This window comes from Rhinolophus ferrumequinum, chromosome 9 (assembly GCF_004115265.2).
Source record: "Rhinolophus ferrumequinum isolate MPI-CBG mRhiFer1 chromosome 9, mRhiFer1_v1.p, whole genome shotgun sequence".
Taxonomy (NCBI): Eukaryota; Metazoa; Chordata; class Mammalia; order Chiroptera; family Rhinolophidae; genus Rhinolophus; species Rhinolophus ferrumequinum.
The window spans coordinates 21177972-21314519 of record NC_046292.1 but is presented as its reverse complement, the minus strand read 5'-3'; the positions used below and the strand labels follow the sequence as shown (position 1 = coordinate 21314519).

Here is a 136548-nt window from a genome sequence, read left to right as displayed (position 1 = left end):
TGCCTTTTTGTTGCATTGTCATATTTCTGGCCCCTTGGGTTATTTTTGTCTAGATTCAGTTTTTGTAAGTAGTCTACTGAGAATGTAAAATCATTCCCTAGTCGAGTCATCGGCTAAACAGAACCCCCCAAGATGTTCACATATAGATATATTTGCATTTTTGGAAATCAACAAATCTAAAGGAATTGTTATGTATTCAACATAGTGTGTTCTTGGAGTTGTATTTAAAATAATTGAGTAATGTCTAACATTTCTTGTTTTACTTAATGTGATCTTACTCATTGCATCTATACTTTTAATTATTTGGTTTTGTCTTTTATTCCCTAAACAATGTGTAATATTATTTTGTGTCAATGTTTATATTTTGCATGAATGTTCTGACAAAATGGTATCAAATTTTGCAATGATTTCTGCCAAATAAAGAACATTTCCCATTATCACACTCATTAACTTTCTTGGATGAGCTTAGCTATTCCCTCAACAAAAAGTGAATCATAAGTATCATATGTTCAAAAACAGCACCCAATTTTTTTTCTCATTTTCACATGGTTATAATATATTTTTGGAATCAGATTTTAATTTGGTTGGTGTGCATTTCACTTTTATTCATGTTTATTTGGAATATGCAGTAAATGCTACCAATCTTTGCTTTCGTTCTCATTCTAGTGTTGATTTGATTTATTTCCATCCCCAAAGACTTTACAATGTAAACAAAATGTAGAATCCTTTGAGGTAGAATAAAGTAACCGGGATTGAGTGATTATTATTATCTTTTTTCCTCAAGAACTGTGAGTGTTAAGTTTCCAAAACTTTCTACCTGTCTTGTTATCTGGAAACTTAACATTTCTTTTTTATTTATTTTTCTTTTTATTCTTTTTCTTTTTTTGTTTCTTGGAAACTTAAGATTTCTTACCTGAGATAGATCATTTCAACCTGAGTTGCCTGTTTAATATGCAAAGTTATGTGGTCAGGCTTCTGATAGGCAGAAAGTGTATTTGGTTTAATGGATTCTTTGTTTTTATTTTGTTGTGGTTGTTGTTGTTTTCTTCTAGTATTTCTTGAATTCCCTCAGTTATGGAGTGTAGAAGTCCCAGGTAAACTCATATCCTGCCCCATCAGCGATGTTAGTGCTTGGTTTTGCTAAAACTAATACCTCTGAAGTATTTCCTTTTCTTCTGGCAGTCCCTCTAATTTTTCCAGAAATCTAGTCATCTAGAGGAGTCACTAAGTATGGCCAGTGGAGCCAAAATACTGAAGACAGTGCCTAGATTATTGTCAGCAACTATATATGTATTTTTTAAATACATAAAATTTCTGTAACAGCTTTCTGATTTCTTTTTTTCTGGAATTCATGATGTTTTAAACAATGTTGTTTTCTAATATCTGGAGAGAAATAATTTCATATTTAGTATTTTATCTTATTATTCATGACACTTTAAAATATTATCAGTTACATGCTAATAAACTTTAATAGTATTTAATATTTCTAGCAATAAAATTTCCATAAGAACAAATAAACAATTGATATAATACAATTAGTGAGTCATTATATAATAATCTTTAAACTATATCTGTGTAATTCTTTGTAGATTTTTAAAGGGAGATTAAGGCTAGTTATTACACAGTAATTTGTATCATAATTAAAGTACTGGTAAATTTAATTGGAAACTCAATAATAACCTCATAGTACAGAAACAGCAGATAGTGTGAACTGTAAGATATCATATTTGGCCAGGGCACTGTTACCAATGGGATTCTTTTTTGCTTTTAAGATGGTCACTGATCAATACTGTAGTCAAAAAAGCAGCTCTTGTTTAAGTTATTTTAGGTGATACTAGAGCAACAAGCTTTTTTTGATTATTGTCAAAATGGAATTATATATGGTGATTTTTTTTAGAAAAAGGTACTTTACTATATGCTTGAACAATGTTGCTATGCAAATCACTAATCTTTGGAGTCAGCAAAATTATAATAAAATATTTTTTAAAATTCTAAGTAGTAAAGATATCTACCATTTGAATGATACCCCCTTAGATATGGGGGTGTTGTGCAGCGTACAGTCTTTGACAACAATACCCAAGGATCTGCTATGGGAGTGGTCAGATGGGGGATGGTGTTTAATGAGGGCCATTACTTTATCCTAATCCCACGACAACTGCTGCCAAGAGAGGGTGGAAGGGGAAATGAGAGGAGGGCTGCAGAAAGAGCCAGAAATTACTCCTTGCAATGGACCCCCAGTCCTCCTACTCTACACTCTCGTTTTCTCTGACCTGAAGAACTGCGCCCTATTGGCAACCTGGTCCTTAGTCAAGATTACTCCTGCCTTGGTTTTCTCAAATGCAGCATGGTCTTGGCTCATCTATTCCCTCTCAAAGTTGTTTAATTCGTTTTCTTTCTACCTTCCTCAAGACCACAGTGATGTACCCTTGGATTACTTCTCTAGTCTTTCTCCGTGTATCATCTTGTCAATCGTTAGTTCATTCATTCATTCATTCCTTCCTTCCTTCATTCATTCAATAAGCATACCAGACCCTGTGCTAGACTCTGGAGGTATGCGGATGGACCAGTCATAGTCCCTGGCTTCTGGGCCTAATGGAAGACATAGGCAGGTAGACTTATGATGTTTCAGATCTTGTTCTAAATACTTTCCATGAATTATCTCATTTAATCCCTGCCACACACTCCATAGTGGATTGGAGGAAAGAATGTGGGTAAAGCAGGTACAATGACCAGAAGTTTCTGGGCTGATGAAACTGAGAGAAGTCTAGTATAATTTTTCTTGTCAACCGGGTAAATAGTGGTGCCACTTACAGATATGGGAAAACATAATAGGTTTGGGGAGGAGGAGAAAGATGAGGAGTAAAGGTCTAGACAAATTGGGTTTTCGTTACCTTTGGAGTATCCGTGTGGAAAAGTCTAATAAAAAGTTGGTGGCTATGAGAGAAGTTTGTACTAAACACTTAAATTGGAGCATAATTAGTATATAAGTTGTAGCTGTATATATAGAATCATCCAAGGAAAGTTGGATAAAGAAAAGAGAATCCAGGGTTAAAAACATGGATAACAGCAACATAAAATATGCAGGCTATATCTTCCAAGATTCTTTCAGTTGTAAATAATAGAAACCCAAGTGAAACTGCCTTAAGCAAAAACAAAACAAAAAAGAATTTCTTGACTTGAAGGAAGGACTAGCTTGTGGGTACGGTTGAAATCATGGCCTCAGAGTCATCAGGTCACCCTGTCTTAGTTTTGTTTTCCTCTGGGTTAATTTTCTTCTCAGTCCGGCTCTTCCTACAAGGTGGCAAAGATGATACTCAGCAGATCCAGACTTACATCCTACGAGTTTAGCACAGTCCATAGGAAGACTACAGTTCTTTCTTAATAGTTCCAGCAAAAATCCTGGGGGTGATGCTCAATGGTCCATATTGAGTCAGTAGACATTTCCCGAACTATAAGTGTACTCCTATATTGGGGGTGAGATTGGTGTCCTCTGAACCAAGATGGTGGAAGGATGGTTCCCCACAGGAAAACGGAGCCTCTCTTAGTAGTCAAAGGGGGAGTAGAGCATGGATATATAAACTCGCCCATCACACAGACAATGGATATAAGCCCAACAAGGAGGTGAGAAGGGAGTGAGGTGAAGAGTAGAAGGTGCACCCCACAAGAGGGTGGTATTACTGGAAGCAAGGAAAGAGGACGTTTCAAGTACAGCATAGTCATCAAGGTCAACCAGGAGATCAGGGAGAATGAGGACTGAGCCATGTTTACTGGATTTAGCACTGAGGTTATAGTTTGAGTGGTAAGAGCAGAGCAAGATCTCAATGGTTTAAGAGTCAATAAAAGGAAAAGAAGTAGAATCTTTACATAGACAACTGTTTCAAGTACTTTGGCTATAAAAGGGAAGAGAAAAACAGGGTGGTAGCCAATAGGGAGAGACTCGAGCCTGTTGAAAATAAAGAGCTAGGAATAATGTTGTTATTAAATATATCCATCATTTTTTGAGCGCTTACCAAGTGCCCAACATTTTACTATATTTGAACATGAAACTTTGGCCCAATTGTTTTGACTTCAGGGTAAAGATTTGGTTAAAGAAATTATGGAAACAATGGCAATCTCAAAATCAGCACCCACACACATGCTTCCCATTAGCTACATAGATGCACTTTCTTTGTTTCTAAAACCAATCTCTCCTCTGAGTGGCTAGATTCAGTGATCTATCTTTCTCTGGCCTACATCATCAACTTTTGCTCTCTACCAGATCATTTCCATCATTTTGTAAGCATTCTGCTATTTCTTCCATCTTAAAATAATCTTCTCTCCAGTTACAGCTTCTTTGAAGCCAGTCTATTCCAAAGAGTTGTATCTATTCACTATCTCTAACCTCTCTTGTCTCATTCTCTTTTAATTCTACTCCAATCTGGTTTTTGTCCCCGGTGTTCCACTGAAACTACTCTGATCAAGGTCACCAATGATCTCAACTTCATTCAATTTCATGGTTATTTTTCATTCTTCCTCTAGTTTGACACATCTGCTCACTCCTCCTTGACACACTTTCTTCTCTTAGTTTCCAGGACCCACATCGTGTAGCTCTCATTCCTTCTCTGTCTCTTTGTGGATTCCTTCCCTTCTCCCAGACCTCTTATCATAGGAGCGCTCCGGGGCTCAATGTTTGCCTATTTTTCTCTATCTACTTTCACTCCCTATTCTCATCCAATGACATAATTTAAATACCATTTGTGTGCCATCAACTTCCAAACTTATATTTCTAGCCCAAACCTCTTTCCTGAATTCCAGGCTTACTTCTTTGTCTAGTCACCAATACTGCTTGAATGATGAAGAGACATCTCAAAATTAAAATGTTCAAAACTGAACTAATCTTTTCCTCCCCAACCCCTCCAACTTCCTCATTCCATAACCTTGCCTAACAACATGAAGACAACTCTCCAATATTCAGGCCTCCAAATCCTCAAGTCATCTAAGTGGCATCCCAAGGTCATGGCTTGAAGGTGGGACAAACAGTGGCTGTCGTCTACCACGGAGGGAGTGTTTTATAACTTTTCAGACACTGTTTGAAATTGCTGGTGCATGATGGTAATAAACAGCAGACCAACATCTATTCCATTTTATTATGACTTAAAAACTCTCTACAGACAAGGCACAACCTTATTCCTTACTGCCTAAAGCCAGAGAGAACGATCTCATTAGCATGACCACCGCCATCGATATGCAACCTTCTTTGATTCCTCTCTTTCACTCTCCACTCCCCAGCACGCCCACCCTCCCCACTCTGTCATTTAGGAAATCCTATGAACTCTACCTTTAAAAAATATTCAGAACCCAGCCTCTTGTTACCACCTCCACAGATGTCCCCTGTCTTTTGTCTAAGCAGCCATCAGCTCTTTTTTAGGTTTACTGTACATAGCCTCCAGGTAGGTGTCTGGGCTTCTACTTTTGTTCCGTTCAGTCTATTCCTGACACAATAGCCAGAGGGACATTTAAAAAAAATTTTATTGGGGAATATTGGGGAACAGCGTGTTTTTCCAGGGCCTCTTGGCTCCAAGTCCAGTTGCCGTTTTCAATCTTTAGTTGCAGGGGGTGCAACCTACCATCCCGTATGGGAATCGAACCGGCAACCTTGTTGTTGAGAGCTCGCGCTTTAACCATCTGGACCATCCGGCCACCCCTCCGGAAACTCAGTTGCAGCTCGTTCTCTTCAATCTAGTTGTGGAGGGCGCAGCTCACTGGCCCATGTGGGACTCGAACCGGCAGCCCTGCTGTTCAGAGCTCTTGCTCTAACCAACTGAGCCATCCTGCCGCCCCCAGAGAGACATTTTTTAGAAACGTAAGTCACATCCCTGGAGGCCCTGCTCAATATCCTGCAATGGCTCCTCATCTCAGCCTTCACAATGGCCTCAGAGGCCCCACACTGTGAGCTCAGCCCCTGAGCTCTGTCTCCTCCGCTCTTCCTTCTCTCTTTCTTGCTCTTTCTGCTCCCACTCCAAGGCCTTTGCAAGAGGTGTCCCCTTGCCTGGACTACTCTTCCCTCAGATGTCAGCTTGACCAACCCCCTCACCTCCCTCAAGCGTTTGTTCAAATGTCACCTTCTGAGGCCCACCTACCCTGACCACGCTCTTTAAACGCCTCAGTCTGTGCTGCCCTCTCCCCTCCTAGCACCCTTGGGTCCTCTGATCACAATCTGCTTTGGTTGTCCTTTTTTTTTTTTTAAGCACTTTCACTCTCTAATGTACTACGGAATTTACTTATATTTGTTGTTCATTATCTTTCTCTCCATAGGAGAATGTGAACTCCCTGAGGTCTTTGTTTATTCACGGATACATTCCAAAAGTATTGTGACCATACATTTATCATCCCAGCCACGAGTGAAAGGAGGTGCTATTTTCTGGGTCATCTTAAATAAAAACCAAGACTCTTCCCCAGCAAACTGGTGTATGATCATCCTCCCCAAAGGTCCAGAGTCAAAATTTCCTCTTACTTATCTGGAAAACTTAGAAGGGATCCAGATACACACCTGACCACAGAGCTCTCCCCATCCCGATTTTCTCATCACACTTCTCACCCATTTGTTTTCATTCCGGCTGTTTTATGATACAGCCTCCCTACTGCTGCCAGAATAACATTTCTCTTTCCCCCATTTCCATCCCCTTCTCCCTTCTCTCCCTTCAAGGACAATCATTTAATGTATACCCTTAGAATTATAATGAACTATTATTATAAATTACAATAATATTTTAATAATGGTATTTTTGTGTGTTTGAGTTTCATTTCTGCAAACGGGACTGTGTTTTTACTTTAAAAACTTTTTTCCATAACAGTATATTTTAAAGGTTCATTCATGGTGCAATGCACACTGGAGCCCAGCATTCCCCTGAGTGCATCCACCCCTTCTCATCCGTTTCCTACCCCAGCATTGGACCCTTGGTATCTGATGGTCTCTCTGGCCACAAACAAGGCCATAATAAGCATCCTTGGCCAATGTTAGGACCCTTTAAACATTTCTTTGGAACATAAGTTAGGAGGTGAATTGCTGTATCATAGGATGTGCTTATCCTTAATCTGATCAAGCTCAGCTATATTAATCTCTAAAATGGCTGCAGGGCCCGAGGGATCCTATATGCCTCTCCTTGACAACATTCAGCTTTTTATTTTTTGCTGCTCTAAGAGTATGAAGTGGTATCTCACGACGATTCTAATTTACATTTTTCTCATGACTAATACGCCTGAGCATCTCTTCATATGCTTGTTAGCCTTTTGCTTTTCCTTTTCTATAAATTGCCTGCTCCTATATCCTGTGCCAATGTTGATTGGCAGGAATTCCTTGTGTTTTTCAATCATCGCCAGTTTTAAATATTGCTGATACCTTCTTCTACTCTTTTAACTTTTGTCTTCTACTCTTTTGTCTTTTAACGTGGTCCATTGCATCCTGCTTGGAATGGAAATCCTTCACGTTAATGTGATTAAAGTAGTCTGTGCTTTTGATTTAAGTTTTATTTAAGGAATACTTATCCACTCTTAGGTCACAAATATATTCTACTAACTGGAAAGATGAGACTTTTGCCTTTCATGTTTAGATCTTTATTCCACTTGGAGTCTACCTTTGTATGGAATGGTGGGTAGCCATCAGGCTTCTCGTGAGCCAGTTTTCCCAACTCCACCTACTCAATAAACCATCCCTCCCTGAGTGAGGATGCGCCACCTTTCTTGTGTGTTAAGTTCTCATATCTACATGGATTTGTCTCTAAGCTTTCTATTTTTTCCATTGTTCTTTTTGTTTATTCTTGAACAAAAGTGTCTTCTTGAACAATATTACAGTGTATTTCATTCCTATGGTTTTGTAGTGTGCTTTGTATCTGATAAGGCTAGTCCCCCTTTTGAATTCAGCCTTTTCAAGGTTGACCTTTATGGACCTTGAATCTGGAATTATTATTGAGGTTGGAATTGATTTGTGGACTCTTGAGGAGAGTTGACATCTATACAATTCCAAGTTATTTCTTCTAAGCCTCGTCTCTTCATTTATTCAGATTACCATCCATCTCCATTAATATCGTCTTAAAGTTTTCTCTGTAGATATCTGCATATTCTTGGTTAGTTCTTAAATTCATTAAGATTTTTGTTGTGATAGTGACATGTTTCTTATTTTTTTAAATTTTATTTTCTTGTTGGTTATTACTAGTAGAGAGAAATTCAATTGATTTTGGTAGGTTGATATTCAGTAACTTTGCTGAACTCTCTTATAAGATTCTAATAGTTTTTCTGATGGTTCTATTTTTTAGACAGATGATTATGTTATATGCAAGTAGTGATAATTTCATCTCTTTGCTCTAAATCGTCACCTGTTTTAAGCCTTTTTTCTATTCTTACAGCATTAGCCAGACCTCCAGGAATATAGTAAACAATGGTGGTAACTGGGCATCCTGGTTTTGTTCCCATTCTAAAAGGAACACACTAAAAATTCTCAAGTGTAATATTTGCTGTTGATTTTTGGTATAAAATCTTTAGCAAGTTAAGGATGTTCCCTTCTATTCTTAGTTTGTTGAGTTTAAAAAGTATTATAATAATAAGGTAAACTTCATAAACTACATTTTTTCCAACATCAGTTGAGATAATCTTCTGTTATTTCATCCTTAATCTATCAATATATAAGTTACATTGACAGATTTTTAAAATATTGAACCATGCTTTTTTCTGTGGGGTTAGACCTACTTGATCAAAATGTATTACTTTTATTATAATTATAGACAACACTTACTGTGTGTCAAGCACAGTTCTAACTATATTATTATATTATTACATTTAATCATCACAATAATCCTGTGAGGTAGGTACTGTTATTATACCTACTTTTCAGGGGGAGACACTGAAGTACAGGGAGGTTAGATGATTTGCTGAAGGTCAGTTAGGAAGTGATGGAACATGGGGTGTACCAGGCAGCCTGGTTCCAGAGTCCCACTCTTAATTGCTACATTGCAGTATCTCATTTTGATTTGGTTAGCTAATATTTTATTCATATATTTGTGTTTCCATTTATAAGTGAAAATAGTTTTTACTTTTCCTTTGTCGGATTACCTCAAAGTTTTTTTAAAAATTGAGCTATAATTCACACACTGTAATATTCAAACTTTTAAAGTGTATGTGTCAATGGGTTTTAGTATAGTCACAAAGCTGGCAACCATCACCACTATCTAATTCTAGATTTTCATCTCCCCAAAAAGAAACCTTGAACCCATTAACAGTTACTCCCCTTTCTCTTCTCCAGCCCCTGGTAACTACTTATCTGCTTTCTGTTTCTATGGATTTGCCTATTCAACATTTCATAAAAAGGAATCCTATAATATTGGGCTTTCTGTGGCTTCTTTTATTTAGCATAATGTTTTCAAGGTCATCCACGTTGTGTCTTCATTCATTTTTATGGTTGAATCATATTCCATTGTGTGGGTATGCCACATTTTGTTTATTCATTCATCAAATGATGAGAACTTGGGTTGTTTCCACTTTGTGGCTATTAATAATATTGCTATGAATATTTGTGTGTGAGTTTTTGTGTAGACATATGTTTTCAGTTCTTTTGAGTATATATCTAGGAGTGGAATTGATGGTCACATGGTATGTATGCTATGTTGAATTTTTTGAGGAACTTACCTTTATCCCAGAGTGGAATCAAGATTATACATGTGCTTCCACTTCCTACCAAAATGGCAAAATGGTATGGGCTACTGCTTCATCCCCAGGGCACGCCCTGAAGAAACTCAAACTGAAACAGATCCAGAAGATGAGGAACCAAAACAAGAGGGAAAAAAACCCTGGGAAGACTATTTTTAATTGATGTGTATATACACACATATATGCAGCTTGAGACAGAGGAGAGCAGGTATGCAGGGCTGGAAAGGATAAATTAGTAAAAAGCAGTTTAAATTCTGCTCTTGTGTCCCTTCCCCCATCATCACTTGGTTCAATTGTTCCCTGGCCACTCACTGTGGAAATCTGAGGTCATGGCCCAGACCTGTAACAGTGGTCAAATCAAGATAGTAAGAAAAGGAAAAAAAAAATGATAGTGGGAAACAGATGGTGCTGGAGCGGCCCTGGGCACTGATTCCCCCGCTCCCACTCATCCCAACTCCCCGGGCAGTTTCAGTTTGTTTCTCAGAGGTTTGAAGGTAAAGCCAAATGGGCTTTATAACATTCACTGGGACAGACTGAGATTGGAGCTGACCGTTCTCCCTTCCTCCTTTCCCAAGAAGCATTGCCAGGCAGAGAAGTCAATAACCCCAGGAGAATATGAACTGACAAGCCAAATTAAGAAGATATCACATAGGGGCAGCTGGTTAGTTCAGTTGGTTAGAGCACGATGCTTGTAACACCAGGGTTACCTGTTCGATCCCCACATGGGCCAGTGTGAGGTGCGCCCTTCACAACTAGATTGAAACAACTACTTGACTTGGAGCTGATGGGTCCTGGAAAAACACACTTAAAATAAATAAAAGTTTACAAAATAAAAAGAAGATATCACATAAATGTAACTACTTCAAAAGTAAACCAACAAACCAGATTACCCATATTATCAGAAACAGGTCTTAAAAACAAAGGACACAAAGATTTAACGTAAGAAAAATAAATACACTAAACAGATAAGAAAAGTATTAGCAATATGAAAAATAAACAAGATATAATAAAAAAAGAACCAAGTAAAAATATTAGCCAGGGAAAATAAAATAGATGAAATAAAGGACATGACAGATGGGATAAATAGTTGATATAGCTGAAGGATGAATTATTGAGATTTATGATCAGATTGAGGGAACCTCCAAGAAGGAAGAAGGGAAACTAGAAAAAAAGATATTATGAAACATGAAAGAAAGAAGCAGAATTGTCAATATTTGTATTTGAAGAATATTAGAGAAAAAATTTTTTTGAAGAAAGGACTTTTTCAGCATTAAATGAAAATGAAAGACCTCAGATTGAAAGAGCTCATGAACTGGCAAAAAGAAATTATAAGAAAAGTCCTAAATATATTTTAGTAAAATTTAAGAATATCAATCCAAATGAGAAATTCTAAAAGCTTCTAATCAGAAAGAACAGAGATTTTACAAAGGGATAAAAAACAGGATTGAAATTGGACTTTGCAACCACACTATAATAGATAGTTGTGCTATGTAGTAGTATGGTAGATACAATAGCTACAAGGTGACAATAGAATAAATCTTTTAAGGGATTAAAGGAAAATAATTTTGAACTATTCAAATTATCACTGAAATGTGAAGGTGGAATAATAAAAATAGTCTCAGGCATGCAAAGCCTCAGAAGTATTTCTGGACAAAGATTCCCAGAGAAAATGTTCTTGCAAAGAATTCAAGAAGAGAAACAAATCCAGAAGATGCTGTAAGAGACAAGAAATAAGGTTAATCAAAATCTTTGGAAAGGCTTGCTGCAGTCTTCAAACAACAAAAGAAAACACAAATATATCCTTTCTAAAAGAGGACAAGTTATTTTCACAACAACCCAGAGTTAAAATTTCAAACAATGTCATCATAATAGGTGAGGAGACACCAGGAACATGATCGTATGCTGAAGTTCTCATCTTATTAGAAGAAAAATATAGATACCAGGTTTAAAAAGGAAGAAGTGAAAACAAAGAAAAAGTAGGTCAGGTTAAATAAAACAGAAGGGAGAAATGTCTAAATATATTCATAATTGCAACAAGTATAAAGAGACAAAACTCACCAGTTAAAAGTTAGGGTTTGTCAGATAGGATTAAAAATAAAGACCATTCAGGTAACTTTTAACCAAAAACAATCATGTGCAGATATATTTATATTCGAAGAAAAAAGGCTTTAAGACAAAAAAGTCATTGGGGAGAAAAAAGATCACTATATAATGGTAAACGTTTCAGTTCACCAAGAAGATATAGAAATTCTAAACGTATATGCTCCAATAAAATAGCCTAAACATATACAAAACAAACGTTACTAGTACTATACGGAGAAGCTGCTAAATCTACTTTCATATAAGAGTATTTCAATACATCTGTCCCAATTAATTATAAAACAAGCAGGCAAAAAAAAAATCAGAAAAGTTTAAGATTTGAACAATATTAATGATTAACCAGCTCTTCCTAATGGACAAATGTAGGATAATGCATTCAACTATTAGAGAATTTATGTTTTTTCCTCAAGTTCTTTGAATATTTACAAAAGTTATGTTACAAGTGTTGGTGAGGATATGGACAAATACGAACTCACATACACTGCTGGTGGGAATGTAAAATAGTTCAGCCACTTTGGAAAATAGTCTGGCAGTTCCTCAAACAAGGAACATAAACAGAATTACCACATGACTAACCAATTCCATTCCTAGGTATATACCCAAAAGAAATGAGGGTGGCCAGTTAGCTCAGTTGGTTACAGCATGGTGCTCTTAACAACAAGGTTGCCGGTTCGATTCCCCCATGGGCCACTGTGAGCTGCGCCCTCCACAACTAGATTGAAACTACTACGTGATTTGGAGCTGATGGGTCCTGGAAAAACACACTTAAATAAATAAAAGTTTAAAAAATAAAATAATAATAATAAGAAATTCATGATATAATATAACGATTGAAAAGGGAAAATAAAATTGTCATAATCATATACTGAGATATTGAGATGATATAATTATTTTCAATAAAAAAAGATAATTTATAGACAAGTTATTAGAGTGACAGAAGAAGATAGCAAGGTAGTTGATTATAAGGTCTGTATACAAAAGCCAATTGTAATTCTATACACCAGCAACAATCATATGATGTAATTATAAAAAGAAACAATTAAAATAACAAAACTATGACATTCTCTGGAATAAATCTAACAAAAGAGGTACAAGATCGGTACATAGAAAATTATAAAACTGTACTAAAGGATATTAAAGGAGACCTAAACAAGTGAGAGCTACCCTGTATTTATAGTAGGAAGACTTAGCATCAGAAAAAGACAATTTTCTATATGTTGATCTATAGAGTCAATGGATTTTCAATCAAAATCAGACATATTGGATTGACAAGCTGATTCTGAAAAGTATATCTAAGAATAGAAGACCAAGACTAGCCAAGACTAAATTTTATTTTTAAACTTATTATATATATTTGAAATTTTATACAATAAAAAGATTTTTAAAATCTTGTCTGTTCTTGGTCTTTTATTCTTACTATAATATATTCGTCGCTCAACTTCAATAATTATCAATCCTATACCATCTTGTTTCATTTATACCCTCTTCTACTTCCCCCCACTCCAGATTATTTTGAATCAGATCCCAGACATTACATCATTTTATCCTAAATAGGGAACTCGCTTTAAATGTTCTGACAACATAGCTGCAAGAGGAATCTTTTAGGTCTCCAGTTAAGTTACTCATACATTCCAATAGAATAAAACAGAAGTGGCAATTAAATTGTGTTTCCCTTAAATTATTTTAAAATTTCTTTTTAATCTTGCCAGTTTAATAGTATAACTAAAATTTACAAATAAATGCAAACAAAGATGGAGTTACTGTTTCTTTTTAAACAATCTAGAAGAAAAGGATTAACTCAAATACCCCAGGCAAATGGACTGTGGAATTGATTTTTCTCAGATATGATGTATTGAATTTTAACTTCAAATTTTGCTAAATACTTATCATAATTATGAAAAGTTTTTGGTTCATGATGAATTTTTAACTTCCAGACGTGTTCAATTTTGTTACATGTAGAGTTTTATTCTTTTTTAAAAAAATGACACATACACACACTCCAGATATAATTTGGTACACAAAGTGAGGTTTTCCCAGGATTTATCTATAGGAAGTGTCAGAGATGTGCCAAATGAAATGCTGGGTGCTGGGTCAAATTAAAGGAAGGTTTGAAAGTTTCATCTACTTCCATGACAGTAACTCTATTCCTTCAATGACTACAACGATAACAGTAATTAGATACTCAGAAAATGGTAGTCACATTTTGGTAGTCATACCAATTATATTTTTCCATGTTGATGACCACAAGAAATCAGTGGGAGACCACTGACAAGGTTAAATGTTTGAGAAATGTCTCATTCAAATGTGTGATCACATGGAGAAATAATCCACTTTCTTTTCTAATCATCTGAACAGACTATAAAAGCCTACATGTTAGCAAATAGATCTCTAAAACGTTTCTAAAAATTGCCGTTCCCATACATTATTACATTCATTTAAAAAGGCAAATACTTGGGTAATTTTTCAGTTTTCATTATTACCTCACAATATTTTAATAAATTCCAGACAATACACTTTCAGTGACACACTACTTATGTCCACTGAGTAATAGCATTTATCTATATATTTGTCCATAAATAGATAATTTTGTCTGGTGATTTTCCACAATTTAAAAAAAGTTCTACAAGATCATATACTTGACCATGGGCCTCTCTACGGAGCGTACAAGCCAACAAATCTTCTTCAGTTGTAATTCTTGTTATTATTATTTCCTTATTATTATGAATAATATTATTATTTTCTTAGCTTTCTCTTATAATACCTACATGGTTCTCCTTTCTTTTTCCTTTGGGCTTGCTCAGTAATTTTTTCTAACTTCTTGAGTTAGAGTGCTTGGACTGTTCATTTTGAACAACTTTATCTCCTAAAAAACAGTTTATAAATAAAGCATATTTAAATTATATACTTCCCTCCAAATACTGTTTTTGCTTTCTCCCACGGTTTTGATGTATAGTATTTTTCTTATTATTAATTTTTAAGTAATTTCCTTTACAGGTGTTGTAATACAATGGTTACTTAAAAATGTAATTTAGTTTCCAAACATAAAGGGTTTGTAGTTTTCAACAATAAAAAACAAAGTTTTAAATTTCTTATCTTATGGTTGGAGAACACGGTCTATATGATATTGAGTTTTTTAAAATTTGTTGATGCTTCTTTTATAGTATTATGTATGTTTTATTTTTTAACATGTACTATATTTGTTTAAAAAGTCTGTTATGATTTTCTGTTGTTGGCAATAGAATTCTACATATAGCCAGGATGTTGAGCTTATTAATTGTGTTGGTCAGATTTTTGATATTTCTACTTATTTTTTGTTTACTTGATCTGTGTATTTTAACTGAAATTATGTTAAAATCTCTAATCATAGTGATTGATTTACTATTTCTTTCTGCAGTTCTGTTAGTTACACTACTGTATTTGGAGGCTGTGATGTTGATATATAAAACTTTATGATATCTACAGTTCATGTCCTATTGACTTCCTTCCTTCCTTCCTTCCCTTCCCTTCCCTTCCCTCTCCCTCCTCCTCCTCCTCCTCCTCCTTCTCCTCCTCTTCCTCCTTTTTCCTTCTCCTCCTCCTCCTCCTCCTCCTCCTCCTTCTTCTTCTTCCTCTTCTTCTTTTTTTCCTACCAATATGTAATATACATGGCTTTCTTTTGGTTCATTTTTAGCTGGTATTTATTTTTAAGTATCTCATAATTTCATCCAATCATAGAGTTCTTGTCTTTTGTTGGTAAGTTTAACCATTTTATATTTATTGGAATTACTCATAAGACTTTTTTCGTAGTACATTATTTTATATTTACTGTACTTTTTTTTCCCATGAAGCTTTCTTCTGCTGGTTTAAAAGTTATAAATGCTATTTTTATTTTTTTGGTAATTGCCTTTACCTTGAAACCCATGTTTATTTAACTCCTATTAACTTCCAAAATCTATCCATGCCTATATTTTTCTTTAACAAGCCAGTACTTTTGCGTCTTTCTCATGTGCCATTGGATTCCTCTGACATGAGATAATTTATGATCATATTGTCCAGAATTTTAGTTCTGTGATTTTATTAATAAACTTTTAATTCTCTTTTCCTTTTGTATTAGCTTTTCTCCTCTGTTCCTTCTTTCTTTCCTTCCTTCTTCCCTTTGACAACACTATACTTCATTTCTTGCCATGTGTTGAATTTGCTTCAGTTTTGTTTTCATTGAGGCTTTTGCAATGCGCTGATTTGACGCATGACTCTTGAGGATGGTGAGAAAACAGTCACCACCCCCTCAACCCTCACCTACAGACCAGTCTTAATTTTCCTGAAGTTTCTTGTTTACGATTCATAGTTTGTCTTGAATCTGTGGCTTTATTTTTTCATCAGTTTTGATAAATGAGCCCTTTCATGTCAAATACTTCTTATACCCCACTCTTTCCTTCCTGTTCTTCTGGTTTTCCGATTACTGTACCAGTAGTTAGACTGTCTCATTGTTTCTCCTCTGTAACTCTTATTTCTTCACTCTTTTCTATTCTGTTGCTTTTTCATATTTCATTCATTTTTATTTTCTCGTGACCTGTAAGTTTACTAATTCTCTCGTCAGCAGCATTTAATCTGCTGTTAATCTTTTGCTGTTAAACCCAATCCATTGGGTTATTAATTTCTATTATTATATTTTTCATTTATAGAATTTCCACTTGTTTATTTTGTATACTTTCTACTTTTCTGCCAAAATTATCAATCTTCTATTTATCTTCTTGAACATAATAAACAATTTGAGGACTACAATATCGGTGGTTCTTTTGGGTTCTTTTCAATTGTCTTTTGTTGCTGCTGTTTTTGTTTATGTCATTTTGTCTACTACGTGTGATTATTTTTGTTTGTGGACTGAATACTGTATTTGCATAATTGTTCATAGAAATAATTTGAGGCCTAGGATGAGGATGACATCTTTAATCAGAGAGGATTCACTTTGTTTTTCTGGCAGGTACCTGGAGGCAATGGCACTCTGGGGTCACCTTAATACAATTTCAGGCTTTGAGATGGTTTGAAACTGAGTTTTGATCTCTGTAAGAGCTTGTCTACTCTATTTATATTTATATTTGATTTTAAGATGCAGTCTTTTGGGATTCCATTCCAATCCAAAGTGACAGTTGTTTACTAGGTGCTCTCTCTCTCTTGGCAGGTTCTGGACTCAGTCTCTGTTCTCCTAACTATCCAAGACTGTTAAAAGCACCAGTCTCTTAACTACCTCTCAGAAAATGCCCCACCTGGAAAAGTAGTTCTAAATGTGAGGCTTAAATTCCTCAACTTCTTTCCTTTCCCAGATCCTGGCTCAGTAATTCTTCACTAATTTGTTAACTTTCCAATGATTTCAAGAAGAGTTTTAGATTTTTCCAGTTTTACTGGTTTTCCTCAGTGGAGAATTGGTTAGAATTACCTAGTCACCGACACAGGAAAACCCAAACCCTTCCTCACTCCTATCTTACTATGGAAAAAACACTCTAATAACCAAGATTTGCTATGAAACAAAATGACAATGAAAATGCTAACAGTGTAACCATTACCCAAGCACCAAAACAATGAACAGAAGTGCCACCCAAGGGAGATTCTACAACTATACAACAACACAAGTGTAACACAGTTGAAAGAGCAACTTAAGCCAACCCTGATAACAAAGTATCTTTCCAGATAACTGGGAACATCCCAACTTTTTTGAGAATGTTTTATATCAGTTTACAGATACACATCATAGTAACTTTTACCAGCCAATAGTGGTTGGCTGTAAGAGGGAATGAAAGTCTGTGGAACTGAACTGCATCTGTCCATTCTGGTTATTTGTTCTCCACATGGCCAGGTTGGCTGACTCACAGTGAGCCTCAGAGGATACTTTCACAATCACTACTGAAGGAAGTAGTAACATTGAAATTCCTTTTTTTCCTCCTTGTCCTAAGGTGCTTATTGTAAGATAAAACATTTGAAATTCTTGAACCAAAGCTTTCTTGAATGGCCTTCACTAAATGTTTTTCTTGAGATCTCAGTCTTTCTCTAATTAGGTTACAAAGAAGTGGATTGGGTTTCTACTGATTAGGTTTAAAATACCCTTCTCAAATCCATCCTAACCCTCACCCCCATCCCGATTGATAAGATTTTTGCTGTTCAAAAACTCCCAAAGGTTGATTATATTATCTATTATCTATGGGTTGACCCAGATGAATTGTGAAGATTCCCACATTCTGAGACTTGCCTAAGATCACACAGCCAGGAAGTACCATGTTTCCCCGAAAATAAGACATAGCCGTACAATCAGCTCTAATGTGTCTTTTAGAGCAAAAATTAATATAAGACCCAGTCTTATTTTACTATAATATAAGACAGGGTCTTATATAATATAATAATAATATAGTATAATATAATATAATAACAGGTATAATATAATAGTGCTGGGTCTTATATAATATAATATAAGATCGGGTCTTACATTAATTTTTGCTCCAAAAGACACATTAAAGCTGATTGTCTGGCTAGGTCTTATTTTCGGGGAAACAGCGTAGCAGAGCTCAGGATCTTTAACTTCCAAATCTTGTCTTTTTTCAGAAATAAAAATCTCACTCTTGTTTTTAAAAATAAAAGTAACATTGTTAAAAAAATAAAAATAATATGTACTCAAACAATTTAAACAATGCAAGTGATAATTTTGTCACAAAACTTGCCCAAACAGGGTGTTAATAATCATTAAAAATTTTACTAGTATATTTAATAGATGAAAATATTGTATCTCAAAGTTGCGTTTCTTTTAGTAGTAATTTTTCCTCGTTTTGTACAGCTTTATGAGTTATATATTTCACCTATCCTAAACTTCACTCATGTAAAGTGCACAGTTCAGTGATTTAGTATATTCTCAGAGTTGTGTAACCATCGTTACAATCTAATATTAAGACTTTTTCAACATCCCCAAAAGAAAACTATACTCACTAGCGGTCCCCCCCACCCCCATCCCTCAGCCTCAGGTGAGTTATCTTCTATGTGTTTATTGGCCATTTTAGTGATTTTATGTCTGTCTCATTTGGATTGCTTTTAAAAAATGGATTACAGAAGTTCTGTATTTATCATGACGATTAACCATTTGTCTACGGTTGCATAGTGCAGTATTTCAAAGCTATTTTTTTCATTTGTTCTTTGTTGCTGGCATCTCTTACTGTACAGATGTGTAAATTTCTTTCAATTTTTAAAATGATTTATTGATTTTGATTCATTATAAACATTCCCCTCCTACAATTATAAAGCCTTTCCCATATATCTTCTTCTGGTCTCTTATAGTATTGTGGTTTGCCGAAGCTGTCAATCCATCATGGGTTTAGTTTTGAGATAGAATAACTGTATCTTATCAAACACTATTGATTTGAAAAATCACTTTCATCAAATGGCCAATTTCTATTCATTTTCGAAACTGGACAGAATGACAACAGCTAACACCGACTGAGTCCTTACAAACAGGGTCAGCCTTATGTTTTTGGTCTAACGTTCTGCTATCGCCGCCTGGAAATTCTTAACAGTTCTAGACAAGGGGCCTCGCACTTTCATTTTGTGCTAGACCCCGCAAATTATGTAGAGGTCCTGCTTACAAGTCCAGGCACATATATTATTCCACTTAATCCTCATGGCATTGTGTTACATAGCCATTTCCATTTTCCTTTTCATTTTACAAATGGGGCAATGGAGTCAGAAAGATTAAATTAGGCCAGAGAGCCAAAAAGCTGCAGCAAAGGAGTTCGGTCCCAGCACCTGTCACGCCAGAGCCTGGCGAATAGGCGTCCTTTAACGCTGCAGCCGGTTACAATCTGGGGATGAAATTGGGAGGGCGCCGGGGCAGGAAGCGCGGCGGCTCAACTCCCTCGTTCAGTCTGTGGAGCGTCACTGCCTCCACCCCGGGTGCCCAGCTCCGTGTCGCGCTCTCCAGTGCGGACCTGCGGGACCCCGCCTTCTACCCGCGGCGGCGCGCGCTCCGCCGGGCCTTCGCTCGCAGGCGGGCCCTCGCTCGCGCAGCGGTTGTGTTGCCTACGAGTTTCCCAAGTTCGCACAGGCCCCGGGTTGGCATGGCAACCAGGCAACCTGTTCCAGAGCCGCCAGCCTTCTCCGCACATGCCGCTGCCACCGCCGGAGCCGGGGGCCAAAGCCTATCCCATGATGCACCGCGCCAGCCCAGTCCCCAGTGGGCCGCCATGTTGTCGGAGTGAAAGGTAAGGGGGAGCGAGAGCGCCAGAGAGAGAAGATCGGGGGGCTGAAATCCATCTTCATCCTACCGCTCCGCCCGTGAGTATCCACACCCCGCTGGCCCCAAACGCTGCTCCGGATCCCCAGCGAGCAGATTTTCCTTTTGTATTGGTGTTTGAGAGCGGTTGGGGGGGTGAGAAGGGCTTTGGAAAAGCCGCCGGGGCCCTGGCTTAGCCTTCTCACTCGCTGTTCCTCGTACATGTTTTGGAGTCAGCAGCAAGGCCCCTATTGTTATCAAAGGAGGGAGGGGGTGGGGACCGGGGTCGAAGCGAGGAAAATGCCGGGGGTTTAGGCCCGGGCCCAGGGCATAGACGTGCCCCTACATTTCTGCTCGGCCCCGTTGGAAGCCCCAAAGATTGATGTTGCCAATTAGGTTGCTTTTTTGATGGGTTTGCGAAGCCCCGAGTCTTCTGTGTGGCCATGAAGTGTAATTCTGTGCCACCCTGGATTTCTTCGACTTCTTGAGCTTCCGTGGCAGCGCCGAAGGAGGAGGAACAATAAATCGCTTTAGAAGCAGCCATGGCCCTTGTCTACAGGCGAGACCCACCATGGGGGAACTTTGTGAGCCTTAAATGTGGAGAAGTGGCGGTCAGGAAGTTTCAGATCGCCTTTTAGGCTCCTGGGTGCTTGTGGCCTTTTGTTTCCGTGAGAGCTTGTGTTTTTGGTAGGTTCTTCCCCTTTGAGCTTCTCTGTTGGTGCGTGTCTGTCTGAACTCAAAGAGGGGTTCACCCCTCAGTAGTAGGAAAACAGATACACAATGCTAGATAGTTTTAGTCCTCAACAAACGTTCTTGGTAAACATAGATCATTTGTTATAGTTGTCAGTACCACTCCCACGTCAAGTGAGGAATCCGCTCTGTAACTTTTTTCTCCCCACTGTAGGCCCCTTTCCTCCCCTCCCCAAAAAAACCACACACACGTACACGCGCACACACACAAAAACATTATCAGGAAAGGTTTTATCCTCACGATAACCAGAGGGATTGTTACTTTTCATTGTTCAATTAAAAAGACACTTTTTATTTGTCGATAGCAAATCGTTCACTTCCTACTCTTCCTGGGATTAAGAATGAGAGTTTATGAGGCTTTTTTGGGGTTCTGTTTTAAAGTCAGTTACTTCTGAATCAGTAGGTTTGTATCTTTAGCTTTTTGTTTAATGAAAATACATAAAACTCTTCAAGACAAGCCTCCTCCAAGATAATAAGGCTCTTGATGCAGTTTTAGTAAGCAAAATACTAAACATTTGACCCATTGCTAATTTTAACTTTATAAAACACTCTTGGGGGCTGTTGATTGTTTATCTGGACCTTTGGGAAATACTCCCTGGATTCTGAACTTTGAGTTAGTATTTTGCCTTAGCCACAACTGAATTCGTTTTGTCCAAGGCCACAGTTTTTTGAAGTTGGGTTTGAAGTTTAGTTTGGGTTTGAGATGAACTGCTTTAAAATACATTTGTGACCATAGAATTTTTTTTTTCCAGCGTGGTAAAAAATAAACACCTTTTAAAACACTATTTTAGTTAAAAAAAAAATGGGCTGTGAAGGTAGATTGAACCGTGTTCTTTTGTTTGAAACAAAATCTATTAGTGATATTAAACTTTGATGTGAACAGTTTGAAAACTGAAAGAGTAACTCGAATCAGCACTTAATTTCTAGTTGCTTAAAATGCTTATTTTATAATGTGCCATTTGTAAGTCATATTTCAAATGTTACACATAACTTTTTAGTGGGCTGAGAGTTCTCTAAAAGGCATCAGCAATTTAAATGTTTTTTAATATTTAAGTGACTGATTTCTTAATTTTTGTGCTGTAGTTGCCAAGATATTACAAAACTACCCAAGACACACATTAATTGCTTAGGTATTTGCTCACTTTCAAACTGTCCCTTCTGCCAGGTTTTCTCTTGTTTGAGAAACTGCCTTGCCTCATTAGGTAAAGCAGGAAGTCTCAGGCGGTACAGATAGCTTTACAAAAGCCAATTGTTTTGTTTGAACATTTGTATAGGAATCTCCCCCCACCCCCATCCCTTGTTGGAATGAAGTTGTGTTCAGTGGTAAACACTTTTTTTTTCATATGGAAGTTCTTTGCTAGATAAGTATTACAGCAAATCTTTTATTTCAGAAAGATTGTATTTGCTGTTTTAGGAATCCTCAGGAACTGGAGTTCCATTGCTTTAATTGATGGTAACTGAATTCCGGGGTTCTCAGCATGGTGACTTTAAGTTTACAAAAAACTTTCACATCTATTATTTTTGTTTAAAAAAAAAACACCAAATTTGTGAAGCATAGAGGAAGGACTTTTTCCCCCATTTTTTTTAGATGAGGGAAAAGGCTCGAAGAATGTTGCTAGTTTAACGGTAAAACTTGATTTTTGGGACTCTTGGCTTGCTCTAGAACAAAGACTGTTAGATTGATACTCCCTTATAGAAGAAAATGGAACTGGCTATTATTGGTAAATAAGAGGGCAGTGAGTTCTTTTGAAAATCAAACCGGAAGGCATTAGGGTGGTTAGCACTTTGCAAAGACCTTTGGTAAACACAGCTATGACTTTCGGATTTTGGCACTTAAGCATGAATAGGCTTCAATTCATGAAAGCAGAAACTGAAGTCTAGAAGGCTGGACTAACCCAGTTCCCTAGTAAGGTTCCGATGGATTGGAATTGTTAACTGAGACTAGACATTTCCAAATTAGGCTTTGAACAAATTACAAATTCCATTGTGTCTTCTTGTGGCTTCAAAACATGAATTAGTTGTGAGAAGCAAATGCTTCTTTATCAGGAAGTTTAATTATTCTATAAAGAAATAATAGATTTCTCATAATCTTATGAGTGTTTTTAAAATGCACAGTTGGGATAGGAAGAGAAGGTATTTGTAGCAGTGGACTGTTAGGTTGATAGCTTTGAAATTAGACTCTAGTGGCTATGGACAGATGTGTTCTAATTGGTCACTGATTAATTACTTTGTGGCTTTTTTTTAGCACCTACAGGGTGACAAGTGTTATATCTTATGTACAAATGTTGTTTTTGATTTTTAAGAAACTGAAATAGTAATATTTCATAGTATCATTTTGGAGATTCTTTGTTGATCCTTCCAGGGAAGAAAGAGTTAGCAGATACAAGTGAGAAATAGTACCTGTGTTGATTTACTGGGGCCCTAGCAAGGGGTTGATAGAAAGAACTAGCATTGGGTGCAAAACAGGTTTAGGTTTGTATCCCTTCTCTGCAAATCACTAGCTGAATGGCCTTGGGCATCACATAACTTTTCTGTCCCTTAGTGTTTTCATCTGCAAAATAGGGATGATTAAATAATGCCTACAATATGTTTGCCACCCAATTATTGTATTCAGGCATCTGTTTTTTCACAGTGGGACTTTCTACACTAGTAAAGTGTTTGAATTTGGTTTGGTCTTATCCTGTGTTTACAGGACTCAAAGTACTAATGGAGTAATGATCTGATTACAATTATACTTGTAACTTATTGGTAAAAATTTTGCATTTTTTTCTTCCATCAATAGCAGCTGAGTTTGAGGCTAAGAACATTCAGTTGCTCTTCTTGGTCGGGGACCTTATTGTTTCTTCAAGGAGCATCCTATAAATATGCTGGAAATTTTAAAGGGTCCTTTCAAGTTGTAGACAATCTGAGTCATTGCTAATTATATATGGGATTTGGATTTTTGTTTGTTTTTTTGCCATATGTTTGCTTCAGCTGTAAAGTGGTATTTTATAAAGGTCTTATTCATTTAAAAAGTATCTGCCGCAGTTGGCTTTAGGTGTAAGTAATTTGGGTAGAGGAGCCATTAATTAAAGTCTAGTTTTATATTGTTACCTCTGGTAACAACATAAGTTTCTCTGAATTGCTGCATTGAGTCCTGATCTCAATACCTGTCTGAGTACTTGCCAACAATTACATTTATTTACACATGCAGGCGCGCACACACACACACACACACACACAAACACACAAAACTTAAAAAATGGAGGTTTTGGTTTAGAATATTGTGTATTGTAAAACATTTAGCTACTAGGTATATACTAGTTGTAGATGTATTGCAAAAGATATGGAGCTTATTTTTATCTTGGTGTATGTCAAGTTATGTTTTTAAAAATGCAGATTTTAACCATTTGTAACCTGTTTGTCCGTAGGTGTTGGTGGAATGAGCGTTGCATGTGTCTTGAAGAGAAAAGCAGTGCTTTGGCAGGACTCTTTCAGCCCCCACCTGAAACATCACCCTCAAGAACCAGCTAATCCCAACATGCCTGTTGTTTTGACATCTGGAACAGGGTCGCAAGCGCAGCCACAACCAGCTGCAAATCAGGCTCTTGCAGCTGGGACACACTCCAGCCCTGTCCCAGGATCCATAGGAGTTGCAGGCCGTTCCCAGGACGACGCTATGGTGGACTACTTCTTTCAGAGGCAGCATGGTGAGCAGCTTGGGGGAGGAGGAAGTGGTGGAGGCGGCTATAATAATAGCAAACATCGATGGCCTACTGGGGATAACATTCATGCAGAACATCAGGTAAAAAAAGTTCACTATTTCAGCTTTGAAACTCTTTATAATTGCTGTCCACTTAGGATATCTGCTTTCAGTGAATGTCTTGAAAAGCCTAAATTGCTAATTTCATTTGGTCTAAACATTCACTTGTTTTAAAGAATGCTTGTTTTAATATTGTAACTGGGTCACTTGTCATTCTGGTGCTAAATAGTAAATGACCGATTCATTTTAAAAAAGTCTTAAGATTGTTTTAACGTGCACATTGCATTTCTGGGTATGCTTTTTAAACAGAATACTTCCCCCCCCCCGACACATATTCTTTTAAGAACTCTTTGGGGTGTTTATAGGCCAAATAATATTTTATAGCCTTTCCTGTTGGGTATGGGTGACTTTTGTTTTAGGATGTTATAGTTGAAAGTAGTGGGAAGTTGATAACAAATCAGCTGCTCAAGTGAAATTTATTTGAAATGTAACTGATATATCTAATGTTTTGTGTCAGATAGTAATGATTGTGACTTTCAGGTTTTACCCATCTTTGTTCTCCTGTTCTAAGCACTTGTTGTACTTGGTTAATTTTAACATGCTTACTTTTACTAATCCAAAACCGCAGCTGGAATCATGGCATATTTTACTGAGAAGAGTTTAGCCTGATCTGTGTCTCCTAACTTCCTCATAGTGATGAAAGGCTTTGAATGTTTTAATCAGGCTATTCTTTGAAATTGGGCGTAGGTTGAATTTGCAAAGGTTCATTTTATATTGCTACTATCTGAGTACTGATTAGCAAGAAGAACTGACATCTTTCACTAGGCCTCTAGTGCTTCTGTTCTGCTTCAGAAAGAAATCAGGCACAAGCACAATTGCAAATCTGAATTTTCACTTGTACTTCCTCCGACACTTCAAAAAGGTAGCCTATGTCCTTTACCATAGTAGAAATGAAGAGGTAGAATTTATCCTCTTACTCCACAGAAATTTACTGAGCACATTGATTATAGGTCTTTATTTACTAGAACAATTATTAATATCAGTGCTGCCTCATAAGCACCTGCTATGTGTAGGGGAGGGATACTAAGAAGTATGAGATACAAGGGGCTTCTTGTGCACTTTTTATCCCTACGTACCTGTTACTTAAGACACTATTTGTTTCCTATTTGCTTGGAGTCTTGGAGGTGTGGATCAAATTTTATTTATCTCAATATCCCAGTTCCTAGAATTTGGCATATAATAGAGTCTCAGAAGAAATTCATTGAATGCACGAGTTCCTAACTCTTTGGCCTTAAAGTTGGGGGGAAAGGAGACTGTCACAAAGATATGGACCTCGAATGCGAGGCTGATTTAATTCAGTAGGCAGCAGGGTTTTTGAGTGTGCATGTATGTATGGCATGATTTTTATCCAGTGGTACTTTGGGCAGGTTGAGTTGGCAGTAAGAGGTGGGAGTGAGTAAGGGTTGAGACTAATTGGATAACTACCATCCCTGGTGTGAGCAATGGAAAAGAAGGTATGGCACTGAGAAATGCCACGAATTTGGTGATTGAACTAGAAATCTTAGGTCCCTGGGGAAATGAACTGATAGAGGAAAAGGAATACAGAGGGGGATATGTTTTGGGGATAAGGTAATTAAATTTGGTAGTATACATGTTGAGTTTGAGATTTAGGCAGGTATTCATGGAAAGAGAGAGAGACAGACAGACAGAGAGACACAGACACACCAAGGTAGGAGGTGTTTGGTTTGGATGGCATATGTATAGGGGGCCAAAGTGGAAGGCCTGTTATCGTTGCCTTATTTGGCTAACCATTGTTTAAAATTTACATTACAGATCTATAAAGTTTTGTGTTGGCTTTCCTAATGATAGGCGGAGGGGCAAAAGCTGAAAGGAGAATCAGGGTGTTTGGCCGGTCCCTTGCTAGGTGGGCAAATCAAACTCTGGGTCAGTCCTTGGCAGAGCTCTAAGATCTAAAATCTGGTTGTGCTGTGCATGGCAGCACGTGTTTGTTGAAGGCTTACTTGGGGCTCTATCTTATGCTGAGCCCTATCGTAAGGAATTAATCTCACTTATTGAGCAGTTTTATCCAGATCAGTTAGCAAACTAGAGTTAATGTTAAATGGCAAAACCTGTTCCCTACCCAGCGGGCCCAAACCAGTGACCCAACTTGAAGTGAGACTCATCACAACACAATTCTGTTGGGCTGGGCACATGATACAATGAACAGCATTAGGGAACTAAGGGTAGTTGCTGTGTTGCAGATGTTGGCCACCCACAAATGACCTCTCCTGCAGTCATTATAATGTAATGTAATTTACTGGTTTTGGTGCTGCTCTCACCTCCTGCACTGAACTGTTCTAGGACAGAGACTGTTGTGTTTTTCATGCTCCTTTCCCAAGAGTGTCTGAAATTTTTATGTTGATTGAATGAGGGAAGACCACAGAAGTTCTTCCGATTTGTACCAGGTAAAGTAGTGGATCTGAGAGCTCATTTATCCTGCTGGGAAACACATGGCAGCAGGTAGAGGCCACTTGGACAAGCAGCAGTGGTGAGTGTGTAGTGTAGTTGAAGAAGGAGGGTCATGTCTTTCGGTGGAGAATGACGACCCTCCTCAGCCACTGTTACTGATTGGAGTAATCGGGTGTCTGCTTTGTCAGGTGGGAGTGCAAAAGAGGCTAAGAATCACTGATGATGATAGATACATGTACTGAGCACTTACTTAGAAATATATGGGCACTGGGCTGCGTATTTGCTGTATTTAATCCTCAGAGCAGTCCCACGAGGGAAGTATTAATATCCTTTTTTTGAGATGAGAAAATGAAACTTAGTTACAGGTAGAACCTGGTTTTTAAATCAGGTCTTTGTGATTCCAGTGCCTGTTCTTTTATATATTTCTGCCTCCCTAGGAGTATTTTTAGCTTTAAAAACTAAAGGAAACCAAACTATTGCAACAAAGTAGCCATTCTAAGGTGAAAAATTATTTTGCTTGAATTTTAGAGATGATAAACTTGGTAAAAAGGAGGTGAATACAAATAATGTTGACTTTTCTCCTGTAATTGCAAGAGTCCTTTTTTTCTTTCTGCACAAGGGCAATACTAATGCTAAAGTTCATTTTTTTTTTCTCAGTTTTGTTTTTATTACATGTGTATTCTAAGTAGTTATTGTGGGAAACTTACCTCTTAGACAGAATGACTAAATATAAAGTGGTTCTGTTGCCAGCACATTCTGCCATACCACTGGGCTATTACTCCTTTTTTTTTAATTCCTTTTTGGTGGGCCTATTTCCTTAGCCTTTTTTTAAAAGGGCTTTGGCATAATGGAACAGAATTTAAGATCAGATTGTCAGAGTGCTTTTACCAATGAGCTGGTGAAGTAAAGAATATCACAGGCTGTGATGCCAGCCAGCAGTGTTGCAGGGAAGGGAACTATTTATTGTGCCAGGTACTTTACATTCATTTCTCTCATTATTACTCCCATTTATGAGTAATCACTTTTTTACACTGAAACATTTTTTTAACCTTTTGAAGTTAGGATTTTTCTGCCCGATACGGAAATTCTCTTAGTGTCTGAATTTTCCTCTTTCAATAGTGAGCTCTTTAAGCTGTGCCTGTATATATGACTGATTTTTTATTTTCAATATTTTGGGTTTATTTTCTAAGTATGAAACTTGACAGATAATTAGCATGAGGCCCTTTAAATTAAAGTTCAAGACATTAACAGCTTGAGAACATGTGTTGCGGTAACATGCAGTACTTTAAAAATCTTGCAAACTGAGGTATTGAAAATTAGGTGAAATTTAGAAACTGTAAAACAGTATTTTGAGGTGAGGAAGGGTATTCAGATTTGTATGTTTATTTTTAAATAATTGTAACATTTGCAAACTACAGTCTTTCTGTTATTTGTCCTTTTTTCCTACATTAAGAACATAAACACATTATCACTTGTTTTAATACATAAAATTATTGTAGTTGGTATAGTCAGAAACTTCAAAGCCCCCATTTTTGGACCAAATTGAGGTCTTTGGAGGGGAGTGAGGGAAAGAAGTCCCCCCAATTTTTTTTGCTGGTTCAATTTACCCATAGTGAACAAGACAGTGGATATGAATCAAGATATTACAGAACACTAGAAAACACATCTTCCTAAGTGAATATTATTTAAAATATTAACCTATAAAAAATTTTATGTATTTATTTTAACAGTAATTTTTATCACATAAGATTTTTTTCCCCCAGAATAATATTAAAGGTTTCATCATGCAAAGCCCAAGGTCAAGTCTTTGAGTTGTTATGATAGTTTTATTCTTATTGTGAAATCTGTTTTCTCTGTGAACTTCTGTGAGATAAAATGGGTGATGAAATAGGGAAAACATTTTAAGGTCACTCAGATCAGTTGAACTGTGGCCTCTCTACGGATTTTAAAGGGCAGAGATAGGTAGAAGCTCAGCTTCGGGAGAAAGGAAATTTAGAGGACAACTCCACAGATCTTTCTCACTTTTGCTTGTAGTCTTTTGGAGCTAGGATGTATCAATATCCACCATAGATTGACAACTTGTGGGAGATAATTCTAGATAGCCAGGCAAAAATCTGTGGATGAATCTTCTCTTTGGCTCTATTTTATACGCCTTTTTTCTTTCACTTGGTGTTGCCATCTTCTGGTGGTATCCTGACACCCAATCTTGACGTGTCTATCCTTGCTCCAATGACTGTGAGATAATCCTTACACTTTGTAATTAATAAATACTATGTAAAACTCGGAGGGAGCGCATGTATTCTCCACATCGGGAGTTTCATCATTTCCTGGAGATCCTCTATTGTCCCTGCTGAATGACTGTTACGAGTCTCTTGTCTTTCTGGGTAGATTGCTTAGATGCCCCAGCATTTGGGCCAGTGGCATTTGGTTAACACAGGGTAAAGCTGAGTAATCCATACTTTCATACTTTGTTTTCTCTTACACCTGTACTCTTAGAGCCTTTTAAAATTATATTTGGAGTTCACAAAGACTTAATATTATGCACTTGGTCAAAAGGACCATCAATAGGCCTTTTCTGACTATAATTTTAAGAATTATTTTCCAATTTTAAGAATTAGGTTCCAGTGTTAAAAAGGAAGTATTCACTCAGATGCTATGTGATACTTGATTGTATGTGCCTCCTAGATGGCAACTTGCAGAGCTCAATGATATATCTTTGTTTTGTTTCAAAAGGTTTTTGGTGTGGAATTAGGAAAAATATTATAGAATAGGTCATAATGGGATGTAACAGTGGGAAAAATAAGGGTATGGTGGGAAAAATAAGGGTATGTCAGGAAAACGAAGGGGGTAAATTTAGAATTTAGAAGAATGTACTGGAGTGGTGGGTTATAGAATTTGCTCTGGGTGTCCCTGTGGCCAAAGAAACGAGGGAAATGGGATGAATCATGAGATTTTTAGTAAGAGAAAAGCACAGTGGTTACTTAGGAAGAGCTCTGTTTCAGATTTCACTTAGGATTTGGTTGAAGTGCTTTGTAAACTGTAAAGTAACGTGATAATGTTTTTCATCACACCTCTACACTTGCAGAAGAGACACACATCTTTTGTGCATGTGTCCATTTTCTCTCAGGCAACAGCATTTGTTGAATACTTTCTACAGGCTGAGCCTGAGTACAGAATTGTGCTTCTGGGTATTGTAGAAAGAATACTTAAAAAAAGTCTTAGCTTTTGCTTAGAATCTCTCTGTTCACTCTTGGGCAGTGGCTTAACACTGTCAGAGGAAGATAGGACTGACAACACGATGCCAAGAGAGTAGTAAGTGTTGGGGCTAGGGTAAGTAATAGTTTTTTGTTGCTGTTGAGGGATTTCTCTCCCCTTCCCTATCTTTTACATTCAGTTGTTTATCTTCTGGGTATACTGAAGGGGCAGTAATGGGATTGTGGCTTCAACTCAGTGGACTGCGCTGGCATTTTGCTCCATGCTGTGAATATTGTGAGACGTGGTGTTCAGTGATCGGCAGTAGGTTGGGTGAGCTGAACATTTGGGAATTGGATTAAAGAACTTGGGCCTGAAGGGTGTACATGGCACTGGTGATAAAACCAGCCGTTGAAGAGTTATTGGACCTTTTCCAGAGGAATGCTCTTCGTGTTTTTCTCATGTAGTATTTTATGAAAACGGTCGATTTTAAAGTGCCTTATCAATGATTCCAAAAGATTTAGCAGACATGGATTTGTCTATTTATTGCCTTTAATAAGTACTCTTTTATGGTTAAAGTACCTTTCTTAATGTTTTTATGACTCTCATCAGGAAAACTCTTCTAGATTTGTGGAAATTGGGGGCCCTAAAGATTTTTTTATAACTGTTTTATTGATACAGAATTCATCCATTTAAAGTGTGTAATTCAATAGTTTTTAGTATATTCATAGAGTTGTGCAGCCATCACCACAGTCAATTTTAGAACATTTTCATCATCCCCAAAAAACTGTACCCAGTAGTAATCACCCTCCAGCCCTAGACAACCACCAGTCTACTTTCTGTGTTTGTTCCATTTTATATAAATAGAATCATACCGTATGTTGTCCTTTGTGACTGGCTTCTTTCACTTAGCATAGTGTTTTAAAGGTTCATACATGTCCCAAAACGTCATTTCTTTTTATTGCTGAATAATAGCTCTGTATAGATATATACCACATTTTATCCATTTATCAGCTGATGGACCTTTGGGTTTTTTCTCCACTTTTTGGCTATTACAAATAATACTACCATAACCATCTGTGTACAAGTTTTTGTTCGGACACACGCTTTCATTTTTTGGGCGTTACCTAAAGATTTTTAAAGATGTATACGTCTCTAATATACAGATACAAAAATAATGGAGATTTCTTCACTGGTGCCAGTGCCTTTTAGAAATAGAGGTAGGGATAGTTAGTTTATCTACAGTTTTACACCATTGATTTGGAATTTTTCCAAGTAACAAGTTTTACTGGGGCTAATGGCAACTTTTCTGTCTATGAAGAAAGTGTTTTCAGATTAACAGCATAAATAAACTTGTTTATTACCCTGGAAAGAGGAATGCTTAAATTATAGAGAACAGGTGTTTTTCAGGGAGCTGTACTTTTAGCTGTCATAAATATGCAGTCAATTATTCGGTTAATGACAAATAATTTGCCTCTATTAAAAACGTTCCCTAAGGACTTCCACAAGGGAACAGTCCATTAACCTAATTCTGCTTATTGTATGTGTTTAAAAGCACCATATCTGCTGTTAATTAAAAAAATGTTCTTTAATTTGCTAAGAGTTTATTGATTCACATTGTTCTTTTCCCCCCAATTGTTCAAATTAGTTAGATGCTACTCATATGGGTCAGAAGTTTAGTAAAATGCAAAACAATGAAATTAATATATCCTTTCTCTGAAGACACTTACAGTTTCATGAAGGAAGGAATTATAAAAAGTGTTTCAAGAAGGAGACTTTTAGTGAATATTGAAATGAGTGCTGTGTGTGTTTGGGTAACAAATCACATGAGAGGAATTTTATATTAAATACAGTTCCTTTATTTATTAACATAATCTAGAAGATGGCTTTAAGCTCTATGTATTTATTAAGATTGATATAAATGGAAAAAGGACTGTGAGGACATAGGGCAAAATATTGCTTTTATTTGTGTGGGTGAGGAGATTATAGGTAATTTGATTTCTTGTACACTTTGTATTTTCCAAAGTTTCAAACCTTGAAATTTTTACAGGTTAAATAAGAAAAAAAAAGACAAACCTTATATCTGCTATTAAGAGCTTTGTTTACTATATTGAATGAAAGTGAATTGGCTGATAACATTTCCAGTGGGATTTTGGTGTTGGAAAAGATCTTGGAAATCTTTTTTTTTTTTTTTTTTAAGATTTTATTGGGGGAAGGGGAACAGGACTTTATTGGGGAAACTGTGTACTTCCGGGACTTTTTCCAAGTCAAATCGTCCTTTTTTTTTTTTTTTTAATTTATTGGGGTGACAATTGTTAGTAAAATTACATAGATTTCAGGTGTACAATTCTGTATTACATCATCTATAAATCTCATTGTGTGTTCACCACCCAGAGTCAGTTCTCCTTCCATCACCATATATTTGATCCCCCTTACCCTCATCTCCCACCCCCCAAAGTTGTCCTTTCAGTGTTAGTTGTGGAGGGCGCAGCTCAGGTCCAGTTGCCATTGTTAGTTGCAGGGGGTGCAGCCCTTGCGGGAGTTGAAACGGCAACCTTGTGGTTGAGAGCCCATGCTCCAACCAACTGAGCCATCTGGCACTGGCCCATGTGGGAATCGAACCAGCAGCCTTTCGGCGTTAGGAGCATGGAGCTCCAACCGCCTGAGCCACCGGGCTGGCCCCAGATCTTGGAAATCATTTAATATTTTCCCCCAATGCAATGATCTCCTTTACATGAATTATCTCTGTTTTAATTAAAAAAATGTTAGTATGCTGAACAGAGATTGCTAGGATAGGTTGAGTGTATCCAGTAAGATCTAGAGGTAATTTTATTTTAGTATTGAGTGCTTCCTTTCTGTATTTAGAATAATGACATGTACACTGTAAGTTGTGTGCTGGAATTGTTCTTGTCTTTACATATGATTTAAACCCCCAGTAACTCTGTGTTGGTTTTTTTATCATTTCCATTTTTTGGATGAGGAAATGCAGAGTCAGAAAAACGAGGTACCATGTTTTAAGGTCTTACGATGTATGTTGAAGGTGATTAGATCATGCTCTTTACACCAGACCAGTCTGTTTGGAGACACCTACTGTACTTCATGGAGTGGTCAGCTTTCCCCTAAACACACACAGGCCTCTTTTACACAGCACACATTTTAAGCCCTATTTGCTGCTCATATATCGTAACTTAGGGATACCAGCAGAAGTTTAGTTTGCATGTCTAAATTTAGGAACCCAGCACTTAATGCATAATAGGTGCTCAGTGAATGGCATGATGCTTTTCAGAACTGAACTCATTAGTTTCCTTCATTCCATATATCCTGTTTCTGGGGATGATGGCATCTCCATTACAGGCAACCTAGGAATCTCAGATTCCTACCTCCTGCCTCGAACAGTTCCAAGGTTATATTCATATTGCCTTGTTTGATAGGCTTGTATTTCTTGTGAGGACATTTACAGTAGTCTGCTGAGTGGTTTTCTGTGCCCCTGCCCCCTTTCTTCCTTCTGACTACTTTCTATGCTGCTGCCAAGTTGGTATTTCTGAAGAGACATCTGCTTATGTCTTATCCTTGCCTAAATTTTATTTTTTTGTTTTTCAGTTGCTTGTAGATAACTTCCAAGCTCCTCAGCATAACATAATGTCGGCCTTTGGTGTTTTGAACCAGCTTACCTCTCCTGTCTTTGCTGGCACTCCACTTCAGCTGTACTGAAAAGTATTTGTAACTTGCTGAACACCCATGCTATTTAAAGTTTGTACAGTTCCTCAACATAGTAGTGCTGTTTTTATTTGTGTAGTTTTCTCTGCTTGGAATCCCCTTTTTCCATCCACGTAGTCACTTGCTCATCTTTCAAGCTTCAACCAAAGTACCTTCATCTCTGGTAAACTTTCTCCTTACTACCTCTTTTTGTGAAGGTTGGGTGTCCTTCCTTCCTTCCTTCCTTCCTTCCTTCCTTCCTTCCTTCCTTCCTTCCTTCCTTCCGTCCACCAAGCATGATAATTACTGGGAAGCAAGATCTCAGATGCTTTTTCGGGTGTCCTCTTTTGATGCCACATTTTATTGAAGCATTCAGCTCGTGTATTGGAGTAGAATATTTACTTTTCTTCACCATTGGGTGCTAGGAAGCTGTTTCAGTAAATAGATTCTCGGGCTTAAGTCCAGACCTACTGAATCAAAATCTCCAGTGATGAGATGCAGTTCATGTATTTTTAAAAAAGCACTCCCTGGTGATCTTCATGTATGTATACCTTGGTTAAGAACCACTGTGGTCCTCCTGAATCTTTCAGCCTTGTATCTTCGGCACCTGGCACATAGTACGTGCCTCATAAATGATGGATGAACACATTATATCATCAGGGCGTATTGAAGAGACTTATTGAGTGTAGTGTTTTATTTTGAAAAGTAGTAAGATGTCATTTTGAATTGATAAGGTATAAGGTATAACAGAATGTGGGGTCTTTTGAATACTGAGAGGCTTTTGGGCCTAAGATAAGGAGCCAGTAAGCATATTTTTTGAAGGACTGCATTGAACTTTTAAAGTACTTGCTATCAGCTATGGTTTTATGCTCCCCCTTTTTGTTTTTAGATTTCTTGAAACCATATCAGAGATAGGCAAATAAGGGGCTATAGGAACAAAGTTTACTTTCCATAATTTGTAAAACATTGAAACTTTGTTTCTGTTCCCAGTCACAGCACATATTGGAAAACAGTGCCATGTATCTGTTTCAGTGTTTCAAGGTTCATTGCTGTTCTCAGAAGTGAATTTTATCCACTAGGATAGTTCAAGAAGATAGTATCCTTATGAAGACAGAATGAAGGTTGTAATTTACCTCTGTATTGCCAATGGTTAACTGTTCTTAAGACTAGTGACTCATTTTTCCCACATAAAGCTTTTTAAGAGATGCTGTTTGGGTTTAAGGTTTCTATTGGGATGGTGTAAAGTACAGAGTATGAATATTAAAATGCAAAATTTTTGTTCTATATTATGGTTGTGGATTTTCTTCTAAGTGGCATTTTAAAAACAGCTGTATTGTAGTATAATTCACATACCATACAATTCACCCATTGAAAATGTACATAGTTCAGTGGTGGTTACTATATTCAGAGTTGTGCAACCATCACCACAGTCAAATTTTAGAACATTTTCATCACCCCATAAAAGAAACCCTGTGTCTACTACTAGTCACTCTCCACTTCCCCCATTCCTCCTTCCTAGGCAACCACTAATCTACTTTCTGTCTTAAAATGGAAAAATTTTTTGATAGTACATGATAGTTCAAAAAACTTTTGATAATCTGTTTTTCAGAGTTAACTACTTTTAACAATTTGGTTTATTTCCTTCCAGACTTTTTCTGTGCATATATAAATACAGATTCATGAATGTGTTGTAGTTTTAAACCAAATGGGATCATTCTCTGTATATACACTGTATGGTAGTCTATATGTATTTGTACATTGTGGCCCTCCTTTCAGGTCAATAAGTAACCTCTGTGTTCCTTTTAAGGGCCATAGTGCATGGAAGTGCAATAATTTATTTTGACTAATTTACCCCAGATTGATGGACTTTTAGGTTGTTTTCAGCTTTTGACATTCTAAACAGTGCTGTAATAAACAATATTGGAGTTACATTTTTGTACTCCAGAGTAATTTCTTTAGAAGTGAAATATTTACAGAAGTGAAATTGACAGATGAAACAAAATGATTTAAAAAATTTGATACATATTTCCACATTGTTCTCCAGATAGATTGGATCAATTTAAATTTCCAACACTGTATGAGTGTTCTTTGTGCATTTTTTTATGTTGGTGTATATATTATTTTCCTAGATTGATAAGACTTTTTAAACGTACTTTAACTGTTTATCTTTTGCAATTCAGAGATTTAAAATGTATGTAATCAAAAGTGTTGGTCTTTTGCTTTTGACTTCTTTATCCTCTTAGGTCGTCATCCTTCATTCAGTCTCCTGTGTTTTTTGTAATATTTTTATAGTTCTATATTTATATTTTCATTTTCAATTCATCTGGAGTTTATTTCTGTGTATTGTATAGGCAGGAAATAGTAATGTAATTTTACTTTTCTCAAATGTGTAACTAGTGATCCTAGCACCATTTGTTGATTTGAAAGACCTCCTTTAAGTAAATTAAGTTTTCTTATATCTGTGGATCTATTTTGACTCATTTGTTTGATTGATGTATTTATTTTTACTCTAGAATTTTCTTTAAAAATAATCTTTATTGAGGTATAATCGACAATAAAATGCACACATTTTAAATGTATCATTTGATAAATATTGATGTCAAAATATTCACTTGTCATTACAAAATGTTCACCATCATTACAATCAAGATAATGATAATTCCCGTCTTCTCCAAAAGTTTCATCACCTTTTAAAATTTCCCCCAGCAGCAAGCACTGATATGCTTTCTGGGTAGGTCTAGACTTTTAATTATTGTATTGGAGTGACATTAAAAGTTATTCCTAGAATCACAAACATGCCCTGTCCCCCAACTTGCAGTTGCATTTGATTGAATGCTTCTCTCTGGTATCTATAAAAGTTGCTCCCTCACCTCCTTAAAGTACTTTTCTTAAGTGTTACCTTCTCAGTGAGGCCTTCCTTGAACATTACTGAAATTATAGTTCTGTCCCTCTTTCCTGCTTCAATTTTCTCTGTTGCTTTTTTTTACCATTTTGTAATTTTCTGAACTTTCCAAAATGTTTACAGTGAAGATTTGTTGTTTTTAGAATTCAGAATTACCTAAAAGCCATTTTTTAATAGGGAAAAAACATGTGTTTTGGTTTTTAAATTTTAAACATTATTCTGTGGCATTCATAGTTTCCAAATTGAAAACCTAATAAATTGGCCATACCAAAAGTCCCTCTCAACCCCAAGAGGGAATACTATGCTTCATGACCTCACAGTAATACAAACTATGGATTAAGAAACTGAAGACAGTTGTTATTCTCAAAAAGGAGCAAATGAAGGTTTACTATTTGCATAACATCAGGTGGGATTCTGTAAAGAATTCAACCACACAAATTAATACATACCAGTGCTTAAAAGATTAAGCTCTGCCTCTTCCCTAATATTCTCTTGGTTAAGAATCATTTTGAATAGTACATCTTTTTTTTTTTAAAATTTTAGAGGAGATAGAACTCTTAAAATATTTTCTCCCACAGATGTTTTGGATTTCTGTATTATGTACTATCTTAGGGTCATAATGTCCAGAATGAGCTATTTGATGTGCTTCGTAGCTGCCCTGTTATGTTGCCGTGATTTATCTAGATAGACACACATACTACAAATAATAGAATGTTGAAACAAATGAGGAGTGAGGGTTAGTGTCAAGGCTGCTGAATGGATGAAGACATTTTCTAGGCCTCCTGGCTGAAGACCTTTTAGATAGAGGAAGTTCCTGTTTCCTATGCCAACTGTTTCTGTTGTAAGTGATCATGAACTGTTCAACTTGAGAAACTTTCTCTATGAGAAATGATTGCCTTTCTTATTGTACCAGTTTGTACCCTTTACATCTAAAAATATATCAATCAGCTTTGTAGATATGTTAAAACAAGGGTCATTTTTATTGGTGATGAATGTAATTTTGTTTCTCAATATTATAGGTGAGTTAAGGACTCTTTCCACTGCCTAATTCCATTCTGTTGTAATCTCATAAACAGGGATTTAAAAATAAAACGTTTGATCAAATTTCCTTCTTGAAAAGCTTGAAAAAGGACAACAAAGTATTTTTTAAGCAGGGTAAGAACCATTTTAAAGAAGCTGGCTTGAGAAGTCCCATTTTTGCTGTTTTATCAGTCCTAAGACTAAGTAATTTTTCACATTACAAATATATGTATGCAATGGCTGTCATGTTGTTAATACCATGGGTATTACTTTTAGGTAGATAAGACAAACTAAACTACCATGGCTCTATTGATAACATGCAGTTTTGCTACGTTGTGGAAGCTATTTCAGGAGTTGAGAGAGCCCTAAAACACGTATACCATGGTCTTTGAACCTTAGTCAACTGAGTCTACTTTTCTCCAAGGCGTACTCTCAGAAAAGGAGAGCAAATTATGTAGAGAAGTTGTTTTCTCAGGAGTAGTCTGCCCACTCCCTGCCCGCAATACACAGAGACTGACTACAGGCATGCCTTGTAGTTCATAGGTTCCCTCTGAATTTATTTTTCAGAATTGGTAGTTTTCACTGGTGGCCTAAGTTGTACATCTGTTAAAAAATATTCACTGTTTTATAATTTGTAGAAAATTTATATCAGTGGCTATGGATGCCCATAATTTGTTTCCGTTCACAAACTATTCCTAAGGTAGAAATTCTTACAACGTTTTTATGCCTACTATTACATGCCCTTTAGTGAACACAAGGGATGACAAATGAAGCTCAAAAAATTTGATATTAGTAGAACTTTGTTTGGAAAAGCCATTTTTATGCCTTTATTTGTGGACAAATATTTGTTACTTTTACATTACTTACATAGATTCTTGTGCTCTGCTAGAAAGATTGTTCCTGATTCCAATGACGGCAAATACATTAATTTAATTTCAGTTTTTGAAAAGATACAGGCTTGTCACTACCTGATTTTAGAACTTTTGGATGAACATTCGAATGATTTTTTTTTCTTTTTCGATGTCATCTGTTGAGATTGGTATTTCAGAATGAAACTTTTTAATACTAATGAAGACCTTTTGATGTGTTCTCCATGCGCAAATAACCATTTTTTTGATATAAATATGATCTTCTGTATAGTTTTATAGGGGAGTCTCTTTCATGTTTTTGGAATTTGTTCTTTTGGAAGTCAGGAATATGCCACCGAGATAGATGACTATAGATAGTAGTTTCCAGACAAGCAGAGGTAAGATTTATCATTATCTTAAGTTTTACACTTTTTATTAGGTTGTTTGATATCAATTGAACAGTTTCTATAGTTAAAATGGCTTTTCCCTCATTGGTTTCAATTTGATCATGATTGGTGAAATCAAGAAAAAGACTGACAGACCAGCGATTGTGAGGTTTTTGTATTTAAAGGTAGCTAGTATCATAGGTTCATTAATTGGTTTTGAAAATATATTCTTTTTACTTTCTAAATTGTTTCTTTTATGTCTAGGAAGTGCTGACATTTACATGAGGTATAAATATTCTGGTAGTCCTGTAGCAAAACAATTTTGATTACTTAATTATAGTCTATTACTTGGGTCTGTTAAACCACCCTAGCAGAATGCCATCAACACATTAGATAATCTGTAACTTTCAGAGTATTTATTTACTTTAATTGCTAAAGACAGGAGCAATTTTAATGATAAATAAAAATAAGAAAATGAAAGTGCAGCCTAATGCAGGCTGTTGTGGTGACTTCATCTCCCACCCCCTGTATCCTGGAAGAGAGTATAAAAATAGCGCAGTAATCATTTGCTGGAACAACAGCTGTTTAACCTAGGTGTGCTGGAACTTTTATGCTCGCCTGTGATGAGAACAGAGAAGTAGGGTCCACAGACCTGAATTTAAATTCCATTTCTGATCTTTATCAGCCATATGACTTCGGACAGATTACTTCTCTGAATCTTGGTTTCCTCATATATAAAAATGGAATGATGTCTGTTTTGCAGTACAATGCCTTGAAACTCAGAAAATGCTGGTATTTAGTGTTGTTAGTGACGGTGAATAAAGAAGAATGGAAAATTCATAAGTAAGATGACGTAGTAGGGTTTGCAGCCGCTTAAGCCAAGAGTAACTTTTTTCCCGCCCCTGGAATCAAGAAGAATGCTGAGTTATTTATATTTTGAGCAGTGTAATAACTTTTTGCATTTCTTACAAAATAGGGATAAGAGTACCTGCATTTTCAGATTGTTAGGACTATTTAAGAGATCATAATAAATCATATAAAGAATATATAGGACCAGACCTGGCACAAAGTAAGTCTCAGTGAATATTACTAGTTATTGTTTACAATACAGGTATATAGTGCAGCAGAAGATGTTGTGGAACAGACTTAATAGGTTATTATTCTCTTAATGACTAAATTCAAATTAGGTTAATTCTCATATTCCATTTCCTCTTCTCATTGCTCAAGTTTCTCCTGCTTTTTGCCTGGCTTTTTCTCACTGGTATCTCCTTCCCGTAATGGTTCTTGGCACCAACTCTTCTGCTCATATTGTTCTGGATCTATGTTTGTGAAATGGAGCCATCTCGATCTAGGCTTGCCTGTGCAAAAAAATCCTCCAGGAGAACAAAGGAAGGTAGGTGTGGAGGAGATCAGTGCCTGACAATTTTAGATTCCGTGATTGAGGAAATAACTATTCCAGTAAAAGCAGTTTTAGTCTCAACGTATGGAAATCTATTCTAGTTAGCAAAAATTCAGGGCATTAAATTAAAGAACACTGAGGATTCTCTCTGAACCCCGGAGCAGGAAATACACACGTGGGCGCCCTGGGCACTGGGCGGCTTTCTATTTCTATAGGAGCTCCGTAGTCTCTCTTCTCTGCTTTTCCCAGCACTTTTGTTCTCTTCTCTATGTTGACTGTCTTCTGCTTATTCATCAGGTTATACTTGACCCAAAATGACAGCCAAACTGTGGAGTCTTTAGGACATTTCAGTTTGTTTTTCCATAGCTGTCGGCTCAGATGCTGCGAGAGGAATTGGATTTGGTCAGTTTATCATTTCTTACCAGGTACTAGAGGAATACTTTTGTTATAGTTGCTTGTGGCCAGAGGTGCTGGGAATCACGAAGCTGGTCTTTCTTGCCTGGAGTCTTTACACATTCTGTTATAGAAATTACTCAAAAAGTGTTGGTTTGTTGAATTTTATTTTTCCAAGTGCAGTGTATAGCTCTGAGTTACTCTTACTTTAAAATGAAAACTTCCAGTGAGATTTAATAAATACCAACTCAGTGATACCCCTGTGTCTGAGTTTGGTTCTTCTGTACAAGCAACAGAACTGGTCTAACTGGCTCAAGTAAAGGGATATTCATTGTAAAGAACACAGTAAGCAGTTGGGGGACAGTAATCCAAGGATAGGAACCTTAGCCAAGGAGAGCCAAGAACTGAACCAGAATTCTATCAAAACATCATCTCTTTTAGATCTTTTATTCTGGACAGTGTACCTTGATATCTGCTTTATTTTGTTCTTTGAGGTTTAATAATCTGCTTGAAAAACTGACAAATTATAATTCATAAAGTATTTGGATCATTAACTTTTTACATTTGGATTCCTCTGTGCCTCTCTCATTCTTTTTTTTTTCTTTGATTGCAACGTTGACTGGCAAAAAACACAAAACTCTAAATAGGTGAGAGGAGAATCAGGAGGCCGTAATGTTATGGAAGTCAAGGAAGGAAGGAATTTTAGAAGGTGACTTTATTGGTTTTTTTTTTTTTTTTTGAATGAGAACTGAAAGAACATGGGCTTGATTGAGCCAGTGATGATTTTAAGTTTCTCAGTGGAGGAGAATGAAACTTTCCCTGAATTGATTTAGCTGGGAATTGAGAAGAGAGAAAAATGGATGTACTTTGAAATACTAAGTTTGAGAGAATAAGTTAGATGGTCACATGACATAGGTACTTGTAACATACTGATTTGGGAAATGTGGAAACGGGGAGAACCTCCTGTACCCTTCACCCCACCAAGGAATGGGCAAAACATGTCCTGTACTTAAGAGTAGGGAAAGAAAGGATGAATGTGTGAAGGAGGAATTTAGGTAACTTAAAGAGAATAACCTGGGAGGTGAATGTGGTTGAATAAGGACATTTTGTCTCATTTAATCATTATAACAAACTTGTAAAGTGGCCGATGTTATCTCAGTTTTACAGATGAGGAAACAGTGAAGTACATATCATTAGTTGATTCCGATACGCGTATGGGACATTGGGTGTAGTGTCTTCTCAAGGGGTGATAGGTAGGGCAGGGCCTTCAGAACATGTTTCTTAGAGATTTGTAAAGTGATGCTTTTGCTTCATTTTTCATTATCCAAATGTGATGTATAGTTCTGGATTTATTTGTTTTGATTTTATAACTCCCTAAGTGGTAAAACATCAACTTAATTTGCTAAATTACGGTTCTAGTTAGGACAGAATCCCTATTAGGAGAAGGCAGGTGTTGAGGCTACTAAAGAAAGTTCTGGGACCTGGGACATGGAAGGGAAACTCAAAAGCATAGGTCATGTTTGTGGATGATATCCTTGGGTGGAATGAAGAGAGGTAGATGAGGCACTGAAGTGGTCGCCTTTCTTTGCCATTTTAGCGAATGGGAGGTGCCTTTATGGGGAGGGGCATCAGGAGAGGAAGTGAAGGAATTGGCGAGTAGGACTGGAAACTAACCGTAACCGGCTGCTCACACTGAATTCTAGAGAAAGGGGAGTTTGAGTACAAGAACTTGAAAAGTTTGTTCTGTCCTGATGGAGCATTTACTCTGATTATCAATAGTCAGCTTTTCTCCTTCATAGTAGCCTTTTTGTTACCTGCGGAAAATATTTCTTACTATCCTCTGTGTCTTCATTTCTTTTGATTCCTGAGCATCGTCTTCTGATAATTAGTTTTGTCTCCTAGGAAGAATTTTGTGTGAAGAGTCTGCCTGGTGTTTGACCATACCAGGTATAGCTCCCATTTGAAACAATAAGTTCCTGACTAGTTAAAAACAGTTTTGTGAGAATGATTTGGTTTATTTGGTCTAGTCAAGTATGGGCAAATGGAGTTTCTGGAGTAGTAAAGAAAACTTGACCAAGTGAAGTTGCTTTCTCAACAGTTGTCTACAGGGGGCAGGAAGGTAGTATGCAGAGGGAGGGCGAGTGTGTTATCCTGTAAGTGAGGCAGAACGAGACACCCTCCAAGAGGGAGGTCTGGAGAAAAGAGAGCTAAAGAGTGAGAGAGGAGACCTGAGAGTAAGCAATTAAGTGGTAAGAGAGAATGATGGATGGGAAGAGAGACTAGAAAGGAGTGGAGATTGTATGGCGGGGGGAGAATGGGCGATTTTGAAGTTAGGACGAGGAGACTGTGGACAGCAAAGGCAAGACCAGGAGAGCACACCGTACTCTTCAGATCCCACAGCAGAAACAAAAGGCACTTTTATCTGGGGGTGGAAACTTCTTGTGGTCACCACAGAGGTAGCTTGGTGATTAAGAAAGAACATTGTTCTTTAAAATGGGAAGAGCTGGGGGCCGGCTGGTGGCTCAGGCGGTTAGAGATCCATAAAATGGGAAGAGCTGGATTTAGATCCTAACAATGCCAGTTGAGTACTCTTCCCTATTTCACAATGGTTGGGAAAGTCATTTCTCTGAGGCTCAGTTTTCTAATCTCTTATATGGAAATAATCACTGTGAGATTGTTGTGATGATTATGTAAATATGTGTATTGCATGTTCCTTCTCTTATTACTCCTGCATTTTCCTTGGGAAACCTAATTTCCAACGTTCTTGGTTAAAATTTTAATTTGTAGATTTTTGGGTTTTAAGAAATGCCTAGCTGTAGTTAAATGTATGATTAGTATTCCACAGAAAGAGCTACAGAGCTTCCTGCATTTGATTTACATGCTTTGTAAAAGTTAACTCCGACCTGAACACTCAAAATCATTTCACCTAACGTTGTGTAGTTTCCCGCTAACATCCTGTGCTCACCTACCCCACCCCCATTTTTCCTACATACAGCTTAGGAGCTTATTCAGTGTGCTCACCTTAATAAACACCTTACAATGTGATCGTACCTTCTGTTTCAAGGTTTTTTTCAAACTGGCTTGCCTCTCTTTGTCCTTATCTGCCTGAATTTTAGCTTCATTTTGAATTTTATAAATTTACATTTTTAGCAATCATCCTAAAGCTGTTATATCTTGGTGACACTCTAAGTCATTTGTAGCATAGTATCAGTTCTGGATTTTGAAAATATGTGATTTAAAACAGTAATGCAACTGAATTTTTGAGTGGTCAGTTCAGTTAAATTATGATTATTGGGTGATATACATACAGGCAGCATGTTAATGAAATCCTTCAGTTGGTTCCCTGAGCTGTATTCTAGTCCGTGCTCTTGCTCTCCCTGCCTGGCCCTAGCTTGACCTTCTTTGTGTTTATACACTGCTAGAAATTGTACACCTGTGTTGGGAGGTAGTAATGGTCAGATAATGGGGCTTGAGAGACTCCTGCTTCAGGCAGCCAGTAGTCTTTCCCAGGTGGGCAGAATAACCTTCCTCTTGAATAGACAAGGGGCTGTACCCCAGCCTAAGGCAGCAGAGGGGGCGTGCTGCTCGTAGCTGAGAGGCCCACTAGACCACTGGACAGCAAAGGGGTTTGGATTATGTTTGTTTTGGATAATCTACTTCACACTTCATCCGTGAGCTTCACACTGCCTTGTAGTAATGACAGTGGCGATGAGTTAATTGAAGCCTAGAAAGATTGTTGTGATGTGGGTGGTACCCTAAATGAATGATAGGTCAAGTTTGAAGGGATTCTTGTAGTATCTGCTGTTTTTTTCCCTCCTGGTTTTGAGATTCTAGGAGCCTCCAGAGAGCTTACAGCATGGAGAAATGTTGGGGAACTCTATTATATAGTTTGTCGTACCTTCCTTTCCAGAGGTTTATCAAGGAAATACTGGGTTGGATGAAATGAGTGTCCTAATTTACACGTTCATAGTTGGGGACAAGCTGTGTGGTCTTTGACGCAGTAGCCAGGTTTAGGTTACACAGCCATCTTTATGTGTCATTGTCCTGCAGCATGTCAGTCTTTACTTATTAAGTCAAAATGTATGTAAAATAGCTACAATTCTCTTGTGATGGAACTTGTTTTTCTTTTTCTGGATTGTGTGTTTTTCATGTTTTGAAAACAAGGGAATGGGCGGGGAGAAAGCAGGGATCAGTGCTGAACCCTGACGGTTAAAGGTAAGTGAATGTTTAATCTTAATCACTTGAAAATTGTCGTTGTCTTTGTGAGTACATGCAAGCCCACATAGACATGCTTTTCAGTTGTGTTTAATGTGTGTGTGAAATTCCAGATGCTAACTTGAAACTTTTCCTTCCTCTATTCTGAACAATAGGTACGTTCTATGGATGAACTGAATCATGATTTTCAAGCACTTGCTCTGGAGGGAAGAGCGATGGGAGAGGTAAGTGAACTGGTGTGTCAGAAAAGTGGGCCTGTTTTGAAGGGAAGGTTGGAGTTGTATTTCATCAGATGTGTCCGAATCTAGTCTCCAGAAGTATGTGCTTGCTTTTCCTTGTTGCCATCCTCATGACAGAAATGGATATTGCAGAATTTTGCCAAAGCCATCTTAGTATAAGAAGAGCGTTAACCGTAGCCTAATGTCTTAAAAACAAAAACAATAAAGCAATCAAAGTATGAGCACAAATTACTGAGTATTATATTAACCAGTTAGTTGTAAATTGAGGCGTTAAAATTTTACGAAATTTTATATGCATCAAATGTCCTTACCTTTAACTCATTTTCCAGTTGCTAGGTTCTTTTGCAGTGGGAGGGAATCGTAGATTGACTGCTGTTATAACCTATTTTTAGAGTAGTGCCATTTTTGAGGAAATTGTTTAGAGCTGTATTGTGAGGAAGTTGTTAGGTTTCTGGTGAAATAATTCCGGAAGGTAGAGGCAGGAGCTGGTCATCCCTTATGTACTTAGAATTCAGAAGCAGGGATTTTGGTTATCCATTATATTGCTAGGGAAGATAATTCTAAAAGAGGGGAGTATCGATGAAGCACAGCCGATTTCTGGTGATTATAGTTGTCGACAATAAGAATGTATTGGTGACAAGGTAGAACATACAGTTTGAATTAATTGCTAAAGATGTCACAGGTTCATAATTTGGAGGCATTTACTTGTGATTCTCTTGTTCTGGAGAGTAACTTCAGTTTTTTTCTTCTGCTTTTTATTTCTTGGTATATCTAATACTTAAAATTTCCCACATCTATTTTAATGTTTTAAATGGTGGGAGAAGAGCTGTATTCTGAATTCTTTTATACCATTCATTGAATATATTTGTTTTTTTATTTAGTATTATTTGATCCAGGCACTGTGCTAGGTTCTGAGGATTCAAAGTTAAGATAATTCCTTTCCTGATTTATAACAAATATTCACTGACTGCCTTTGTGGTTAGATGAAATAAACTCTTCGTGTTTTGGTCCTGAGATTCTTGTTTCTTTTGTTATAAGATTTTAAACTTTGTTTCCAATTTTACTGAATCATCGTGTGGTCAGAATCCAGTGTCCTATCATCTTGGGTTTATGGGTTTTTGGTCTGTTCTTGTTTTCCCCCTAGAGCTTTAAGAGAAGATTGGTAGGTGTCCTGTGCCTGGAAACTACTCATCAATAAACCCTATATGGTTATTGGGTAAAAGATTTTCTAAATTAACTTCTGTAACAAAGGTTAAACAGAAAGTTAACAGATGTGTCTGATATTAAGTGTAGCCGGGGAAACCACATTTATCTTCTTTACTCCTGTGATTCTAAGCTGGTCCACTGTATCAAAAATCTAATCCCAGGTTTTTAAAATTAATTACACAAAATAAAAATAATGCTCTGTTGCATATTGTAAGCAACACTGCATGCTCTCTAAAAACTTAATTCTAATTGAAGAATAGTGAACAGAATTGAATAGAAAGTGAGTTTTATTTAAATGACAACTTAACAAAAATATTTTTCAGATCACTTTTTTTTCTTCCAAAAATGCTTCCCCCCCACCCAAGGTCTCCAAACCTCACTCTCCTATTTTTGTTAGAAATGCCATTTTTTGATACATGTATATAGTTCCTCTGACCTGTATGTAAACATTGTAAGTAAACAAAGTGTTTTCCAACAGTAATGCAGTGTCACTCTTCTTTCTTCATTATTTATTCACAAAGTAATAACTACCATTTGTTGACCATCTATTAGGCAGATACTAAGGGGTTTGCATGCATTATCTCATCAATAACTATCAGGACAGTGCTTATAGGCAGATAAGGAAAAGACAGAGAAATGAATTAATTTTCCCAGGGTCACACAGTAAGTGGTGGAGCTGGGCTTCTGACTTGGTTTCCTCTCCACAGCATGTGCCCTTAGAATAAACAAAACCAATACTTGTAAAATAATTAATGGTAAAATTCTCATTTTAGTAAGCTTTATAAAAATTGGTTTTGGGGGAGGATTAAAAAAAAAAGCTTAATACACTGCCTTCCAAAATACAGATACTTACTGAAGTTTATTCTTTGAAGCATAACCCGCTGTCTAGGCACAAAGGGAACAAACTAAGTATGGAGCAAAGTTTCTTTACTGAAGGAACTCCTTAGCTAGTTGAGGAAGCAATTAGTACATGTGATGACAGAAAGAGTGCACAGATTTTTCTATGTATGGTTCAGGTTTAGAGAAGGGAGTGATCAGTATTGGCAGGACTAGTTTGTTGCTTACTTGATTGAAGTAGGTATAAGACTTGGGAAATGTCTTCTAGTTAGGATTTGCATAGGTGTAGGTTGGGAGAATGCGTTTTGCAATGATAAAAGGTAGATCACAAACGAGAAATGAAAATAAGCTTTTATAACAAAATAAAACACACAGCTTCAAATTAGTTTAACTTCATTAAATTTCCTTCCCTTTAAGCAGTAAAACATCTCTGGGAGGGTATGTATATAAATATAGTCTTTACCCATATAACACTAAAATTTCAAGTAAATTGCATGGACTTTTAAGCTAGGCATGGTATATTTTTGCTGCAGTTATTTTATGTATGTGGGTGGGGGTGGGAAGGAGGGAAGGAAGAAAGGGATACCGCATTAGGGTAAACAATACATTCAGGTAAACAATACGCATGTTCAAGAACGTGTGACTCTTTAGAATTCAAAGAGAACTCATTAAAAGTAATTGAACTGTAGTCAAGTTCAGGCTGCTTGGCTCTTGTTACATTTTTTTTCATCAAAGTCACTACTAGACTCTTGGTGTCACTTTGCAAGATTTAGAGCCTGTTTTACTAGTAGAAATCTTGCTAACGAAGTGGCTTAGTGAAACATGACCTTCACACTTTGCTGGTTGTCTGAAGTGCAGTTCTTAGCTGAGGGATTCAGCAGGAACAGTGTTTTACTTGCCCCCTGTTCTAGAAAGTCAGCATAAAAAGGAAGATGAAATAAGGTTTTAGGATTAGGGCCACAAATTATTTTCAGATATCTCATCCATTGCTTCCTAGCTCCTTTCATTCAACTTGAAGTTCTGAAAAAGTTAGTTTAAAGGCACTATTTTAAAGGCACTATTTGAGCAGCTTGTTTATTCACATGTGAAAAGCTTAGTCTGTTAGTTGAGTATTCAAGAGTGTATCTTTGTAGTACTGAGGAACGCTCAGTAACCTTGGGTTTCTGGGCTGTTTCTACATTGGTTTGTTTTATGATCTTGCATGACTTATTTGTCCCACCTGTAAGAGGGCAGCATTATTACTGTTCACGGCCTAAAAAGGATGGATCTGCAAAAAGAGTGGTTCTGATTGGAAAGGACTTTGAGTGCCTCTGACAGAAAAGGCACTTTATTCTGCATAAAACCAAGGACTTTTTTCTTTTTAAGATTACTTCATGTTGTACATGTGGTAAACTTTGACAGCTTTCAGGAATGTTAAGATAGTAGTGATTATTTCTGGAATAAACAGAATGTATTTAAATATGTGGCCCTTCATCTTTGTCTTAGAAAATTGAAACATAGAAAAACTTACCCTTGGTAATAGACAAGATTGTAAAACTGAGAAAGGAAATCTGGACAGTGCTCCTGTTGATGGAGTAATATGGAGTAATGAATCCCCATATGTCCCCAGGAAGTGGAATAATACGGTGAGATATATTGGAAATATAGCTGCAGGCTCTCGGTAGACGTTACATAGGAATTCTGGCCGTAAGTGCGAGACCGCAGAATGGCTTGTAGAGGGAGGAATTTGATAGTGATTTGGAGAGCAGGTACCCCAAAGGTGTAACTTGGGGAGATAGAGTTCTCCCTGGACAAGAACTCTGAAGCCACACTTTCTGGTTTTGGCTCATTCATCTTCTTTGGCCTTTGATTACATCTGTAAGACAAAGTAGAAATAGTTTCCCAGGATTCTTTCAAGTCTAAGATTCTTAAAAGTTTGACCATAATTCTATCTTTAAAAATAATAGGAAATAGGATTAGTTCTGCTTTTTCTAGCGTATTCCAGAGGGCATCTAAAAGATGCCTTTTTAGAGTGACGTCCCACTTGTGATATAGAGGTTCTGTAACCTTTCATTGGGTTCTCTAAGTGACTGTAGCTGCCTAAGACATTGAGCTGTTTCTGTCAGAACTCAGGGCTTGGTAGTTCTTGCCTTGGTAGGAAATCAGGGCAAGTGGGATCCTAATGTGGATACCAAGTCTGTTGAAAATTCTTTTCCACGTCTTTCCATCATGGCAGACAGAATGGCTCATAGAATTGGAGGCTTTTGGGTACTTCTAGGATCCACTGTCCTGGGAGGGCTCCCTCACAGTGGCAATTCCTGGCAATTAGAGTCCCAGAAGAATAACTCGCGGACTCCAGAGTGGATTGAATTTTGGAAAGGAGGTAGTCTGCCAGCAAGATCGTGCAACCTTTCTTGCAGAAGGGAGAAAAAGTTAATATTGCTTGTGTATTAATATAAAAATGTTGATAATGAATCCCTTTTCCCCTAAATGTAGCTTTTGAGTGCAGGCAGGATTGCTGAAAGCAGCCTAGTTCCATAACTTTGTATTAATACCATTTGGTTGTCGGGCATTTTTGACATCTTGCTATTAAAATGAAATGTTTACTTTGGAGAAAACAGTTAGCCAAGCCACGTGACCTGGAGGAATGCCATCTTAGTTAGTAACTTTCCTGTGTTAGATTAAAGACTGTGTTAAAGGTAAAGCATCCTCTTCATGAGTCTTGTTTGGGAAAGTTATTGGGATCGCAGAATAGTTCTGCGATTGGGATTGGGCATTTTCAGGAATAAGATAAGAAGAAGGTATCTTCTAACCCTGACAATGTGGGTGTGTTTGTGACATTTGGAACCTGCTTCCCAGTTGTGACCTGTCACTTTGAGACCTGTTTGGAACCCCAGTCATTTCAGTCTCTGCCTTCTGTCCCGCGCTGGGAAGACTCGGTGGGCCTCCCTGTGTATGCTGAGCTGGGACTGCAGGAAAACATGCTCCCGTGCAGCCGTGTCGAGCTGATCCACAGACTCCGCATCTTTAGTTAGTTTCTCCCCATTATCCTCCTGTGGCTAAAACGTTTGCATCCACATCAGTATGCCTTACTTGAGGATAATCCAACTACAATAATACGTTAACAGTTTGAAGACACTTTGGCATTGATTTTATCCCAACAGGTTTTTTGAGAGATATTAGTACTATTTTTTTACATGAGGAAAAGGAGTCCTAAGGTCAAATGACTCCAGCTAAGGTCGTAAGTGTCAAGATGTGAATTGACTTCAAGTTCTAGTTTATTAGACTCAGAAATAATAATAGCAGCAGTATATTGAGCATATACGATTTTCCAGGTCCTGTGCCAATTAACTTCATACACATTACAATCTTCACCAGGGTCCTGCAATATTATGGTGCCCTTTTATAGACCAGGCAGAAAGTGATTAGAGAGGGAACACGGTCATGAGCCAGCTCTCTGAACCCAGATCCCATCACTCCAAATCCTGAGTTTTTCTGTTGTTCATTTCTGCATGCTCAGAGTCTGGCTACCCATTATTCAAAACCAGCTTTAATTATTAGCTCCTCCATAAAAGCTTTCTTGCTCTCACCAACCAGAAGCCATGGAGAATTCAAGTTGCAAGTTATTTGCATCCTTCTTATGGCCCTAATTTATTTTGTATATAGTGATTTGTGTAAGTGTTTTCTGTTAATATTTCCTTGCACACAAGTTTGTTGAGGGCAGGGGCTTCAGCTAATAATTTACTTTGTAAACAGTGGCTCCCCTCGGGACCACATTTCAATTCAGTAAATATATATTGCCTGTATTCTCTGTTCAGATTATTTTTCCACCTTCAGGGATGTGGGAGTGTGAAGGGGAGGATGAGGAACAGACTCATTTATTCAAACATTTATTAAAAGCATTTATTCAACCTTCTCTGCAAATTTTTATACTTTTGAACTATTAGATAATTACTTTTGCAACGAGAGTACACAATGAATAGTAAATCAGTAGTGCTGTTATCCAAGTTGAATCTGCTATAAAGGCATTTATTATAAAGGATCTTTTGTTTAACATAGTTGTAACCAGATCAATGGGACACTTCTAGTGGGCCATCTGCTGGGGCATGGCAATATCCTCATTTTAGCCACACAGCCAGACATAATGAAGTTGAGAAAACTGAAATTACTTTTGTTACATTTCTTGTTTAAGCGTGTATTAAACTATGTTGTGTATAATTCTTGTTATTCTTACTGTTATTTTACTGATGAGGAACCAGAACACCAGAGTTTCACTCATTGTCTCTTGATGAATTAACGCATTCTGTGGTTCTCATTATAGCAAAGCACATGGAGGCAGTAGTTTTATTTTTTGTATTGGGCTTGCCTGTATACCTAGTGGCCATCTCTATGAAATAGTCATCAGCTGGAATGCATGCAAAGGGGAACTTGTCTGGATCTGGCATACTGAGATCCTGGTTTGTCTTGTCAATTTAATAATTAAAAATATCCCGATGCAGGCTGGGTATAAGGGTAGATTTGAGTATTTGGTCCCATCTTGAGGCAAAGGACTTTTTCTCAAACTCTGTTAATTGAGCTGTTTGCTTCCTGTTTTGGGGATACGAGAGCCGATAGGTAATGAAGCAGTCTAGATGTTTTCATGGTTTTATTCATGAACTTTACAGGTTTCCTAAGTGATCTGGAGGCTTATCTTTTGCACACTGGGGTCTCAGGTAGTATTACAAGAATCAGTTATATGATTTTTAAAGTCTAGATGTGATGAATGTGGTTATGTTATAGATCAAACCATACAGTTTATACATATTAAAAAACCAATGACTTGTAGAGATAATACAGTCCTCTGTTTCCTTACATGCTGTTCCTGTATCCTGGGATATAGGAGAAAAGCAGAAAATGGCCTGGGTCACCCTGGCCATTTCTTCAATTGCTGAACGTAGCTTACTGTCAGCCTATCAAGTTTTAAAGATAGCAGGGAAAAGAAGTTTCTTTTGGCTCTGTTCCAGTAACTAGAAGTGGGGAGGCATGCAAACGTTCAGTAGATCCAGGAGGGGATGTGCAATGGAGAAAGGATGACTGGAGCTTGCCCCAGGTTAATTTATCACAAAATAACATGGAGGTTGAGGTGCTAACAGTATCTCTGAGTTTTTTAGAAGGGCGTGCTTTATGAAAGTGTGGCCTGTGTCTTCTGTGTGTTTCTTTCTAAGGATGAAGTTGACAGTGATTGTGTTCTTTGTGTGGTAAAGAACACGGAAAGCCCGGTGCTCCTTTGAAGAGAGTACATTTTAACAGTAATCATAAATTGAACTGTTTGCACTTCTATCTAATTTGTGGTTGTCCTAAAATTCAAGAGCTACCCAATTTTTCTTCTCGATTTGATTGCTCTTTTTGCACTTACTGTTCCCCAGCAGCCCATGGTGGATTTCAGGACAACCTTAAAATTTTCCCCATTGGACTTGTAAACTTAAACTTGCGACACCATATTCTTACATACTTGGATCCTGTTTTCATCTAGCCTTTGCTTGCACTCACTTGACTACAGAATGGATTTTCTGATTAAAAGAACTTCAGTGATAGACTGGCTTATGTATACTTAGTGACTTCATTCTTGATCATCATAATGGGCTCTGAGTGTTCACTTTAGAAATTATATACCTTTGAAAAAAAGCTTTGAAAACTGAAAGGCCTCTAAGCAGCAGTGGGACTGTCCTTGCCCCCATTGCCACAGGTTACTTCTCTTACCATTTCTCGCCTAGATTACTGCGGTGATCTCTTTGCTTAGCCTCCCAGCATCCGTTTGCTTTCTCTCATCCTATTTTATGGAGGAATACCAGATTAATTTTAAAATTAATTTTTATGATGTTAACTGTTGCAGGCGGTCCGATTAGAGCCCAACTCCTCAGTGCTCCATAAAGGCTCGCTGGCAGCTGGACGGGTTGTGCTTTTTCCACCCTCTTTTGACTCCTCCCCTCTGTCAGTGTCAGTCAGGCTCGTTTTTTATTGGTGGGCACCTGTCCCACTTGTTTTCATTTCTCCCTTTGTTCTGTTCAACTCCTGCCTTCTTGAAGGCATTCTTTCACCAGTCCTATCCCAGGTTATTGTCCCTTTCTTCGTCTGTGAAGTTTGACAGTCTGTAGCACACTATATCATAAAATGCTTTGTAACTGTATCAGTTTGATTCCTGGTAGGTTTTTCTTTTTCATCTTTCAGGGCAAAGAAGTCTTTTACTACTTTCATTATTTCTGGTAGTGGCTAATGCAGGCTGTGCAAGTAACACTTTACTTTTATTTAAAAAAATTTTTTTTTTAATACTTTATTTTTTGACATCAGTAAGTACTTGAAGTGCTGAAACTTTAAATTTTTTTTTCAGTAGCCAGAAAAGCAATATTGGTTTTCTAGACGTAGGAGAGAACAACTTACCTCCAATTGTCCAAGACTGAATGATTTGTGTGATTTCATTCTTATTGGTGGAAATGTTATTAAAGGACATTAGATACAACTATTAACAGGGCTTAGGAAAAGTACTTGATAACCTGGGAGAATATTTTTTAAAAATCTGTTAATTTTATATACTGCATAACTATAATTATGCAGTAAACTTACAATTTCTTTTTTTAGAGGAATATATTAGATTTCAACCAAAAGAGATGTTTAGTTAAGTGACTATTAATACGGAATTTGTTTTCAGTAGTAACCATCTTGCCATATGAGCTAAAAATTACAAGCAGTAATTATTAGATGCCGGATTATGATGCTGCCTTGTAGAGAAATGTGAAAAAAATTACAGCAAATGTTGATTCTTAGACAGTTTGTGATTTGAATTAAATGAAGTAGAACAAAAATATTCTAACATTTAAAAATAATCTTTACATATAAGCATTGAGTAACTGATTAAAAAGAAGGCAGGACAGTTCCTTAATTAGTAGATATATAAACAGGAAGTGAGAATTTAGATCATATTCTTTAAATTGAAAGAGGGTGAAAACTAAAACACCATCTCCTTTATTTGTTTATTATATACTTGATTATTTTTAATTTTAAAAATAACTGGCTTGTGATTTTACCATTGAACATTTTCAACATTCCTTACTTAAGCTACAGTTTTCAAAGTGGATTGGAAAGTTATTATCTGCTTGATTAAAAACACTTGAAACATATGGTATGCGCTCTCTCCTTAAAATTGCCACTAACTTTTGTCACTTTAAAATTATGTTGAAATGAAATGTGTCTGCTTAAGAGAAAATGCCTTATTTATTTGTAGTGAATTCCGTACCACCATAATCTCAGTTTTTATTTATTAGAAAATCAGTTATAAATCATAAGTATATTTTGTAACAAGTCATCCATAGTCCCACCACACCAACAAGTCTCATTGCAGTTTTTGTTTTTCTTTCCAATCTTGATCCAAAGGGAAGGGTGCATGAGGAGAAGCAGTCTTTACATGTATATTTTACTTTTAAAATTGAATGCTGTTTTATAAACATTACTTATAGTCATTATAGCTATTTTGGGTTCGCTACATTGTTGTACTTAACAGCTACCTTATTGAACAGTTAGTCTGCTCCTGACTGTTTTGCTCTTACACTTTGAATGTAGTTTTTTCTTTTGTTTTTCTTTGTTGTTATTGAGATAAATGATCAGAAATGAACATGAGTATATATTTTCTGATATAAGAAGAATTGTCCAAAAAAATTGTCATAACTTAGGCTTAATTGTCCTTAATTAAGCCTTGTAAAGGATATTGATCTATACTTTTATATTTAAACTGTTTCTTGTTAAATCTTTGGTAATAACATGAATGTAGTTTACAGTATTTGTGAAAACACTTTGTATACTACCTCGGTTGATTTCACTGTGGTATGGAGGGCGAGGTAAATCCAGTTAGAGCATTAAGATTTTGAGAAGGGATTTCTGAAAATTAATACAGTTTTCACACATCAGAGCTCTGAAACAGGTGACTGCCAGCGGTAGCCAGTAATACTTTATTTCAGTCAGTTTTGAGCAGTCCTTTTTCTGAGTTAACGTCAGATTCTTTTAATGTAATGAGATATTTACTAAGAGATTTAAAAATTGGGGGTAGGATGGGGCTATATCTCACCAGCTAGTTAAAATACCAGGTATTTGTCTCAAGTATTGGCTGCATTCCAGTGAAACTAAGCTTTGTTGGAAGTTTGCATTGCCAGATGGCTCAAACCTGATTATGCCGGCAGGTTGTAGTGTTCCTGTGAATAGTACTTACAAAGCCTCATTTCTGCTCTAAGATTAGACAGCTCTGTGAAGCCTATGTTGAGTGTGTAAGCAGTTTCTTGTTTTATTATTTTATTCCTCTTTAGTACAGAGTACTTGCTGCAGCGTGCATTGAGTGTTGAGACCATCATAAAACCTCATCGATACTTCCCTATGCAAATACTGGTCAAACAAGCCCAGTCCTTAGTAGTCATCCTGCCCGGTAGGTAGTTTCTGCAAAGCTGTAGTCCTGGTTTTCTTGTAGTGCTTTGTTAGGGCTCTTAATTTTCTGGGATACGTGCTGAAGTGGGCGGGGTGGTGCTGTGCTCAGACCTGCCTGCTGAGTACCCGGGAGCCTTCCATTGGCTAGCCATTAGTTCTGTGAAGTCTGTTGGTTACTGCTTTGTTCTTGAATGATAACAGCTAGTTCTTTGAGTGGTTTCTCTGAGTTCAGCGTTGTACTTCTTTACACACAATTGTAACAGTTCATTTTATAGGTGAGAAAACTGAGGAGTAGAGGGGTCAAATTCACACATTTGTATTTAAAACCAGTTTTTTTAAAAAATGATTTCAGAGCACTTACATGCTTTGAAATCACTATATTATGTCTTAAAATAAGAAGCCTAGAGGTTCTTGACATTGTCTCCACTTATTGTCTCCACTTCTTTTTAAAAGGGCTCTTAGCAGAGGTTAATGTGATGATTGTGCATTTGTGGCTTTGTATATTGTCCTTTTTGTTAGATGATAAAATAAAAAAGGTATTTCCAAACAAAATTCAGAGTTTCCCAAGTGGATGACATTATTTGTAAACCAGTGCTTGATTCCTATTTTGTTCTCCAGAAGGCTCATGTGAATAAGCTTACTCGATTTCTTTACTTTTCTTAAATCTTTTCTTTTACAAATCTATGGTTCAAGCTGGGAAAATAGTGTGTATGTTTCTCCCAAAGATTTGAGAACAGATACTGTTAGAGAGGTAGTCGGGAATCTCACTTAATGGAACAGTACAAGAAAGTGCACAAGGTCTGTGTATTGCTGGCGAGGACGTAGGATATCCCGACGTGGTTCAGTGTTCTGGGTTATGAAAGGGACCTGATTACCAATCCGAGGTGAGTGGATTATAGGATTAACCCCACTAACCAGAACCCCAAGAGATTAATGTATAAAAGCCATAATGCAGTTAACTAATTTATAAAAAGAAATAATAACTCTCAAGTGGACAGGATAATTGTGTTCAGTAATCAGCATGTTTGGCTATAGGAGGAAGCCAAGTTCTCATAAGAAGTTTGCTTGGTAAGCAGAGTCTGAGCCAGGGAAGTTAACGTGGATGGTTTTAGTGGCTACTGTAATCAGGCTGCTGCCGGTATCTAGCCCGATGCATTTATTGCTTTTTAAGGATAGGCTTGTTTTGTGCATCAGATGCCCTCTCTCTAAACATGCCAACTGGGTAATACTGCCTGTATCTGATTCCCAGGGTCTCCTTTGCTTTTGTTGGACCAATTCCTAATTCTGCCATCTTCCTTTAGAATTGTGAAATCTTTTAATCCTCTTATTGCCTCATCTTTCTTTAAAGTCAATTTTGTAAACTTCTGCTGTGATGGGTTCTTTTTTGTCCTGTCCAAAAACGGTCTTTATTTCCAAGTTCTTGATGGGGTAAGCAGTAACCATCTTTTCATCCACTAGTTAACATTTCAGGTTTTGGTGATTGAATTTAGGTGTGGCTTAAATGAAGGTTTGGCATTTCTTGGCATTTATGCCACTGGGTTGGTGAACCAGGATTTTTTTTTCTAGCCAATGCTGTGGATGATGTTACCTCCAGAAAGGTTGCTGTTAAATTTGAAATAACAATTGGATACTGACCATTACTGTTTTATAATTCAATAGATTCTAGTACAGCTGCTTTGAATATGATCAGATTTGAAGAGTAATGTCTTTGTTTTAGTTGACTCTTGAATATATGTGATTGCAACTAATTCTCAGGAAGCTTAACACGTCTAAACTGATTTAATTTTGCAGAATTTAAAAACGCAGCCATTTTTTAATAAAGAAGGGCTGTGAGACAAAGTAGGGGAGAACATGAAGTGGAATGGATATAATTTTTTTCCAAATTCAAAAGTACTTGGATTTTAGATATTAGAAATGGGACAAAAAGTGCTTTTTGAAAACAAACGCTTTTAAAGAAGTATTTTGAATACGAGGAAACGCCTCCATGTATTCACAGCTGTATCAGTTACCTATTGCTACCTAACAAATTACCCCCAAACTTAGTGGCTTAAAACAACACAGGTGTTTAAGCCTCACAGGTTCAAGTTCAATTGGGGAAGGGTCTGCCTCCAAGCTCACTCACGTGGTTGATGTCTGGATTAAGTTCCTCACGTTGTTGGACCGAGGTCCTCCACTCCTGATGAATTGATGTCCAGGGATCTCTTGTGTTTCTTTGCCACGTGGGCCTCTAAGGGTAGGTCACAACATAGCAGCTAGCTTCATCAAACGGAGCAGGCAGGAGAGATAGAGGAAGAGGACGAGAGGAGGAGAAAAGCAAGACAAAATCAGTTTTCTGTAACACGATCTTGAAAGTGACATCCCAACACTTTTGCCTCCCATTAGTCCTTAAAAGCAAGTGACTGGGTCTAGCCCACAGTCAAGGGAAGGGGTTACCTAAGAGCATGAGTACCAGGAGGCAGAGGTCATTAGGAGACATGCCAGATTCTGCGTACCACTCAACTGAGGAGTGGAGAGGGGTGTGTTTGGGAGGAGAGAAAGAAATGCTGGGTGCTGTGGAAGATCCAGAGATTCTGAAGAGCTTTGCTAAGTTTGCTCAAGTACTTTGGCGCAGTGCTTTCCTTACCATTTGCAGGACACTTTTGCAACCCATGCTTGCTGTTTTTTCTCTCTCCAAATCTGCATGCTGCCACCCTCTTCTCCTGCCTCCTTTTTCTTTATCTTTTATAGACTTGCCTTTCCAGTCGCTGCTGTTTTCCTTGATAATAGCTCATTGATGTTCTTGCTGCTGCCTTGCCTAAGCATATGGAGTTCTAGTACTTTGGGGGCTGTTCCTAGCAGCTATTTAGGATTTATATTTATATCCGTTGTTAATATTGTGAGATACTGTTGCCTCTTGGTAGCTGACGAGGGTCTTGAGTTTTTTGGTGTGTATTCCTATGAGACTTGTTGCATCTATTACTATTTTTTGAAGTAGACTCCACTTTTTAGCACCTTTCTACGTGTTGTGTTGTTGTTTTCCTTTTGAGAGAATTTGGCCTGGAAACAGCCTTGCTTATATATTCACCTGCTCTTGCTGGCTTTGCATGTTATGACAGGTTGGCAAGCTGCAGTGAAAGATGGTAGGATCTCAGAAGTCATTTTTGAAGCCTTGAGTTCAAGAGCTGCTGCTTTCAGTCAGCAATTTGACAAATTAGGGACAGACTACATTTTGCACATGGAGGATGGTACTTACAGACGCTTTTCCTTGAGTTTTGAATAAAGATTTCCAAATTTGTGTTGAGAGGGATGAGCACCATAATGAATATTTTTGATCACCTTTGCTCTCTTTCCACTATTTATGGAGAATACAATTAACCACCCAGTGAGGTGTCCTTGTGCTGACATTCTTTCTTCTGATACATAGAGAAGTTGATGTGGACTCCCGTTTGCTCACACTCCAGGAGAGAAATCGGAATGGTAGTTGGAAAGGGTACAACCAATAGGGAAAGAAATTCTATTTGTCATTTTGTGAGAGGGCATTTTTGAGACTAAAAGGAGAAAAAGAAGTTTTAAAATGAGAATTCTTGAATCGTGCTTGAGTAGTTCACATTAATTTTCTGTGTCCCTTCTGTGATTTACAGCTATTTTGTCTGGTGTGATGCCGCTGAATATATTTATTGAGAACCTACTGTGTGGCAGGCATTGTGCTAGGCACTCATCAACAGTACTTCTAATCATCACAACTTGAAAAATATTTCCTTCATCAGTACAAAATTGAGGCCCAGCGGAGGTCAGCAATTTGTCCTAGGACACATCAAGGTTGTGTAGTCCAGGGCTTCCTTGTTCCACTGCCTGGCTGTTGTGGGGCTCTCCTCCCATTTGTTCCTCGCCCCGCCCCCCACTCCCTCGAGTTAACAGACTTGCTCCCTCCTCGTTTCCCTCAGAGAATGAACCTGAGAGCCTCACCAGGAATTGACTGCTTACAACTGCTCATCTTCAAGTGAACCTGTGCACGTGCAGTTAAATGCCAGACCAAAATCGGCATTCTGTCTTGATCTTGTTGGAGTACAGAATAAATTAAGGCCTGAAGAGAAAAGTGTGTGAGAAATTGCTTTGGTCCCGGTAGCACTACTCCATGTCTAGCAGATAGATTTGTAGAACTATCGGAAAATTATACCGAGAAATCCAGAATTTAGATTTGGAAAGCCGAGATTCATGTTAGTGAGGGCAAAGTTGAGTTATTCCTCCATTATCATTGGGTTATGGGTTATAAATTGGAAAGGTAAATTTTTATCATTAAGGAGGAGAACAAATGTTTTGTGCTTCCTGGTTTTTTATTCTGGTCCTGTGAGAAATTCAGCGCTCCAGGTGTGCTCTTTTATGCTCAAAAGCAGTGATTAGTACTATCTGAAACACCTGAGTTTCTTGTCTGACTAGTAGCAGCTGAAATGAAAACATAATTAGAGGAAATTAGAAGGATATGTTAGTGAGTAAAGCTGATGACTGAAATGAAGAATGATGGGATTCTAGTGAAATTTTGCTTTGTAACTCTGGACACTAATGCTTTGGTCTTGTGCAAAACTGTATTACTGTGTTTAACCTGAAGGGTGCTTTGCATTTCTTTGGTTGAAGCTAGCTTAAAGTTCTCATGTTGGTTTAGGGCCAGTGAAGCCTGCATTTCTAAGAAGCATGGAATGTTTTGTGAAGTCACTTTAATGGCTTTACTAAGTAGTGTTAAAATTAATTGAGGTTAGGAGATTTTATTTCCCTTTCAGTATTGGGGAAACACAGCTGTGTTCTGTCTTTCCAAAATCTTGGCTTAGATTAATGGTGTAGTTGAGAAGTGTTTTTTGTTTTTCTGGTGATGGAAGTGTTTGGTTGACAGAATATGTGTATGACGGAGGTGAATTTTGTGTCGAGCATACTGTAGCTGGAGCGGCGGTAGCTGCCCTAGCTGGTATGGTCAGTTAGTCTACATGTAGGCAGAGGAAGTGTTTCAGTAGTTGTAGGCACTTTCCTTTTTCGGTAAGTCCTAGCAAGCATTATCTAATAGGTTTAATATTAGTCAACCCCTCCCCCCCATTTTGGCATAGATTAAGTGAATAAGTCTAGATATTTAAGCTGAGCCTCTATTAGGATGGGTTAATCTGTCCCCCTTACCCCACCCACCCCCTGGCCTTAGGCCTCTCTGACTTACCAGATACACCATAGTGTTCTGACCACAACCTGTGCAGCCAGAACACTGATTGGAGACCGTTAGGGCACGTGGGCATCTTCAGTACCCTTGTCTGAAAAGAAAGTGTTGACTGCTGTACTTTCATCCTTTATGAATCCTTTAAAAGCATCTATTATTTTTAATTTGCAGCAGCTCTTGCCAGGTAAAAAGTTTTGGGAAACAGATGAATCCAGCAAAGATGGACCAAAAGGAATATTCCTGGGTGATCAATGGCGAGACAGTGCCTGGGGAACATCAGGTAATCTAGATCTAGCATCTGTACTGTGATTTATGCCTGTCTTAGAGCTCCTTTCCTCAGCAATTGGCAAGTCATGAATTTTACATCAGTGACATAAGCATGTCAAGCAGTGTCCTGTCCTGCAGCATAATTGCCATGAAGGAGCTTATATGATGTAATTGATTAAAACATAATTAACACAAAATCAAATCTTCAATATGTGATTGAAGTGCTAGCCACAGGGCAATGGTCGGTCTTATTTGCAATGACCATAATTTCAGCTGTGACTTCTTGTTCTGTATTGCTGTCAGCATACTTGGAATTAGAAAATCCATGCCTGCCACTTAAAGTCATGTTTCTTTTTCCTCCCCTTGCCCGTGTAACGTGTATGGGATGATCTGTCTATAAATGTGGTTGGGGCCAAATCAAGTCACTGGGCATGGATGCTTTTCTGACAGACTACCCTTGAAGAGGGATGGGTGGGGAGCACTTCATAGAGGTAGACACACTGACAGAGGAATGAATGACAGGTGATAAGGAGGCAGGAGACAGAAACCCAAACGCCGATGTCTGTGTAACAGCACAGTGTAAGAACAGAGTCATCAGAAAAGATCAAATTACGTTGTTTTTAAAAAGGGCAGTAAAATCACATTTTGTTTTAGCAATACCACCAATAAAACACATTAAAAAGAAATCCTGATGCTTGAAAGGGGTAAGCATTAATTTATCCACTTAGCTAGATAAACCAGTTATGTGAACTGCTGTATTGCTTTGCTATCCTGGATACATGAGGGGTGTGTTCGGTTTCCTTAGCTATATAGAATATTATACTTAGGGAAAACACAATAGGAGGTTTTGGCTCAACTGACCACGGCAGGTTTCCTGATTCCTAGTCATTGGTTTATCCATGAGACATCATTCGTAATTTGTTTGAGCCTCTGGCTGCACTGTATCATGCTTGTGTATCTTTTTTGTAGATCATTCAGTTTCCCAGCCAATCATGGTGCAGAGAAGACCTGGTCAGAGTTTCCATGTGAACAGTGAGGTCAATTCTGTACTGTCCCCACGATCGGAGAGTGGGGGACTAGGCGTTAGCATGGTGGAGTATGTGTTGAGCTCATCCCCGGGCGATTCCTGTCTAAGAAAAGGAGGATTTGTAAGTTGGCTTGAGGAACTTGTTCCTATCTCTCTCTCTTTTTTGTTTTAATCATCCCCTAAAACAAAACATGCCTGTTTAGTTTCCTTAGATATTCTCAGCACTAATTACAGGGTATTATAAAACACTTATTGAAATTAGATCTCAGCAGACACAGGAGATGTAAGCTAAACTTTTAAAAATAAAGAAATGATTTTTTTTGGGGGAACAACACGATATTAATGTGAGGTAAGAACCGAAATCTAAATCTCAGTTCATTGGTCTACCAGAAAACACTAATTTTAGTTTCAAACAAACACAGAAAAGTAGGAATTAAAAAAAGAAAGCCGAAGCTGGGGGTCTGTAGTGAATACATTGAAGAGCAATGATTGCCGATGCACACGAATCCTTAAAATGGATCAGGTATGTAGGATCATTCTTGTTTTGCTAGCGAGGCTTTAGTTATGGAATGACCTTTCGCCGCCTCTGTAGAGCTTTGCCTCTCACACCAGCCTATCAAGAACTTAGAAACTCTGTTAATTCTATATTTGTAATTTGTTTTAGATTCATCACCATTGACTTCTGATGCTAAATTTGTAGCCAAAGCAGCTTCTCTGTCTACAGCTTCTTCCCTTTTAAATCGAAGCATTTTTCCTCAAGCATCTTTGATAGCCTTTCTCAAAACTAGACCTTTCTTAGGTCATTGCCTTTCTAGATCTACAAGTCTTAAGGATGGAAACATTTGAGTCTTCCTCATTTTGTATTCTGTGACTGGTTTTATATTCCAAGTCACAGGTGGGAATGCCATGAGAGACACCCTGCATCTGTCTTCCCTCCTTTTTGGGGGGGCTAGTACTACCTGTTGGCAATCATTTAAGAGACTTTTTTCCCCCCTCAAATGATATTAATACTTTTGCCTCCACAACTGTCTTTCTTCATCTTACAGCATTTGTTGTCAATATTTTTATTGGCATACATCTGTTGTTAGGTGTCAGAGGCTTGGTCCTATTTTCCACTTGAAACTTCTTTAGAGTAATAGTTCATTTTTGGTGCAGCTTCCTCAAGTGTCATGTGCACTTCTTTAATATGTTCGTGGATTAAATGAATGCCTGGTGACTTGGTTGGCATGAAGAGACCAGGTCCGCGAGGAGTTTGATTTATTCCAGGCATGTCAAAGGTGGTGCTGCAAGTGATATTGACACTTGACATGTGGCCGGAGCCTTTAATTCCACAGAAAAACCAGAAAAAATGAACTTTAAGAGGCAGGTTTGGATTTCTCCCAGCTCCACACCTAGAAGTTTGTTGTGAGGAATTTAGCTAGAAAAGGATCTTTTATTTTTATAACAACCCTTCGGAAGATCAAGAGACTAAGTGGGGTTTTTGTCTTGGTCTTGAGTACTAGCCATTCCAAAGCTGGCCTGATTCCTTTTGGGTCTTTTGACCCTGCAGAGATGTAGGTCAGGTTTAGTGGCCTGTGGATCAGATAGGGAAAGACTTCTTTTATTTGAATCTTCCCAAGAGGCTGCTTGGGAAGAACAAGATCTACCCTTTGGATGTGGGGAATGGGATCAGGCAAAAATGATCATTTGCCTGTTGTCCCATGGGAAGAATGGCGTTACTACTACTCTTCTTTCACCTTATCCCCAGCTCACCTTTTTTTGTCCTCACACTTTCCTCATCTCATGAGCACAGATTCCTCATAGGAAGTGCTGCCTTCTGATCTCTGCCTATAACTTTTAGTTACTATAGGAGAAAAGCTGAGAGCATGCATAGTAAGTTGTCAGTGTGGTGAACTGAAACCTGTATGACTCTTGCCAGGAATTCTCTGTCGTGTGTGGTCAGTTTCTAATTATTGGGCATTAGTCAAGGGGGTGTCGGCCTGGGTTACTGTGAAGTTTGTAGGAGGCGGAAAAATAGTTGGAATAGGGAGGGGAAGGGAGAGATAAAACTCTGGGATTGAATTATTGTTTTTGCCTGGTTTTCTCTTTTTAAACAATTATTTCATCAGTTAATGTTACGACTGTAAGTTGTATCTTTTACATTCAGTGTCTTGTATTATTTATTTGTAAAGGTAGCTTCTGTCCTTAGTTGTTTTAGGAGACTGGTGATTTTTAGCTCTTACAGTATTGTCACCAGAGGAGGATAAATCCTTAAGATAGAGATCAGAAAATTGAACTCTAACAATCAGGTAATTTTCCGGGCTTCTGAGGTTTGCATTAAGATAAACAAAAATTCTGCAAATCTGTGTTCCAGCTTCTCAGAAGGAAGGTGGTGGGTAATGAAGTATTATTGCTTATTTTGACTTGAGTGGCATCTAAAGGGTGATACAGGAGGACTGATCAGTGACATCAAGCTACCACAGTGGCATATTCAGTCTTGGTGGATGGAGGCCTGAGGATCAGTGAACTACTTTACCACCAGCTCTATGGTTGTATCCTACTGATCTCATATTTAACCTGGCTCTGCTCTGCCTGTTGGTTAGGATGACATCTGACCAAAGCTCTGGTCATGGAAACCTGAATCACTTTTTGGTTATCATGATACGCATGCATCTTCTTGGAAAAGGTGAGCTTTTTTTTTTTTTTTTTTAAATCTAGTTTATCATTCAAAGTGTTGAGTTCAGAGGCTAAGAAGATAGAATATCTGCTTCTTATAGCTAATTTTTTTTTTTTTAATTTTATTGGGGAATATTGGGGGACAGTGTGTTTTCTCCAGGGCCCATCAGCTCCAAGTTGTCCTTCAGTTTGGTTGTGGAGGGCGCAGCTCAGCTCCAAGTCCAGTTGCCGTTTTCAATCTTTAGTTGCAGGGGTTGCAGCCCACCATCCCGTGCGGGAATTGAGCTGGTGACCTTGTTGTTGAGAGTCGCGCTCTAACCAACAGAGCCATCTGGCCACCCATAGCTAATTGCCTTAAAGAGTGGGTAATTGGTAGTTTATGGGTCAGAGCATTCAGATGTTTTTGCTTTTGGGGTGGCTGTACCAGCATTACCAAGTAAGCTGTGGAGAAGCCTCATTTTAATCCCTGACAGGCGAAAACATCATTTCTGATGGCATAATGAACATAGACCTCAAAACAGTAAGGGGTCATTCTAGGTACTGACAACAGATAATCCAGACTGATTAACTTTTCAGTTAACGGAGGTTTAGAACTAAAGTAATCTACTCATTCTATAGTGGTATTCCATTTTCATTAAAGTCATTTCCTGGTTACAGCTTGAATGAAGGTATTTAACTCTTTGACTAGCTTGTTAAAGTTCATTTTGATTGTACAAATGAACTCAGTTTAGTAGTTTTGGCTTTTGTGGTAAGAGCACATTCAGGCTGACAGAATCTGACAGCAGTATTTGGTCTTAGCACTCACTGTAAATTTTGGTAGTATTCTACATAGCAACCAGAAACTTGAGGATAGCAGTTTTCAAAATAGGAAAACTCAGAATACCAGTTAAGTAAGAATCAAGTCTTTTGATTTAATTTAATCTGTTTTCTTTTTGTATCTTTTATTTATTCTTAGAATAAGATAGCGTCCCCCGCCCCCCAGCATGGTTCAGAATGGTTACAAAATCGCGTGTAACTACTGTGTTTTAAGGCCACTGGATGAAATTGCCTATATGAGGACCCTGCTGTTAGTCTTTTGGAATACCAGCTGATCTTCAAATAGATGGAAGCCTAGCCAGTCAGAAAAGTGGATCATAATTTATATCTTCCTGTTTATGGTACCTAGGGAAATGAGAAGACCAGTGTCAACGTCGATTAGGGTGAAGACCACCTTAAACTTGGAAGAAAGATTTTTCTTTTTTCTTTTTTATTTCATTTATTTTTTTGGAAGAAAGATTTTTAGAAAGAATATCTTGGAAGGCCTTTCCGCTTGTCTGTACAGACGGACTGCCTTTGACCTGGAGGATGCATACACACTCCTAGCAATTCACTTGGGTCACGAAACTTGATGATTTGCTTTTCTAGTCTTCACTGCATTGGTTTTAGGTAACCAGTGCAACTTTGTTGTGTTTAAAAACTTTGTGCAGTGTAATGCAAATAGAAGCCAGGGATTTCAGTCTCAACTGCATCTTAATTTCCTCATGTGCAAAATGGGGGTAATTAAAAACCCAAGAGTCTAATACACATGGCTGTTACTGTGTATGAAAATGCTTTGTCAACCTTACAAAACCTTGCTCCCCCAAGTCTATGGCCAGCAGCATTACCGTCCCCTGGGAGCTTGTTTAGAAATGCAGAGTCTCAGCCCCTACCTGTTGAGTCAAAGTCTACATTTTGATAACACCCTCAGTTAATTTGCATGTGTGTTAAAGCCTGATAAATATTTATATAAGACATAATTTTCTTGGTAGGTTAAATTACCAGGAGGCTATGGATCAAATTTAGAAACTTTTATGTATAAGGTGGCGCCCCTTCAAATTTGAGCTTCTTCTCTTGAACAAGAAATCAACGTGTTCTGCTTTGTAGTGTCAAACTTTTAGGTACTGACTAGATAAAAAGTTAAAAAAAAAAAAGCTTTTAGAAAACACCTTTTTTGATTTTCATTTCTGCAATAATTACAAAGAATTGTTCTACACATTTAAGATATGTTTTCTTTTTGCTCCTGGATCTGGTGGTTACTACAGCAGAGGGGAACACTCTTCTTACCTGTCTGCACACCAGGAATTGGGTGCTCATGTATGCAGTGCCTGGTATATTTTGTGTTCCACTCTTTCTAAAGTACACACCTTACTTTGTTCATTTTGAAGTTGGGATGCATCTTTCAAATGATAGTATGTCATAGATTAACTGCCAGTGTTTCCTTTTTAGCAGCACATAAAATGGTGGTATGTTTTATGAATTGATGGTATCTCGGATGTGATGAAACGTAGTTGGTGGTGGCTTGATTTTGTACGCATACCGTGTTTTCCCGAAAATAAGACCTAACTGGAAAATAAGCCGTAGCATGAATTTTCAGGATGACATCCCCTGAGCATAAGCCCTAATGCGTCTTTTGGAGCAAAAAATTAATATGAGACCCGGTCTTATTTTCGGGGAAACACGGTATCTCAGAAAAATCAGTGGGACAAAGGGTCTAATAATTACAGCCATAACAGTTTCTTTCCAGGGGGTAAAAACATAAGATGTCTAGCAATTTTGAAACTTTGGTGGACTAGAAGTGAGGGTGGGTGTGTTTCAAAAAAGGCAGTGGAAACAAAATGTGAAAATTGGATAAAGTACAGCTAAAATTATTTTTTTTTTAAGAATTGGCACTTTCATGAATTGTCTTTTTTAATCTTTGAAACAATCCTTTGAGGTAGATACTGTTGTCCCTATGAATTTATAGATGAGAAAAATGAGGCTTAGAAGGGAAGTGATGGGGCCTGTGTTCAAACTTTGTTTTAATTTCAGTTCTCAGCTATATTGCTTTCTGTTACGCTACACTGGCTTGTTTACTAGTTGAGGTCCTCACTAATATTTAATATGTCAGTTTAAAAGAGTAATTCACACAGCTAATAATTTTAAACTTTTACTCATTTTAATATTTCAATTTTTTATTACTACTGGAGCTATAAACTGCTGAACTTTAAAAGAAATTGACATTTCAGTTTTTTGGCATTTTGTAAAAAACAGACAAGTGTATACAGGAGAAACCACTTTTTTGGTTAATGTTAATGGTTTCTGGACTCAAGTGTGTCAAGCAAATACGTAAAATGCTCCCTTTTAGAAAGAAGGGAGGACAATTACTAATTTCATCGAATATAACTCCTATGATGTGGAGCTTTGTAGTAAGATCACTGCAGTAAGAGGAGAAATTAAATTATCATTCCTCTGACTTCACTCAGAATTAATAGATATTCCCTGAACTTTTCCTCCTGTTCTGAGACTTTTGAGGAAACTGAGCCATAAATGGATAGAAGTGATTTCCACAATATATAGTTCTTCTATCTGTCTGCGCTTCTCTCAGTTCTTTGATCTGTAGCAGTGGAACGTGTTCTTCCTCCTCCGTGTAGGTGTGGAGTCTCTCAGAACCTGGCCCCACCCCTGGGGTTTTGATTGGGCTTGGCCACTTGCATTTCTGCACTCAGTGAAATCTGCATTTGAGTACTCCAGGTTTGGGTTAACATTCATCTAAAGGAATTCCACAATAAATAACTGCTATTAATCCTTCAGTGTTTGCTCCTTCATTTAGCGAGTAACAGACCTTTTCAGTACTGTTACGTACTAGGTAGTATGTGACAAGAAACCAAAACACAAATTGCCTTGATGATGCTTCTGTTGAACTTAATTACAGTGGTTCTCAGTTATGAATGCTTTTTGGAGGAGAACTGTTTATAACATTTGTGAGAGCCTCTACAGACCAATTAAATCAGAAGCTCTGGGAGCGAGTCCAGACACTTGTAAATTTTACAGAGATTGATGCCGAACACTAATCAGAGAGCCACTGCATTGTGAAAAAGATAGTGTCGCTGGTAGGGCCAGATTGGCTGTATACTTCTATGTTAGAGTTACACCATTTCATTTCATATGTTTCATCTTGATATCACGGATAATGTTAACATGAGAAATACCATGGTAGTGTATAAGCTTTTACTAATTTCATATTACCTTTGCATAAAATGATTTATACTTTACAAAACTTTTTGCACATGCATTATTTCACTGATGTTTGTAACTACTCTGTTTTAAACAAAATTATCCCTGTTTCATAGATAAGAAAATTAAGGCTCAGGTTCAACAATCTGTTCCAAGTCCTGTGACCAGTAAATGTTAGCAGTTGCCATAGACTGTAGGTTCTATGTAATCTGGGTTAGTTCTTTTTCTAAAAGACTGTGTAGCGATGGATACCTTATCTTAAATACTCAAAAAGAAAAAATTAAATTCTACAAAACGTACCCGCCCATTTATACCCCTGTTCTCTCTCTAGGGCCTTCACATTTCTGAGAGACCATTTTTATGATCCTGAACCCAGTATTCTCTTTTACTCTTGGTGTCATTCAGATATCAGACTTCATGTCAACTGTTTTTATTTAGGGTTGTTGACTTACTGAACTTCTTTCTCGTAAGCAAACTGTTTATTGAAACATGATCTATGTGCAGAAAAATGTACAACGCATAAATGTTCATCTTCATGAATTTCCACAAAATGAGTACACCCGTGTCACCATCCACATCGAGAAATGGAGGCCTCCCTTGGCGCCCCCACCTCAAATGGAAGGAAGCTCCTATTCTGCTGAGGTATTAGTAGCCTATTCAGAGTAGAAAACCAGGTAGCTGTATTTAATTTAAGTAGACTGTCTTGTATTAGTGAAAAACAGCCCATCCCAGGGCTACCTTTGAAAATCTAGCCCTTGGCAGTATAACTGAGAACGTAAGGACCAATGGCCAAGTTTTCAGGCCAGAGCAGTCAGCTTCCAGGCGGGCTGAGCAGCTTCTCAGCAAGCCCTTGTAAAGGGTCACTGAGGAAAGAGAACACAGAGCATTGATTTGGCAAGTAAGTCTCTGGCACCAGATTTCTTGCTTGTTGGTGAAACTTCTTATTGCTTCTTCATCTCATTTTCTTCTTCCCATTTTTGCCCACAGACCTTTTGAACTCCTTGTGAGAAATTGGAGCTGAACTGCTCCTCCAGAGCCAGACTTGATTTGTAGATTTGTGAAACACGACAGGTTTATTAGTGGTGTGATCCTTCTAATACTCTTTTTATTATTGACATTGATGATGTAGAGTTGTTTGTTATCTAAACCATATCTTTCCACCTCTGGGTCTCTTACCTGATGATAAAGACAATGGGAGGATCTTTCTTACTTCAGCAGTTCAGTTTTGTAGGATTTCTTTTTTTCTTTCTTTTTTTTCCCTCCATCATTCAGTTTTTGTTGTCATATTTTTTAAACTTCTGCCAAGCACTGTATTTAGTGCTGGGGATATAAAAATGAATACACAGCTTCTGTCAGTTTTACCTTTGCAGTAGGAGGGAGATATTGTCACTGGACATTTTGAAAGATCTTTCTGTCCTCAGAATCCTGTCATACTTTCATCTCTGCTTTGGAATCTCAAAGTGGTGCTTAATTGGCTGTCACTCACTCCTTTTGAACCACTAACAGTCTTGTACTTTGAAGATTCTACTGTGAAAGTCACATCTCATTGGCTGCCAAAACTGTAATTTATCATCTTGATGTCACATGAAACTAAGTTTTATATGCTTTCTAAGTTCCTTCTTGTATATGTTCCTTTGTTCATATTAGCCATGAAATCCTTCTTCTTCTGTGTTAAATTTGAACAGAGAATGATTTTGAAAGTAAGGTGGGCTCTGAATTGGTAATTAAAAAAGTCTAAGAATGAATGTCAAGATACATGAGTACCCCTTTCCGGGCCAGATCTTTAAGAGCTACGAATATCATCTACTTATTTTGCATTTGGAGAACTACCCATTCACAGCTGAGTGTCTGCGACTCCAGCCTCCCGCATGGATTTCTCCCCAGTGAAATTTGGTTGTAGTTACTGGAAATGCTGTGCAGCAGCTAGCTCTCCTCTTCTGATTGGATCTTGCCTTTTACCAGGAGCTTTAAATTTGGTCTAGCGATGTTTGTTTCTTCCTTAAACCAGAAGTCAGTGGTGGGGACAAGCAAGGTTGCCTCTCTACTTTTACAAAAGCAAAGGTGACTCTACTCTTTGGTGAGATTGTGCCAAACTCTCTGTACCATTTCAAGTCATTATACCAGATCTTCTTTTCATTTTGGAAGTCAGGGCGCATTGGCTTTATATGTCCAAGTCTTAACTTAGGATATTTGTAAGAAGAGACATTTAATTTCCTTAGAAGACAGGATATCAGCATGCTTGGCACCATATCAATTCTTTCAATATTCACAGTTTGAGACACTTGAGAGATAAAATCGCTTGCATTAATGATTCAACTTAACGTACTTCCATGTCTCAAAATAATCTGGTATGGGACAGGCAGATCGTGGAAGACAACAGGTAAACACTGCGTAGTGAAAGAATTTCACAGCTAGGTTTGACATGTTTTGAGGGATTCAAAATTAACATTAAGGATGATTGGTGAACTATTGATGCAGTAAGCTGTCAGACAGAGTAAGCTGTGAGAGAGAGGATGGCAGTGGTAGTGCAAGTTGGCAGGCCATACATCCCAAGATAAAACATAGAATAATTGAATTGGATGATGTCAGACCACACTTAGCCCAATATTCAGAAGTAAGGGAGGAGTTTACATAGGCAGTGGTGAAATAGGAAATTCTTTGTAGACTTAACACTTTTCCAACTATACTGTTAGCTCCCATACCTAGGGCTTATTAGGAGTTGTGTTATTATATAGTGTTGGATTTGAGAGTAGAGAAGTGGGACCAAGAGATACAAAGTTGTGGCTGGGCTTTGGGTAGAAGGGGAAAAAAAATGGGGTGGTGGGACATTGGGCATGGTAAGACTGTCCTAAACTCTAACATGAATGTATGTCTGTCTCCCCCATTTGGCAAGACTTTCTGCAGTGTTCCCGCCTGTGTGTTTGTTAATTAGATTGTAATGTCTTGAAAAGGCACAGACACTATCCTGTTCTAATTAGCATCTAGTGTAGTCTGGTGTCCACAGTGATGCCCACTATTATTAGTTAATGATGATTAGTGAAGCTGAAGCTATTTTTTAAACAGGGCCCAAGGGATGCAGACAGTGATGAAAACGACAAAGGTGAAAAGAAGAACAAGGGTACGTTTGAAGGAGATAAGCTAGGAGATTTGAAGGAGGAGGGTGATGTGATGGACAAGACGAATGGTTTACCAGTGCAGAATGGGATTGACGCAGACGTCAAAGATTTTAGGTTTGTATGCTTTACACTTCTGATTTTTGACTGGGGGCTATGGGTTTCTGTTTTGATTTAGTTTTATTTTGATTCTAATTTTCTTCCTTGTTATGTGTCCTTTTTTTAAGACTTGGGTCTAGTGTAGGCCATACCACAAAGATTGTAAATTTCCTGGCAAGGTGGAATTTTCTAAGAGCTGTCAGTGCTTGGTGCTTTGCCAAAACAATAGATTTTGCATTTGTATGGGGCTCTGTAATTTGCAGATTGATTCCATTAAGAGCATTTCATGGTTCTCAAATATCAAAATCACCTGGAATGGGTACCTCGGGACTTTCCCCAAGTTTCTCCCAAATGATTATCTTGGGAGAAACCATGGTTTCTAATGGAAGTTTGGCATATCTCTCTGGCATGTTAGAGTAGAGGGAAAAACAGTTGAGAACTTATTTCATTTGAGCCTCATAAGTTCCCTTTGAAGTAGGTGGCTCAGGTGTCATTTTCCTCATTTTGAAGAACCAGAGATGTGGCTTAAATGACATTTATCACGTCCCTTCCATGGATGCCTCTCATGCCATCTCTGATCATGATTAATTTGCAGGTTGTACCCTGTCATTTAATATACACAGTATTAAAATGAGGTGTATTTGTCTTCTGCATTTGGCAAGTATTCTTCATTTATGTAGGTAACCTTTAGTGATGGTATATAATTTTAAAAATCTAAAAATCCTTGGTCAGTGATGTACAGATAGAGAATTTAATTTTGAATAATTTTAATGTTAGTCTGAAGCTAATGTGTGTGTGTCTAAACACATACACATACATGTCTTATCCTAATATCTACCAAAACCAATGTTAAATGTATATCTTGGGTCATTGTTTGTAGAACATTTAATTATTTAGTATTTCTAATCTAATTTTTATATCTTGTGAGTGTAAACAATTATAGTCTTTCAAAGAAATTTGAGGCAAAGAGTTATAAACACTTACCTAAGTTCTTTCAGATGAGTTACTTTGGGTACCCTCCCACCCTTAATCTCAAGCAGCCTGTAGCAGTGTTTTGTGGTACTTGACTTTGGGGCAGGTGATGGTGGTGGTGAGGGCGCATGTGTCAAGGAACACCAGAGTAGCTTTAATTTGTACTAGCTATAGGATTTGTTTTAGGGGTGAAATGTATAGAATATAGCCACAGGCTACACTCCTTAGACTAGATTCTAATATTCTGTAGTAGTCTGGAATTTCATAGTCTTGCAATCCTTTCATGGAAGGTGGTCACGTGTCCTGGGTTTCCCAGGGCAGTACTTATTTATACCTGTGTCCTAGGATATTTATTAATGCCCCTTTTTGCTCTTAGGAGTGTCCTGGTTTGGATGATCAAATTATATCCTCACATTATTTTTAATTCTTAGAGTTGTCTCCTTAGCAGGGGCCTATCCTAGGTAATGAATTTATTTTGTACTGTTTTATAGTGGTGTGCTTCTTCTGAGTTTTTAGAAGGGGCAAAGGGGAGACAGTTTTAGCATTGGCTGGTATACCCAGATAATATAGAAAAAAAATTTTCACCTATATAAAAATTATTATTTTTTAATAGAATCATTCTCAGATGTGGAATTTCCCCCTTAGAAACTACTTTTCCATTGTTTTTATGTTTAAAGAGCAGATATTGCTTTTGGGGGGCATATTTTACTATTGCATTTTGGGATCTCTGTTTTCATGGATGCCACAGGCAGTGAGTTTTCCAGTTCATCCCGTGTTCCTCGGATCTGAGCCCCTTGGTTAAGGGTTTGGAAATGAATAGCAGTCAAGTCAATTGAAGGGATGGGTTGTGGTGGGAAGGCAAGCAATAGGAGAATCATTGTGTAGGATATAACATGGAAGCTCCCGAAAGGGTCTCTGGTGGTTTTGTAGAAATAGTTGTAAGTACTATTGATGATAAGATAAATCGTGGACATTGTCCTTAAACTTAGGTTGCTGTAGTGTCCCTCCCCGCTCAAATAAGGTTTAATGCCCTTTACTTTCTCTGTTTAGCCGTACCCCTGGTAATTGCCAGAACTCTGCTAATGAAGTGGATCTTCTGGGTCCAAACCAGAATGGTTCTGAGGGCTTAGCCCAGCTGACCAGCACCAATGGTGCCAAGCCTGTGGAGGATTTCTCCAACATGGAGTCCCAGAGTGTCCCCTTGGACCCCATGGAACATGTGGGCATGGAGCCTCTTCAGTTTGATTATTCAGGCACGCAGGTACCTGTGGACTCAGCAGCAGCAACTGTGGGACTTTTTGACTACAATTCTCAACAACAGGTACTGTGTGTGTCTCTGTCACTCCCTCTACTCTCCCTCCAGCCAGCACAGTGAAGTAACTGAGAATGAGGGGGCTGGGAGGAGGGCGGCATCATTTTCGGCTATGGACAGCCGGCTCTTTTTAACCCAACAGTGATGGGGGTTTACACAGCCTCTGTGTCTTCCCCTTCGAGAAGCTGATTTCCCTGCTGAGGTTGTTGGCGAGAGACCGCTTTCCTCTACAACTCCTTTCTTTGGCTTCTCTCTCCCCCCATGGCCTGGGGAGTGGGTGAGGTGGTGTTACCTCTTGTAACACAATCCTCTTGTATTCTAAATTAATCTCTCTGAAGATTACTATGATTGTGATGCTGTTTTGTTTTGTTTTTTTAACTTTAAGTGTGTTTTTCCAGGACCCATCAGCTCCAAGTAGTGTTTCAGTCTAGTTGTGGAGGGCGCAGCTCACAGTGGCCCATGCGGGGATCGAACCGGCAACCTTATTGTTAAGAGCACTGTGCTCTAACCAACTGAGCTAACCGGCCGCCCCCTCTTTCGTTTTTAAAATACGAAAATTGAGTTAATACCTTTCAAAAGAGTTAGAATGTCATTAGGGAAAAAATACACACAAATCACTCAACATAAAATCTGCAGTGAAATTACTTGGCTCTTTTATTCATAAATCCCTGGAAAATACTGCATGTATGCTTTTCTGGTTTTGTAGGCATGGTATGACTAATTCTGGGGTTTCCTATCCTTCCGTTTAACTTTTTTTTTTTAAAGGAAAATCAGCTGTCTGAATTGTGAGAGGGAGTTTCCTGACTTGTTGAGTACCACAGGTTCTCCCTTGGGCTGGAAGCAGTTTGATGGGCCATGAATTTCTGATAACGCCTTAAGTTTTGACTGGAACATAAATATAAACTTCTAGGTTTGAAAGGTTAACATCTTATTTCGAAGTTTAGAAATTCTTTATCTATGGGGGAAATTGACTTCTGGTCTGTGGAGATCAGTTTTATCATTGTCCACTGAGTTGTCATAAATTGCTGATTTTCAGTGAATTCTGATTCATAGACAGTTGGGTAATAAAGCTAACCATATGAAGTTTACAAAAAGAAATCCCTGTAAGGGATTTTGTGATGTGCATGCGGGTATTCTCTGTGCTCATACCAGATGGCTATATTAGGTTTAATTACAAAAGTCTTTTTCCGGAGAGAGTAAACTGATAACAGTGTGCACTATATTCTCCCTGTAGTTCCCGGTAGACGTGCATACTTCTCCGTAAGAATTGGCTTTCTGTGCTTTTTCTTGCCTTAAGAAGTAGTCTTTCATGGTTTTGCCTTTTTTCATAATGAATCCTTAAAGTAGCAGTTTTGAGTGAAGCCAGAAATTACTTTAGGTGCTGAAGATACGTAAGACTTTAAAATATTTTGTTCCACACGAGCAAATACAGGAACATGATATTACGGTGTAGGCTTCAACTAGTCCAGCTTAGAATATTAATGTGGCAATTTCTCACCTAAATTGAGGTTCATGAGTGCAGGCTATTCCTAATCAGGATCCTTTAGCCTAGTTATATCAAGAAGTTTTGTCTGAATTCTTTCTTTTACTCTGTCTTTTTGGTCTGAATTTCCCTAGCAACCCTTAGAACTGTGGCCATTTTTGGTTCTTAGCTTCCACTCCAGTCTAAGCCTTTGCTTGTTATTTAAGAAATGTTTGTCTCCAACCTCTTATGAATGAAAATGTGATTCTCTTTCATTTAATTGTTCTTTACTTCATAATCAGAGTTGAGAGTCTCTTGTGATTGTTGATCTCTAGTTTCAAAATAATTTTGCCAATATTTTGGGAAGCAGGATAATTATTAGAATTTGAACAACAGATGTACTTTTGCACACCCACAAGTAGCACGATTATATCAAACATAACACCCATTCAAATTTATAAAACCTGAGATAACCCTCACCACAAATTCCATTTCAGCAAGTTTTGAACTTACTAATAAGTTTTGAACTTATTACTATTTTGAAAGTCAAACTGTTTTTGGATTCTGGCTTTACATACATGTCTTGGTTGCTGCAACATAGGACATTGTTACACAGAGATATCACCGTCATCTAATGTGATTAATCATTGTTTTATCTCATGGGCCCATAATTCTTGCTTTTCTAAGTAGCTTGTTTTACATATTCTTGTACTAGGCACCCTAATAAGCGTGCCTGAGACCCATTGGCTCAAGACTCCTCCTAAGTATCTTCAAGCCCCTTAACCTCCCAAAGACTCCTACATACAAGCCAGTTGTTGTTACGAAGAACGGATACTTTTTCTGCTGGAAACTGGTGTTTGTTCTTACATGTTATCCCTCCAATCTTTCTTACCCTTTTGCTTTCATCACATTTTATTCCCCTTTCCATTTCTACTAATTTAAATCGTTTTCATTCTTCAAGGTCCAGTACTGTTACCTTTCTTGATCTCCAAATGAAAAAGACATCGTGTGTGGACTTGCCCTTTCTGTTGTAAAATAGAGCAGGTGCAGACATCCACATAAAACCGATGAGCAGCAGCTTGGTGGGTTATTTTAAGGCCACCTGAGAAGCTGTCCTGTCCGCAGCCTCTTTCCTCCCTCCAAGTGTTTTGTCTTTTGATGTGGGTGTTGATTCCCTTGGGGTGCTTAATTTATGAAAAGTCAGGAAGCTGTGCACTTAAGATAGGTGCACTTCTCTATAGGCATTTTATGCATCAATAAAAACTATAAAATGTCAAAAAAGAGCCAAAGGAAAAAAACCCCAAAAGTTGTCATGTCTCCTTTGAACTCTGTTGTGTTTTGTACATCCCTTAAGAAACAGAGTCACCATGTTCTCTGCCTTGTGTTATGATTTACTTGTCTAAGGGCCCTTGCTAGATTGTAAGTTCTTGGGGGTAAGGCCCAGGTTGTCCCCTCTGTGTCCTGTGCTTCGCTTTAGCAGACCCGTTTTCAGGGAACTTTTTCTGTATCCCTATTATGCTATCTCAGAGCATCCCCTATGTGTAGTATTGCTTTCCCAAACTGAAGTTTGAAACTAGCATTCTAAGAGGTCTGGAGACCATTTTTTGTGGACTAGCACATATTCTAATGTGCAAGGCCTTTAGATCTAGCCCACTAGCTTGTGCCTCACAGACAAATAATTAGACCTGTATAATACCCAGGAAATTTACCTCCTGGATTAATACTCTGTTTCCCCGAAAATAAGACCTAGTCGGACCATCAGCTCTAATGCGTCTTTTGGAGCAAAAATTAATATAAGACCCGGTATTATATAAGACCCGGTCTTATAGTAAAATAAGACCGGGTTTTATATTAATTTTTTGCTCCAAAAGACGCATTAGAATTGATGGTCCAGCTAGGTCTTATTTTCGGGGAAACACGATATGATATGTAATCTTTTTGGCGTCACAGCCCTCTGTTGCTATCTGATCAAAAGCCATGGTCCTCTTATCAGAAAAAGGTACATAATTCTTTTGACACCAAATTTTGTGGATAACTTTAAGGAGATCACAGACATAAACTTATGTTCACATTTTTTGTTCTCACCTGTAGCCACGCATATTTCATGAATGGGACAGCTTCCCTCACCCCATGGCTCTCAGTTCAGTTATTGTGACTCATTTGGTCATTTACATAGTGCTAGGAAGTACTTGATGACAAGTGATAAGGCCATTCATTCATGCCAGTTTGTTCTCTGGGGAGGGAAAAGGTGGGTCTTCAGCTCTGCCTACAAGACCTGTTCATACCAGGAAAAGAGTCAAAATTCCATTGGAAGAAACAGTAAAACTAAAAGCTTAAAATTAGAAATTAACAGGTAGGTGTTTAGTAGATGACGCAGAAGCAATCACCTTAGGTGATAATTGAGGCTGAAAAAAAGTGAGGTTGCATGGATAGTGTGTGACGTGTTTTGCCGACTTTGCTGTGCTGCTTTATAGGCAATGACAAAACATTTTAAAGAAGGAATGACAATTATTGTGGTTTAGTTTTTTGTGCTGTTAGTTTATAGTAGTTTTAGTAATTCTTTTATCCATATCCAATTCTTTTATCTGTTAACTATTGTGCCCTTCCAGGAACCTTAGGTTCTACCATAGTGAACAGAGCTAGTGTTCATAGAAAGACTATCGTACGTGAAACAGTTGTGGGACACTTGAGGAATTACGTGCCAAATTAGTTGGTTAGTAATGTTGTCAGACCAGGGGAGGGCTGGATGAGGACCAAGATTGCACAGATCTAGCCTGAAAGACAGGTGGAGTATATATTGCTGCATTGAAGAAGGCAGAGGTATGGAGATGGAAATGCCTGGTGTTCCAGGCCAACAAGAATAGAAGATGCGTGTAGATGGGGGAAAGGTGATAGGTATTTGATAACTGAGTCCAGATCACAAAGGCCTTGAGCGCCAGGCCTGAGTCTGAGGCAGTATTGATTGTGAGTACTGAATGAGCTCCAGTATGGCACGTAGTTTTGAGTTATTTGTTATAAGTGGTAGGGTAGCTTTATTTGTGATTTTTATGAGGAGTTCTGGTTTGGAAATTGATAAAGTAATTCCTTTTTTTGTCCTATTTCCTTTGGATCAGGATTTTGCTTTAATATGATCAGTTGGTTTCATAAAACTGTTACTATGAGCTTGTATTGGGGTACTTATATAATACATATAGAGCAGCCTCAAAATACAGAAAGGATTATTTTTATGTAGTTCATTACAGGCTTAATAGTACTTGTCTAGTCACTGTTAATCATAAATTAACCTTTCTAAGATTTATTTAGAGCAGAGATTCCTTTTTTTTGGTGACATGAACTCCTGTGGACTGAATTCTCAGAATAATGTTCTAAAATGTATAAGTAGGATTACAAAGGAAGCCAGTTATATAAAAATAGCAGCAAAATATTTTAACGATAAGTTTAATGATGTGCTTTATTATATGATACATGAAAAAGAAGTAGGTGTACTATCATAATGAACACAAACAAGATTTGAGATGTCTGAAGTAACCTGAAAATGTTATGTGATTTCTGTTGGTGATTAAGTCACAGATATTAATATGGTTTGTTGCTTATAATCATAATTGAAGGATATGCTAAATTTTTTGAAACTGAAGATAATTTTACCTATACCAAGTACAAAAATCTGGAGTTGAGCCCTAATTCAGGGGAGTTTGAAATGCTCATTGGTATTTCTGGAGTACTTTCCCTTTTTCCTCACACTTTCCCCTTACTGTCTTCTCCTTAATCCCAGAAAACACAGTGAACAATGCATATATAGTGTGTTCATACCATTTTGTTATGATGCTTGAGTAACATTCTTTATTTTAATAAAGAGTTTTAAAACCATTATTTCCCTAAGTATATTTTATAAAATTATTGCTAGGTTTCTTTATGTTACAATCCTATATAGCAGAAACCAAAGCCAGGATTATGTTGGTGTAGATTAATCAGATTAGTTGTAGATATCGTTTATTTAGAATTTAAAAATAGCCTAATGTAGCATGTTTTACAAAATTGTATAGTGATATACTTAAAACTGTCACCTGTGAAGCATGAGTTTTTAATAAAGAGAAAATACTCTGAAAGTCATAATTGTAATATACTATATTCACAACCCTAGTCAGATGGAAGAGGAAATTGGTATGCATTGCTTTTAAGTGTGGTAGTGATTAAATGTCATTCTTACGATGCCAAGTATGTACATGGTTTTCATATTGGTATTTAATATTCTTGGCTTTCTTTTCAGTTTACAAATGAAAGGATTGTTCTATTAGTGTCATGTATATAATCGCTGTTAAAATGCTGATGTTAGCTAGCAATTTAGTCAATTGAAGCTTATATCTATTGTTATTTGACTTGAAATTTTATGGTCTGATTTTCTTCAAAAGATTGATTTACTTGGAGGAAGGGTATGTTTTGTTTTTCCCATCTTATGTAGAAATCATTTATTTTCGGATGAGATTCTTTACCTTTTAAAGAAATGTATTTTTCACTTTGGAAATTCAGCAGCATGGTTTGTATGTACCTGTTAAGCCAGAATTCATTGTAATAATTAGTTGATCATTTAACTTGGTTTAAGTGTTAAGCAGTTGTTCAAATAACCTGCTCAAAAATGGGCTTTGGTCTTGAAGCTTTAAACAATAGCAAACTTTTACAAATTTTATGCACGGAGGACTGGCTCCGAGATACACTTTTTAATTAAAAATTTATAGTCCCACCATTAATGTAATACTTTTAGTGCTTCAAAGGGCTTTTCTCTGTGAATCCTGACAACAGCCCCATGAGATAGGACAGCTATTATTTTTACAGATAAGAAAATTAAGACATCAAGAAGCTAAGACACCTACTGAAGGTCATATTCTACAAGCTGTGCAGATATCTGTGTTTTGGTCTGTAGCTCAAGGCTGTTTCCTGTGGACTTAGTACTAGGAGCACAAAGCCTTTTGATATGTGGAGTTGTCTCACCTTCAAATTCAGCTGCATTCAGTTTGTCCTGCATTGAGATATTGTAAAAAGTACTCATCAATACCAACAAAAAAGTGGTTTTTTTCTTCCTTCCCTGTTACTTTTGTGAACTGCTGAGAACAGCTGGTGTTCATGAACTCGTTGGGATTTTGCCTTTAACTTGGAAGAGTCTTGACCTCTGCTTTCCCTGTCCTGGGCTGCCTTGTTGGGGGAAGAGCTATACGAGACAACTCAACAGAAGGACTGTGTGTCTGTGTGGGGGCTCTCTTCCTGTTCATCAGAAAGAACATCAGACACTAAAGAAAGTTCTAAGTCGTTAACATGTATTAATTGTAATACCTCCAACAACCTTAGGTGTTAGACATACCTTTACTGTCCCTATTAGAGAGAGGAGAAGATTGAGGCATGAGAGATTGTCTTGCTCAAACTCACATAGAAAGTCAGCAGTGGAGCTGAGATGTGGATCCAGACTTCCTGGCCCAAGAGTCTGTGCTCTTATCCCCTGTCCACTATGTGTATCACCTTAAACTGGTAAAAAGCCAGGGCTGGCAGTACATTTTATTTGGGGGGCGCCAGGAGAGGAGCATAGTCTTTTACATTTATTAGTTCCATATTTAGATATTACTCCTCCATATTCTGAAAACAATAATATTTTATGTCACCAATTATTGATAACAGTAATAATAGTAGTAGCTATATTTTATAACATGCCAACTGTATATCAGTTACTACATGAGTGTTTTTGACTGCCCAGATTTTTTTCTGGAATAAAAACCCTGCAAGGGTATCTTTTGTAAGTTCATATAGTGGCAGAGAAGGGAGTCAAACCAGCTTGCTTGTGTAGTTCTCAAATTATGCCTTCAATTTTATTAAGAACCTTGACAAGCTTGAAATAGTTGATGTATTTTCCTCTGTGTTCAGTCTCTGGAACAACTTATGAATTTTACCCAAGTAAATTATAATCAGTAGTGGCACATTTATCATTATACCAACCTTAAAATAAGCATTTTCTCCAAATCTCACAGTATTGTGTTAATCAGTTACGATTAGTTTGCTTTGTGAAAATGATGAAAATGTTTACGGAGCTCAGTGCTTTGCCCAGCAGATGGCATTTGTATGAGTTTTTCAGGATCCTTTGGAATCTATCACTTGCCAATTACCCAATTTTGTTTTGAATACCCTGTATTTCCAGTTAATATTGGACCATTTACATAAAGAGAATTGCCAGGATTCCTACTGTAATCTATGCTATAATCAAGTCTGCCTGCTGTAGCTGCATAATTTACTTTTGTTAATTGTTTACTGCAAAATGCACTGAAAAATAATTCTCTATTCATCACAGCCACTGAGATATTAACCAACTCTCAAACACAGGATATATGGAAGTTCTTGTCAAAGGGCCTGTATTTTTTCAGTTAAAAGTTATGCGTCCTACTCTTAAAGGGTGGTAACAAAGTGTAGTTAGAACCACAAACTCATTTATGTGGAATGATTATTTTCATGATATTCGCACACACACAGTATTTGTATATTTATAGCTAGAGTACACATACATATAATGAGTTACATGTAATGGTAAAAACATACGAAGTGAGAAGTCAAATGGAATGGCATTGGAATACTGTTTTTGGTTAATAAATCAAGATAACCTCACGATTTATGTTCTGAACACACCATTTTTATTTTCCTAGCTCTATGTCACAGCATCTAGCTAATAATGTGCTAAAAAAAATATTTGTGGAATGAAGTGAGTTACTTTGTTTATAGCAGGATAGAGCAAACAGGTTAGCTATAAGCAACATCTCAGATGTTAAATATTTCAAAACATTTTATGTTAGGAAAATTCCAGAGACCCATTAAAGAGACAGTAGATGTTTAGTGGAACTATGAGTTAATTTTTTACAACCTTGGTAAAACTTTAAAAATCAACTTTCCACTATTTTACTTGTTTTCTGCCTCTTGGCTGCCCCTCTTGGGTGGACTGTCTCCTGCTGGTAGGAATACTATGAGAATGTCCTTTAGCTATAACAGAAATGTGAAACCAACTTGGCAAAAACCCCAAGATCACAGTTAGTGCACATTACTGATTGGCTCCCTTCCTGATAGTGAACAATTGTTTTGATATGTTTATCAATAGAGTCCAATATTTCATTTGAAGACTTGATATTTAATCAATACCTATAAAGTAGTGCTGTCTTTTTACCAGTATCATAATGAAGTTTTTTTTAACCTTTGAAAATAAAAAACAAGACTCAGAAGTGTTCTTGAAATCTGTACATGGTTACTTTTGACATTCATACTGTAAAAGCAAAGACTAGTTTTACTCTGGTTTTTAGAAAGATAAATTTATAGAAAGAGAGGTAAGAGGTGAAGTTGGCCAGTGTGTTCAAAATATTCACCTTTTGTTTTCTTTTTATTTAAAATCAGTCTACTCAGATCTTTGAGGCATAGCGGTAGCCAAATCATAGGATAAAGTCTTTCCATTAAAAGTTCAGTCGTGACAATAATTAAACTGAGTTGGCGGAATGACATTATCTTCTGATGTCTGAAAGAATCTCTTTATGAGGACATCTGTAATTCAAGATCCATGGTGTCTATTATATATCATCTAGTGATGTCAGCAGAGCTGTTGAAAAGTGCTGTAGAAAGAGCAGGTAGGTTGAAGGTCCTTTCTTGGGAGGTCCTTTCAGTAAGTGCTGTCAGTCTGATTCTAGCAAAGAAAGAAGTCTTCAGTATGACTGCGTACAAGGAGGCATGTCAAAACAATCCAAAATCAGGTTACTTGCATCTCCTTTTTTTGTACCAATACTATTCATACAAAAATGTGTGAACATTTTATTTATTGTTGTATTCCTAGTTCCTTGCACAGTGCCTAGAAGGTTTTACTTATTTCATAAATGTTTGTAGGATGAACAAGTGAATGATTGACTTTGTATTAAAATAGAACCTTGGGATACTTTTAGTGTTAAGGCCTTTGAACTCCTTCCCTTTTCTTGGGAGCTAAGAAGTGTGCTGGGTCTGAGCTCGTAGTCCAAGTTTTGTTAGTAGTAGCTGTACTTCTGTTGTTTTATTTTCTACGTATAAAGGATAGGTATCGAGGAAGCGCGGGAGCCCCCAAAAGTTGGGCAGTTGTCCCATTTACTCATTATGATAAGTCACTAGTCGAGGCAGGTATTCACTATCATTTCCCCAGGAAGAGGCAGTCGGAGGATGAAACGAATACTTTTCATTTTCGTTTCCAAAATGTGCGTAGGTGAGGATTCATTCAGTGTTGGGGGGTGGGGGGCGGTGCGGGTCTCAAAAGGACTGAAGGGCAATAGCAGCATGGGGCAACTTGGTAAGTCACTTTGTAGAACCTTTGTTTAATTTTTCAGTGTGCCTTGGATCAGGCAGCACCGTCAGTCCTGTTGACAACCACTAGGGCATTTGTATGTGTGCGTGGTTCAGGGGACAGATAACCTGTGAAGTAGTCAGCACGTGGGTGCTGGGCATCAAATTGAGGCAAAGAGAGAGAGAGAAAGCAGAACAATAAAGCCTCGCGATACCATGCAAATGGAGTAGAGTATTAGAGCATTTTTGTTTCAAGAATCATGCCTAAACAGGTCTTATAGAAGTTTTGACTCAGAGAGGGTTTCAAGTTATTCCCGAGAGAGTTTCTCTAACCTCACCATGTCTTTTTCTTAACCTCAGCTGTTCCAAAGACCCAATGCCCTTGCAGTCCAGCAGTTGACAGCTGCGCAGCAGCAGCAGTACGCACTGGCAGCCGCTCACCAGCCTCACATCGGTAAGTCGTGAAGCCTGTAGCTCCCTTCTTATCGCTGTGGCCACCATTTGAGGATGCTGGCTGCTGTGAAAAAGTCCCAGATGATAGGAGTCCAGACAAATCCCTCCGTGTAAAATGGCCTCTTCCTCTAATCCAGTTGTCTCTAGCTACATTCTTTATTTTTGCCACACCTTCTAGACTTCAGCTCATAAGAGTATCCAACTATTTCTCTACCTCAGCTGTTCCAAGATTTAAAGTATTTACTACAGTAATGACTAGCATCAACTCTGTTGGTAAGAATGGATGAAATCAATTAAATGACAATAGTTTTGTACATGTTGGGGTTGTATAGACTGAATATATCAACTTCTCTTCTTATCAAGTAGCAATTTAGTACCTATAAACCCATTTTCCTAGCAGCATATATTGAAAATGTTATAGTCTCATGTAATTACTGGTTTTTAAAATAGCTTTGCCCTTCTTCTGTAGCAGTTGTTAAATTTTTGATATGCATATTTTTGCCCTCGCCTGACCTTTTAGAGGTCTCTGAAACAACATGCTGTAAATGTAAACAAGTATAAGTAGAATTTTTGTTCTTGAATGTGCCGAAATGTATGATTGAATCTAAAGGAGATCACCAATCACGGTGGTGGTCTACGGCAGAAGGAAAGACTTGCTTCCAACCTCGATACAGTAGGGCCAGGCATAGAGGCCTTTGCCTGGGCCTGCTATTGTATCATTGGAGACAGTTGTCTTTATACGTAAACACCCACATTTACTTTGAGGAAACCTGTTTGGAAAATTGTTTTAAATGGAAATAGATCCTTCCCTGAATCCCATTACAAAATCTTTTCAATTGCTCTATTTTACCCTGTTATAATTATAATCACCTTTTACAAATTGTGCTGAATTTAAAATTGCATAACAATTTTACTTGAAATTTTTAGCAAAGGTTAAAAAAAAAGGTGAAAGATAAATGTCACCATAGTCTTTAGTATAGGGATTATTTTTTCTTTTTAAAATTCCTCTTTAGTCTCAACCTATCTTGTCTTTTTTTCTTTTTTTCCCCTACCTACAGCCTGGAACAAATAGCCAAACTGTGTAGGTATTTGGTAGGGCTGCAGTTTTAGTCAAGTTTGTTTTTACTGACAGGTATGTTTTCAGCAGGTTTAGCTCCCGCTGCGTTTGTCCCCAATCCGTACATCATCAGTGCTGCTCCCCCAGGGACGGACCCCTACACGGCTGGATTGGCTGCAGCAGCGACCCTAGGTGAGACGTTCTGCTGCGTGAGGGATCGTCTCACCTGCTAAACGTCGTTTGAGATGGGCATGGGTCCTTGTACTCTCACCAGTCACGTCTCCAGTGAGGATTTCTCTCCTGACTCCCAGTGCCATCTGCCTGCCAGCCAGATAGCTCTGCTGAGCTGTAACTTCACACTTGAATATGTCCGAAGGCAAACTAGTCAACTGCCTCCTGTATCGGTGTTTTTGATCCATGAAGCCACCAGTTCATCATAGATATTTTGGGAATCTCCCCTTATCTAGTTCTCTAGTCTGTCACGGTTCAGGTCCTAATATGTTTTACCCAGACTTTTGCAGCTGCTGTCTCACATAGTCCTAATTTCCTTGCTTCTTTCCCCTCATCTGTGTCCTTAAATTGTACAAGAAAACTGTCTCAAACACAAATCTTATCCTCTTTTCCTTCTGCTTAAGCCCTTCATTGCTTTCTGTCTTACGCTCCCTAATATAGCGTACCATGGTTAGTATCAGGCGTGGCTGATCATTGTAACCTACTTGGGTAGTGGGGTGGTGGTGTATTGTTCTTTGGAGTCAGTGTTTTTCAGGAGCTGCCGTGGCATTCTGAGGATTAGCGAGGATTGGGGCCCACTGTGTATAGGAATCGCTCTATGACTTGTATGTGGGTGTCTTTACATGTGCACCACTTTCGTCCCTCATACTGTCTACCATTGGCTCACACCATTCATTTTAGCAATGCGAAACTGATTTTAGCTTGTAGATATCACTCTGGTCTCGGTCTCTGTGTCTTTGGACACTGGTTTCCTTAGTCTACTGTGGTAGATTCTCTTCCCATTCTTTGCCTGGGAAGCTTCTGACCTGGCATTGCCACCTCTAGAAAGCCTTGCTTTGCTAACTCTCCGCTGTTCTTTCTCTGTTACTTACTGCTTTGTATTTATTTTCTCTCCCCACCAAGACTGAACTCTTTCAAAAAGGCAGACACTTTTGTTACGTGACTCTGTGTGGCACAGTTGCTGTCACCATAGTGGGGTCATAAAGGTATGGTATTTGAACTTAGTGTTAGGACACACTAAATGCCTTCCAAAGTAAATATTCTTTGGGAACAGATTCATCCCGTCATGTTAATCTTGACTAAATATTACTGTAAGATTTCGCTTATGTGTAGCATGTGATTTGCAATTATGAACTCAAGTGCTGTATAGAAGTCTGTATTATTTTCTTTAGAATTGTTCATATTTGGACATGGGCTGTGATGGGAACGTATGTAGTATCGTTCTCCTACCTGCCTTGGCCTTTGGGGAAGAAATAGAAAGCCCTTCCTAGCAGAATTGAACCCTTATTAACTGTTTGCCAGGCATTGTGCTGAGTGCTTTTCTTTCATATGAGTTGTTACATGACGATTTTACAGATTGGGACTTGGGGGCTCAGAGCTGTCTTGTTTGAGATCACACAATTTAAATATTATAGAGTTGGGGTTGGAACTAGCTCTAACTCAAAGCCCAGGCATGCACTTCAGTATACTATATATTAAGAATATCTATGTGATCTTAAATTCTTTTCTGGACTTTCTTTCCTCTGCTAACTAACTTTTCCTCAAATAACTTATTACATGTTATTTGAAACGGAGAACTTGTCTAAAGTATGACATATTTGTCCTCACTGAGATCATAGTCTGGTGAACAGAATCTTGCTTTTTGTACTGTCAGCTGAGCCAGACTGAAAATGACGTAAGTGCTTTCACACAGAACCGGAAATGTTAACTGCCCAAACTATGAAACTGCTTATTCTTAGGGAGTGTTAATTACTCAGGAATTGAAACAGGCGTCCTGATGAGTCAATTTAAGTAATGATGCACCCTGGTGTATTTTCCTAAACTCAGTCATAGGCCATAAGACCAGGGAAAGTAGTAGGAATGTCAGTTGAAAAAAATTAAAGGATATTTTAAAAATTTATGGTAACAGCAGTCTTGCCCAATAGAGGTTTGCTTTGTTGGCTTTTGTGGGAGCCTTGGGAATATCATTGCAGATTTTAGCCCAGCCTTTTAAGATAGATGTGGCAACACCCTACCACCTGTTCCACCCATTTTGCAGGTAAGGAAACTAAGGCGCAGGTAGGGTCTTCATTATGTTTTATCTTTCATTCTCTTAACTGCCCAAGATCGTTCTTTATAAACACAGGGCAGAAGAGTTTGGGATCCAAGTCTTTCTTTAACTTGGAAGTATGCTTTTTAGACTAGGTTCTGATAAAAGTGTTAAACCATTGCTTATTACATTAAAATAGCTCAATTGTAACATACCTTTTTTAAGCATACATAGTGTTTGCCAGTGGGCACCCTTATAAAGGGAGCTTCTTGATCTTGGCTAAGCCTACAGATACTGAAAAAACCAAAGTAGAAATGTCAGAGCCATATTGGACAGTGGTCTAATTTGACTTGTATTTTAGAAGCTTAAAATGAAGAAACAGAAAACGTGTACCAATTTATTTCACCTTATGTGAATGTTTCTATTGGATTAATGTCAAAATAGCTATATTTGAAACAGCTCTTTGGAACTCCTTTGTAAGGTGTGGTTATTAAGTCGCAAATAGCTTGAACTCTGGGCTTTAAGAAAATTCTAATTGGAGATGTGTTTCAGCAGATGTGAGGAGCTAGCTTTGAGGCTCTGTCTTGGTTGGCAGATAGGCAGCCTTGATGTTTCTTGCCACCAGCTTCAGAAAATGCAATGATTTACATTCCTCCACCCAGGGTGCTGTTCGGTATTGCACTGTCAACCTCTTGCCTAGTCTGTGGCGGAGGCTGCAGCTGTAGCTTGTTGCTAAAGAAGGTGAACAGATAATTTAGTTTAAAGCAGAAAGCCGAGTTGTGTTTAGGATACTCAGCAGGTCTGTAATATGGTGGTGTATGTTTTGTTTCTGTTTTCAACTTTGACTTACATTTAAAATTTCATATATCAATGTTTGAATGTAGTTGTGTTGAATGACTTTGGTGACTTTAAAAATAGAAATAGGAAAACCAATTTTCTTAGAGATGGAGCAGAGGCGATTCAGTGGAGGGTGGTCTGGGTTTTGTTAGAAGACTGGTGGATTTTCATGCTTCTGGAGTTAATGGAGCACTAGGATCCCCGTCCCGAGTAATTACCTCAGGAGCCGTCTTCACCACTGAAAGCCGAGTACAACTTAATCATCTCCATTTATTTCCCTTTTAACAGCAAACTCGAGCAATGTCTTTTCCATATCCTTTATTTCTTGGAAAAAGCTTGCCTTTGCCTTCTTCCTGACCAAGGCTAATTCTTCCACATATTCTTAAACTGACCCCTTCCTACTTCTACCAGTTGTGCTCCCTTTCAATCTCTCCAGTGTTTTTATCCTTCACAAGCTTCTTCCTCTGGGGCTGAAATATTACTGAGTTTAGAAGACTTTGGTTATGGGGATCATGTATAATGTTTTTTTTTGAAAAAGAATTAATGATTAGCTAGAACGAACCAGTATAGTCCTAATACTTTCAAGTAAGATCTGCTGATTTAGATGTAGGCTTTGGAAACGCTGAGCTGATTCGTACCAGTCTAAACTTTTCTTACCTTTCTTTTGCTACTTTTAGGCCCGGCTGTGGTCCCTCACCAGTATTACGGAGTTACTCCCTGGGGAGTCTACCCTGCCAGTCTTTTCCAACAGCAAGCTGCCGCTGCTGCTGCAGCGACAAATTCTGCTAATCAGCAGACTACCCCACAGGCTCAGCAAGGGCAGCAGCAGGTAAATGTTAACAAAATTTATCCCAAGTAAGAATTTTAGCTATATAATTAAAAGGTAACATTGGTCCAAATAGAGACACACTGTGAGTGGTTGAGGGTGAGTTCCCTTTTGTGTTTGTATTGGAGTTCAGGCTCAGACTTAGCTGCGCTTGCTGAATGCCTTTTATGTATCAGGTCCTTGGTCAGTGTGACTAGTTGAAATAATAATATTATGAACTTACATATGAGAGAACTGCTTAGGGAATTATCCAATTAAGGGTAGGTAGTTAGCAAGTGGCAAAGTGAGTATTCATACTGATAGTAAATTTTCTTTCTGCCGTTCTATAATTAACTGCCAAGCACCATTCTCAGATCACTTCTGGCTCTCTTACAAGTAGCTTGTCACCAAAGGGAAAGTACTTGATCTTCAGGCTGCATATTTATAACATCTACCGTGTTTCCCTGAAAATAAGACCTAACTGGAAAATAAGCCCTAGCATGATTTTTCAGGGTGACATCCCCTGGACATAAGCCCTAATGTGTCTTTTGGAGCAAAAATCAATATGAGACCTGGTCTTTTTTTCGGTGAAACACAGTATTGGATTGGATATAAATCTTAAACCTATTATATCTGTTGTAACTTACAGTAAATAAGAGCTTTTAAATTGAGAAAGGATAATTAACTGTAAAACTGAGTATGTTTTTTTATTTTAAATGGCCAGTTTCTTCTGCTTCCTAGAACAACCTGCTTGTTGTTGAATGTTGTGGTGAATTGGAAAACTCAGAAAAAACATCACATTTTGGTTTATGTCGGAAAAACCAGTATTAATGTTTGGTATCTGTCCATTATTTAATTAATTTGTTTAAAATTGGGATTTTTTTTTTGTCCTTATGGTTTTACATCCTGTTTTTAAAGTTTCCCATGTTATTTAATGTTTATTTTAATAACATTTCCTAGCTACATTTATATCCATCAGAGAGTATCTCATACTTTATTTGGACCAGTCCATTATTATTTGATATTTAGCTTAGCAAATTTGTGGTGTTATAGATGAGACTGATGACTGTTTTTTGCATAAGTCTGTGATATTTTTCATGGAATAAATTCCTAGAAATGGGTTTTTTGTTTTTTTTGAGCAAATGAGTATTGAGGCTTTTGATATACATTGTCAAATTAAAGGCAAAACACCTGCTCATCTGTGTACCATGATTGTGATCCAAACAAGAATCCTTTGCTTTTTATCAATCTCACTGAGAGTATGTTTATTTTATTTTATTTTTTTTAGATTCCACAAAATTATAGGAAAAACACAGGTCTTGAAATTACAGCTAGTTTTTTGGGTCAGTAGTTTTCATATTCCCAACAAATCTGCAAGATAAGCTGTTACTCTGTTTTTACAGATAAAGAAATAGAGGCTTTAGGTAAATTAAGTGTCTACACATCTCTTCTTGCCAATATAGACAGTGTTGTTCACCTTATGCTCGTTTAATAAATATTAATTGCTTGCTAGTGGTGTTTCTCTTAAATTTTTTATGAAGTGGTACCAAGAATAATACATACCGGCGTCTAACTTTTATAAATAGCAGTGATAGTGAAAGTGATCTGATAAGAACTTTGCCTTTGAAAACATTGCAAAGTGCATTGTGTATACACTTTGGTAATTTTAACCTTGCTCTGTGGGGTTTGCATTTTTACTTGGCTGTAGTATATAGATCTTGTGGAATACATTCTTCAGAGTATTCAGAATAAGAATGATTACCAGCATCTTGATAGCTGTGTTTCATTAATAAAAAAGTAGATCTTCTATCACAGTGGCAGGACAGGTATTCTGCACTGAAATGTCAGTGTTCTTGACTAATACTCATCTCCATTTAGATAGCTGTGTGTCTGTGGAATTGATGAGAGGAGAACTAGACACAGTCAGGTCAGAAGCCCCCGAAATCAAATGTGGTGCGCTCATTTGGGCCTTGACAAATGGGAATAGTGTTCCAGGGGAGAGAAAATGCTCTCATATTCCACAAAGAAAATGTAGCTGTTTTTGTGTGAGGGTTTTTTTTTTTTTTTTTTTTTTTTTTGGTCACAGATATTTTAACTTAATTACGTGGGTAAATTATCCCTGTTCATCCTATCTAAACCCTCTCCCACACTTCGTCATACTCTTTTTTCTTCACCCACTTTTTGCCAGAGCACTGACATTATATTACAGAGTTTATTATCTGTCTCATTCAGTAGAATAAAATCTCCAGGAGGGCAGAGGCTTTGTCTTGTTCATTGCTTTATCCCTAGTACCTGCCAGATGGTAGGCATTATAAATATTTGATTAATGAATGTATCACAACTTTTATATGCTTTTGGCTGCTTTATAAAGGTAATACGTTTAAGAGTGGTAGAATGCAATTTCACTGTATCAAATGTTGTTAATTGAATTTTTATCCTAACAGCCATGTCATATAAAACCGTTACAGGAAACATGTTTTACAACCATCAATTTTTAAAAGTCAACCCAAGTTAAGCACATGATGGGTCTTAGATACATCCAATGAGAAGAAAGTAGTTGATTTATTTCTGTCTCCCAGGTTCTCCGTGGAGGAGCCAGCCAGCGTCCTTTGACCCCAAATCAAAACCAGCAGGGACAGCAAACAGATCCACTAGTGGCAGCTGCAGCAGTGAATTCTGCCCTTGCTTTTGGACAAGGACTGGCTGCAGGCATGCCAGGTGAGGCTGCATTGTTGTTCCTAATACTTTGAGGGTACAAAAGGCTGCTTGTTGGGAGAGATTCAAAAGAGAATGGGCAGAGGTTTTAACTTGCTTAGGCTTATGATTGGGGAACTGGCAAAGATGACACACTTGCCCTCACTTAGAACACAGTTCGTTGATGAGAGCACCTAATTGTCCTGAGCCAGTCTTAATCTTATATGGTGGAGATAGCAAATCCACACACAGTGCTTCGAATGTGCTGTTTTTGTTGGTGGTGATCTATTTTTCCCCCTCGGGATTAAGGGTAGAAGGAGTGGCCAGGTCACTTCAGCATCATGCCAAGGCTTTAGTTTTTATGCTGGTGTTTTTGAACAGCATTATTGGGAAGAAATTCCTGGTATTCCTTGTAGGGTCTTCTGTTACATTTCTAGGCTTTCTTCCAAACCAATAGCAGAGGTGCTGTGTAGCTGACTACCTCTGCTTGATACATATCTGGAATATATGTTCTTTTTGGCTCACTGCCACCTGGTCCTATTCTTTGTATGGACTGGATGTAGTTAGAGGTTCTGCCTTTGAAACAGGTCCTTATAAGACCTCAGTGTAAGTTTATGGATCCTTAATGACCATAAAGCATAGTCAAATTAACTGATTCATTTATGAATTCAGAGAGTAAATTTAACTTACATCATTTGTTTTGTTAGTTACTAAGCACTTATGTTTTATTAAGAAGTCGCCTGTAATTTCTTGTATGGCTCAGTGGGATTTGGAGATTCCATCTCATATGGTATTTAAAGATCCTGTTAATTGAAGCCTGTCTGGGTTTTCCCTGCTAACTTGCCGCATATTTGTACTTAGAATATTGTGTGGTATAGAAGTACTATGATTGTTGTAATCATTTGTATCTTGTTATTTGTGTAGATAAGAAAATTTTAAAAATGTCAATGTGTGGTTGCTGATGATAACCTTGGTTATTAGCGCTTTTAAGAGTATAGGTATGCGCTGTCGTGCCAAATTCCCTAACAGCTACGGAGTGGATGGTAAATAACACTACCCCCTATTGTGCCAGATATCATGGATCTTTCACATTCATCTTTTAGCTTAATCTTCACAAGAACTTTATTAGGCAGGTATTATTATCCCTATTTTACAGGTGAGCAAATGAATAACCAGATTTTCAGGGTCATATAGCTATTTAAGTGGTGACAGCTACATATACATGTAGATCTGTCTGTCCCCAAAGCAGACAGTTTGTGACTATTTACAATATGCTGGTACCCAGCCGACAGTTGTTAGTTTTATATATACTTATAATGTGTTGGCTTGATATTCCCAGGTTATCCGGTCTTGGCTCCTGCTGCTTACTATGACCAAACCGGTGCCCTTGTGGTGAATGCAGGAGCGAGAAATGGTCTTGGCGCTCCTGTACGACTTGTAGCTCCTGCCCCCGTCATCATTAGTTCCTCAGCCGCACAAGCAGGTGAGCTTATATCTTAGTGGGTTCATGTCAGAGATCTAAAAAGGGTAAGGAAGGCTGTTCTTAAAATATGTTACAATGTACTTTATTTGACAATTCTCAACTATAGCAGTTATACTCTAATATTGCAAAGAGAACCAGGAACAACAAGTGACCTCGATAAATTTCTAATTCTGTTGATGGCATGTACCAGCTGGTTAGCAGCAAGGCCCATTCCACTGCAAACATAGGAAGTTAGATGACTAATACAAAATGGTACTGTTGGCAGAAATCCAAGGCTGATTTCACAGAAGTCCATGTCATTGTTTAAAAATGTAGGGGTTTTTGTTGTTATTTTTTGGTTGTTTTTGTGGGAGGTGGGTGTAGAGGAGGTGGAAGGGGAGTAGTGAGACATGGCAGAGCAGTTAATTTTGGTTGGGGGGGGTAATAGATTTTTATATATAAAATTAGGAACCATAGTGGGAAGATCCAGAAGAAATCAACATGATTAAATATGTTAGGAATTTGAGGGACTTTAGTATATGGTTGACATTGGTTCTGGGAAAACGTCCTCAACATAGGTGTTCGTGGAATTTGAGATTTGGGGAAGTAAGTTGTATTTAAAGTGGATACATTTGATATCTGTACCTATTTTAAACTACAAACTCTTTAAAGCACCAGCATAGTGAACTTGCTCCAGTGGTATTTTGACCTCAAATTGAAAGTAGAAATAGAACATAAAAGCTTCAGATGAAGGGATCAAAGATATTTGTATAGATCTTTACAACATTTGTGTCTACTTTGAAAAGATATGGCAGAATTAAAGGTTTTCAAAAAAGATAACAATGTACTTTGGAAATGTGGCCAATCCCTCTCATAGCCAAATGGTTTGCTTTCTTCTTTGTAGCTGTTGCAGCGGCAGCAGCTTCAGCAAACGGAGCAGCTGGTGGTCTTGCTGGAACAACAAATGGACCATTTCGCCCTTTAGGAACCCAGCAGCCTCAGCCCCAGCCCCAGCAGCAGCCCAATAACAACCTGGCGTCCAGCTCTTTCTATGGCAACAACTCTCTGAGCAGCAATTCCCAGAGCAGCTCCCTCTTCTCCCAGGGCTCTGCCCAGCCTGCCAACACATCCTTGGGATTTGGAAGTAGCAGTTCTCTTGGCGCCACCCTGGGATCAGCCCTTGGAGGGTTTGGAACAGCAGGTAGAAATCAGACTGATGTGCTGTTAAAACTGAATTTTAATTATTTTTGCAATCTTGATGGAATACTGACAATGCATGGAACCCTGGACAGATACCACAGGCAGATCTGGACCGAGCCCCATGGGAATCCAGCCGTCCCACCTTATCTTTGGGATGAGGGACTATTAAAATCAAGATACACAGTTGGGGCCTATTTTCAGGTTTACGCTTGTGTTGCTATTTATTTATATCTCATAGTTGATTTCTTTTGGGGATTATTAAACCAGGGAGATCTGTGCAGGCACTGGGAAGAACCTGGAGGGAAGCACAGACATATGGATGTTCTAAACAGGGACGACGACTTACTAAAGACCACAGGGTAGTGGACGCCACAATCTGCAGGCTTTAAAGAGTCATGAGTTTTCTCCAGTCTCTTTAAGAATGAAGGTGGATGTTGTGGAGAAGTGGGAGGAAGGAACTTAGACCAAGATATTTTTAATGTTTTAATGGAAGAAAGTCGTAAGGTAAACAATGGGATAATTGCAGTGTTTGTAAAACAGTGTGGTCTCAAAACAGAAGGCATGTTTGAGAGAAAGTATCTTAAATTGTAATTGGGGGCTTGGTTGAACAAACCCATAGAGAAAACAGGCTTGCATATGTAAGTCGTGTGTACGGGGCAATACCCCAGTTACAAATCTGTTTTCTGTACTCCATTTTTTCTACTAGAACTTCTGGGTTGATGAAAGGCATTCTTTTTAGCCCATTTTCTTTCACCTTTTCCATAGCCTATGTGACCGTCAGAGCTTCTTAACCCACCCCCACTCAATAATATCTGACACACAGGGAAGGTTAATTTAGCATATATATGCGATGGTTTGAACAAAAGTTTCGTGCTCATCTGAGCCATGTCCTCTTTATTTATCTTACTTGTCCCTAGACCTGCCACATGAACAGTTAGGCTGTCTCTGCTGACAAATTTGCGGTGGTAAGGAGTCTGGATCCAAGTGTTAGGAACAGGTCACTGGGCTTGTTCTTCGAAGAACAGGCCTGTTCTTATCTGCATTGTTTTAATTCCATTTTAGTTGCAAACTCCAACACTGGCAGTGGCTCCCGCCGTGACTCCCTGACTGGCAGCAGTGACCTTTATAAGAGGACATCGAGCAGCTTGACCCCCATTGGACACAGTTTTTATAACGGCCTTAGCTTTTCCTCCTCTCCTGGACCCGTGGGCATGCCTCTCCCTAGTCAGGGACCAGGACATTCACAGACACCACCTCCTTCCCTCTCTTCACATGGATCCTCTTCAAGCTTAAACCTGGGTAAGAACCATTACTCTAACCCCACCTTGAACTCTAGAAATCTCTTGCCACTGATGCCATTAAAAATACTTTGCATAAGCAAAGGACAGTCCTTTTATCCTAGAACTGTCCTGGGTGTTCTGTGCCTTCCTTGAATACCTCGTGTTATTTAGGCTGTACTTAGATAGTGTAGCAGTTTTGGATTTATTAAAACCTGGATGCATCCCCTGTGTATTCACTTCAGCTTTAGTATGAACATCTTGTTCTTTGGCTGCACGTGAGAATCTTTCATTCTAGACACAGTACAGATTCATTTTAAGTAAAGCTGGAAAACACAGACACAGAGAGAAAAGAATGTATTCACCTAATATTACCACTGAAATAGCACTACGATTAATATTTTGATGTATTTTTCAGACTCCCCCACAATGCATACATTTAATATCTTTTTCACATATAGCATTTCATTTTTAAAAATTTGCCAGGTTCTTAAAAAAATATTTGCATATCCATTCTTAAACTCAGTATGCTAATGAGTATAGATGTGTATTTCGCAGTTATGTGTTTTGTTTGTTATATGTATGGGATTTTAAAAAATGTTACCTTCCTAGAAAATGAGGAGGGAAAGGAGGATTCTGAAGCAGCAGGCTGTAAGAATGGAAAGACTTGTGTTCGTACTTTGGGTGGCAAATCTCTAAATCTTTGAAGAGATAGGAGATGGGTGCACACTCGCTTTCCCTGGTTATACTGAGTTTGGAATTTGAAGTACTGATTTAGTTCTTAGATGGAAAGTTGAGGCATAGAAGTAGAGTAACCATATAATTTATCATGTCACCCAGGACTCTTTTGCGAGTGAATGGGAGTGTTACTAAATTATTACTTTGTGATGACAGCCCTAAGTCAAGACTGTCCCGGGAAAAATTATCACGTGTGGCTACTTTGTCGGGAAGATTCTGTTGTTTTTTTAATCCTCTCTTTGTTTGTTTTTTGTTTTGTTTTGTTTTGTTTGTTTTCAATTCAGGCTTTGTATTTTTTAGAGCAGTTTAGGTTCATAGCAAAATTGAGGGAAAAGTACTGAGATATCCTCTGTGCTCTCAGTCCCACACGTACATAGCCTTCCCCATTCTCAGTATCCGCGCCAGAGTGGTGCCTGTGTCACAATTGATGAACCTACACCGACACACCGTTATCACCCGAGTCCGTAGTTGACATGGATTTCTCTCCCTTTTTAACCAGCAAGATTTATGCACTCAGAAATGAAGACAGACTGAAAATGAACAGTATGCTTTCATTTGAAAAAATGAAGACTTGGAAATGATTTATAAAAATCATTTTTAAAAAGACTTGAAAGAGATAGGATAATATAGTTATTATTCTAGAACTAAGAGTCTCTGAGAGCTAAGCTATCTCTGAGTTTGAGAGATTAGTTTTAAGGCAAAACGGTGTATCTAAGTACATATATCTCTGTGTGTGTGTGTATCCTGAAATTTCAGAAGGTTAAGAACTATAGTTGTAGAACTCATTGTCTCCGGTTATATATGGGCATTACTTTAGAAAGTTGTAGGGACATTCCAGATTGGTTAGTTCATATTAGATAGCTAAGGGAATGGGGTACATTGCACAACAGTGCTTTCTAGTGACATTTGGCTTTTAAAGACTGAGGGTTAATGCAAAAACTAAGGGGTAGATGAAAGTCCCGGTTGGGTATGCAGATGGAAGGCACTAACATTTGTTGACTAGTCGTTGCCTGCTACTGTTAATCATTTTGGGTGCTATACTCTGGAAGGTATAGGTGTTATGCCCACCTATACCTTCAGAAGTGAGGTACAGAAGTGAGGAAACTGACTTAAATATCTTGCCAAGGTCTTCTCATATCTGAACAGATCTAGAGTCGAACCTTTTTGACTCCAAAACATGCAGTATTAATGCAGATTCTGTCACATGATGTACCCACGGTGTCTTTTAAACCAGTGCATTATCAGATACAGAAATCGTACCTGTTAATTCCTTGGTTTCAACATTTGAACTCTTACCAGTTGATACGTACTGAGTACTAAACAAACTAAATCTGCAAAAAGAATTTTGTAAAGAGCCAGATAGTAAATATTTTAGCCTTGTAGGTCAGATGGTCTGTGAAGTGAATATTCAACTCTATTGCTGAAAATAAAACTTGATTTACAAAAATAGGTGGCAGGCCAGATTTGTCCTGTGGGCTGTAGCTTGTCAACCCCTGAACTAAATGCTGTGGCTATTGGTGTTGGAAAATGGAGCTGGGAACATTACTTGCATGCATTGGTGCCTTTCCTCTTTCCAATATATCAGCAATTTAATGAAATACTTCCTTATTCTTAATTCATGTTTCCCCTGGGAAGTAGGAAATAACTATTGGTGCGAGTTATTTCTTATTTTAATGACTCTTGCTGTCTGCCTAGTTTTATTTTTAGCCTATCTTCCCTGCTCTAAAAATTTTTACCTTGCAACTTAGTTGTACGTGTGTTTGCATTGGGCTTGGCCTCACTGCATGTAACTACATAAATTATACATGTCATTCTGAGGAACTTGGTGTCCTGATTGGTTACAGCTTTGCCTCAGTTTAGTCTGTTTCCTCAAGAAAAGGCTTCTTGTGTGCTTTAGTCTTAACCTGGAGAAAATAGAGGTGTGGTGTTTGGTTTGTAGCAGTGTCCGTACATACAAAGGCCCTGAAGACATTTTCGTGTAAGAAACTTAACATTTCTTTAACCAGATATATATTAGGCCAGATGTAATATAGCTTCTGCCATTATTCATTGTGTTCGTTCATTCATTGTATTAAGTACTCACATGACTCTATTCTCCACAGGGAAACTTAAACTCAGCCTGGGTTCATGAGTTTCATAATACCTCCAGCTAGTTAGGTGTTTGAAAGGCACAGTCTAGTCTAGTCTGTTATCCCAGGGAGGATCTTTTCTACATGTTACCATTTTCATGCTTCCAGTAATCAGACGTGTTAGGATACTCTAAGAAAACAGTCAGTGGCCTGCTTGGTTATTTTCCTGTATTTGTTCACCAATCACTTATTGAGTGCCTCCTTAAGACCCTTGGGCGCTTTTTCCATTACCCATTATTTAAAAACCAAACTTTTTTTTTAAAAAATAACCTTATTGAGTTATATCTTACTGTAAAATTGTATCATAAAATTCACCCATTTCAAATGTAGAATTCAATTTTGTTGCTGTTTGAATTCATCATCATAGATTGGTTTTAGAATATTTTCACCCCCTCGGTAAGATTTCTCATGACCATTTACAATTAAATCCCATTCATGTCCTTAGATCTACTTTCTGTTTTTAAATTTGCCTTTTCTGGACATTTCATATAAATGTAACCATGAATATGTGACCTCTTTTGTTTGGCTTCTTGCCCTTCTCATAGTTTTGAGATTTCACACACAATGTGACGTGTATCAGTAGTTTATTCCGTTTCATGGAGATACCACATTTTGTCGAACCACTCAGTGGAAGGATGTTTGTTGGTTACAGTTTTTGGCTATTAGAAGTAGTGCTGGTATGAACATGCGTATGCAACCTTTCTCAGGACATGTGTTTTCATTTCTCTAGAAGTAGAATTGTATGTTATTTTTATGTTAAACTTTTTGAGAAACTGCCAGACCATTTTCCAAGTTGGTGCCTCATTTTACATTGCCACCAGTAGTGTCTGAGGATTTGGGTTTCTCTACATCCTCACCAACATTTGTTCTTGTCTTGTTTAATATAACTGTCCTAATGGTATGTCGTTGTGGTTTTAATTTCCATTTCCCTAATGACTAATGATGTTGAGCATCTTTTCATGTGCTTATTAATCATTCATACATCTTTGGTGAAGTGTCTGCTCATATTTTTTGCCCAGTTTTTGATAATGAGTTGTCTTATTATTGAGTTGTAAGAGTTCTTTATATATTCTGGTTTTAAGTCTTTCGCCAGATACAGCTTTGCGTGTGTTTTCTTCTTTCTTTCTTTTTTTTTACATTTTTATTAGCATTTATTTGATGCTGAGTTTACTCCTGGGCCATAAGTTTTTGTTTCTAGAGTCTTTTTCTGGGAGATCTTTTTCTTCTGTGCAACCTCCCCTTCTGGTTTAGGAACAGTCTGTTCTTTTTCAGTGAGGATCATCTCAGTGTGGCAGGGGGAGCTCAGGTAGGGGCTAAGCTGCTCAAGAGCTCTGCGAGTCCTGTGCCGCGTCGTGGGAGCTTTGTGCCCCTGGCTGTGCTCGGTGGTCACAGTCGACATCTCAGCCCTTCAGCGCAGCATTCCTCTCTGCATTTGTAAGCATGTGCAGCAAAAATTCTGCACTCTTTGGGCCCCCGACCCTGCATCCAACCCCACTGTTTGACCTGGGCGCACCTCCCAACTCCACCATTGTAACAACGGAATGGCACACATCGCTTCTGTGACATCCTTTACATATTTGGTGGCTTTTCAGATATGCATACCCTTGAGGGCCTGGGCCATCACGAGTGTCCTTAATGTGGACATGAAGATTTGAACTCGATGTGCATGATTTTGTGGGGTTCTCTGGGTCAGGTGAATAGTGTACCATTGTTAGAGATCACTGCAGGCTGCTTACAGGAAGAGGAAGCTCATTTTTTAAATGTTGTCTTTTTGAAGCACAATACTTTTCGAATTTTGATGAGGTCCAGGTTATCATGCTTTCTGGTATAGAAATCTTTGGCCAGCTCAAGGTCTTAAAGATTTTCTCCTGTGTTTTGTACTAAAAGTTTAATTTTTAGTTCTTATATTTAAGTATTTGATCCATTTTGAGTTAAATTTGTATATTGTGTTAGGTGATGATTCATCTTTGCATGCATCATTTTCCCCCAGCAAAGTTTTGAAATGTTCAGTGTACGGGTCTTACATGTGTTTTGTTAGATTTGTTCCAACGTGAGATATATATATATATATATATATATATATATATATATATATATATATAGAGAGAGAGAGAGAGAGAGAGAGAGAGAGAGAGAGAGAGATAATTTGTTATTCTGAATGGAATTGTATTCCAGTTCTATTTTTGGATATCTTCTTGATTGTTTATAGAGATACAATTGATTTTTGTATAATCTTATCTTCTGCAAATTTGCTGTACTTACTAGTTCTAATAGTTTGGGGGTGGATTCCTTAGGATTTTCTATATATAGGATCATGTCACCTATGAATAAAGACGGTTTCCCAGTCTTGATGCCTTTTATTTCTATTCTTGCCTGATTTCACTGGTGAGATAGAATAGATGAGAGTCCACGTCCTTGCCTTGTTCCTGATCTGGGTAACGCGTTCCTCTTTTACTTCGAGATCTGCCCATTGTAGGGTTTTCATAGATACCTTTCATCAGGTAGAGTTCCATTCTATTCCAAGTTTAAGAGTTTTGTCATGAATGGGTTTTGGATGTTGTTAAATGCTTTTTCTGTGTTTAGTGATGACTATGTGATTTTTACCTTTTATTATATGAATAGGGTATGTTACATTAATTTTTTTTTGGATGTTAATTGCGGGGACAAATCCCACTTGATCATGTTGGATTTGGTTTGTTAATATTTTTGTTGAGAATTTTTGCATCTGTATTCATAAAGGACATCTGTCATTTTCCTTTCTTGTGATGTCTTTGTTTGACTTGTTACGGTGATATTGACCTTATAATCCAGGTTGGAAATAAGTTCTGTTTTCTGGAAGAGTTTTTGAAGTATTGGTATTATTTCTTTAAATATTTGATAAAATTCAACAGGGAAGCCATCCTAGCCTGGGTGTTTACTTGTGGGAAGATCTTAAATTTCTAGTTCAGTTTCTTTAAGTCTTATAGGTTCAGATTTTCCGTTTCTTCTTGAGTCAATTTTGGTAGTTTGTGACTTTCTAGGAATTTGTCCATTTCATCTGAATTGTCAAACTTGTTGGCATAAGGTGGTAGTTTTTTTAAAAGTGAAATATTCCTCCCACTTTCTCAGTCGTCCCATTCCATCTGTCACATACATAACTATGCACACATGCATGTGCATGATTAGTGGTACAAATAAATTTTTTATGACCCCGAGCAAGGCAGATGTTGCAAGTGTTTATTTTGTTTGCCTTAAGTATGTGTTATATTTCTTAATTTGAAAGTATTATTTTCGTAATTATTAATATTATTAACATCTAGATCTGTAAATCCTCGTTTGTGGTTTATATGTGCATTAGATGAAGCCTATGTGTTCTCATCTATACCGAAAGCATCCGTCTCTAATAAATTCCACCTCCTACCTCAACAAGAAGAAGAGTTAAAGGTTGTGGATCTGAGTGTCCCAGAAGTCGGATTCTTACCTTAATGGCTTCATGTTCTGCCTACCCATAGATTTCCCCATGTACATAATGATAACTTTTATCTGCTACTGTTTTGCCAGTGCCCCCTCAAATTGTACTCTTTAGTAATAATTATCATCATTTTGTCTTCTGCTTTGCTGCTTGTGATGCATTTATACACACAAAATTTTGTTTGACCGGATGTTAATCCAGCAGGTCTTTTATCAAGCAACTGGGGGGCGGGGAGGTGGGGGAAGTGGGAGGAAACAGACACCATTCCCTCCTTTAGGGATCTGATTGTCCTGCAGGGATAACAAATATATATAGCTGTGATATCAGGCTGAATGAAAATATGAGTATTTAGGTTCACTGTGGAATTGTTGCTGAGGAAGCAGTTACTTCAGACTGAAGCAAGCATAGGGCAGATGAGGGAAAACGTGTTGGGAGGAAAGCATGCCTCCAACTGCCTTAGTAGCTTAAAGAACTGCTGTCACTGAGGAGTGGTTATGTCAGTCACGTGGTGTATTTGGGGAAAGGCGCAAGTAGCTCTGTGTGCCCTCATCATAAATAGTGGCCGCATTAAAGATGACACGATAAAGGTGGTTTGGAGACAAATTATGAAGACTTGATTATGATAAAAAGTAACGTGATTTGACCCACACAACAAATATTTTATCTAACTGGGACAGACCCCACCACTCTCGAATGACACCACTCAGTAGCTGTGTCATTTGGCCTCTCAGGTTCCCTGGGAGAGACAGGGAACCTGAGAGACCAAATGACACAGCCACTGAGCAGCAGATGTGCTCTCCTACCTCCAACGTGCTCCCCTCTCCACGTGGACTAGCCATGCATGTGTGACCTGTGCTGCTTCCTTCTGGGGCTGGTAAACTCAGTTCTACACATGTCTGTTGTGGGATGAACCGAGTCCCCCAAAAAGACACGTTGATGCCCTAGACCCTGGTACCTGTGAATGTGACCTTGTTTGGAAACAGCATCTTAATATGTAATTAAGATGAGGTCATACTGGAATAGGATGGGTCATTCATCCTGTGACTGGTGTCCTTATAAGAAGAGTATCTGCTACTTCTTGATGCTTAGAATTTAAAGATGGTACCATCTGGGAATTATGGAGAAAAACAAGCCTGAGGAAACATTTCAGGAATTGGGCTGGGGATAGGTATAGATGCTTATTAGGCATCTGTTAGGTCTACAAGTACAAAAAAACAAATGAACAAAAACATTCCTCATAGCTAGAGAATGGAATACTAGATGGCTACTGACGGAAAACCCTTTCATAGACTTGTATAGACAACTGAAGCACATTAATTTAGCATGGCATTTTTCTGTCCATCCATTTACTTTAAATGTATACATGTTTTTATTTTTAAAGTGGGTTTCTTGTAGATAACTTATAGTTGGGATGTGTTTTGTGATCTACTTCGACAATCTCTGTCTTTTCATTTGGTGCATTTAGACTGTTGACATTCAAATGATTGTTGATATAGTTGGATTAATATGTACCATATTCATTACTGATTTCTATTTGTTGCCTTTGTTCTTTGTTCCTGTTTTTGTCTTACACTCTTTTTTCTGTCTTTTGTGATTTTAATTGTACATTTATGTGATTCCAGTTTCTCTCCTCTCTTAACATCAGTTATACTGGTTTTTTTTTTTTTTTTCTTTTTAATTTTTCTTGGCGGTTTCCCTATAGTTTGCATTGTACATTTACAACTAATCCAGGTCCACTTTCAAATACGAGTATACCACTTCACATGTAGTGCTAATACCTTATAATAAAATATTCCTAATTTCTCCTTACCTCTTGTATCATTGCTGTCATTCATTTTACTTTTATGTAAGCATACATAAGCGTACATATGATACAAGCGTGAGCATACATAATTGAATACATTGTTGCTATTATTTTGAACATACTTATCTCACATCAATTCAGAATAAGAGAAATAAAAGTTTTTATTATATTAAGTTTTATTTATTCCTTTTTTGATGCTTTTCCTTTCTTTATATAGATCGGAATTTCTGACCTGTGTTATTTTCCTTCTCTCTAAAAAATTGTTTTAACATTTCTTGCAAGGCAGGTCTAGTGGCAATACATTCCCTCAATTTTTCCTTGTCTGAAAAAGTATTTCTTCACTTTTAAAGGAGAATTTTGCAGGGTGCAAAATTCTACATGGGTAGGATTTTTTTCTTTCAACCCTTTAAATATTTGACTTCTCTCTTGTTGCTTGCATTTTTTCTGAGAAGTCGGATGTAGTTCTTATCTTTGTTCTTCTCTGTAAGTCGTAAGTCGTGTCCACCACCCCCAACCCCCCCCCCCGCCCCCGCCTTCTTTCAGGATCTTTTATTTAGCTTTGGTTTTCTGTAGTTTGAGGGTGATATACATAGCTGTAGTTTTCTCTGGCATTTATCCTGCTTGGTGTTCTTGAGTTTCCTGAATCTGTGGTTTGGTATCTGACATTAATTTGGAGAAATTCTCAATCATTGCTTCAGATAGTTCTTCTGTTGCTTTTTCTCTTCTTCTGATAGTCCCACCATGTGTTGTCGCACAGTCTTTGAGTTCTTGAGATTTTCTGTTCTGGTTGCTTGGGGTTTTGTTTTTTTGTTTTTGTTTCTTTACTTTTTGGTTTTCGAGGATTCTGTTGATTTTCTTTTCTTCATCTGTGTCTAGTCTGCTAATAAGCCCATCAGAGGCATTCTTCATTTCTGTTGCAGGGTTTTTTATCACTACCATTTCTTTTTGGTTCTTGCTTAGGATTTCCGTCATTCTCCTTTTGAACATTGCCAGTCTGTTCTTACATGCGTACTATTTATTTAAAAAGCCCTCAGCATATTAATCATAGTTGTTTTAAATTTCCAGTCTGATAATTCCAGTGTCCCTGCCATTCTCGCTCTGATGCTTTGATGCTTGCTCTTTGGCTTTTTTGTTGTTGTTGTTAGCCAAGCCTTATATACTGGGTAAAAGGAACTGCTGTAAAATAGATTTTTAGTAAGGTGGTGAGGTACCAGGAGAGCGGAAGCATTCTGTAGTCCTATGATCACATCTCATTTTTTAGTGAGCCTGTGCCTCTGGACTATCAACTTCACAGGTGTTTCTCAGTTGTTTTCTCCCCCTTTTGGTGGGACAGAATGGTTTGAGTAGGCTGTAGTTAAATTTTTCCCTTCCCCAGGTCAGTCAGTCTCTGATAACCCAGCAGGTTAGGCTCTGGTTAACTAGTTTCCCCAGAGGGTAGGCTTTATTAAGGAGAGAGTGCTCTGGCATATTTCACAATTGTTCCTTTTACCTCCATGCTGCCAGTAGCCCAAGGAAAATTGTCTCTGATAGTTATTGTGGGAACTGATTGGGCTCCTGGAGGTACATCTCACAATATTGTAGGGGGTCCTTCCATGAATCGGGCCCCTTGGAGTTTTAACTCAGAATTGTCCACACTGAGTCTCTAAGCAATTTGCCAGTTACACTTCAGGTTTTCCTGTTTGGTACTGATTCTAGAGGTGGTTTCTGCTCGAGTCCCTGTTCTGATAAGCTGTGAAGTAGCCTGTATATGCCTGTCTGTCTCTCCAATCTTAGCGGCAGTGGTTTGCTCTTTGTCCTCCCCTCACTTATGGATCCAACAAGAATTCCTGACTTTTCAGTCTGTTTAGCTTTATATTTGTTGTTAGGATGGAGTGGTGACTTCCAAGCTTCTTATATGTGGAAATGGAAACTCGTACATACTAATTTAAACAAAACATTTATTTAAGCCCTTATTTTCTGTGGAATGTTGTCATAGGACATAGCTCTATGAAATCTACCACTGTCAAAATACTGTAGAAATCACTAAGAAGCTCCCTTTGAGGCCCTGTGTGAAAAGTTTAAACACGTTCAGGGGTCACCTCCGGGAGTATAGTAGTTTGGGTATAAGAATATATAGGCGTGTCAACCATAGTCAACCGGAAAGCACATTTCTGCATATTCCCCATCTAAAGGAAATTCATCAGTGGATACTTAGTGATGGCCTACTATTTGCCAGGTACCTTTTCATAAACAACCAGAAAACTGTAGTCTTAAGCAAAAATCTACTTCAAGCATTGGTTTAATGGAACCAATTAGTTGGCTCAAGCAGAATATGCCTGTGAACTGTCAGTTTGCCATTTATAATATAGTACCTGGGAAAATTTATTTTTCAAATTGGTATAATTCCTTCCTCAGTAATAAAAACTGTGTGTATATGCGTGTATATGCTCTTGCATGTATGTGCACCTGTGTGTGCTGTCTGGCATCCAGTGAGACCAGCGCCCAAAATGAAAACCTCAGGGCAAATGTATAAATCTTTATTGTAGACTTTCTCCGTGATTTACTCCAGCTAGTGAATCCAGTGTTAGGGATAAGTTAGGGTGCTTTTGGCCCCAGTAACAGAACATTGTGGCTTAAACATTAAATGCATTTATTGGGTCACATAAGTGTAGAGGTAAAGCAGTGTTCAGGATTGGTTCCCGTCATTCAACCTTGTCATGAATGACCTGACTACTTTCCATGTCACTATGGATATGTGTCAGGCCTTTTAGGAGTGTGGTTCTGTTTCTCTGTTGATTTGTTACTTTTCTCTAAGTGCCTTTGTTAGTGACCAAGTTCTTAAAATACCTTGAAATTATTTTCAAAACTGTGTGTGTTCATGACATTCCTTCTCCTTAAGTATGTTCCGTGCTGTAACCACACTCTCCCAGTACCTGCTGAACTACTTACTGCCATCTCTTTTCCCATTTCTCCCCATTCTCAAGTCAGGGAAGAAAGAATTGTTTCTGAAATGGAATAAAGAACAGCCATATGGCCACTGTTCTCTTTTCTTATAAACCCTCTTTCTTTCCTTAAATCTTTTCCATTTGGATAAAGAAATGTGGAATTGGACAAGAATGACATTGCCCTTTAGAGCAAGAAAACTTGATATAATTGAGTCTGAAATGAGTCCTGTATAGTTGCAAGGACACTGACTCTGGAGTTGAGTCCTGTGATGAAATCTGGCCGTGATCATTTTGGGTTGTGTGCATTGGGTGAGCATGACACCTCTTTGGGCCTTAATTTTCTGTTACCTAAATGGGAATGTAAAACTCCTTTTCCAAAATGTCAGTGAGAATGTAATAGAAAATATATATGAAATGCTTCTATCATAGAGCCTGGCATAGGACAAATGCTCAGTAAATGTTTTACAGATTTTAACACTGAGCCTTTTCCTTTTGGTCCCATCACTTTCATTGAGACTCAGACCTTTGAAGCTGGGTCCTAGAATTCTGCATAGAAATCCAAGCGGGGTATATTTTTGTAGCTACTATTAAACTCCAAACTAGACATTCATTAAAACTCATGAAGAAGTTCACCTTAGGTGACTTTTTTCATGGATCCTTATTTATCTACACTCTTTGTGGTTTATGTGGTATTTCTTACCTACTTTGCTTTTTTGTTTAACAGGAGTGCGGGGAAAACAGAAAGGCTTCATATCTTTTCTATAGTGCAATCTAAAGTTAAAAAAAAAATCCCATAATTAAAACGTAAGAACATTGGAAATACATTATAATTTATTACCTTGCTTTACATTTTGATAAGCCTTTTGATCTTCTCTGTCTAGGGATTCACAATTGTTCCCTTGTCATTAGTCACAACAGTGTCAGTGGCATGAAAGTTGTCACTAGTGCATGTTAGGCTGTGTCTCCATAGAAGGTGTTAAGAGCTGCCCATTCTTGATGAACTTGAAAACCTTCCATTTCAAAGCATATGTCCTTTTTTCTACCCCTTGTTCTGTCCGATCCTCAGCTTCGGGTGCCTTAGTGATTTTCAGACTTCTATTTAGCAGCAAAACCTTCCCATCAAAGCTATTTTGGGGGCTCCCTGTACAAAACAGATTAATGTGGGTACTCAGGGTTTTTTTGTTTGTTTGTGTGTGTGTGTGTGTTTTTAAGGGAGGGTTTCAAGTGGGAGTGGGGATTATTCGCTCACAGCAGGAATCACCGCAGAGCTCAGAGTGGAAAACAACTGAAGTCTCCATGAAGTTTGTGTTTTCTGATTCCTGGTGCTCAGGTGCTGGTTCACATGACAGGCTGGTTTCTCATCATTTTGCTTACTAAGGGCTGCACTAACTGTTGCTCCATTTTTGCTAGCAGTATCCTATCAGTGGTTAAAAGCATTCCCCTCGTAATCTTTGTGCAAAAGTTTCTTTCCAGCTTGCCGAATTGCCCTTAAGAAAATCATGGCACTAATAGAATTGAATCTTAACACAACAGCAACAGAATTGAAAAGCAGTAAGAGATGATGCAGGCTTTTATGTGCGGGATGCTTTTTCCTCTGTTGAACAAAGTTCTTAAGAATGAGTTTTGAGTTCTCCTGTTCTGTAACCAACAGGAGGACTCACAAATGGCAGTGGAAGATACATCTCTGCTGCCCCAGGCGCTGAAGCCAAGTACCGCAGCGCGAGCAGTGCCTCCAGCCTCTTCAGCCCCAGCAGCACCCTTTTTTCTTCCTCCCGTTTGCGATACGGAATGTCTGATGTCATGCCCTCTGGCAGGAGCAGGCTTTTGGAGGATTTTCGAAATAACCGGTACCCCAATTTACAACTGCGGGAAATTGCTGGGCATATAATGGAATTTTCCCAAGACCAGCATGGGTCCAGGTGAGGACTTGGCTTTGGCACTGAAGGTAACTGAAATCTTAACGCCTTCCATTCCATGCCTCAGATAAGGTATACTCTGAATTGCCACAAAACAATTGAAACAGTTTGCTTCTTAGTATACTTCCCATTATTTCAGAGGGATGTGGATTATGAGGGTCACCAGATATACAAGTGATTGAAAAGAGCCATTTAGTAATTGGGATCACATGCTTAATTAAAACAAACCTTTTTACCTTCCTGAAAGATTAGCCTGCTGTTTCTGGTTCATGAGAACCTCACAGAATACCTACAGTTTAAGAAACAGAAACACTTAACACAGAGCCATACATACGAGACGTGATCAAAAAATACGATGAATGTTTAAATTGAAAAAAATTATTACATGCCATGGGCTACCGTGTGCTGCCAGGAGCGGCAGGTGGCCAGTGTGAGCGGCCTGCAGCTGGCGTGAGTGTCGGAGAGCTGCCGTGAGCTGCTGTGAGCAGCCGACCGACAGCGTCAGCCAGGGGGAGCGCAAGGCTCATAATACCAGCATGGGCCAGGGAGCTGTGTCCTACACAACTAGACAGAGAAACAACAGCTTGAACCGGAGTGTGGGGGGGAGGCAGAAGAAAGAGAAAAGAAAAAAAATTATTACAATAAAAGACACATTGCTAATAATCCCCCTCAAAATGCTCCCTCTCACTTCGAACACATTTAGCCCATCGTTTTTGCCACTTTCTGAAGCAGTTCTGGAAGTCCTCTTTCGTGAGTGTCTTTAGTTACTCTGTTGTGGCTGCCTCGATGTCCTGAATCATTTTGAGTTTGGGGAAGAGCCAGAAGTTGCACAGTGCCAGATCCGGTGAATAAGGTGGCTGAGGACACACCGTAATGTTTTTGACAGAAATTGCTGTACCAGAAGTGACGTGTGACATGGAGCCTTTCCACTGTGATCACAAAAAATGGTGACTGCTGCTGCCGAGTGCCATCCAGTGGAAAGGCAGGGATCTTTATTTAGGATGCGAAGTGGTACATTGAACCTTAGTAACAGTGTGACAAGTTTCAACTTGTTTGGTGCAGTTCGGTGTGAGCTACAATTGAGCAAAGGTGTTGAGTGAGGGTGTGTTTAAAAGTGTACCGTAAGTCATCCTCCATCATGACAGCACTCACTCTCTGTCACACATCGCTTCTGGTATATGGCAATTTCGGTCAAATAAAAACATTACAGTGTGTCCTCATCCACTGTATTCACTGGATCTGGCACCATGAGACTTCTGGCTCTTCCCAAAGTCAAAATGATTTAGGACATCGAGGCAGCAACAACAGCACAACTAAAGACACTCATGAAAGAGGACTTCCAGAACTGCTTCAGGAAGTGGCAAGAACGATGGGATAAGGGTTCGAAGCGAGAGGGAGTATTTTGAGGGGGGTTAATAGCAATTGTGTCTTTTTCGGTAATAAATTTTTTTTTATTTGAACATTCACTGTATTGTTTGATCATACCTTGTACGTGTTTGCTACTTTAATCCCTATTAAGAATCTTGCTCTCTAAGAGACATTATTCAGATATAAGTTTGGCTTCTGCTGCTCAATTGTAAGACAACTCCATCACTTTCCTTTGTTGTTCCTTTCTATAAAATCGAGAATCTGCATAGAGACGAGAGAGAAGCTATTACAAAACACAGAATTTAGCTTGGCTCAATCCTGGGGCGAAGGTATAATTATGATGTCACCCATACTTCTTTCCTATTTGTCTCCATTTCTCTTTCTTTCTCTCTGTGCACAATGAAATGGCTTCTAAAGAACCTATTTCCTAAGTTCTGCCAGCTTGCTAATGGGCAAGGATTTCTCATACTTGGATCCTATAGGCCAGATTGAGAGACAACATAATTTTTCTGATATAGTCACTTGAACCAAAAAAGGCAAATTAAGTAGCTACTACTTCAGAAGACACTGGAGACATTTATAACTGTTCTACATCATTAATGAATACTGCTTCATATGAATATGAGTTAAACAATATAGTAAGGACCCTAAGCTTTTTAGCCTATTAATGTGGGTCTGGTTTCTAAAGAAAAAAGTCAAGTACAGTTCTCCTCGTGTTATGCCCACCTTTATCCCCTCCTCTCTTTTTCTACCCCCTTTTTTGTTTTCCCCTCATCTCACACATAAATACAATTTCATACACATGTCCTACTGTAATGAAATACACTAAAATTGAAATCTACTTTCAAAAGCTCAGTTAAGGGATACTTAACACTATAAATTTCTTCTTCCTTTTCAGAAATTCTTCAATTGAGTGAGCTCAAATGACTCATTTAAATAACGATTGTGTATGTGCACACACGCGTCCACTTGTGCCTGTGTATATGCACGTGTGCACGCGCAGTTTCAGACAGAGCTCATACACTATATAAACTGAGCTAATTATTACTTATTTCCAAGTCTTCCCAAAATGCTGTGATTGCCCTTTCTACTTTGTATTTCAGATTCATTCAGCTGAAACTAGAGCGGGCCACACCAGCTGAGCGCCAGCTTGTCTTCAATGAAATTCTCCAGGCCGCTTACCAGCTAATGGTGGATGTCTTTGGAAATTACGTCATTCAGAAGTTCTTTGAAGTAAGCCTTTGTTCTTTCTATCCTTTGACTTTAGAAACTCCAGAGCATTTTAAAATTTCATTAGCTGTTTTTAGAGTTGCGATCTCATTCCGGCCCTCAAAATGAAGTATGTGTAGTTTTTTGTTTTGTTTTGTTTTGTTTTTAAGTGTTTTTAAATGTTTTCCAATTCATTAGCAACAGTACATCCTCTAAGTACCCAAGCAGATGATGCCAACCTGTTTTAGAAATGTGTTTGGAGAACTACCGTCTCCATTGAGGATCTAGTACATTATTTCTGACTGTTACAGTAATTTTACTAAACATGACATTTTCGGAGGAGGAAATAATCCTTGTAAGACACTTTTAGTGGGACCACAATAAAGTGGTCTGAAAAATGAAATTTTAAGATTCCTAAAGGACTATCTTTGGATACCAGCTCTGGTGTTTTTCATCGTAAACTAGTTGTGAGGATTAAATGCTTCTTCTTGGGCCATCCTTATGGTTCCTTAGTTTTCCTCCATTAATGCGAATAATGTCCACTCTTCTTGTCGTTCTCTTTGGAAAGGACTGATGGGATAGCTGCACTAGTGTCTGTTTCCCCTAGTAGCCCAGACTGTCAGAAAGGCAGGGAGCTGGGCTTCCGTCGTAGCCCTGGTGCGATGAGATCAACAATCCCAACCTATAAACCCAGAAAGGAATGAAGCATGGAGATGAAGAATTGGGTACAGGGGAGAAATGCTGAAACTGTACAGTACCTGCCCCCATACAAAAGAAGTTTGTCAACTTCTTATATCTTAGTTTGTTTGATTTGTGGGAAGATTTAGAAAAATGGCTCACTCACAGCCTGTATCTTCACAGCTTTTCTCCTAACGACTTAAGTTCTTTGACACTTAATTCTCCTGCTGTGGACTAACAAACCAACCTAAACATGACTTCTGATTTTGATTTGAGAATGTCTTTTCACTGCGATTTTGTCACAGATACAAAAATACAGAGATCTTCATCTCCAGAAATTAATATAGTAGCTCAGGGTGGCCGAATGAACAGCTGTGTGATTGGGGACAAGCTAGGGAACTTTTCTGACTTAGAGAAAGTCCCCGCACCTTAGTTCCCTTGTATGGAAAATGAGTGGGTTGGGCAAGCTGGTTCTTCATAAAGTCTCTTTCAGTTTGATGATGATAACTATTCAAACAAAACTAAAACGCCAGGGATGGAAAATCATTCTAGGAAGAGTTTTAATATTGTGCAGCCTTATCTCTTGATTCTACTTTTTCCCCCGACTCTGTTGCCTTGTATAATAGATAATATCAATTCTTGGAGTGATGTAGCACACTGATGCAAAACACAGTGCCAGTATGTGCTTGGCTTAAGTTTCATGTAGACAAAGGAACTTTTCAACCCCGGGGGCCTCAGACACCTGAAGTGCTGTTGATTTGCTACAAGATGTCCTTGAATCTTCCCCAGACATTGTCTAAAGCCATAACAAACAATGTCTCCCACATGTATTATTTTAGAATAAGCATCAATGTTCTTATAATTGATGGAGTATAGATCCATTTAATAGTATTAAATGAGGAATTAATTACATAGTTTTTGTTTAGTAGATACTAGTAGTGAAACTAGTATTGTTGGTAGCTGAGAAATTTTTTAACATTAAAAATGATTCTTCATAATCAGAGACGGGGAGCTACTACTGCCTTGAAGAAACAAGCTTTTAACAGAAGGGTTAATCACAGGTGACGGGGCTGAAGGAGGTGTGCCAGTGGTTGAGCTAGAATAATGAATGCTTTGCTTTCTCTGGTTTCTTTCCTTCTACCTAAGTAACGGTGTTCACCCACACATTGTGTCTAGTTTGGCAGCCTTGAACAGAAGCTGGCTTTGGCAGAACGGATTCGAGGCCATGTCCTGTCATTGGCCCTGCAGATGTACGGCTGCCGTGTTATCCAGAAAGCTCTTGAATTTATTCCCTCAGACCAGCAGGTAATTGTAAGTTTCCCCTTTAACTTTTCTCTTGGTGTTTGATGTTTCTCCATGGTACATGTAGTGAATCCTATAAATTTGTCGGCTTTCAGTTTTCTTTTAGTTTTTCTTTGGTGCTTGTGGCTGCCTTTCTGCATGGCAAGCATGAACTGTGCAATTTGTAAATTTATAGTAGATCAAGTGTCTTGTGTTAGAAACGCCTGGTTTCAAACCCTCTTCGAGCAGAACTTAGTCTTTAGTAGGTGCAGTTTTACAGGTGGGATTTTTGTTTGGCAAGAGTTGAAGCATGTAAAATACTAGTAAGTTGTCATTCTCTTCAGCTTGACACTTCACTCCAATAAACCAAACTTTCATCCAGTCATCTTCCATTTTCCTTTACTTGCTCCCTCTTATTCATTCATGCCACCACCATGTACTGACTGAGTGCCTGCCCGCGCAGTGCAGTGCCTGGCCTGGCACGTTGACTGGTGCCCACTGCGTGCAGACACCAGCACAGAGTTGACTAGGATTGATCCCTGCCCTCTGTGCACAGTGGGGAAGAGCGATGGACAGCAGTGGTGAGAGCACATGCCCCGAGTCTTGGAGGGGAAGCTCTGCAGGAGGAGACGTGCGGGCTAAAGAGGCGTTAGACGGGAACAGGGACAGACATGTGAGGTGGTAGGTGCTGTGACTGCGAGCTGACCCAGAAGACACCCGGAGAGAGGCCCACGGCTTTCGAGACAGTCACAGAGCAGGTCCAACCAGCCCCACAGAGACCACAGGGCCCAGGAAGCCAGACACCCAAAGGCAGGTCTGCCGCAGCTGTGTTTTTGCTGTGAGCTCGGGGTGCATCTGGTCTGAACCCGCAGCCGGTGGGCTCTGAACTCACTCAGCCCTTGTTGGTGGAGGGGACGGTCGTGGTCTGGCAGTGATGAACCACTTGCCCTCACTGAGAACACGGTTCGGTAATGAGAATCTTTGTTATGGACTCGAGTTCTGAGCCAGACGAGGCACCTACCTTCTCCAGTTCAAAGCAAAACGAGACACCGCATTGGTGACGGCGATGGCAGGGGAAGGCTGGGACAGTCCAGAGTCCCGATGCTGTGAGGCTCATAGATCACGCGTCAGGAGGCTGGTGAAGGCAGAGGGATTGTTGGGGATGCGCAGCAGATTTGGGGTTCATTCATTCAGTGCTCATTACTGGAGATGCTGCAGTGATAACGTGGTGTTGTATGTAAAGAATTACATACAGGGGCAAGGCTACTACATTTAGTTTCCTTCTAATGTTCAGATCATTGTTAGTTTCAATTTTACCTGGGATTTTTAGGGATGAAAATTTCATGGTTGACTCTCTCCTTTTTAAATTTCTGGGGTTTTTTGAACATGAAAGTTTCTTCCTCTTTTTTTGACCATAATGCCCACTTGCTGAAAGAAAGCACAGGAGTATTACAGTTTTCCAGGTATTTTTTTCCATCTTTGTCTTCTCTTATGATTGTGATAGATTATTGGTTTTTGTCTCCAACTTTTCAGATTTTACTGTTTCCTGATTGGATGGCAGCGTTGTAGTAGTTTTTCAGCTCTCCTCCCACCCCCACCCCCCCACCCCAAGCTGGTACTCTTTCTGCTCTATATTTCTGTATGTCTTTTCCTGGTCTGGTTTCTCTCTGAGCTGAACTCCTCTTCCTGCTGTGGATGATTTACTGTTTTCCAGATGCAAGTTTATTCTTTTTGGTGAAATTAACTCCTTTCTAACGGTTTTTACCTCTTCGGGGGGCTCAAGAAAACATTCAGGGAAGCCACCTCCCCTTCATTTTGATTATGTGTTCCTTATCTTTATCTTTATATAGGCATCATTCTCTAATTCCCATAATTATATTTTCAGAATAAATTATTGTTTTCTGACATTTGGTTATTTGCTTTAGGAAACTTTTCCAAGTCTATTGTCTTTTGCTTTTTCCCGGTATTGTAATCTCCAGTCAAAAGCCCATCACCTCTGTTTTCTCTACGCTTGTCATCACCCCCACTCATCCCCTATATACACACACAGCCCTCAGCGCTGGCCTTTGTCTGTATTCCCCCAGTTTGGACACTTCACTCATTAACTGAGCACTGTTCCTGCCAACACTGCAGTCAGTGTGGCCCGGTGGGAAGATTGTGTGGGAGTCCCGGGCCCTGGCTACAATTCTGATTTAGTCACTGTCTGTAGTTTTAAGTACATGACCCCTTTCAGACTCAATTTCTGCATATATATATGGGTGGAGGGTATGTGCGGGATAATTTATAACTGACAGGTGGTTTACTGGCACACTGTTTTGTCACACAGAGGAGCTATATTGCTTGGGTTTGAATCATGGCAGTCTAGGTCTGTGATTTTGACAAGTCATTTAATTTGTGCCTTGGTTTCCTCTTCTGTAATAGTGTCCAATGCGTAGGATTATTACAATTCCTTGAGTCATAGCATGTTAAGCAGTTAGAGGTATGCCTACAGTAAACTCTAGATTAACTACTATCATTATTAATAATATATACCTTACAGGATTGTCAGAATCAAAAGATGAATTATACATGTAATTCTCTAATACAGTGTATTTGGTATAGGCTCCTTTCCCTTTGAAGATGGCTATATTTTTAAAAGTCCCACAGATCTTTTGCAGGTTAGAATACTTTTTCTAGACTAGTTACTGTTACAGGAAGTTTGCTAACATGTGGAAAAACTCTTAATCGTCATTTATTGCCAGGTTTTCATAGTGCCACAGCCGAGTTGTCCCACTTTCATTATGGATTCCCTCCCCCGTACTTTTGTGTTTGGTAAGAATGTTGATTGTCCACGTATTTGCTCGCTGTGATTCTGGTGGTGCTTTCTTTCCTTGTCTCAAATAGAATGAGATGGTTCGGGAACTTGATGGCCACGTCCTAAAGTGTGTGAAAGACCAGAATGGCAATCACGTGGTTCAGAAATGCATTGAATGTGTGCAGCCTCAGTCTTTGCAGTTTATCATCGATGCGTTCAAAGGGCAGGTAAGTGACTTAGGAAAGAGATGAAGGAAACAAGCTGATGGGTGTTTCTAGTGTGAGCACAGAAGAGCAGTGTTTGCAAGTGCTTAATGTATTACTGACTGCAGTAAATGGCAGTCCTGTTCAGGGGTGTCAAGTACCTAGCTCTGTGTACCCAACTCTCTTCCCTTTACAGTCTGCGAAGCTCCTTAATGCAGGCGTCTGCTCGTGTTGGGATGAAATAGCCGTCGGAGTTGTTAAGATTAAATCTTATGTTCGAAGAATACATTTTTCCTTTGGCTAAATACTATTTATCTTGATACTTAAAAGTTTTTATCACGTTGTAAAATTCAAGTCATTTACAGAACTAATCTTACATGTCATGTGAATGTATGTTTAAAATAACAAGATGTTTTTTGCATAACTTGAGGTGGGGTGGGGTGGTGATCAGGTTGATTTGAATTCTGTTAGTGGCCATACAACCAGAGAGATACCTTCTAATTTATCTGTTTGCCTGTATGTCATAAGGGCCTGTGTGCTCTTAGCACCAACTTCCAAGCAGAGTTACTTTTTTATACCATGGTTTTTCCAGAATTGCCCTGTAACTGGCTATTGCCATTCATTTCTTTTGCCAAAAAACATCCTCACACTCCTCCTAAGCTGGGTAGGGCAGGAGAGTAAAACATTTCCCTCTTGGGTATGTGAAATTTTTTTTTTTTTTTAGAAAGGGAAAAAAGAATGGGAAACAGCAAGTAGATTTTTAGGTATAGTTGTGTGTACTGCTAAACCTAGATCGCAATGGAATTTTAGAGTTGTTTCAGTTTTGGGGTTTGCTCAATTCTGGCAGGGTAACGTAGACTATGGACATTTATGCATGGGGTTATTGGGATTTTCTGAATTAATGAAAAAAAGTAGATCTATTTACTTTAAAATTAAGATCTTACATTTATCGAAATATACAACAAAGGAAGTAAAAGGATTAAGCAACCAAATGGGAGAGAATATTTTCAAGATGAAACTGCCAGAGAATTGATAATCAGAATATATAAAGAACTCTTATAATCAAAGAGAATAATAGAAATTAATGCAAAAATGGGCCAAATGCACAGATAGAAGAAACACAAATTTCCAGTGGGTATTAGCACAACCGTTTGGGAAAATAATTTAGTACCAACTTTCAAAGTTCAACATTTACACTTTCTGTGACTTTGCATTCCTGGCCTACGTATGTACCTGGTGAAACATCTGCACGTGCATACTGCAAGAAGTATTTAGACGTGTTTAAAGCAGCATTATTCCCTTAATAGGAAAAGACTGTTTAAATAATCTAGATGTCCCTTAGCAGAGGATTGGACAAAAAAAAAAAAATTTAAATGAAAACCTATATACTTATCCGTCATTATATTATAGAGCTATACAGAGTAAACCCCAGAAGCCCACAGTATAAGTAATATTTGAAAGTGTTGAGTGAAATAAATTGTTCCAGACTGTGGATATTGAGCATTTTAATAAAGCTGTAATTGAGCAGAATCATACCGTATACTGTTTTAAGTATATAGTTAGACACAAGAAACTATGTATATAAAACCATGTACAAAGCACTTAGTGAAGTGACTGACACTTGGTAACCATCTAATAAGTGTTAGCTGTCCTACTGTTCTTACCATTATTGTCATTATTCTTGATAACGGATCAGAGATCCAGGTCATCCAGCTAGGAAGGGCAGAAACCAGATTGGCTGGTCTGGACCTGAGTCCTGTGTGCTTATCTTGTTCCAGATCCAACAAAAGAAGAATCTTTTCTTGCTTATTGCTGGGAAACACCCCAGTTCAATTCAGAACATGGCTTTGTGGTTATGGAAAAGCACTCAGAATTTGAATCCAGCCCTTTCTTTTTCTGCTTTTAACCCTATTCTTTGATATAGTGGACTGTTAACTAAGTGTTTTTCTCATGGCGTTGAGTAATTCAGTTCCTTTCTAGGCTTCTCGGAAAAGGCCTTTTCAGCTCTGAATTTATGTACATCTGTGAATTCCTAGAATAGTTAAGAAATGGGTTTACACACACACACACACACACACCCCTTATTATTTGTAGAAGAGAATTTAAATACCGTATTTATAATTTGGGCTTTTGAGTCAGACTAGGAAATGATCTCCTGGCTCTGACATTTACCATCTGTATGACTGCTGGCACATTATGTAAACTAGGAGCTTTAATTTTCTCATCTGTGTCTGGAGACTATTCATGACTATCTCTCAGGGTGATTGTGAAGATGAATGGGATAAGTATATAAACAGTATGGTAGCACTGAAAGTGGCAATGGTCATGTTTGGCTTCTTTAACTTCTGTCTGCCTGTCTGCCCTAGGTGTTTGCCTTGTCCACGCATCCGTACGGCTGCCGAGTGATTCAGAGGATCCTGGAGCACTGTCTCCCTGACCAGACCCTCCCTATTTTAGAGGAGCTTCACCAGCACACAGAGCAACTTGTACAGGTAGTGGAGTTGCCAGTAGAGTAACTGCAAACACCTGTGGGCTCGTGCAGGCCCAGAGCTTGTGTGTTTTCTCAGCACAGGTACCCGTTCCAGAAGAGGTTAATATTAATGTGTTTAAAATGCCCACTGAAGATTTGGGGCAAGTTTTCATTTACATCAGGCCTGGTTCACGCTTTTTATGGGTAATGAATAGACCCCTGGCCTTGGAGTGAAGAGACCTGTCTGCCAGAGCTCTGTTGTGGACTAGCTAGCTATGTCACCTTGGGCAGGCCATTTAATCCCTCTGGGTCTCAGTTTCATCATTTCAAATGAACTAAGGGGATTAGTTGATTTATTCTTTCTAGCTTTGATACTTTCTCTTGGATGTATCACTAAAAATTTCTCCCATATCATACTAACCATTAGAATATTTTCTACATGTAGTATGTTATAGTGAAACAATTTTTTTTTGTTAGTGTTTGTTGGTTGTTTTGGTGGGAGGTGTGATATTATAAATGTATTAAATATTCATTGTAGAAGAATTTGAAAGTGCAGAAAATAGCAACAAAACAAGTTACCCACAATCCTACCATCCAGAAGCAAATACATTTGGCACTGGCACTTTAAAAAAATATATATTACTTATATTACTTGTACACTCTTTAAGTTTTCATATCTTACAAATAAATATTTTGCTTCTGAAATTCCTTACACACATTTATTCTCTCAAAGTGAATTTCATTTTAGATGAATGAGTATATCCATTATATGCTTGTGATGTTATTTAATTAGGTGTTGTCTGTTTTGTTGGATATAACCTTTGTTTCTAGTTTTTCTTTGTTGTGGATAGATATAGGAAGCGATTTATACATTTCTGTTTTGAGAGAAAAGTATCTTTATTCCCACCTACCTTTCCTTTTTTTCTTTTTTAAATGAGAGGAGGCTTACTTTTTTGTGTATAGTATTTTACCTTCGGGCATAAATAATAAGTAAATATGTATAAATATTTCCTTGTCTAGTAGTAGTGTGTTCCTGTTTTGTAATGACAAATAGATTGTGACACTTTTTCCCTATTTTAAAAATTCTTATGTTCTTTAGTATTCAAGTAAGCCATCATAGTGCTATAGAATGATAGATGTTGATTAGATGTAAGAATTTAGGTAACCCACTGATCTCATTTTTACATAAATTTTATTTCTTTTGTCGTTTCTCAAACAGGACCAATATGGAAATTATGTAATCCAGCATGTATTGGAGCATGGTCGTCCTGAGGATAAAAGTAAAATTGTAGCAGAAATTCGAGGCAATGTACTTGTATTGAGTCAGCACAAATTTGCAAGGTACGGGCTTTGAATTATAGACTGTTCTCCAGAAAAGAGGATTAAAGAGTATTTCAGGTCCAGAAAGAATGAACTTTCATTCTCCTTTTTCTTTTTTTTTTTTTTAATTTTTAAAATTTTTAATTTATTTTTATTTTTTTATTTATTTTAATTGTTGGGGAACAGGGTATTTCTCCAGGGCCCGTCAGCTCCAAGTCATTGTGCTTCGGTCTAGTTGTGGACAGCGCAGCTCAGCTCCAAGTCCAGTTGCTGTTTTCAATCTTCATTGCAGGGGGCGCAGCCCACCATCCTATGCGGGAATTGAACCAGCAACCTTGTTGGTAAGAGCTTGCGCTCTAACCAACTGAGCCATCTGGCGCCCCCCTCCCACCTTTAAAAAAAATTTTTTTTTTTTTAAAAGTACATCGTGTTTTCCCGAAAATAAGACCTAGGCGGACAAACAGCTCTGATGTGTCTTTTGGAGCAAAAATTAATATAAGACCCAGTCTTATTTTACTATAATGTAAGACTGGGTCTTAAATTAATTTTTGCTCCCAAAGACACATCAGAGCTGTTTGTCCGCCTAGGTCTTATTTTCGGGGAAACACGGTGCATAGTTTATAAAGTCAAATAGGTCTACTATAAAGTATAAAACATAAAAAGTCCCTTGGTGGGCTCCTCATTCCCCCATCTGGGGGGTATGTTTTTAAAGAATATAAGTTTTGTACTTTGGTAAACAGAACATTTCACTATCTTACTTGCTTGGAATTGTGAAATGCTTTTACTCAGGTTGGCACCTGAATTACTCTTTGGCACCTGAATTAAGAGGCAGTGTTCTGTATCTATGTATAGACCTTTGTAGTCTTAGAATCTCTTTTCCAGTCTTCATATTGTACCAGCTCAAGAATGAGGTGCACTAGTTATTCCCAGGTTGTGAAAAATGTTTCAGGTAACATAAGTAGCAGAGGTTGGAGAAGAAATTGATGGCCTTCCAAGAGGTGAGAGGCGTGGTCTTCTAAGTAGGGCTTATATATCCTACCGTACACATAACATAGTACTTTATATTTTGGGGCTAATTTTCATCTCTGGTTTTTAGGATAAATTGTGAGGCATGTGTGATGCATATAATTTTGATGTTTTAAATTGTTTTCAATTTGTGAAATACTATAACATTACAACATGGAAAATAGAGAAAAGAAATAAAAGCACCCATAGGTCCCATGTCTCAACAGCCTAACCATTTCAGGGGTCATCTCTTGGACCTTGTATTACTTTGTTTGGGACATTTACCAGGACCAGGGAAATTGGGGTCAGAGTCGCTTAGGTCTCGTCTTTGGGTCACTGTCCTGTTTACGTTTTTGTTTAGTGTATTTAAGATCTCACCCTTGGATGTAGCATAAGTGGTAATATCACAATAGACTTGTGGTTAGGTAATGACTGAGTAGCTACTGTGGGCCCAGCCCTCCTCCCACAGATAACAATTGTAAATTTTGGACAGAATGCTAATAAAATACCTGCAGGCATTAGAGAGTGACCAAGAGCAGAAAGATACGGGGTTGTGGGTGGTATTGATATTTAGAGGAAGGTTAATTGCGCTGGGGAAATCCTCCCTCCTTAAAATTGTTTTTAATATATTGTGATATAATTGATATATAACATTGTGCAACTTTGACGTATGCAGTGTGTTGGTTGATTACATTTATATATTGTACTGGGATTGCTACAATTGCATTACCTAATACCTTTATTATGTCATTTCTTTTTTGTGTTGAAAACCATTAAGATCTAGTCTCTTAGCAGCTTTGAAGTTTATAACATAGTATTGTTGACTATAATCAGGAAATTTCCTATTTTTAATGGCTTTTAGCCTGTAGGCACTTCTAAGCCTGCTTCCTGCTCAGCTCCTAAGTGGGGATAGAAAATCTCCAGTATTCCTAGAAGGCAGAATCTATAAAATGATGGGAGAAATGCTACAGAGGAAAAGAACCAGTGAGGGGAAGGCCTATATTTAAACTTCCCAAATATCTTGTTGACTCCTGAATCACAATTGCATGGGACAAACTTGAGGCAGCCCAACTAAGCCTAAAAGAATTGATCCAAGGTTGTACCTGCTCCGTACTGCATGGAAGAAGTTTGTAGTTTGAGTTCAGCTAAGTTAAGTGCACTAAAATAGGGATTGGAGGAGTAATAGTCTTTGGAGAAACGTAAGAGAACTCCGTTTCTACAGTGTATCATTTACTGTGTCTAGATAACAGGAAAATGTGACCTGTATTCAAAGAAAAAACAGAAAATGAAAAAATCCCAAACTACCCAGACCACCCAGATAGATGTTGGAGTTAGCAGAGGAGGATTATAAAGCAGCTATTTTAATTATACTCAAGGTTGTAAAGGGAAATACGCTCTTATGAATGAAAATATAAGAAATATTACTAGAAAAGGAGCAGCTCTATTGTAAAAGGAACAAAATGGAAATTCTAGAATAGAAAAATACATCATCTGAAATAAAATTCACTATATGGCTTTAACAGCATTTTAGAACAGAAAAAGAGCCAGTAAAATTCAAAACAGATCAATAGAAATAAACCAATAAAATAGTGACTTTCTGACATTTTGGGGGGTGAAGCAGAATACAAAGTAAATTTTTTATTGACTTTAGATGTGTAAGCACTCACACACACACCTAAGTGGCGCTGTATTTCCCATGATTAATTCTGCTACTTAATATGCTGTTTCATTAAAAAAAAAAATCTGGTCACAGATCACTTAAGTTGATTTTTATCCTCCATAAATGGGCTGGGAACTGCCGCTTCATCAACACCAGCATAAACTTCAGACTGAACTGCTAGTGATCGTGTGTTGAGGGGGGAGCTTTTGGCCAGGTGGGTCCCGTGGTGGTAGCTGCTCTACCTGCTCGCTTTCCTGAAAGACAGGTCAGTGCTGAGGGTTGAGTCCTCCACCCAGAAGAATGATGAGTGTCCTGTCCCCAGCCCAGTGTAGCAGAAAATCATGTTTCTAATCCTCACTCCTTTGTAGGGAAAGTGGGCCTGGAGGGGATGAAGGTACACCCAGCCAAGCAGTCCTGAAAAGGGATGAGTTCTTGCCTGAACATTTGGAGATGGTGACCGGCTTCGTGCTCTCTGAACCAGCCCAGTGTTCTTAACTCCCTTTTCTGCTTAGGCATAGTGGCTGTTAGGAGGTTCGCTTCCATAGTGCCACACCTTCAGCTCATGCTAGAATTGCATAGTACTGGAGAAGGGAGGTGGAGAAAAAAGTTCCCTTATTGCCATAGCAGACGGAAGAGGCTGTTGTCTTAATTAGACTTGATAGATTAGCTCACCAGGTTTGATACACACTGTATCTCTTAAGAAGAAAGATTAAATAAATGTCTGGTAGGATGGTAGTTCTTAAACATTTTAGCTTGAGAATTTTGTTTTCCAAATAAAAGCATATGAGTACGAGGTGTAATAACAAAAGATGGTGAATGTTTAAATTTTAAAAAATCAGTGCAGTAAAAGACACATTGCCATTAATCCCCCTCAAAATACTCTCCCTCATTTCAAACACACTTATCCCACCATTCTTGCCAGTTTATGAAGCAGTTCTGGAAGTCCTCTTTTGTGTCTTTACTTCATCCTTCATCATGACAACGTTCCGTGTCACACATCATTTTTGGTATGACAATTTCTGTCAAATGAAACATGGTGTGTCCTCATTCACATTATTCACTGGATCTGGCACTGTGTGACTTCTGGCTCTTCCCCAAAGTCAAAATGACCATGAAAGGTAAACGTTTCGAATCGATTCAGGACATGGAGGCAGCCACAACAGCACAACTAAAGACTCATGAAAGAGGACTTCCAGAACTGCTTCAGAAAGTGGCAAGAATGATGGGAGCAATGTGTTTGAAGCGAGGGGGAGTATTTTGAGGGGAACTGATGATAATGTGTCTTTTACTGTAATACATTGTTTTTTAAAAATTAAACATTCACCAATTTTTTTGATCATACCTTGTAAGCTCAGTATGCAAAAGCACATAACACTGAGAGGGTCCTTTCAGAGCTCCATAAAACAATACCCTGTTATGGTTTAAAAACCTCAGGAACTGGGAGTTATCCTGGTAATGATTGTTTATGATGATTGTTCAACTATCCAGAGGGCTGGCCTTTGGAAGAAGGAGTAAGACTCCACCTCTGCCCTCAGGCTCCTGGTATACATGTCCTTTTTCAGCCCCTAAATACAAAATTAAGACAAATGAGTGAAATTTCACAGAAGCATATTTTGCTTCAGTATGTAAGGAAGAATGTGGAACAGAGCCATTCACCCATATGGTATTTTTCCCTAGAAAGTATTCGCAAATCATTAAAAATTCCTGAGCAGAGGCTAAATGGCCATCTTTCAGGATTGTCAAAAAAGAGCTTTCTGCAGTAGCTATTTCCGAAACCTTTGAAATTCCTTTTCTATTTGAGTGTTCTGTGATCCAGAATAGCTTTACCCCCAGTCATGAACTCGTTGCAAAGCCTCCAACTGCCCACCTGCCCGCCAGATGTTCTCTCTGCCAAGTATTGGCTCCAGTAATAACAAATATAAATATGTATTGTTCTTTTACATCATACAACTTCCTCGTGCCCACAGAGCCACAGATGTGAGTAGTATTGGATTACAGAGCCACCATGAGTGAGTGATCAATCACTCCTGGACGGTAAATGCCCAGGCATGGCTGTGTGTAGTTTAATCAGCCTCTAATGTCGTCCTGGACTATAGGAAAAACTCTGATTTAATGTAACCATATTCCTTTCTTCTTTCCTTTCCCAAGGTGGTATGTTTGTGAAGTGTTTAGAAATATGGACAGACCGGTAGGGTCTTCGTGTCTTAGACTCTTAAGAGGCAGCGTGAGGTGGTGGAATGAGCGCTGTAGTTCCTGTGTGTATGTTTCTTCACTCGGGGCATCTGTGGAGCCTCTTAAGTGCCAAGCTCTGTGCTCAGCACTAGGGACGTAGGTATAAGAAAGACTTGTTCCCAGCCTCAATTAGCCCAGAGGTGAGGAAAGAATTGGGAGATTTTGATGCTTGTTGAAATTATGCTCATTAACCAGTTCAGCTAGTAACCAGTGTCGTGAAGCTTGTGTTGAAGTGCATTCACTTACCTGGGCGTGTTACCCTCATCTGTTAGGGGGCTGGGGCTGGTATCCTCCAAGACTTGGGCTCGGCCATGGCTCTCATCAGGAGACACACAGCAAAAGTGGAGTCTCATAGAGCCAAGCAGTTGATGAGTTAAATCGTCCAAAAGTGATAAGGTCTCCTGCTGCTGACCCCGAGGTCGGGACAGAGGCCGCACCAGCACAGCTGGACAGGGTCCCTTTTCTCAGCATCGTCCCTGGATTGTCTCATTACAGCAACGTTGTGGAGAAGTGCGTCACTCACGCGTCCCGTACGGAGCGCGCTGTGCTTATTGATGAGGTGTGCACCATGAACGACGGTCCCCACAGTGCCTTATACACCATGATGAAGGACCAGTACGCCAACTACGTGGTCCAGAAGATGATCGACGTGGCAGAGCCAGCCCAGCGGAAGATCGTCATGCATAAGGTGGGCAGGCGGGCAGCGCTGAGAGAGAAGTGGGCCAGGCGCGCGTCCTTCACGTGCCTGAAGTGCACTGGAGGGCGGGCATCTTGCTTCCTTTTGCGGTTTGTCACTAGACTCTCGCATGCTCTACTCCTTTTTCCTTTTATCTGGCGGGCCCATTGTCCCACGTTTGCCCCTCTGCTCTGTCAGTAACTCACTGGTCTGAAAGAGCCTTAAACTCAGTCTTTGAGAGAGATTGCCTTCCCGGATCTTCAGGCCATGCTTCTGCCTCTCTGTTCCTAGGAGACCAGCTTTTCAGTCCAGTAAATCAACCTGCTCGCCTTATTTCCTTTTCCCCTCCTCCCTCTTATTCATTCATGCCACCACCATGTACTGACTGAGTGCCTGCCCGCGCAGTGCAGTGCCTGGCCTGGCACGTTGACTGGTGCCCACTGCGTGCAGACACCAGCACAGAGATGACTAGGATTGATCCCTGCCCTCTGTGCACAGTGGGGAAGAGCGATGGACAGCAGTGGTGAGAGCACATGCCCCGAGTCTTGGAGGGGAAGCTCTGCAGGAGGAGACGTGCGGGCTAAAGAGGTGTTAGACGGGAACAAGGACAGACATGTGAGGTGGTAGGTGCTGTGACTGCGAGCTGACCCAGAAGGCACCCGGAGAGAGGCCCACGGCTTTCGAGACAGTCACAGAGCAGGTCCAACCAGCCCCACAGAGACCACAGGGCCCAGGAAGCCAGACACCCACAGGCAGGTCTGCTGCAGCTGTGTTTGTGCTGTGAGCTCGGGGTGCATCTGATCTGAACCCGCAGCCGGTGGGCTCTGAACTCACTCAGCCCTTGTTGGTGGAGGGGACGGTCGTGGTCTGGCAGTGATGAACCACTTGCCCTCACTGAGAACACGGTTCGGTAATGAGAATCTTTGTTATGGACTCGAGTTCTGAGCCAGACGAGGCACCTACCTCCTCCAGTTCAAAGCAAAACGAGACACCGCATTGGTGACGGCGATGGCAGGGGAAGGCTGGGACAGTCCAGAGTCCCAATGCTGTGAGGCTCATAGATCACGTGTCAGGAGGCTGGTGAAGGCAGAGGGATTGTTGGGGATGCGCAGAAGTTTAAAGAACGTCCCTTCATTCATTCATCACATACTCATTAAGCTCACATACTCTATAGCAAGCCCTCCTTTCAGTAGGGCTTCTGTATTGGTGAGCTGGCCAAGGTTTTGCACAAATAGTTGCATTGGTGCTGGGGAATATCGGGAAGGGCTGTGCAAGAATGACTCTTCTAATGTGGGGGTACAGAGAAGGTTCCCCAAGAATGACTTTTGAAGAAAGCCCTGCAAACCTTCCCAGGCCGAGGGAACCTGGTGTGTGAAGGTTTGGAAGCAAAAGTCAAGACAGTGTATTTGAAGAAGTAAAGCCAGTTCATTAGGGCAGGACTGTAGGGCCAAAATCACATTTACATTTCAAGTAATTGTCCTGGCTGATGAGTTGGAGGATGGGAGACCTAGGAGATGACGCAGTGAGGAGACTGGATGCGAGGTGGTGGCCTTGGGATTGAAGAGAAGTGGATAGAATGGGGCTTAGCATTTGGTTGAGAGGAGGAAGAGTACTAAGAATCTAAAAAACTAAGCGTTTGCAGCTCTCACTGTTAGAATATCCTTTTTAGCAAAAGGAAACATTGGGAGTGGAGCAGGTGATTACTTTTTTCGCCTCCCATTAAATCACGTAAAAAACGGGAGTTCCACAATATTGTAAACGTGCGTACACATGGGTGGTTAGTTTTCTTGTTTGGAAGAGGAGAGATGTAAAGGTTAAGTGGCTGGACTCATCAGTTAGCCAATCCCAGGGAGAGCTACCAAAAGCTAGGGGGTTGAATTTCAAGTTCGAATGGTGAAACATTAGCCAGCGACCCAAATGAAAGTAGCATTATTGCATCCTTTTCTACAGATGAGTTTGGGGAGGTTTGTAAATTGTCTGTGTTTGCGCAGCTCAGGTTTCGAGCCAAGGACTATTAATAAGTTTCCCACGTAGGCTCCTGGATGACAATGTCATAACTGATGTGGTTATGTGTCCTGTGGGGGGTGCAGACGTGGTTTACAGCTGCTTGCCCCTTCTTTGCTTTGAGGACACAGCTAAAGGGCCAGTTACTGTACACATGGAGCTCTCAATCTGGAGAGCGTCCATTTATCCTGTCCATTTTCAGTGTTTGTGCAAGTGTGAGTGGCGCGAGAGGTTAATAAGCTGCTGTTCGCTGTCTGGGACAGTGGATGGTTGTAAACTGAGTTGCATGTTGTAGCTGAGGTATGGAGAAAACTCCACGAGCTCACAGAAGAGGAAAGGTGGTTCCAGAGAGGAATCACCGGTCGGGCTGTCTGGGATGCACAGGACTTGTCGGGTGGATCTGCCCAGGCAGGAGACAATGGAAGAGAATACGTGCAGAGCTGAGCCGAGCCCATCTTGGAGAGGGTGAAGGATGAGACTGGTGCAGTAGCCAGTGCCGTGAGAGCACAGTGGGGAGAGATGCTTTCTGGAGGAGCCAGACAGCTGGGCTCAAATACCCTTGCTGTCCCTTATTAGCCATTTGACTTGGGATGAGTGACTTCACCATTGTACCTTCATCATTCATCAGTAAAATGGGGTAATCACACCGCCCTGAGGAGGCTTAAATGAACAGGCCTAGCTCATGTGAATCATTCTTCCAGGTGTCATTCATTAGCAGCTTACTGTGATCCTTTGTGAACTGGAGGACAGCCCCAGCTGGTGAGCTCAGGATTCACGGTGCCTGGAAAGAAACCCCTAGTGGTTAGGAGAGTTGAGGCACCAAGTGTGGGGCCAGAGGGTCTGAGAGCGTGCCTCAGGAGGGCACTGTGCAGTGGTGGGGTGGGCATGGGATTGTCAGGATGCCCTTCTTGCATTCTGTCCTGGGGGTGGCCCGCCCTCCAGCCTCGGCGGTCTCACGTGCTGCATCAGCGCTCAGGATAGGAGCCTGTCCTCAGATAATGGGTCACTATAGATAGCTTGGAATCAGGTGCTTTGGCTGAACCAGTGAAAGGTATTGCTGTGGGGGGCGTGCTTGTGTGCACCGTGCAGCGTCGGGGGCCACACCGGAAGCCTGCCTGAGTCTGTTTGCAGGCCAGAGTAACACAAACTGCTTCCTCCCCAGATCCGGCCCCACATCGCGACTCTTCGCAAGTACACCTATGGCAAGCACATCCTGGCCAAGCTGGAGAAATACTACATGAAGAATGGCGTTGACTTAGGGCCCATCTGTGGCCCCCCTAATGGTATTATCTGAGGCAGTGTCACCTCTGTCCCCTCATTCCCGCTGACCTCACTGGCCCACTGCTGAATCCAACCAGCAACCAGAAATGTTCTAGTATAGAATCTGAAATGGGTAAATGGTTGCTCCAGGATTACCCTCTCCAAAAAAAAAGGAATCAAATCCACAAGTGGAAAAGCCTTTGTAAATTTGTTTAATTTTATTACACATAACATGTACTAATTATTTTTTTTAATTGACTAATTGCCCTGTTGTTTTACTGGTGTATAGGATACTTGTACATAGGTAACCAATGTACATGGGAGGCCACATATTTTGTTCAATGTTGTATCTATATTCCACGTGTGGAAACTTTCAGGGTGGTTGGTTTAACAAAAAAAGTTTTAAAAAAAAAAAAGAAAAAAGGTTTTTAACTCATTTGCCTAGCCGGCAAGTTTTGCAAATAGCTCTTTCCCACCTCCTCATTTTAGTAAAAAACAAAAACAAACAAAAAAAAACCTGAGAAGTTTGAATTTTAGTTAAATGACCCCAAACTGGCATTTAACACTGTTTATAAAAAAATATATATATATACATATATAAATATAAAATGAAAAATTGTTTGAGAGTTGCTAAAGCTTCAGTTTATGACATTAAGTTTATGAAACTTCTGAAAATTGCCTTTTTTGGAGACTATTATGCTGAAGAAGACGGTGTAGTCTGTTTTGTGATGAAGAGACATGAGTTCCCACAATGTCTTCAAGGCCAGGCGGGTGTCATTGTTTACTGCCTATTGGATTTTTTTCTGTTAACATTGAAAGGCAAAATCTTGATTATTTAGCATGAGAAAAAAAATCCAACTCTGCTTTTGGTCTTGCTTCTATAAATATATAGTGTATACTTGGTGTAGACTTTGCATATATACAAATTTGTAGTATTTTCTTGTTTTGATGTCTAATCTGTATCTATAATGTACCCTAGTAGTCGAACATACTTTTGATTGTACAATTGTACATTTGTATACCTGTAATGTAAATGTGGAGAAGTTTGAATCAACATAAACTCGTTTTTTGGTAAGAAAAGAGAATTAGCCAGCCCTGTGCATTCAGTGTATATTCACATCTTTTATGGTCGTAGCATATAGTGTTGTATATTGTAAATTGTAATTTCAACCAGAAGTAAATTTTTTTTTCTTTTGAAGGAATAAATGTTCTTTATACAGCCTAGTTATATGTTTAAAAAGAAAAAAAAAATAGCTTGGTTTTATTTGTCACCTAGTCGGACAGTAGCAAGATTCTTTCTAAATGTTATTCAAGATGATTCAGTTTCACAGTAGTGTTTTTTTTAATCCTAAAAAAGTAATGTTTTGGTTATTTTGTGACAGTCAAAAGGACGTGCAAAGTTCAGCCCCGCCCCTGCTTTCCTTCCAATCAGAGCCCCTCACCTTGTAAAGTGTGAATCGCCCGCCCTTTTTGTACAGAAGATGAACTGTATTTTGCATTTTGTCTACTTGTAAGTGAATGTAACATACTGTCAAATTTCCTTGTTTGAATATAGAATTGTAACACTACATGGTGTACATTTCCAGAGCCTTGTGTATATTTCCAATGAACTTTTTTGCAAGCACACTTGTAACCATATGTGTATAATTAACAAACCTGTGTATGCTTATGCTTGGGCAACTATTTTTTGTAACTCTTGTGTAGATTGTCTCTAAACAATGTGTGATCTTTATTTTGAAAAATACAGAACTTTGGAATCTGAGTTTGTGCTTTAACTTTTTCCCCCCAACATAGTGTCCCAGGACAGCCCTTTCCTTATTGGTGCCCCTTTCTTTCCGCTTTTTTATTTTTGTTTTGTGAGGGGGAGAGAATTGGGTAGGGCTGTGGTGGTAGACTGATGGTTCTTGAACCCAGTTTGACCCAAAGATGTTGGGTTTAGCCTGTCCAGTGCTTTCAAAATCAGGATACACATTAATCCAGATTTCCAGCTTCTTTTGAAAAATCAGAGTATCGCCTCCTTGGGCCTGGAGTCTGCACACCCGTCTTGGACAGCATGGTCAGAAAGCCTCTCTGTGCACCGCGGTTTGCCCTGTTCTCTCCTGGTCTCACTGCCTCTGCTGGCCTCGGCAGCATTTGTGAGCCCAGGGTTTAGATTAGAATTCGATCAATTACAAAGGTCTCCCAGCTGATTAAGTGTTGGGGCACCTCATTTTCCAAGGCGAGGCTGTAGGTATGGCATCTGGAAGACTGCCCAGTCCGTCCAGGCCTCCCCTCTCCCCTTTCCTTTCCTCTGGGCCGTTCCCCCCTCACCCTGCCCACCGTGCCCAGGCTGTCCCAGTGTCCTAGCTTACTCATCTTCCAACTGGGGACCTTCCAGCTTTTAGAACAAGAGGCTGTAGCCCACTGTGGTCCCTGTCACCTGTGCCTGAGGGTGCCCACCTTCCCTTCACTGCCTTTGCTCCAGAAGCTGCTTTGGCAAAAACTGCCACTGAAACGGTCTGTGTTGGCAATTTCAGGATGGGCTCAGCTTGAGAGGCCAGGTGGGAACCACACTATCTCATGTCTGAAAGTGGAGCTTCGGGGTGGCGGCAGAAGGGAACTTTGCATGGTCCCCTCCGAAGGCTAAGAGACGGTCACTAGCAGGCAGGCCCTGCAGTCCCGGGAAAAAAGGGACAGGAAGGAAGCTGAGATTAGTGGGTTTCAAGTCCATAACATGGTTTTGCTTCAGTGACTGGACAGGTCCTTCCCCAGCCTGCTGCTGCTGCAGTGGCCATTGTGGGTCCACCAGAGAGCATGCTGGGGGCACTGCAAACTGGCTCTGGAATTGGCCTGGGTTCAAATTCGAGTCCCACCACTCATTGTGTGTGCTTGGGTGTTACTTTGCCTCATCTTTAACCGAATTCCTTGCTGGAAATGAATTGAAGGTGATAATACGTATATGTGGATTGGTTCTCACATCATGTCATGGAAAGGTAGTGCTGCTAAATAATCCTGGCTTTACTAGACCCTTGCAGAAGCAGTGCAGAGAAGTTGGCTTGAATTTCTTGCCCATTGGCCTGCTGTCTTTGTGACCTTGGAAGAGGTGAGCCTGCTTGAGCCTGTTGCCTCTTCTGTGAGATTAGAGCTGGGGTAGGATAAAATGGTTAATGTCAAATGCCTGGCACGGAGTAGGCACTCACATGTTGGTTTTCTTTTTTACCTGGAATGTTTTTACTTAAACTCTGGGGGTTTTTTCTCTCCTAATACTTGTAACATTTAATGAAATGTTTCTGGTGTTTTTTTAATGGCAACAAAGCAGGATACTAGCTTAGAAATGTGATTACCTCTCCCCCCTTCTTATCTCAAGCCTGTGTCTTTGAGGCCTAGGGAGGTTGTTCAGTCGGACAAGTACAGGGTTTAATTTCCACTGCCTTTTATTACCTGGGTCTCTCTGAGGCCAAGTTTCCTTCTCTGAAATGAGGGACATAATAGTACTTACGTCAGAGGTTGGTTGTGAGGATGAAGTGAAGTCATGGAGCCTAGCACAGTGCCTCGCACCTTCATACAATGAATGAATGGCACTTATCATCTTTTAACTTTCTCATTCCTCATCCAATGACTGTGCACAGGTTTTGGTGATTAAAACAATCCTCGTCCATTATGTTAAGAAGTTTACAGAAAGTAATTTATTAAGAACCGACTGTACCAGGCATCTGAGGAGATGGTTGCTATTAGGTTGGTGCAAAAGTAATTGCGGTTTAAAAGGTTACAAATAATTGCAAAAACCTCAATTACTTTTTCACCGAACTAATAACGTTCTTTCATTCTTCACAGCAGCCCTAAGAGGAATGGGGCTATCCCCATGGATAAGGGAACAGGTTCTGGATTCAGATGCAAGTCTGGAGCAGACCAACCCTGGGCCTGAGGCCTTTCCCCTTGGCGTAGACCCCTCCCTCTGCAGGATTGAGTTTCATGGAGCAGGCTGAAGTCGGCTCAGCGTCTGCTTCCTCATTTACTGGCCCCCATTACCCAGGTACCAAGCCACACCCAAAGTTTCAAGCAACTAAAACCACCAAGTCTTTTTATGACTGATAGCTGCCTAGCTTCAAGTCCCAGCTCCCCGAGCCCTGCTGACCTTTGTAAGTCATTTGCCCAGAGATGTGATGTCCTGGGCTGCCACCAACTAGACACCTGCATTCTTGGTCTCTCTCGCAGACTCCCTCCAAGATAGATTCCTCACAGTTTCTGTAACAACCCTTTACCTGATCACAGTTCTTTACAGTTTACAGAGCACGTTCATATTTGTCATCCCTTTGATCCTCACGAAAGCCTTAGGGAGTAGGTAGGGTAGAGGTTTATCAGGCCGTTACAAAAATGATGAGTTTGAAACTCAGGCCACACTAACCAAGGAAGGATTTTATCTGAAGTTTCTGACTCCGAGTGCAGTGCTCTATCCATGCCATCTTACTCTTGCCACCTTCCATCAGCCCCAGGAATAACTCGTCTCTTTTGAAGTTGGGTTTCAACAGATGTATGAGGCGCTGGAGAATGAAGCATGTGGGGAAGGAAACCTGTGACTTCATGTTGTTACCAGCAGTAGCCACACGGGGGTGCTGCTGCCCAAAGAAAGCATTATAGTAGAGGCCGCAGGACTCAAGGCACCAAGGTCAGAGCTGGGATGGCTTTCCTCTGGCTTGGCCTCAGCAGTGGAGTTACCAGTCCCACCCAGAGACCAGAGGTCTGGCATCTGCCCAAAGACCAAGCTTACCTGCCTTTTCCTCCCTCCCCAGCTTTTCCTGGGTATAGGGCTATTCCCTTTCTCTGGCTTAGGGTGGCAGTGTATGGTCACAGATCTGGCTCACAGGCTCTAGCTTTGCCTTTGACTCAACTGTGTTACTTCTGACAAATCACTGACTTCTCTGGGCCTCAGTTTCCCCAACTCACCCAGAGTGGCAGCCTAGCCCTGCCATCCCCACCACGCTGGTGTAAGGTCAGATTTGGGGCTGAGGAGGGCAGCCCTGTGCCTCTGTTACTGTGACCTGAGACCCTGGTGCCCCTTTTCTGGAGCCACACCCAAAAGTTTCAAACAACTAAAACCACCAAGTCTTTTTATGACTGATAGCTGCCTAGCTTCAAGTCCCAGCTCCCCGAGCCCTGCTGACCTTTGTAAGTCATTTGCCCTCTTAGAATTCCTCCCTTTCTTCATCTGGAAAATGGGGATAATAATAGTCCTACTTCACAGGGTACATTGGAAACACTTGGCACAAGGCTGGGCACATAGTAGGCCAAAAATAGTTACTATTATTATTACTAGCTCCCATTTTCTCCTACTATGTTGGGGCCCTTAGATTTTCACTAGGGTGACTAATTTATCCTGCAAATTGGGAGACTGTTCATCCTGAAAGCAGATGTACTGAATTATTACCACATGTGGTATCCGCCCTGCACGGGCCCCGCCTCCGGGTGTTTTCACCCGTGTGCATGTGGAACGGGGCTGCCTGGGAACAATAGGATATTGTGAAAAGGGTGGAGTGTGGCTTCCAAGACGAGGCCACACACGACAGTAGCTCCAGCTCACTCTCTCTAGGATCACTTGATGGCTTTCTAGGACTCGGTGCTGAGGTTCACATGGGGAGGAAATGAGGCCTCCTGCTGTTAGCCAGTATGAATTTGTTAGTCAGACTTGCCATCTCGGAAGCAGAGACACCCCTCCCCTCCTCCAAGCCTTCAATGACTACTAGCCTGGCTAACATCCTGGCTGCAGCCTCCGGAGAGACTTCCCCCACCACACCCCACCCCAAGGAGAACCACCCAGCTCAGCTGATCACCCACCATCTCCTGACCCACAGAAGCTGAGTGAGATCCTCCATGTTTGGTGGTGTTTTAAGCTGCTGCGTTTGGGTGGTGGCGGGTCTTTGGGTGGGGCTGGACCAGGGGCTCCCAGGAGGCCCCAGTGGAGGGTGCCCTGGCCTACCCACCTCAGGCCTGGAGTGTACCAAGCAGGGATGGCGTGTCAAATAAATGGCCAATTGGAGTGTGACTGTGGGTCTTGCCCTGAGCTGGGTGCTGTCGCTATTCTGTGTTACCTTGTTCACCTCTCAAACCCCGGGAGGTTCGCAAGTCATTTGCGCTGTTATTCCTCCCTTTCTCTCACTTGCTGTAACTTCCATGAGAGAAAAGTGGCCCCAGGTCACTGACCAGGAAGTGGCAGGAAGTGGCTCGGGATTTGACCCCAGAGTCCCCCAGGCCTCTCCTCAGACCCATGCCAGCGGAGTCCCTCGCTGCTGTTGCCCTCTGCCAGGCCCTGTCCCAGGGCCTCCTGCGGGCGCTGGGGATTACGTGTGGTCTCCCAGATCTGATCCATTTACAGATGAAGAAACTGAGGCCCAGGGCCAGGGAAGTGACCTGCTCAGGACCACCCCGCTGGTGAGGGACAGAGCAGACACCAATCCCAGGTGAATACAGCTCACCTCCCGCCCTGGGATGCCAGCTCGCTGGGAACCTAGATCTGCGTCTGCCTGGCCCGCAGCAGAGGCCCAGTGACTAAAGGGTGAGGCCCGCAGCAGAGGCCCAGTGATTAAAGGGTGAGGCCTGCATGCTGGTTTCTACAAATCTCAAAATCCAGAAAACGCACAAGACACATGAAATATCTCAATGACAGTTGTGTCTCCTCAGATTCCATGGCTTCCGAGCAAGGGGGTCTCCCGCCCCCTCAGTCCTCCCCTCCACCCCCTGCCAGGCTGCAGGTCATTCTCCTGTACTCTCTTCTTTGGTTTTCACCAGCTGGGCTGCTCTAGCCCCAGAATGAGGTGAGAAAGAAAAAGTATTTTTAGAGAGGCATTTTTTTCTTCCAGACACATGATTCCAAATGTGTAATTTATTCCCAGAAACGAGGGTGTGTTAGTGGAATGGCTTCTGGAACGGCAGTGCCCTCCTCCAGCCCTCCTTTCTCTCACCATCCTCCTCTCCAGTCCGATCCTCTTCCTCCGCCTCCCCACCTCCCCGCTGCCCCTTCCTTTGTTTTCCTTCCCTCCCTCGCTCACTGGGAAGAAGGCAGGCGTGAACACCCCTCCTAAACCTGGGCTCCCCACCCCCACAGCCAAATCCTAGCCTTGTGATCTTGAACTGGCTGCAGCTGGCCAATCCAAGGAAAGGCTTGAATGAAGCTCTTGGTGACGAGGTCAGTCCTACCCTGACTTTTTGCAAACAATAGGGCAGTTGGCTAGGAGAAGTGGGTGGGAGTGAAGCAGCCTGTTGCTCTGCCACAGATGTGAC

General features: G+C 39.0%; 1 protein-coding gene and 4 non-coding genes across 21 annotated transcripts; 4 read left to right on the top strand and 1 right to left on the bottom strand.

Moving 5' to 3' along the window:
- Window positions 1–19754: 19754 nt before the first annotated feature.
- Window positions 19755–131056, top strand: PUM1 (pumilio RNA binding family member 1). 17 transcript variants are annotated; one of them, XM_033113753.1, is made up of 22 exons: window positions 19755–19991; window positions 24163–24536; window positions 45170–45238; window positions 61065–61173; window positions 62130–62308; window positions 71917–72083; window positions 74088–74358; window positions 84488–84581; window positions 85728–85829; window positions 89412–89563; window positions 92119–92257; window positions 93573–93716; window positions 94600–94896; window positions 95958–96194; window positions 108870–109137; window positions 111606–111735; window positions 113566–113700; window positions 116554–116691; window positions 119034–119159; window positions 120357–120478; window positions 125850–126042; window positions 129197–131056. In XM_033113753.1, exons 2-22 carry the CDS (start codon window positions 24174–24176, stop codon window positions 129326–129328), a joined length of 3567 nt encoding a protein of 1188 aa, XP_032969644.1. In that variant the 5' UTR covers window positions 19755–19991; window positions 24163–24173; the 3' UTR covers window positions 129329–131056. The 17 variants fall into 17 exon arrangements, with proteins under 17 accessions (XP_032969644.1, XP_032969638.1, XP_032969639.1 ...); XM_033113747.1 differs by having other exon boundaries at window positions 19866–19991; window positions 85713–85829; XM_033113748.1 differs by having other exon boundaries at window positions 19957–20064; window positions 61068–61173; window positions 85713–85829.
- On the bottom strand, window positions 74803–74876 carry TRNAK-CUU (transfer RNA lysine (anticodon CUU)). Its single transcript has one exon. It is a non-coding gene; the product is annotated as a tRNA-Lys (tRNA).
- Window positions 92371–92446, top strand: LOC117027856 (small nucleolar RNA SNORD103/SNORD85). The gene has a single exon (XR_004423986.1). It is a non-coding gene; the product is annotated as a small nucleolar RNA SNORD103/SNORD85 (small nucleolar RNA).
- LOC117027855 (small nucleolar RNA SNORD103/SNORD85) lies at window positions 114595–114679 on the top strand. The gene has a single exon (XR_004423985.1). It is a non-coding gene; the product is annotated as a small nucleolar RNA SNORD103/SNORD85 (small nucleolar RNA).
- LOC117027854 (small nucleolar RNA SNORD103/SNORD85) lies at window positions 126897–126981 on the top strand. Its single transcript, XR_004423984.1, has one exon. It is a non-coding gene; the product is annotated as a small nucleolar RNA SNORD103/SNORD85 (small nucleolar RNA).
- Window positions 131057–136548: the final 5492 nt, after the last annotated feature.

Excerpts from the sequence above, each read along its gene's own strand:
- PUM1 (XM_033113747.1), top strand. The coding sequence starts at position 24,174 with ATGAGCGTTGCATGTGTCTTGAAGAGAAAAGCAGTGCTTTGGCAGGAC. Across the intron at positions 45,239-61,064 it reads AGGGAAGAGCGATGGGAGAG|CAGCTCTTGCCAGGTAAAAA; the intron begins GTAAGTGAACTG and ends TTTAATTTGCAG. Across the intron at positions 85,830-89,411 it reads GGCTGCAGCAGCGACCCTAG|GCCCGGCTGTGGTCCCTCAC; the intron begins GTGAGACGTTCT and ends TGCTACTTTTAG.